Source organism: Argopecten irradians, chromosome 11, assembly GCF_041381155.1.
Source record: "Argopecten irradians isolate NY chromosome 11, Ai_NY, whole genome shotgun sequence".
Lineage (NCBI taxonomy): Eukaryota > Metazoa > Mollusca > Bivalvia > Pectinida > Pectinidae > Argopecten > Argopecten irradians.
Genome location: NC_091144.1, coordinates 14,517,820 through 14,661,998, shown reverse-complemented (window position 1 = coordinate 14,661,998; position 144,179 = coordinate 14,517,820). Strand labels below are relative to the sequence as shown.

The following is a 144,179-nucleotide window of genomic DNA, read 5'->3' as shown; positions in this document are numbered from 1 at the left end:
TCAAATGTTACATAGATTTATTCACATTTTCAAGGTCGTGAATCCAAGTGAATGACCGTAATTTAATACGGAACATCACAGGCTTGTGGTTGATGCATGAATGTAACCTTATTTCTATGGACACGTGAATTAACAGGCACATGCGGAATACCTCAGGAAAAAGAAATGCTGAGATCACTTTTTAAGACAAAGGAAATGTGAATAAACATGGGAATATGTACGGACTACTTCGTTTTGATAATTGTATGGACTGCCTTCAATTTATTGATGTTGTATGTGTCATTTCAGTTTAAACCATATGTATCTTATACAGCCTTCTTGACAGCTAAAAAGGAATGGCTTCAAAATTGATTACTGAAATTATCTTGTCCATTACGTTTTTCCCATTGCAATAGTCAGTGTGACTCTGATCTCCGTAGTAATCCTGACGAATATCAATTATTAGGACGACATTGCTGATTTTCATAACATAGACTAAGGTGAAACATACACATCAGACCAACTCATTAAACATTGAAATAACATCTACATATTATAACATTTGTTATGTATGAAATATAAGGTTTTATGGTTAAAATACATGGTTTTGTTTTTACCCAGAATTGAACAATCAAAACACACTATTTAGTGAAAATATCGTTTTGCGGGGAAAACATGTTTTAAATATAAACTAAAGATAAGATATAACGTGAATCGTATTTACGTTTGTATTCATTTTATGTTCATATTCTTTGATACTTGCATCCCATGTCTTGAACTAAATCAGGAAGTGGAAAATAAATAAAACTTGGTAAATAGATATAGGATTGAAATGCATTGTACTAGTATCAGCATTGGTTTTCTCAGTTTTGACATACATTGGTGTGCGACATACATTGGGTGTTCTAGCATATACATGATAGATATACATTAATGTTATTGTAATGTTATAGTAGTGTTTATAATTCGTTATGGAATTTTTTTTATGATAAACTTGGGTGAAACCTAAACAAATGTATGTTTTTTTTTCATACAAGACAAAATAAAAGAAATACATAAATATATTTATGCATCCTCCATCTTGTCACATAAACAACAAAAATTAGTTTTGTGTGAAATGGCCACCGGATGGTGACATTTAATATTACACAAAATATATAGACAAACAAATAAAAAGTCATACTGACTAAGGCATAGCATTATACATATCAAACAAAGGAGACACTTTGTAAAATAAAGAAAAGCATGAGTGGGGTTTACCAAAACTCTGCCAAACATAAGACTTAAAACAAAAAAGCATAACTAAATAACTAACTGGAGTAAAATAAAAGATCATGGCTGGAAATATAAATTTATATAAGTTTTCAAAACAGAAATTGTGTTCCACAAACGATAAATTTAGGGTGGAAGAGGGTGGGTAATTGCTTAAAATTCAAAATTGGAGCTCGCACTTTCTCATGATAATGGCGCCTAGAATTTTTTTTTTCATACTACCCATGATCCTTTACTCCTATCAGTAAAGGGAAGTAATCCTAACAATAAATTTGGGAGATTAAAGGGAGAAAACTGCTATAAAATATATGTGCAAGTATCGGTATGCATAAATTAAGCTAAGTACTTAGCTGCCTTTTATGCATCCTCCATCTTGTCACATAAACAACAAAAATTAGTTTTGTGTGAAATGGCCACCGGATGGTGACATTTAATATTACACAAAATATATAGACAAACAAATAAAAAGTCATACTGACTAAGGCATAGCATTATACATATCAAACAAAGGAGACACTTTGTAAAATAAAGAAAAGCATGAGTGGGGTTTACCAAAACTCTGCCACAAAACCAAGATGTTGAAAACATCTAGGTTTCCCCAATACATTTAATCGGTGTTTTTTTCCGGTAAATATCAAAGTATCCATCAATACGTAGTATGCACGCTTCGCTGATTACCGGTCAAAGACTGGGATGATGAACAACCACGTTTACCTTTTCCGACACTTGGCAGCGATATTCAATGCTAATTAGTTAAAGAGTTTTCAAGTCCGTTAACCCCTCATTAATCCAGTGCAAGGTATTGTTAATTGGCACAAACGTAGATGATATTTCTATTGAGTCTACTACATATGTAAGGACTGTGATTACACCGTGATCTCATTACGATACAATTGTTCTGATGATCGATATTCAGATTGATGTTCTGGATGATGTCCCGCTAGGGGAGACGATTACCTAGTATGTCTTTTAAATAACATGCTAACAACATTTGAGTTCGTAACGACACATATATTCGTTTTGACGTAATCATTGTTTGTTTGTTTTATTAATTAACGTCCTATTAACAGCTATGGTCATGTAAGGACGGCCTCCCATGTATGCGGTTTATTGCGTGTATGTTGTGCGAGGTGTGGGTTTTTGGGAGGCTGCGGTATATTCATGTTGTGTCTTCTTGTATAGTGGAACTGTTGCCCTTTTTATAGTGCAATATCACTGAAGCATGCCGCCGAAGACACCAAGCAACACACTCCATCCGGTTACATTAAAAAAGTTGCAGTATTCCAAGCAGTTGAATTGAGACTCTGTCTGAAATTATTTCAAACTAGGAATTTGCATATCTAAGTGGAAATATGATTAATGACTTTTAGGCAAGAAAGTAGTCCTAACATTGTTGATATAATGTATTCTCGAATTTTCAAGTCAGTCCGCCTTTTTATCAAGATTTACTTAAAGTAAATACGGTCACATGATATAGAATAATCATTAAAGACACAAGACAAATAAAACAAATAAACCTTTCAGCGACTAGAGGTCGAAGGCGAAATGGAACGGGGATTAGTCATTATGTTTAAAAGCACGCTACAATAGAAACTGTTAAAATGACAAAGATGTTTGAAAAGAAAAATCCGCGAAGTAACAAAATGTTGACACTAGATGACAATGATAGCAAGCACAATGGCTTGAGAAAATTCATGTTACTAAGTCATAAAGTCGCAAACAAAAAGTTATGCCGTTAAATAAGATTGCATACTAAGTTTACTAAAATGATTTCAATTTTATAGTACAATGTAATGACAAGTATTGAAACAATGAATGTTCTCTGGAAGTGAGATGACGGTTGAGACGAGATGGTGGTAGAAGTGAGATGGCGGTTGAGACGAAATGGTGGTAGAAGTGAGATGGCGGTTGAGACGAGATGGTGGTAGAAGTGAGATGACGGTTGAGACGAGATGGTGGTAGAAGTGAGATGGCGGTTGAGACGAGATGGTAGTAAAGTGAGATGGTTGTAAACAAGTATGATGGTGGTTGATACATATACGAGACGTTACTTGGAACGGGAGGAGAGAGAGATAGGTAGAGAGCATGCTGGTGTACATATTATAAGAATTATATTAGAAAATAAATTCGCGAAATCCAAAAGTCAAACTGTAAATATCATACTTGCTTTAAACGTAGTTTATGTATATTCGCCTGAGAATGAATGAATAAGTTTAGATACAGTTGTAATGAGCCAATATCTGAACAAAAAATTGTTCTCTAATCCTCATACAGATATCCAAGGAATAGTTCTAATGGTGCTTCATCGGATTCATCAGTCATAATGCCTTCACTGCTACCCCTTAAATAACTATATCTAAATGTTAACAAAAGATCCATTTCTTTTGTTTGTTTGTTTGATAAATTAACGGTCCTATTAACAGCTATGGTCATGTAAGGACGGCCTCTCGTGTATGCAGTGTGTTGAGTGTATGTTGTGCGAGGTGCGTGTTTTGGGAGACTGCGGTATATCCATATTGTGTATAATGGAACTGTTGCCCTTTTTATAGTGCAATATCACTGAAGCATGCCGCCGAAGACACCAAGCAACACCTCCCACCCGGTCACATTATACTGACAACGGGCGAACCAGTTGTCCCACTCTTATTATGCTGAGCGCTAAGCAGGAGCAGAAACTACCACTTTTGTAGACTTTGGTACGTCTCGGCCAGGGGACAGAACCCAGAGCCTTCCTCACAGGGGCGAACGCTCAACACAAGGTCAAAAGTGAGGCGGTGCCCAGGGAGGCATTAGGAAGGATAAAGTCAGTTAGGAAGAAGAGAAAAGATAAGATCCTAAATATAGTAGATCCATTTCAATTATACGTATATCGACTCGTTTATTATATCTAATGCAAGCAGTTTTCTAAATGAAACGTTCGGTGGCTTGCTATAAAATTATATTAAAAACTATTCCTTCATTTATTAAAGATTTATCTAATATTATACATTTGAAGAAAGGATTTACCACGAATCACCAACAAGTTGATGCAAAGAGCATAGTGTTTTGTCACAACCAAGAGTACTACTACCTTTACTGTTGTCAAAACATGATCGCTCTGTCTAACGCAAAACAGGCTGTTTGTGATTGGAATCGCCCAAGGGAGCAATTGTGGGTCAGAACCTGCTTTCCATCGACACTTTAACACATACAGTATTGTAGATTGTATTTCTGGAACCAGACAAGTGTAAACACGGGCCAGGTTGAATCAGTTCGCTTTTCCTAGTGGAAACGTTTGCTGTAAAATGTTGATGATTTTGCTGGGATTTTTATCGGTGTATGGCAGATGTTAAATCTCGCGGGCACTTTATATATGTGTGTTCGTAAAAATGTCATTACCGTTTATTTCTACTGACATATTGATTCTTAAGGGAGGAAATCCACCGTCAAAATTTCAGTTCCATAAGTATGTAAAACAAATCACCCGCTTTTTGGAATACTGTTTTAGTTTTACTGTTGCTCCCAAAAGGAAAACAGCAGTAGCACTTCTTGAATCACATTCCAAGAACATAATCTACAATGTAATGATCAGTAAAGCCATCAGTAAAAGGCAATACTATTTTAAATAATAACCGAAATATATGAGAGATGGAACCTCGGATATAGAATGTAGCCAGGTATAAGGTCGCCTGAATATTTGTTTTCTTCATGATTAAAATGTAAATGTATATTGAAAAAAATGGCAAAATCGTTTTTGATACGTCTTTTAGCAAACACACTGTGAAAATATGGTAGAGTACGCGGAGAAAACCACCGTCAAATGGCAGTACCTAGTAACTGTCCAATGTGGGATTTAAACTTGCAACTCAGAGATGCAAGATGGTAAAATATCGGGACACTTACGCCGCTCGACCGACGCGGCGCCAATTATAAATTCCAGTCAAACATAAAGTAAAAAAATTTAATCGCAAAATAGTTTCATTGGTAGCAAAGAGAGTCAACTGAAAATTCTCCCTCTTTTTCGTAAGGAATTCTCCATTTTATATTCTCCATTGTATATTCACTCCCTTTCTATGCGAGTTTCTGCAGCGAATATTAACTACTTCATTGAATCAAGAATATTGATTCGATTATCAATAGAACACTGACATTTATTGCAATATATGGCTTAACGAAACTGTAAGTTGTAGAGAAAATGAAAGAATAGAATTCGGGAGTGTCATAATGTCGAAAACAGATCAATTTTGGTTCCTTAACATAGAACTGTGGTGTTAACTTAGGACGGAAGTCCCGAATAAGGATGACGGCCTTGTATCTAATGTATATTGAAGTATTCGTCTTCTTTCGACAATGTCACAAGTTCCGCATTTAGTTTCCTGAAAAAAGATAGACGTTTTAAACTGAATAAATTTTAAAGCGTTATCAATCTTAGTCAAACAACATATTTCTTGACAAGAGTATGTGTTTTACCAGCACATTGTCACTTTAAGCCTTTTTAGCCAGTAGTTGACGCTATGTTCTAACTTAAGCGTTTTACGGCTTACCATAGTTCCATCGACTAAACAACTTGTAAAAAGGTAACCATAAACATAAGGTGATACAGTTAATCACCTCACACCACAGTAGTAATCGATCGCTCTAATTGATACTGTCATTCGAATGTGTCAACACCATTCATTTTGGATTTTAACATGTTATTACTAAACAGGTACATACATCACAGCAACACAATTCCAACCTTAGAAGAAATACTAACGCAAATAATACAGAAATATAAGGTTTATAATACTCAATGCGAAATAAAACGGGCACCAAGACCAGACCAGACCAAAAACAGGTTACATCTACAAGTGGAACACATAATGCATTTTATTGTTACATTAATGCTTTTTTGACCAACACGGTGGTCGCTTTATGATTTTTTGATAAGGAAAATATAAACTTTTTCGGTTATCGCACGATAATTCTATTTGCTTTATTTTGCAACAATTACCGACTTTATTGACATTAGAAAGCATTGTGTAACATACATTGGGTGTTCTTGCATATCCAGTCGTGCTCGTTAGCGCACCATGATAGATATGTTCGGACACCCAATGTATGTTACACACAAACTGTCATCGTATGACGCCAGAGCCTAACTAACAATGTTAATATTAGAAACTAACATACATTGGGTTTAGTAGAAACATAAAATGGCCATGTAAATCTTCACATTTAATGCCGTCTCCCATATGTGTAATCTGCTGTACTGTGACAATGTCTGTGTGACTTGGGAGGACGAAGCCAATGATGAGGCTATATGTATAGTACATGGTGTCCGTTATAGAACTGTGTTAAGTCCAGATGAACCTGAACACGATTAATTACTTAGAACAATAGAAATAGGAGAGCTAAACTAAACAGAAATTAATCAGGAATTAATAGTATTTTAGACATTTTTACAAGCTTGATATTGTAAGTATTCAGAAAGTTCTCGTGTCGTCATTTTCGAATTATAATGGTTGTGCTAAGATAATTGCAAATTCATCTCGTACGGATTTCAGTGCTTCGCGATAGAGCTTTGATGCCTTCAGGGTGTTTTTATTTCAAGCTTTTACGTCCAAAATAATTACTTGGAAGCTATTAAGACCTAAGTTTCCGAGATGAAAACATTGAACACTTTACGATAAAAAGTAAAATATAGAGAGGTTAGAATTGAAGTGCATGCCTGACTATTACATGTATAATGCTGAACAGTGATGTTTCGTCGAATCAATGTAAAGTTAGTTTTCCAAATTTTTCAGATTGGAATTAAATATGAAGTACAACAGCCAATTCCACTTTTATCTGATAGCTGAGCGTGTCTTTCGTTTGATTGCTGTCGTCATTGTGTTTTCCTTGTGTTTGCATGCTTTTTTTCTGTGATTCAAAACGATTAAGAGTAACACAATTTTAGTGCAAATTTAATTAAATAACTTAATTTATTCTGTAGAAAGATTTGGGCAATTTATTGATTTAGTTTCCTCTATAGAAAGATCAAGAGAAGCTCCTTCTGATATATGAACACAACAAAGTAAATATCTGTTAACGGACTGATGTCACGAACTAAATGGAAGGTCCATCTTCATATAAGGCAGTATCAGAAAAAGTCCATCCGAAAAGAAAGACGATTCTCCCCAATATCACTAGAGAAGTTGATTTATGCTAGACATTGATTGAAGGAGTGCCATGAATGTTAACGTAGCAGTAGAGATAGAACCGCGACATAAGCATGCTATGTTTATACAGAGGTGCAATCGCTAAGACAGGTTTGAAATATTTCAATTTCCATTTCAATTTCCACTCAAGTTGGACAATACATTATGTTTGATATGCTCATCTAAAGGGAGTATAACTCTTACACTATTTAATGCAACTCAGCACAAATGTCATAATCACATTTGTTTGAGATTTTCACGATATTGTGTAAAAATATAATACATTTAAACAAAAATAGATGAATATATTGTATTTCTATTTAATTGTCGGTTGCATTAGACAGCGCCTCGCCACAGACATGCATTGCGCAGCTGGAGCGAAGCGAGACGATCGCATTGCGCACTTAATACGTGTTATTCCACGTTTCCGCTGAAGCGATTTTCATTGATTTCGATATGAACATTTAATATTCAACACCTCATGATTTGCAAATCATTTTGTATTATTCTAGATGTACAATGTCATACATATATATTCCTATTACATTGATGCAATTCGAGTATCCTTCAGATTGCAGACTATTGCAATCTTACATCGCACTTTTACATTAAAGACATGCATATACGTAAAGATTAAAAAGCAAGGATTTAAATTTCGAGTTGATATATTTCATGGAATGATGAGGTTAACATGAATTGATTCGTAATTCTTTGAAACAAATTCACGAACATATCAATCCATCGCCTTACGTATGAAATCCGACACTTTTGTGTATATAATATCATAAGTGATATAAGAGAGCAAGTATTATTTCATTCGTGTTCTATTTCATTCAAAGCAGATACTTTTAAATGCCCTGCAGGTAGGGCGTTATAATTGTACCTGCTGCCCCTATTGCATGATCGTAAAAGGCGACTAAATTTAGGATCTAATCTTTTCTCTTCTTCCTAACTGGCTTTATCTTTCCTAATGCCTCCCTTGGCACTGCCTCATTTTTGGCCTTCAACATATTGCATATCGTTACAATAACGATGAGTTAAATTGATCAAATGTTTTTCCTTTCGTTTCATCTGAATGAGAATGGAGTACAAGCTGATATGTATTTCCACAATAATCAATGTCTTAAATTGATCAAATGTTTTTCCTTTCGTTTCATCTGAATGAGAATGGAGTACAAGCTGATATGTATTTCCACAATAATCAATGTCTTAGCTGTTTATTCTGGCGGAATAATTCTAGTGTTACACAAATTATGGTAATTGTAGTGAAAACACACTTCGTATACCCATTCTTGACACGATGTAATGTAAGGGAAATGCGTTCAATAACATAATGAATGTTCCCGAGATGTACGTTTTTTATATGAAATCTGCTTCCAGATTTTGGAAAACCTTTCGTGGCATTACTCCAAATCCTATCAATTAACAAACAAGGCCACACACATTAGTTATGCGTGATCTTGTCAAAGAATGCATGCCACCCACTCTCTTCAATGATTAACTTACTATATTGCCTACATAGGACGCAGGTTTGTTTTTAATCGACAGCAATGGTATAAACTATTGATAAATACATGGAATCGTAATAAAAAAAGAGGGATCCAGAATAATCGTTCGGCTAAATAGTAAGCGTTCTTTGTCTTTAAAAACGCATATATAGAGATAATGATAAAAGTATTCATTTTATTTTTATCTTGGTATCTTGTAGAACATTCATTTGTGCATTCATAACATATTGTACATACCACATTAGGCAGTTTAATGTTTGAACATGCCTAACGTAGGATACGATGCGACAGGTCCGCATAATGCTAAAAAAATTATATATAGGGTGAATTTTCTGTCTAAATCTATGTCTACTTGGACGCAAAGCATGATTTTTTACTTGATTATTATGCATTCTTGTCCTGTAAAAGTAGTTTGCCGTAAAATAACTATTTAAATATTAAAAATATATTTCATAAATTCTGTGGCCAATTGTCAGATCATTGGAATAATCAGTTGTAGAAAGGATGAAAAGCAATATAAAATAAAGTCAAAGTGAAGGCTTGGATATAGGATCAGTTGTACGTCACCTAAACTCACACAACACATGCGTCATATGGATCGGCGTGTCCTTGAGAGCATCCTGTTATCGACATCTCTAACGTAACTGTTCATTCGCAAAGATTTGCGACGGTCGCTTATTCAATTTCTACATGCCATTTGGTAGCAGACAATTTAAACTTTCAAAGAACGAATTTTTTCATAAAGGCCTTTTGACAAATACCCGATAAAATATGATGGGTGATTTGAATATAAAAATTGTTCTCTTGGAATATAAACTCTTTGTGATAATAAAGTAGCAAGTCGTTATCTTGGTTATCTTGAGTTTCTCTTGAAAAATAATCACCTATTACATTTGCAAACAGCAAAGGCATATATATATATATATATATATATATCTGAGGATGCAAAAATTGCTAAGCATCAAATATAGGAGAGAATGGGAAGACGCTTCTGTGTCCACATTGAGGATCGGCCAAAAGATGCTAAGTGAAGAATGTTAAGCCGATATGAAAGAAAGGAGATTCAGATCAACATATCTGCTGTTACAGCATACACATCATACTAGTTATCTAAAAGTGATGCAGAAAAACCCACATTATATGAAATGTTCACTAGCTGTGTAATAATATCATTACATAAAACCTGAAACATATTTTTGGACAAACTGCCAGTCGGACACAATGATGTATTTGAAAGACTAATGCAATTTTTTTAAATTAATTAACGTCCTATTAACAGCTATGGTCATGTTAGGACGGCTTCCCATGTATGCGGTGTGTTGCGTGTATGTAGTGCGAGGTGTGTGTTTTGGGAGACTGCGGTATATTCATGTTGTGTCTTCTTGTATAGTGGAACTGCTGCCCTTTTTAAAGTGCTATATCACTGAAGCATTCCGCAAAAGACACCAAGCAACACACTCCACCCGGTCACATTATACTGACAACGGGCGGCGAACCAGTCCCTGTATTCTGAGCGCTAAACAGGAGCAGAAACTACCCCTTTTATAGACTTTGGTGTGTCTCAGCCAGGGGACAGAACCGAGAGCCTTCCTCACAGGCGCGACCGCTCAACTCAAGGCCAAAAGTAATGCAAAAACATCTCTAAGATGAGATTTAAATCATTCGATTTAATAATAGACAAGAGACCATCAGCAACACCCAGTAATCCAAATTGCACAATATTAAGACAATCAATTGAAATGGTGTATACTGTCAAGCGGAACATTTCGTCTCTAAGATGATTGTTCCCTGGCATCTAGACATTGATTACACAATTCACTCTAATACATTGTTGGAATGTTGCCTCCGCCAAATGCTAATTAAAGACATTCATTTGCTTGAGCGGTAATGTTTTATTATATATCTGTAATAAAACTTTAACGTAAAATACAATGTGATGAGCAAAACCATTTTAGTTCGGAGGAATCGAACATTAGCACTACGTAAACCTTCAGGCTTTCATCCGATATCTTTTTTTTTCTTTTACTTTTGTGAGTGTCGATTTTAATTGATTTCATTTGGACTAAGTTGCCGATAAGCTGTAAATTAATTTCACAATAAACCAATTTTTTTTTGTTTGTTTGAGGAGACTGATGATACGGTTTGGTTTGGTTTGTATGATTTATAACGCTTAACGCTCTTGTAGCAGGCTACAATCATTTTTGTTTGTTTGTTTGTTTGATTAATTAACGTCCTATTAACAGCCAGGGTCATGTAAGGACGGCCTCCCATGTACGCTGTGTGTTGCGTGTATGTTGTGCGAGGTGCGTGTTTTGGGAGACTGCGGTATATTCATGTAATGTCTTCTTGTATATTGGAACTTTTGCCCTTTTTATAGTGCTATATCACTGAAGCATGCCGCCGAAGACACCAAGCAACACACCCCACCCGGTCACATTATACTGACAACGGGCGAACCAGTCGTCCCACTCCCTTTTTGCTGAACGCTAAACGGGAGCAGAAACTACCACTTTTATAGACTTTGGTCTGTCTCGGCCAGGGGACAGAACCCAGAGCCTTCCTCAAAGGGGCGAACGCTCATTTAAGGATGGTGTAAATATGGATGTAAATAAACTAAAACAACATTTTGAAACGTTAAAGAATAAACATTGTATAGAGTTTGATCCAAAACCTGAACAATTCGAAGCTGCAAAATGCATCATTGACCAAAACAAATGTAATAGGGTTGCTACCGTTGTTACGGAAAGATGTTGTGTGCTGTACTTTCGGCAATGCTCTCAGATAAGGAAAATCTTATCATGTTGATAATTTCGCCTCTACGAGCGCTAATAGACGATCAGTTTCAAAGTATTAAAATGGAACTCTCATTGGACCCTGAAGTTCAGAAAGAAATAAAGGAAAGGAAAATTAATTTGTGTTTCATCAACAGAAACGGCGCTAAAGCCATTTTGGAAAGATCTGTATATGTCAAATGTGTGAAAGGAAAATACAATCGCTCTCGTTGTAGACGAAGGTCATTGCGTGTCAGAATGTGAAGACTTAGGAAAAAGTTTAGACACATACACAAGCAGCAATCTGATTTAAATACAGATCCTTATAACCACTCCGTTATGTAAAGGATCTGACAATATCCCATAGGGTGTCACGTTCAGATGACCTTTATACCACGTGGTCTTCATATAAGATACATTTTCAACACCTTGTCACATCCATTGAAAACGATGTACATATAAAACTACCATTATTGTGCTCTTTGGGCGAGATGACTACGTAAACCAAAATAATTCTGACAGTTTTTTCAAACTTTTTCGGCCCTGAAATTCTCTGTCAAAATTTTGCAAGTAGCAATTTGATTGGCCTTTTCCAAAGGTCACCTGGACATGACCTCCAATGGGATTTTCTCAGATCCTCTTATCAAACGTAGTGATAGTAAGGATCTGTATTTTTTATCAGATTGACACAAGCAGGCATCAGTTTTAGCTCTAACAGCCTTGTCAACTGAGGCAGTTAAAGAAGATTAAAGAAATATCTCCAAATAGACGAAGCAGTAATTATTGAAAGATCGCCAGACCCCCCTTACATATTTGTGGATTTCAAAAAGGCCGAAACCACAGATAAAGAAGAAAAGTTGGATTGGCTATTGACACATCTACGGGGAAAAAAAGTGGTAAAAAAAACCATTATTTATTGTCGTAGTATAAATAAAGTTGATGACGTGTTCATTTTACTTCGACGCAATTTGTGAGTTGCAGCGTATGTAGATGGTACAAAAGATTCAAAACATGCACTTATTGAAATGTTCCACAAGAGTATTCATGATGAATCAAAATAAAGAATAATCAAGAACTTTATAGACCCAAACTCAAATCTGCGATGATTAGTAGCAATTGTTGCCCGGGGTATGGACATCTAGATTGACGATCTCAATATTGTAATACACATTGGATTTGTTTGTTTGTTTAAATTATTGCATCTTATTAACAGCCAGAGTCATGTAAGGACGTCTTCCCATGTATGCGGTGTGTTGCGTGTATGAAGCATGCCGCCGAAGACACTAAGCAACACACCCCATCCGGTCACATGATACTGACAACGGGCAAACCAGGGTCGAGCGCTCAAGATAAGGCCAAAAGTGAGGCGGTGTCCAGGGAGACATTAGGATGAACAAAGTCAGTTTGGAAGAAAAGAAAAGATAAGATCCTAAATTTAGTCGCCTTCTACGACCGTACAATAGGGGCAGCAGGTACAGTACTAACGCCCTACCTGCAAGGCGTAAGCACATTGGAAGTCCAAAGGCTATAACCAGTTACTGGCAGGAGGCCGGTAGATGTGCGAGAGGCAGCAGACCCAAATGTATTATATGATAACTTCACCTTATCATCAAAAGGAACATATTAAGACATCAAGTCGGTTGTGTTGACGGTGATACGTGTTACCGCAAGTTGATATTGAAATATTTAGATAGGAAATTTGACACTAATGAATCGGATGGTACATATAATCGGATGATACATGTGAAGGAAATTGAAACACACAGAGAGATGTCTTTGTCGAAAGTGTATGTGTTGCTCACAGGGTCAACAACAGTGTCCATATAAGGATAAACGTTTTGATGTAAATAAGTTTTCCGATTTAACGGACGGCCCTACGGACCCATTGTGCTAGAAATCATTACTCTTCTTTCGATGGGTGACATTTGGTTTATTTGGATTTCATCGTGCTACTTGGATTTTTGTGCTTTAGATAGTGTATAGTGTTTGGTGGTGTTCTACCGCTAAACCATATTCACAGTGACTGTTTGTTTTTTTTTTCATCGCATCGTGATACTTGGATTTTTGTCAGGGGCTTAGGAAGCGGGGGGGGAGCAGGGGGCAAACATGTCTTTTTGCCCACCCCATTTTCGCCGACTGAAATGTTCTAAAACTGCTTCTTTGAAAGGAAAAAAGGGTCCTCCTGCACATTTTCGTACTTCATTCTAGAAAATTTTCCGCTGCGCGGCGCATTTCCTAAAACGTTCAAGTACATAATGTCAAACCTTGAATAGTAAAAATTCAATACACACGAACTAGACTAAAAATGTCCATCAAGGGATTCCATGTACTATTTAAAAAATGTTTATTAAAAGATCAATTTGTTTATATGTCTTAGCGAGAAAATTGATTCATTTTTTTATGTTACACAACAATGTGCCGATGGTGTGAAGCCGGTATATTCAGATCGAGTAGGGTTGGATAATGTTATGACAACACAATTATCATTTCTAAATCCAGGTAACTTTAAATCGAAAAATTACCATGTTAAGAACGCTTCATAATCATTGAAATATATCGTAAAACTCATCTCGGCCATTCTAAATCGTATTTTTTTAAAATCTCGCGCTTTCGGGCGCTCGCAAAATAATTTTAAATTACAAGATTTTTTCCCGGGGGTCACCCACAGACCCCTAAAACACCTCACACACTAAATTGGCCAATTAGCGTATTCGTTAATTCCCTTTTAGCGACCCCACTGTCTATAAATGTGTACAGGGATTAAAGAGATTATAAAGTCTAAATGGTTATTTGTTTAATTGATCTCCTCCTGTAGGTGCGGGGGGTATTACAAAATATTGAGGATCTTTGCCCCCCTCTCCCCTCCCATTACGTTTCATCTTCCTACGCCACTGTTTGTGCTATAGATATAGGTAGCGTGAAAAAATGGACCCCTGATGAAAAATGGGCATACACGACTGCAATATCATGAAAATGACCTCGTAGAAACAACAGTTCCCATTGTTCCGTTGGAAAGGTACGGTTTACAGTTGATTAGTCGCACCTTTTGTTGACGTCACACGGAAGATGGGACTTGCCGACCATAATCGCACTTAACCATATACGTCGTTTTCGTATTCTCGTAGAAATCTCAAAAGCAAAGACTCAGTTTTTGATATATTTTACAACAAGGCAGTACAAAATTTAAGTAATACTGACAATCGGCATTACTATTCCTGTCGGCCCTGCTGACAATCGGCATTACTATTCCTGTCGGCCCTGCAGGTATGGCGTTAGAATTGTACCTGCTGCCCCTATTGCATGATCGTAAAAGGCGACTAAATTTAGGATCTTATCTTTTCTCTTCTTCCTAACTGACTTTATCTTTCCTAATGCCTCCTTTGGCACCGCCTCACTTTTGGCCTTGAGTTGAGCGTTCGCCCCTGTGAGGAAGGCTCTGGGTTCTGTCCCCTGGCCGAGACAGACCAAAGTCTATAAAAGTGGTAGTTTCTACTCCTGGTTAGGGCTCAGCAAACAGGGAGTGGGACGACTGGTTCGCCCGTTGTCAGTATAATGTGACCGGGTGGGGTGTGTTGCTTTGTGTCTTCGGCGGCATGCTTCAGTGATATAGCACTATAAAAAGGGCAACAGTTCCACTATACAAGAAGACACAACACGAACATACCGCAGTCTCCCAGTACACTCACCTCACACAACATACACGCAGCACACCGCATACATGGAGGCCGTCCTTCATGTACCATAGCTGTTGATAGGACGTTAATAAATCAAACAAAAATACTATTCCTGTATATATAGATACTTTTAATAGGCGTGTTCAGAATGAGTAAATTCGTAATCTGTACAAGTAAAAGAAATGCTTTACTATAAATTTAAAACAAATGACACCGGTATGTCACATACTTTTCCTGTGAGGAAGGCTTTGGGTTCTTTCCCCTGGCCGAGACAGACCAAAGTCTATAAAAGTGGTAGTTTCTACTCCTGCTTAGCGCTCAGCAAACAGGGAGTGGGACGACTGGTTCGCCCGTTGTCAGTATAATGTGACCGGGTGGGGTGTGTTGCTTTGTGTCTTCGGCGGCATGCTTCAGTGATATAGCACTATAAAAAGGGCAACAGTTCCACTATACAAGAAGACACAACACGAACATACTGCAGTCTCCCAAAACACGCACCACGCACTTCACACACGCTACACACTGCGTACATGGGAGGCCGTCCTTACATGACCCTAGCTGTTAATAGGACGTTAAACTAATCAAACAAACACAAACTTTCACCGAATGAATGAATGACTGATGTCTACGAATGACCATAAAATAATTGTTCCAAACGGTACACTTTGTGAAATACAAAACGTCTCTATTCCGTAATTTCGGCTATATCGCCTCTGTCGAGGAAACTTTATTGGCACCTTACTTTACAAGTCACCATCTCACGTTTGAAGCCAGTCAGTATGACACCATCCAGAGTTATGCGTTGAAATGCCGTAATCAAGATTCCTTACAAAATCGTAGGCATTATCTATGTCGTATGTCGCTATTTAAACCCTTTCCTCTTCAGTCACTTATCACTGACTCTCGATTCTACTCATCATCACTCCGTAGCTAAATCCCGCATCGTGTTTGCCATCACTAATCTTCTCTAGCTTACACTCGTGCCAAAACCAAAGAGGAGTCCAAAGGGTACAACCGCTTGTTGGCGTATCATAGAGAAGTCGATAGAGAATATTAGTTGGTTTATTTGTTTGTTTGTTTGATTAATTAACCTCCTATTAATAGCCAGGGTCATGTAAGGACAGCCTTCTATGTACGCGGGGTGTAATGTGTATGTAGTGCGAGGTGTGTGTTTTGGGAGACTTCAGTATGTTCTTGTTATATCTTGTTGTATAGTAGAACTGTTGTCTATTTATATAGTGCTATATCATTGAAGCATGCTGCCGAGCCGAAGACAACAAACACACCCCACCTGGTCACATTATACTGATAACGGGCAAACCCCCAATGCTGAGCGCCAAGCAGGAGCAGAAACTACCATTTTAATATACTACGGTATGTCTCGGCCAGGGAACAGAACCCATGACCAAAGCCTACCGCACAGGGGCGAGCGCTAAACCGAAGGCCTAACGTGAGGTGGGGTGACGGGAAACATAAGGAAGAAAGATAATATCCTACATTTAGTCGCCTTTTACGATCATGCAATATGGGCAGCAGGTACAATTCTAACGCCCTACCTGCAGGGCAGACAACAGAAAATATAGAAGGGATCTCCAATATAGTTACTAACGAAGGGTATTCGGAAGGAAATATATAAACGTAGAGGTAAGTGTAGTATAAGTACACAGTAATTATCTGAATTGCATCAGGTCACAATGTCCGTATTTAACACTTGAAATACCAGGTTTGTCAGTCCAGTTGACTTTCCGATAATACAATCGGGATGAAAAAAAAATAGTTCGATGCATTCCACAATTGTATAAATGTTAATGTAATTTCATCAAGCACAATTAAAGAAGCATTAAGTGACATTATATCGGGTAAAAAACAAACACTGAAAAAACAGAATACATCAAGATTATCTCTGCTGATTAGTTGTATAACGAGGTTCCCCTTGTGTATAGTGACCTCGCGATTATGTTAACCTTCAGACGCCAAGCTTAATTGGTAACCATTTCCATTTCTGGTTGAGGGCCCATCAGTTGGTCTCAAGAGATTTGTAACTATCATTTGGTAACGCCACTGTTACATTGTTACATTCTAGTCTTATGAGGTGGTGATTTCAATTATAAACACTACACAGTGCACCGGTATGCGCGTGTGGGCTGTCTGGTTTATTATAAGTATTTTTACTTTTCGATTCCCTACAACTCATTAAGTCTAGGGATTTTCCAAGAATTGAATTTGGGAGAAGATATGGCCTATTTTGCATCCCACACAGGCAATTTCCTTCATGTGATTTTCACGTGATATTTAAAATGCATGCAAACTTAACGTGGAATTCATGTTGCTTTCACGTGGATTTTAAATAATAAAAATATACATATGGATTTATATGAATGGAAGACATAACGTGCCATACTACTGGCTGCATATATTGTTATTCTTTCTCGTGGCTATCATTTGACCTTTATTGACCTCTACACTATGAAGACTATCAATTGACATCAAAAGGTCATTTCCGGTGAACCTGCTTCTAGCTTCCTGGAAATATTTTAGAAGTTTTCGTAAGCATATTTGTGTTCCTTTGAAATTTGATTTGCAAATCTATCATTAAATTTAAATGCTAAATTTTAAGGTAAAATAAAGGACAGTTATAGGTTATGGTCCGATAATCTTGGAGTTAAATTACAGAAACAACAATAGATGACATCACAACTATATTTTAATATGTATATATGCGATAAGTTGAATATGTATGTGATCATTTTATAATATGTTTGTGATAAAATGCACATATATGTTCAGTGAATGTGGTAAAAATATATACATTCGATAATTGTTTTCTTGTTAATGTTTGTAACAACGGATTTCATTGGCTGTTACATATGCAATGTAACATGGCTATACCCTCAGTTTAAACGTGCACGTGGCACTGAATAAAAGTCGCTTCGGTACTAAGTAGTCGCGGTGCATACAATTTGTTTCGGTACTTGCAGAGGTCGTTTCTGTGCTTAAAAATAAAAAAAAACTTGTAAGCCAAAAAAGAGTGTTTTATGGTGTCTGAAACAAGTATTTTTAGTTTTATTTACCTCCCGTAGCATTACTGTAACGTTACCTTTATCAAATTATTTCTCAGATGACATTTTGATTTCAGCATCCGACTCTTTTTGGCGCGGCGGGGGGTGACGTAATCAAAATAGTACAATGTCACGAATTAGAATTTCATCCGAGAGTGAAAAAACCATATCTTCAACTGGATCTAAATTCTTTTCAAAATTCAGTTAGTGGGGGAGGAGAAATATGTTCCCATATTCCCCTCTGGCAGTTTCGAAACATGTTTTTTTTGGACCGGTATGATGTCTAGTTTCATTTTATGCTTGTTGCCATTGGCAGCTAATGTCCCATGGGGGTCATATTGCGGCCATCTTGGAATTTAGTTATTAAAAATGGCCAAAACCACACATTCGCATATACGCGCATAGATAGAGAACCAGACAACACACAGAGGCAAATAAACACTTTCTTTTATATGATTAATATATGCTGGATACGATCAAATCATAATAATGACGTTACGTCATCTCAGTTCTGTGAAACGGCGGGAAAATAAGAAAATTTTCAGGGTTTTTTTCACTTAAAAATCGATAAAAGACAATTTTTATCACAAGGAAAACAAATGATTGACAAAACACTGTCATTTCGAAATTTCTCCTCCTCCATTAGGTGCCACATGCACGGTTAAATAAATGGTGCAAAGTATCGAATGTATATATTTTACCACGTTAATTGAACATATATATGCATTTTATCACATATATATCGTTAAAAAATCGCATACATATTGAAAATATCGCATATATATATATTATTTACACATATATATATATGAAAAATGAATGAGAAATATTGAATATATATATATTTTGAATTCTGCAACGTTTGCACTTGCCATGGACGACATTGAATATAACAGTGAAATCAATGTCACCGACAAGAAAAAACGGCGATATTGATCTAGAAATAATAACATGGTTATTTTTTATTCTCTTTAAATATATTTACAGAGCATTTATGATGGTTTTTTCACATTTTGAATCAGGTTTTGAACGGCCATTTGATGTACATGTAGCATTGTTTTATAAGACGAAGATTCATCAAGAACATTATGATACTTAAGGAGCAGATCGCCTCGAAAATTTGACAATTGTTTTGTCCACACGGTTGGAATTACTTCTTTGTCACATTAAAAGAGATCATAAGTAGAATACGTCTATTCTATACGATTGTAACGGAAGGAATATGGACTAAGTTTGTTTAAAAGCATTACGTCATCACCACTGAGTTGTTGTTTTGCGCATGTTACATTGTGATTTTCATGAAGGAAGACTTTAATCTAATGTAGATACCTTTAGATTATAAATCTAGTTGTTGCTGTGAGACAATGGTATCCGCTGAGAGGTGTTTCGCCACAACAAAACCTGATTGGATATTTAACACTATCGGTTCTCAGTGGAGCTCATGGAACGGGAGACGAGCCAAACATGTCACTGCCTACATAATCTTATCAAGGAGATAGAGTGTTGTCGCCAAATACCCATAGTCACAATCGACAGACAAAATGGTTTACGTTCTCAGACGAATGCCACTGTCCATCAACCTCTCCACAAAGCTCGGTTAAATCGTCTCCGAGATAGTATCTAAGGAATTGAACGTCGGCGAAAAACATCAGTTTTGGTGTCAAATTAAATCAGCCCGATTGTTTTAAACTGCGTGGGGAAACAACATTAGTAATGAATTACTCCAAGTTTAAGTTGATTTTTTCCTTGTGAGTTGTTTTGTTGCCTCTGATGCGAAACTCTCGCACATATTTTGATTATTTGCAATTTCGTAACCGCACTGAGTCGACTGTACTTTACTTTTAATATTACATTCATGATGATGGTCTCATACGATCGCCTTCTTTTATTACGCTTGATTTAAAACGTAAATGCAGCACGTTGTTAACTGTGGTAACATTTGTCATATTGTATAGAGTGTTAATCACGATATCAATAGTAATTTTTATATTAATATTATTATGTTTGTATTATAACAAGAAATGTTGAGAAAATCTCACGCTGTGAGGAAATATCACCATATTAAATCATTATTCTCTGTAATTATGTCTGGATCAAAGGCAAATGGTGATTAGCTCTCCATTTAGGAACCACGTCACTTGTCACATTAACAATTTCCTGTCTAGTTTACGGTATGTCCATGGTGGCGTTAGAATTATACCTGCTGCCCCTATTGTATGATCGTAGAAGGCGACTTAATTTGGGAGCTTATCTTTTTTCTTCTTCCTAACTGACTTTATTCTTCCTAACGTCTCCCTTGGGCTCACTTTTGTCGTTTTGTTAAGTGCTCGCCACTGTCAGGTAGGCTTTTGGTTCTGTCCCTGGCCGAGACACACCAAAGTCTATAAAAGTGGTAGTTTCTTCTCCTGCTTAACACTCAGCATACAGGGAGAAGGACGACTGGTTCGCCCGTTGTCGGTATAATGTGACCGGGTTGTGTGTGTTACTTGGTGTCTTCGGCACCATGCTTCAGTGATATAGTACTATGAGTAGGGCAAGAGGTCCACTATACAAGAAGACACATCACGAACATACCACAGTCTCTCAAAACACGCACCTTGCACTACACACATGCTACACACTGGATACATTGGCCTTACATGACCCTGGCTAAACAAACAAACAAACAAAAAACTGTTAATAGGACGTTAATTAATCAAACAAACCACGGTGAATCGTGGTTTCGGTATATTGTTGTTTGTTTCAACTGTATAGAGACAAATTGAATCTGACATGGGACGGTCAAGTGGACAGGGATACTTCAACCCAAGTGAAAGATTTTGTCATATCAACCAGAGGCTTGCCGAGGCTTGACGGCAAAAATCTTTCACGAGGGTTGAGATGTCCCTGTCCACCTTCCAGACCTATGCTTGATTCTTTTTCTCCCATACTTATTTAAATAACAAAATATATTTTTTTTTCATCGCGTTATGATCATAGGAAAGTTGTTATACGTCAAAATTGATGACGTCATCGACAATACAAGCCGCGGCTACGCCGCATGTATTGATGATGTCACGTTATTGTCTAGCGCGTGTGAGCTCTCACACCCCCATGTGAGAGTTATCTTTCCCCTAGCAACCACGGGATATCCCTTTGAAGTATGGGAGAAAATATGTTCTTTCATTTTGCATGTTTGATATAACAACCTATAAAATACAAAACTAGCCAATAATACTGTAGTAACAAGATATTTTCAGTCAATCTGTATGTGCTTCCCCAAGGTATATATCACACACATGCTTAAATCTCGAGGCATCACACAGCATTGGTTTGTATTGATGAAAAGTGATGCCTGTATATATTGACAGTGAACATAAGGTCATGTAAGGGTTAGTCATTTCGTTGACGTCGTACTCATTGGGTCAATTCCAAAGATGTCAACTGTTAGCAAATTAAGAAAATGAATGACCCGTCCAGGCGTATTTCGTGTAGTTAGTGGTATAGTATACGGGGATATCAACATATTGACGATGTTATAGAAACCTTGCTGTCAAATCACAAGTTTGATTACAAGGGAGTACATCAACAAAACAGTTTAGACTTTCTCAGAATGGATAACTAAGTGTCTATAATTAAACTGCAACCGTAAAATTTGTTTAGAAAATTTTGCAATCTTAGCTTTGATGAAAAACAACAGTTATTAATAGCCTCTTATATTGGCCACCAGTAAATAAAAAAAAATAAAAAAGAGACCAATTAATTAAATTATTGAAATGTTGGCCTCAAAGAAAAGTGAAAAATAGAAACCATACGGTCTTGTCATATTTTTTTCAGTCAACATTTGTTTAAGATAAATGGGGAAATTGGAAAATGCGGTCGTGAACTTTTTGGTGACAAGATAATATCAAAATACAAATATGTTTTAACGTTCTTAAGATTTTACAGATTTTTGGTTATACTTTTTAATCTATATTTTATATTTATGCAATTTCTGTATAGAAAGCATTGGTTTCTGAATCGCGCAAAATTAAAGGAATCGGGGCACAGTAGTCTAAAATTATTTCTTAATTAATTTCTGAACTATTTCTGCCGGAATTTCTCTAAACACCAATTTTCAGTAATTATTTCACCTATCCGCACTAGAATTACTTTCTCTGGCTTGGCCTGGTTAAGTAGCTTCCTTTTAAAATCCATGGTCATTTAAGGACTGCTTCCTGTGTGAGTAATGCATTGTGTAATGCATGTGGTGTAAGAATATGTGTATGTTTTGATAGGCTGCGTTACATCCGTATTGTGTCTCCTTGCGATAGTAAAAACATCTGGCCCCTTTTTATAGTGCTATCACACTGAATCATACCTCCAAAGATAGCGGACAGCACACCACAAACCTGGCACGTCCTTACATGACCCTGGCTGTTAATAGGACGTAAAAATAAACAAACCAAACATCCGTATTGTGTCTCCTTGCGATAGTAAAAACATCTGGCCCCTTTTTATATTGCTATCACACTGAATCATACCTCCAAAGATAGCGGACAACACACCACAAAGTCCATTGTACTGACAACGAGCAAATGACTCGTCTCACTCATTGATGCTAAGAGTTAAGCAGGAGCATAAACTACCAAAATTATAGAATATGGTGTGCCACGGCCAGTGGACAGCACCCACAGCCTTTTCACATATGGACCGGCACTAAACTGTAGTGGTGTCTCTCTGTCTGTCCAGAGAAATAGTTTGTCGAGACAGCTCCTTCTGAACCACTGGATCACTTGCAATGAATCTTGGCCTCAGTTTTGAGAACCATGTGTTAATATGCATGCAGCTTCATTGCTGAAAATTGTGTCTGCATGGTTAACTGGTCATTACACAAAAATAGTCAATAACTTAAAGCTTTTCAAACAATTCTGTTTAAACTTGCATGGCCAATTGTTGTAAATATGGCTATCTATAGTATGGCACATCACATGTTTCAAATTCAATAACTGCAGCATGTACCATGGAAACGTCATGGAGTAAAGTATGATTGCCTTGGCCTAAACTAAGGGGTAGCAATGGATGGGAAATTATATAGTCTTTGACGATCACTTCTTGTTTGATTGGTAATTTAAGTTTTCGGTAGAACAGTAGACATATCCAATAATAAATATGCATATGTACTCGTCACCCGTAAAACATTACACACACTCACTGAAAGACGTTGATAAGACTTACCAACGCACATATGTCGAATATATAACTAAAGTATATAACACGTATGATTTACAAAATAACTGAACATCCGTCAAAGTAAATGTCTTCGTTAACATTTAGATATGACGTTCATTCAGAACGTTACCGTCAAACATACATATGATAAATTTTCAGCGGCTGTGAACTTCCACACATCGCTCGAAATACGGAAACAGATATCTCCTCCAGAGATTTGATTGGCTGGTATACGTCACGTGGTACGAATAATAGACTGGTTCGACTTCATGTCGTTGACATTAATGGTTGCAATAGTGAGGTATAATTGAACTTGATGTGGGAACCAGAGGGAGTAGTAAGTCGGGGTATTCTCAGATGTGTTCTTGTGACAAAAACATGTTCCTGACGATAATAGCTATAGGTTACTATACATCACAATTCGAACCTGTGGATGGAGAATTCCGACTATAAGGACACTTATGGTCTCACAACTGCATTCGTTCTTACATATTTATTTTTTCAGCGACAAAGACTAATAAATTCGTACATGGGTCTGTAAAGTGGACAGCGATACTCCAACTCGAGTGCAAAATTTTGCTGGTCAATACGAGTGTTGTTGCCAGCCAAAAATCTTGCATCGAAATGTACGCTACATCTTTTGATGACGTCAGATGATTCTGAGTTATCGAACAGTGCCTCCTTGTGACGACGAGATAAAATGATCATGATGCCATGTAGAGGGGCTAAAAGCTCTGAATACTGCGGCAAATGTATTTTATTGTTCTATTTAAACCATCTAGCACACACTTTTTATTCCATATGGACTACATTTCTAAATTCACAAATGAACAAATGAAACATGAATTTATCATCAAGTTATTTATTTGATTGAGATTTTGAAACAGGATTCAAACCTATTCAATGGCACTATATCGTTTGTGCTATTACGGATTGAAAATATTATGCTGTATTAAAACATATTAAATAGAACCATACTACATACTGTTCTTTAAGTTCTACCACAACCATAATCAATCGTTTTATTTCAATTTCCATAAAATATCACATTTTGTTTCCATTTATGACTGTTTCTACGTATGGAGTGATGATTTCTGAGTTGTTGTTTTCAATCTAAAAAAATCAGCCAAAATTCCAAATGCTGGGTGCTACACCGTGTAAAACAGTTAAACCATTGCTTTAGACAATCTGGTTTGTTTCGCAAGCTGACTGTATGCAACCTTCTCTTCCCAGGGGCTCTAGTGTTATATGCGGTCTTCCTCTGTGTCTATTTATATACCCGTTCACAGTAATAATAGCACCTAATATTTTATGCCATTGTACCTTAAGATAAGTGGTCGATACACCATGCACATAAATAGAATTAATAACGTCATAGAGTGAAGTCGATATGTTAGATTTTTATCTATCCATAACTTTGTTTTGTTCTTTATCCTCATCTTGTGCATACGACTTATAAATAAATCACCACTCTATGACGCATTACATGCTTGTAAGAATATATTTAAAACACTGTTTATGAGATAATGGCGTTGTTTCAAGTGATCGAAATTGCTCTGCCGAAACAATCGTTTTGCTGTCCCATCTTGTCATATCTATGAAATGCGATGAATCTCCATCTGGTCTGTGGAACCCATCAATGGCCTATACAGTCACGCTCCGTTTTATATACAGTCGGTATTTCAGTGGCGCTGTCCGTAATTGTACTGTCAATGTTTTCAGCAATTTAACATTCACGCATGAAGATATTACAGTAAAACAGCCAACATAACATAGTGGATATATGTATGAAAGGCTGTCAACCGGAGTATTACGAAATTTACTGTCTGATGCGCATAAATCAGCACTACAAAAACGATTTTTATTCGATTTTATATTGCTCTACATCGTATCCAACATGTGCAATTCATGTAACGTTCGTTTTTCAACAAGAATGTAATACGTTTTTATTCATTCAAATTTAATGTTATCTGAGTTATTTAGAATTCCTCCTGGTGTGAGCAATGCATCATTACCGTAGACATGTCTTACTCCTGAAGTAACTAATTGAATTTTCAGTTTTCTCCTTTTTTCTCCAAAGGACTTCTTATATACCTGTTATTCTTTGTGCTGTCATATATCTAGGTTTGTGGCAATTATTGGAACTTTCAAGATGGAGTTTTCTTCAAAATGCTTGAGGATTAACTTAAACATATTTTTATGTTATATTTACATTGCTGCTGCACAGTACCTATATGTTGCTACTAAGCCCAATGTATGTTATTTTCCGATATTAACATTGGCGGTTAAGCTCCGGCGTACTAATATCGTTATCAGAGTTCAACAGGTCCCGAAAACACTGGGTTTAAAGTCAGTGTCAAAATCCACTGTAAAAAATAATATTGAAATAAGATTAAAATTGATCAATATGGAAATATATTATAATTGAATTATTTGAAATGGATTGAAGTGGTGTATTTATATTTGTATATCTGGTTTTATGACTATTTCATCTACAGCTATTGTTAAGTCGGTTGTCCATGGCAACATACCGGAATCCAGTGCACCACAGTATTTCCCGCCAAATCATAGGCTGTTATATTTCTCTATGCAGACTTTAAAAGCTTTATTTCCATGCTTGATTTATTATATGTTTTCTTTTTTAAAACGATATTGACTTCTTTAAATGTAAATATAACGCGCACCATGATTGATATGCTAAGACACCCAATGTATGTTACACACCAATGCGAAGTAATTTTTTAAGACAATGACATTGTTCGTTACAGACAAATTGAATTATTGTGTGGTCATAATGGTTTATTCTTACATCCACATGATAATTACTAGGAATGCGATTGGATAAAAGCCATGGTCTATTTTGACTACGGCAGACTATACCTGACTCCGAGAACTATACCGGGAATACGCACGCGACTTAATATATGACGTCATAATGAATGTCATGTGACATACTAATTCTATTATGGCCCTTCGGGACGATGTACCTCGTCAGACAACACTATTGGAGATCAGTTCCCGAGGGAAAGGGCCATGATATAATGATATCAATATACCATAACATGTTTAGTATAACACATGATAATTACTGGATAACAGCCATGGTCTATTTTGCGAACGAACCATATCCTTCTTTAGTACGGGAGACTTTACCTGACTACGGGAACTATATCAAAGTATATTTTCCCAGACATTAGCACGCGACCAAATACATAACGTCATAATGACGTCGTATGCACTTGGGTTGCGTCTTCGTCGTTCAGCGATCAAAATGGCTCGTGGTTTTGGAAAGGACGATTCAGATGCATCTTCGGAGGCTCAACAAAGCCTTAAAACGAATTAAGCCAAAAAAATTCCAATAACAGTGCTTAGGGAAATTATAAAGGGGAGAAATCTGGGCATTAACAATAATCTCAATGTAAACAGGATTTTGATATCGTCAATAACGCAAAATTTGCTAAGGCAAACAACGTATTCAAAAGTATGTTGAAACATGCGAGATCTGAAGGCAATGGAGTTATTAAACATAAGGAGCCCATTCATCCAGGTATGTGTCGTTTGTTAATGTTTAGGAAACTTATTACAAGTACATGGTACAAAATAGTAATTAGTTTGAACAATTCAGATAATCGTTTTCAAAGTTTACCTGCTTAATTTGTTCAATTTTTATATTATAGGAGATATGGCAAAGTTATGCGACCATCCAGTTGCATTAAATCCAAACGCGCCATAAGGTCTTCTGAACAAGACAATGTTTGAAATACTGTAATACGTCTGCAAAGTGGCTGTGAAAAGTCGAGATATCTCAATGTGTCTAACTTTGATGTGAGTAATGATTCAGATGGACTTAAGTATGTTTTAAAAGTCAAGTCGGAGAAAACGAAAAATCACAAAGGTACTACTAACGAGACCGAGGATGATTGGAAACATATGCATGCTCAATGTGTCCATTCCAAAAATATATCAGTAAGCGTTATAAAAGATGCCCGGCATTATTCGAGCATCCTAGGTCGTCCTTTTCTGATGACGACGAAGACGAAAACAAGGCTGTTGGAAAAAACACTTTGGGAACATTCAAGGTAACCAAATGTACAGAGCTGTCCGCAGAATATACTAACCACTCCATTCATGCTCCAAAGTTAACTTTTCTGAATAGTGAAGGCTTCAAAGATCAGGACATTATCAGTGTTTTGGGTCATAGAAGTACAAGTTCTCTTTATCTTCTCTTCTTCAAGTCATATCGCGGACACCGATGCATAAAACATAAGTCAGAGCCACTAAGTAACAAATGTCAGCGCTGTAGGGAAACAATCGAAATCTAGTGAAACTTATCCGACAGCAATTATATGATAGTAAACAAATTTTGCGACTTCTTGGAATGTAATGATGATTATGAAATCTATCGCGTGCTAAGAGAAATTGATAATGAACCAATCGTTAAGAAAACTGTTGAGCAGGTATAGTGGTCCTGCAGATAAGGCTGAAGGACTGTACCTGCTGCCCAACACTGCTAAGGGGCAGGCCTGAGAGCAATATTGAGGGGGACGGGCGCTCAACACAGAAAACGTTTCTATAAAAGAGTACATAATAAAGAGAAGAAGAGAGAATATCTCAAATGTTAGTTTCTAAGTTTACACAGTTACAGCAACAAGTGTAAGTGTATCCAGACTACCAAGCACAGGAGAAATCGGTTACGATAATGAACGTTATATATATATATATGTCATAGTTTTGTGTGTTGATCATAGGAAACAATAAATGCATCACATGACTTCAATATGTAGGCATGTCATTTTATCAGGAATTGGACTTGTATTAGCTATAAGATTGTAAAAGCTGATGATGTATTACTTATACAGTATGTGACTTTACGAAAACAATTTGGGTACGCCAAAACTCGCAAAAAAACCGTCTGATAAAGGGGAAAGTGCATGGATCCATTAAGAACTTATACAAATACATGATTGTATTTATGAAAAGGTTTTGTTATGATATGCATTTAAAATGTTTATGAGATCGTATAGTCTGTATCTAATACATCATTAATCTGCTAACAGTAGATTACACATGTAGTTAAAATCTTTTGCGCTTGATTACATTGGCGTCAGTCACATTACAAGTCTGAAGATCCGTCATACACAATAACAACGTAAGTACATTACAGTAACGTATTCAAGCGCTCTGATTTAACTTTCTGTAAACATGGTGAACTGTCATTTTATTTCTAAATTGAACGAAGCTGTAATAATGGTTTTATTTTCGTAAGCGTTTTGTTGATAAAGAAAACAATCTTACGTCTTGAATTTGAATTTGAGACACGGCTTTGATGTACAATAGAAGTTCCAATTGACTTAGCTACTTAACCACTTTAGATATGCTATCACAATATATTGTACATGGAGTTGATAGTAGACATGGGGGATCAAATGAGAGACGTTACTATTTATATTTAGGTCATGGGGGTGTTAGAAGTACTGTTACCTATATCTGGACCGGATTCGGATATTTTTAAATCTTTAATAACACTACATGGTGTCGATTTATGAATGTCCTAGGTAATGCGATCAATACAGAGAATCGACAACTAATTGTACCTTATACGTCATTGATATATATACATTGTAGGTAAGAAAGGACATTAAAGATGCTCCACCGCTGACAAATGGTATTTTTTCACTATTAAAAACAGGAGCAGACGATTTAGTTTTTTTCTTCAGTTACAAAAGTTACTTACTTTACAACATTACCACCATTGAAAAGTTTCAGCTTCTAATTTTACTTCAAGTCAAAAATATATAAAAATAAAATTAATTGCATCGCGAAAACAAATTCCGTGCCACTATATCCTATATGGAATGAAGTACTGATTGTGCATGCACCAAAGGCAAAATATATTATTTTATATCATTTTTGTGTTAATTAGACATATATATAAACGATTAAACACCAATTATTGTTCAAATGATGAACATCATTTATGCTCTGTCGGCGGTGGAGCATCTTTAAAGTTAGGTTTCGCCCAACCAAATAAATGTGTTTTTGTAAAATCCTATAAACGGAAGAAAATATGAAAAAACATATTAAATTACCTCAATTTAATTTCTTAATGCGTATGAGATGGAACAAATGTGCCTTGAATACAAAATTTATTACGATCGTCAGGCTGACAGGATTGTATGCAAATGAAGCTGTAATGGATTGTGTTGTCGACGTTTCGCGCATGCCTATTGTTACGCACTAAAAGTGAACAAAATGACTGAACGAAAGCGTATGAGAAAAAATGTCTCGGAATCGGCATCAAAGAGTAGGAAATTAGAATGGAATCGGTAGCATCCTAGGATATATATCTAGGGAATGAAACTCAGAGATGGCATGTAGCAATAGAAGAAACAGAAGACACACCGCAAACGGAACTCGCCCGGATTCTGTTTGGACTATGTTGCACGTGGCGAGTTAAATTTCAGCACATGTGCCAGCGCGGCCTCATTTTGGGAAAAATACGTCATGTTCTATGTAAAGATAACTTCGCTCTATTTTTAGAGGAGTATTTTCCTAGTCAAGCTAGGCAACTGACCACCCATATTGTTCGCTGTATGCATTGAAAATGATTTGAAGATTATATCTATGAACAGGATAAATTTCAATTTCGTAAACTTTATATTTCATTGTGCGAAACCTTCCTTTAAAGATCATTTAATATACTGACAACATTATCTACATGTATAATCATATTATGTACTTTCAATGTATGTGTATAAACTACCAATTTATATCTATAACATTGCAGCTGTTTCTGCCCTTATGATATAAAACAGACAGGTTTATGGTATTAAATATTCTTGTATTTTTTCAGAGTATGTAGAATACGTGTTCTTTGTTTCAATTAAAGTGTTACATCTTTGTGTTCAATACGCTGTATATTAATAGTGGAATCGACTTGATTTTTATTAGCTTCGGAGTAAGATCTACGAAATATGATTTAAGCTAGATTCTTGTTATAAATGTTCTCATGAACATCCATATAGTTTGCAGTCGTATATAAATAGACTACTCTGATATGTACTGATCTATGTGTTTCTTGTGAAGTAACTACGTTCAAAGTGATAATTTCTGCACCCGAAATAATATATAGTTAGAGACGTTTCTTAATATCTCACAAATATGAAACAAGAATCCGGCAAGGGAGTGCGAAAACTACATTGAAATATATAGCAAAAGCATAATACCGAAAGTTCCGACTCCCAACTGCCCGCGGTAGAAGCTGACGAAGGCTGTAATAAAAGATCAAAGAAGCTTCGTTATCTACCATTGCGGGTAGGTATTGATTGTGATGCAATGTGTTTGCGAGCGTAACGTCACATTTATTTCGAGAAAACGACGTGAATTGCGTCCATGAAATATAATGACGTCACAATGGATACCTACCCACAAGGGAGCAAATTCCGTAACATGCAAAGACGGAATATTAGCATTACTTAACGAATTTGGGTTAAGAGTTGTCTGTGCTTATACGTTATGTATAGTATCTCCACCATATCCTATCCCATCCAATACAGAACACAATCCTTCTGAAAGTAATCGACTATTACGCAATTTTTGTGAAATGGCGACCAGAGGATACCTTGGTTGGACAGACTCCATCCGCGGATTTACCATGTCTGTGGATAGACAATGAAATTCTTAATAAATTGTCCTCGTGGGAAAGAGATGTTGTCTGGGCCTGGATGTTATAAATTCATCTGCTTTATTTTCTGTGGATAGTTATAAGCAATGATTTAATTTCGGATAGACAGGTCGTGACAGGGAGATCTTGCTTACACGACACTTTCACATTCATCCGGGAACTCTTTCATCATATCAAACAGAAGAGACTCCATTTGTATTATAAATGCATGTAATAACGGTTGGTTGTGTGGTGTTACTAAACAAGACTTTCCGAGGAGCAGATGTACTATTACTAATCAATGTTTCACTTCGACAAATTTAGCAACAATCAAACATCTAATAGCGACAGCATTTGTCCTTTGTGATCCATTTTAAAAGCAAAGATGAAAATAAAATGACATAATATTTTTGTCTTTAAGATCATGAAATGGTTTCCTTATTGAATATAAAAAGTATTGAAGAAGGTCTCTAAAACTGCTCATATTCGTCTGACTTAATACAAATATATAATAGATATTTGTAGACATGACATTCAATCCCTACTCAGTTAACAAGGAAACAATGAAATGTCATTAATTATAGTGCAATCTACTGTCATGTGTCTTGAAATTTAGATGTGATGTATCATGCAGAATTAACTTTGGTCTCATCAAAAGAAAATCTTTGAGTCATTGTGAGGGTACAATAGAATACTCACGAAGTGGAGTATAGTGCTTTTAGTATTTTCGGATATGTTCTGCAATGTTTAAAAAGGAGAATGTAATTTGTTAGCAACTTATGCCGTGCTGGTATATAATTTAACACTTCTTTTTGTTACTGGCACTTCACACTTCCGTTATAGTTTTCCTTATATGGCAATTAGCTCGTGTTTTGCTGCCAAGCGTATCATTCCATAACGCTTCCACTCAGGATTAACTTTGATAACGATTATTTGTCAGAGATATTCATCTCCTGTGATTAATTATTCGGAGATATCATTTCTATCGTTTGTGGTTTGCCTCCCGCCGTTATCACTTTATGCATTCAATACATGGAGGCTAAAGTTCCCTAAAGGCCCTTTCCGAACAGGAATGATGTTCGGCCTCCATGATGCTGAGGTACCATGTTTTTGTACTAGCCATGTTGACGCCATGACAAGCTGATTTAGATGATTACGGTCTGATCCAATTACACAGGTGTCACATTCATACCACGGAAAATGTTATCTTTTAACCACAGCGAATGTTAAATTCCAACAAATTCAGAATGAAACTTACATAAATAAACGCCAAGGTAATACAAATAAATATTAACACTTTTACGGTCAACTGTTTCGACATTTGATCCCTTTCGTATAATTATATTAATTACCTTTTACCATATTAGAAATGTTAACACGCTGGGTTGTAGTGCTGCATTATCTCAGTTTACACCTAGAGTGTAAAATCCAATTTGGTGGAGGAATAACGCATATCAGCTGATCTCCTCCTACAAGAATGGGTCTCAATGAATAAATCATAAATATCCAACTTCGGTAACAAAAGTACATCAATCCTCAAGCTGGAACCAAATATAACTGTACAAACTGACGCTTGCTTGGTTTTTATTGGGGTTTTTTTTGTATAGAACTAAGTGAATCGTAATTCTGTAACTCCAAAAAGATGAAATATTATAGCTTTGGAAAATAAAATAAATTATTATATTAATGGAAAATAAAATTGAAATATCATATTTATGGAAAATAAAATATTATATTTATGGAAAATAAAATAAAATGTTTTCATTATGGATGTCCTGGATATGTATAGTAAACGAGACTTTATGTTTAGTTTATGTTTTCGTGTAAAAAGTGATACCACTACACTACAATCATCAGCATGTACAGTTTTGCTGTAAAGTTGACGTTGTGTTTTGGGTAATTGCAGGATCGTTCTACTACCTTAGGAAATAAACAATTTGCTGCGTGTTTCATTTGTCTTATGTCACTCGTAAGTAACATTAATGTCTGTAATAGCTACAGAGTATACTCTAAACATTAACGCATTCCCACTCTTCTTAATTTACTACAACCAAGGTATGTTTAGTTCAAGGTTGGCCACTGAACAGTGAGTTAATCTTTAATATACATCAGAAGTAAATAAACCTTTTGTTTTGTTGTGTTGACACATGATTAACACGTCATCGAGGTGAAATCTCAGGGGACCATTAGTGTAGAATTTTCGAAAACAAGGGGGATAGAGAAATGCGTTCTCTACAATTATAGCAGGATCGTTATGCCAAGAAAATACAGATGTCTTAATTGAAACAGATCAATACTGAAAGCTTCTTCAATCGCGTTTGTGCGTTATAGGTTGTCTACCAAAGTAAACATTATTCTCATTTTTATGTTAAACATAAAAAGACAGCTCTTTTACAGCACAAAGTCAACTTGTGGTACATTGTTTTATCAGATAACTCGTCTGAAATCGATGATTTTGCCCTTGTAATATTTTTGATTATGTGGCTATTATAATGGAACCCTTTTCATTGGATAAACATTCATTGTGACGTCAACTTATGTAAACAATCATGTGATGTCGGATTCGAGGATGTTAAAATGACGGACTCCGCTGAATTTTTCGGAACGCATTGAAATTCTCCTTAATGTAAGTTATTGCAATTATGTAATATAGATTTATGTTTTCTGTAATGCTCGCAAAAAAATTACAAAAAAATCTTTTCTTAAAAATCTCGTTTTATGAAATGAACACTCATTTAAGATCATACATATCTTCCAAGTTTGAAACTAGGAATAAAATACACTACAGAGATAAAAATCATTAAGCAAAATTTTAGTGATCGTTTTAAAATTCAAGAGACTGATGTCGAGTCTACCAATGGAGATACCATGTATAGATTGCAAATATCTTTAAACTGGAATGCATGTGTACAAGCAATTGTTTTGAGCTCAAAAAATTGTTTTAGAGATCCCAACTGATAGGTACATTGTTGTAAAGCTTAAATATACATGTAATGATAAATTTTAAATAACATGCACGGAAAAAAAGTGGCCATTTGTTTTCTTTGCTAAAAACAGTTTTTGGTTAAAAGAAACGTAATCTAATCTCAATACTTAAATTAAAACCCAACATAAATCTAAACTTTTTTTTGATCTATAGTAAAATGTGAAATCTGGATAATTGAAACGAGAAGTGTTGATATGTAAGCAGGTTCAATGCGCCAATCTGAATGTTTCCGTGTAAACTAACTTTATCCAGGGCAGGAAATGACACCCTGGTGCGCATCGATTCCAGCAACTAAGTTGTCGTAAGTGCTGTAATGGTTGCATTTTTGTGCAATTAAAAATCCCTATAGATGTTTACGGAAGTGTTTCTATCAACACAATAAAACAGGGCAAGGCGATGGTGCCTCCTAGGCGTTCTTTAAGTAAAACAAACACAGAATGTAGGCGTTACTCTATTTAGCATGCCAGTACGTTACTGTTCATGAATGTGGTGTTAGATCTCTATATACTTTGTTCTTAATCACGTTGCTATATTGTTTGAGATTTTTTTTTTTTTACTCGCATTTTAAATTTAACATTCATTTTATAGGGGATTCTGATAGCCAAACAAGATGACATCTTAAATTGAAATATAACGGAATTATTTAAATGCATAATGTGACTTTTGGGAATGAAGATGTGATATCGCCCATGTCACAATTTATAATATATCAAGTTTTTAGGTCACCTGAACCGAGATTGATGAAACTTTGTATGTAGGTTAATATTAACAAGATCTCGGACGAGTTCGAGTTTCAGGGTTGCTGGGTCAAGTTCAAGGTCACTGTTACTATTTGTTTTTAGAAAATCCCTATCAGCACTCTAGCGGCTTCATTCCTAGAGTGATTTTGATCAAACTTCACACATGGAAAAAGGATCATAATATCTCGGACGACTTCGAGTTTCAGGGTTGCTGGGTCAAGTTCAAGGTCACTGTTACTATTTTTTAGAAAATCCCTATCAGCACTCTAGCGGCTTCATTCCTTGAGTGATTTTGATCAAACTGCACACAAATACAAAGGACTGAAAAAGTTTGAGTTTCAAGGTTGCAGGGTCAAGGTCAAGGTCACCGTTACTATTTTTAGAAAATCCTTTTCAGTGCTCTAGCGGCTTCATTCCTTGAGTGATTTTGATCAAACATCAGACAAATTTAAAGAACCATAATATTTTCGACAAGATACAGTTTCAGGATTGCCAGGTCAAGGTCACTGTTACTATTTTTAGGTCACCTGACCATACGTCATAGTGACCTACTGCAATAGCCTATTGTCCATCATGCGTTAACTTTACTTTGTGAACATGATGACTTGAGTAAATGTTAACCGAGGTTGATGAAACTTTGTATGTAGCCTTATATCAATGGGAATTATTCGACAGTAACGTACAATTTATTGCCCTTTGTTATAATTTTATCATTTGCTTGTAAATAGATAACTTTGGTAAATGTGAACTGATTTTGATGAAACTCTGTATGTAGCCTTATATCAACAAGATCTAGGATGAGTTTGAAAAAGGGAAATTTTCGACGGTAACTATATTATAGAGTTAATGTCTTTTGTAATAATGCTATTATTGGACCTTGTGTTCTAAAGATATTGTGGTGCTTTATCAGAATTGTGAATTTTATAACCCTTTGCCTCTTTGTTTGCCCCTGGGGAGGAGGCTAAGTTTGCTATAGTTTATATTGAATACTTTTGTTTGTTTGTTTGATTAATTAACGTCCTATTAACAGCTATGGTCATGTAAGGACGGCCTCCCATGTATGCGGTGTGTTGCGTGTATGTTGTGCGAGGTGCGCGTTTCAGGAGACTGCGGTATATTCATGTTGTGTCTTCTTGTATAGTGGAACTTTTGCCCTTTTTATAGTGCTATATCACTGAAGCATGTCGCCGAAGACACCAAGCAACACACCCCACCCGGTCACATTATACTGACAACGGGCGAACCAGACGTCCCACTCCCTTTTTGCTGAGCGCTAAGCAGGAGCAGAAACTACCACTTTTACAGACTTTGGTGTGTCTCGGCCAGGGGACAGAACCCAGAGCCTTCCTCACAGGGGCGAACGCTCAACTCAAGGCCAAAAGTGAGGCGGTGCCAAGGGAGGCATTAGGAAGGATAAAGTCAGTTAGGAAGAATAGAAAAGATAAGATCCTAAATTTAGTCGCCTTGTACGATCATGCAATAGGGACAGCAGGTGCAATTCTAACGCCCTACCTGCAGGGCCAATATTGAATACTTCTTGGGTATATATTGACCTTGTGTCAAAGGGAAACTGTGCAAAAGCAACTCTCCCCCCCCCTCAAATTTACACAAAGTTGTGATGGGTAACACCACAGACATTTTACCTGGACAGATGATAAATTGGTGGCCATATATACCAATTAGGTACAATTGCATGTGATATGATGTAAATTACATTGATATTGATATCAGGTAATTGTTATTCATATCAGTTGATACATTAAAAGTGTTAATATTATATATAAAGTGTTTTTGTGATTTTTCAATATCAGACGGGTAGCATGCAAATAATGACCCACGTATATTAATTATCTTGACTGATTCATTTACAGATTTTGGTGAAAATTATACAAAATTTGAATACAAGAATATTCTGAATATGATGATTTTTTTTCAGGATCCCAAACACTCATTTATTTCGTATACTGTTCAAGGGTCCATGGATGATAAGATTAGAAAGAAAAATAACAAAAAAATGTCAGTTATGATAAATTGTTCCAGTATGCAAATTCATCCAAGACCTCATTGCATACAGAGTTTCATCAACATCAGTTCATATTTACTTCAGCTTCTGTGTTGAGTACAGGAGGGAAAAATTAACACACCATGTGTTAAAGTCCCTCATAGCTATTATGTTGGCCCTTAAATGACAAATTACTATTGGATGTCAGGTGACCGTTAAGGCCCATGGGCCTCTTGTTTCATTTTATTACTCCAAATGTGATCATAAGATATTCTTCATATACTTGATCTACTAGAACAGGTTCTCGTTTATAACACATAAATTATAATAAAAATTGATTTTTAAGATATATTTTTTTAAACAAACGTATCCATATTGTTGTAAATTAATAACATTCGATACATTAACATGTAATACATAACCGCGAGAAAGAAAGATAGGAAGTTTTTTCATTTTATGATCACTTGTTTGAATGTTTCACAACGCCAAACATATGCAAGGTGAGAATCTAAGTATGTGATCAACACTCAAAAGCTTTAATAAGATGGTAGCTACAGTAAAACATAGCAGCTTTAGTTCATCACATATTTTGTGTTTTGTGCTGGGCAAAATAAGTCTATTTGAAAAGAAGTTATTGATGACCATGGATGGCATAATACTCAAGAGTGGAACGTACCATCATAGTGAAGAGACGGCTTGACCTTGAAAGAATGTCTACTTGACCTTGAGAGATTTATATAGATTCGATTAAAGGGTGAATATACGTTAGAAGAACAAGAGCATAACAAATGACTTTGTTGCTAACACTTAAGTATTAAAACAGTTAAGAGCATATTTAACATACAATTATGGTTAGCAGCGTCAAAGAGGCAACACTCTTAACTTTTCTCTTGAACTGTGATTGGACTTAGCTCGGAAATCAAAATACATGTAGCCTAAAACGAGGTAATTTCCTTCTCTTAATAGACCCATTACACCAGTTAATGCGCTACTTTCATTTCGATTTACGAAGAGTAAAAATACTTCTATGTGATCCATGGTTTACTTAAAGAAGGAAGACTAAGAGTTCCGAGCCTTAGAAACATAAAGGTAGTCATTGTATTTATATCATGATGTTGTCTGAAGGTATAACTAGTGGTATGATAGAGAGCATTATCGTAGCGTTATGGTAAAGAAACCATGCAAATTTTGCTTTACAGATACTGTTTTTCAAAATAGGTTCCAGTTACATTTGGTAGCACTTCGTCATGGAAATTGGGACAAAGTGGTATATTGACATTATTTTTACCTTCGGTTTCCATGACAAATATTGTTTACATTGTATCACTCTTAAGACTAAGATTATAAATGGACTTTTCACACAGCTGCAAACTTTGTTTTATTTTCCAACAATAGCAGTCAAGTTACATCAAATTATCTTAATCGAACATTTTGGTCCGTATAGAAGATCTGTCTAAATGTTAGCCAAAACTGATAGAAGCGCGGAAAACGTGTCTCTATTGGCAGATTATCCAATACATTGTCACATCTGATGAGAATCAAGTGAACGACATTAACACTGTGTCATCCGAAAGCCAAAATGTTTATCGTATTATGTATAATAATTGGTAGCAATTATTCAATTTCAATTTTAAACAATTTTAGACAAATGTTAGAGGGATTTCACAGCAGACATTGTTTATAAAGGCTTTCTCCCTAAAATTGACACATTTGTTTCACACTGGCATATACCCTTTTTGCATATGTATAACAGCCATAGTAGATATATATTAATACAAACAGGTATATATTTAGTATTTTACAAAAATAAAAATACATATTTTATATGTCCTTTTGACATACAATGTCAGAACACTATTATTTTAATCGTTACATTGCACATTGTGCTGGAGGAGTGTCCAAATCGACACTATTTCAATATGGAGCGATCTCGTTATGAGTTTAAAAGGTGTTTAAGTAACCGTGTCAAGCGCAATACATTTGTATAACCTTGTTTACGTTCATAAACGAACTGTTTTCCCTCTTCCTTATAGGAACCGCACTTTATCAGTGATTACAAATAACGTAATGGTAAAATCAATTTGATAAATTCGCATTTGAAAACGTTGCTTTTATTATTGAACAATAAAAACATAAATCATATTAATTTGAAGTTTCATCTATCATGTCGTTCCATTCCATTACCCATACAAACCTTTAGAGTATGTGTTTGATGAATGACAGTGTGTAGGGGTACAAGTATTTATCGATTTATCCTTTTCGTACTAGCTTGTTAGGCGAACGTATGCAGATCCACATTTATAACTAGATACAACACGAGTGCATGAAATGAAATGGAACAATGTTCATTGTTTGGTGTATAGACTCTCTAAATGGTTAACGCATGTGTGTCTGAACCAAATTATTGCAACTGTATTCACAAACTAATCCCCATAAAGAGTTGAAAACTACCACGGCAGTATCGTATAGATCAAAAGCTGCTTTTCAGCTAGGTTTTAGTAAAACGTGACAATATGTCATGATCTTCTCAGAGTCTTCGATACACCTCGACAGTAAACTTATATGATGTTTAAACAGTAGATGGAAGGAAATATACCATTTGAGACATAATTAAGATTGTATACGTTGTATACCATACTCTGTTGTATTTCTTAGTTTGCTCATACATTGAACTCGTAGTTAAAGACTGCTAGAAGAGCAGACAGTAATGATATATTTTTCATCGGCTGAATATTGACTTCACTTTCAAGAGTACTTTTAATGGTTGTTATTTTCACTTGTATATCTGAAGAAAAAGATGAAATGGTTATCGAGAGAAACTACATACAACGTAAATAAGATCACGAGAGTTTGTTTTTGCTCACGGTTTAAAGTAAAATCGTGCTAGAATCACTTTTTGACAACTTTCATATTTCGTATGCAAATATATGAGTACCATGAATTGAATATATCAATATTGAATCAATGTGCTCAATTACAAAACTCCTACCATTCACAGGTAACTGAATAGCTTTTACCGGTGGCAACACCGTGTGAAGACCGTGGGAGGGGTCACCCCGACCAATTAAATCGCTCATTAGGATTCATAACGAGACCTTCATCGTAAACGTGGTAGGTAACTAAATACGAAAAATACTTATACCTATTGAGACAGGGGGCTTATTGACGGTCAGACATTCGTGTCAATTATTACTGTCAAAGGAAGACATTAATATGTGAAAAATATGTCCAATATCTACGGTATATTTACGTCTATGCTTCATTAATTCAGACTACGCCTCCTTTTGGTCTTCTCGTTAAGCGTGTTTGAACACAGTATAAAAACCTGATGTCAGTACCGTATAAATACGAACACTTGTTTTATAGGAAAAATTGTTTATGAATAAATCGGTCAGATAAGATCTTGAATATATGCGTAACGGATGTATGGATTTCGGAAGGCTAAATAAAGAATGCATCGAACAAAAAAAAATAAAAACGTTCGGAATTAATCGAAAAGCTATGTCACTGCCATTATGTCACCAAGATAACTGAAACTAATTCGGGTAGGTTCCTGGTCTGACTTGTCAGATATGCTCGTCATATCACATCCAAAATTATTATTTTCAAGAAAAATGAGTTTTGTCATCTTCAAACGTTCAAAGTATGTATATCGGTCTAGTAAACTCGCGTGAAACTTTGTCACTGCTACCACTGATTAATGTCTCCATGAAATAAAGCTTTCTTCAGCTTTCCTTCCGATTGCGTTAGTAAAGGCCAGTAATGGAGAGCTATAGGAAAGTATATAAGTAGTTTAGAAGAGGAACAAAAATATCAGATAAAATTAAATTCATAATCCTCTTACAAAAATAATTACAAACAGTATTCATTGTGGCATTTTTATCTGGAAATGGCAATGTACAAAATCTAAAGCATTCTTTCTGTGGAGGACTGTTGCATAATCTTTTGGTTGCGTTACATTTATCACTCATGTCGCCGACGACAATTGCATTTCAGCTAGTCTCTCATTCACCAGACTCTCGCCGCCCTGAACGAGAGTTTGATCCGTTTCGTCTTTAAATTTTGCGACCGGTTGAGGGCGCGCTGAAACGGTAAACAAACATGGACGATAGAACAAAACATCTTCTTTGTGCATAACGTTAACGGTATCCCGAAGAAAATTTATTTGTATTTTTTTGAACTGAAAATCTATTTATCGTTTTTAAGTGTGGCTAACAACGTTTCTTCAAATTTGTATCCGTCATATTTGTGGGTGTGCATCTATCAGCCAATGAAAAACTTTACCGATTTTTCGGTAAGCCTCGATTTCAAATCACAAAACGGATATACGAACTGGACCAGACTCTCGTTCAGGGCGGCGAGAGTCTGGGTAATGCGAGACTACATTTCAGCCGGTCATATAATGCAAGTGTTGATTACAGCCAACTATAGCCGAAATGGAACTTATACCGTTTCCTCACAGCGCATGATATAAAGGGACATACGACGGATATACCGCAACCTCCCAACGCCATCAATAATTACATCCAATTATAACCACAGTTTGCCTAAGCGCATAATCTAAAGGGACATACCGCAGCCTACCAACGCCATCGAGAGAAGCATGACCATAGCAGTTAGGCCTCATCAAGTATTAACCAAACCCGTCCAAAATAAAAGGAGTGTGTGCGACTCTTTTGTCCGTTATCATTACAATGCAATGTCTATAATTACAGGGAGACACAAATCAATCAAACTGTAGTCTCACAAACAAAGGCATAATTTTCTCTTATGTAACACAGCGTATGCAGGGGAGGTAATCCATAAATTAACTTACCTCCTATTACGACGTTAAACGTGATCAACCAACCAATATTTGAAATTAATTCATGAGGTTTTGATGGATTTTCTCAAATATATTTAAAACTTCATTATAAATTCAATTTTTTAAGTTTCAATTATCATAAAATCAGGGCTTGGGCACAAAACGTCAGAAATGACAAAGAAATGAGATTATCTTATAGAATAGTCCGTCATCTGTCAGTGTATAAGTTAATTGCTTTTTAAACTTTAGCATATGTTTATACATTCAATATGATGTGTACATTTGCATTTAATTCTTAATATAAAATAAATTTGTTTAAATATAGAAATACATTAAAATTGCATAAAAGATATTAAATATCTAATAGACTTTTAGAGATAGGTTAAGGTGTATGACGTCTATAAATACACTGAAATTTGAACTTTATTGCATTCAAATGATCACATTTCGCTGGTAAGTATATTATAGAGGAGGTGGGTGGTCACATGTATTGAATGGCAATGATTTGGGTGGATTATGGAAGACTCCCTAAACCATCTCCCGCACAGCACCATTAATATTCAAAATATTCAAAATAAGGATGTGTTTTACGACACAAGAAGAACGACTTCAATTAATTAGGTAATTTTTCAGCGTGATTTTTTTTTTTTAATTATTACATAATGTTATTTTGTTAATACATTTCTATAATAGTAAAAGGAATAAAAGGAAAATAGTATTGTTTTAGTTCAAATTTTGAAATGCAGATATTTTCGTTTTGTATGGTTTTTGTGAGAATATGTCATTAGGTAATACTTGCATGTGAATAAGCTGTTACGATGAACATATCAATTCACAAGGTCGTAAAACCTTTGAATAAATTGCTTAAGTCTTAAACATTTGTGAATTATGGCTTATGCTTGACCATATATGAGACAAATGTCTGATTCAGTTTGTAACCTAAATAAAGACAATTATTATCTATGTTGTTTAGATAACAATTATCGAAGTCCTCAATAGAGAGCGTTTTAAATAGAATTTCTATATTTTAACAATTTCATCTTGTCATATTACATAATTATTTCCCTTGCAGGTAGGTATTTATTGTGACGTCTTTACTTTGTGAGCAAATATAAGTTTGGAAAATATGATGTCGCACTCATTAAAAACATGAGGCACCATATAACCATGTGATATGCAAATAAATATTAGCAAACCAAGTTTTCATTGGACAGCGCCTTAAACCGAATTTGACATAGAACTACATGGTGACCTAGTTCAATAATATCATGACATAATACAGCCTTCCAAATAAAACACACGTTCACACACCGCAACACACTGTACACATGGGAGGTCGTCCTTAAATGACCCTGGCTGTTAATAGGACGTTACACACAACACACCATATACACGGGAGGTCGTCCTTAAATGACCCTGGCTGTTAATAGGACGTTCACACACAGCAACACACTGTACACATGGGAGGTCGTCCTTAAATGACCCTGGCTGTTAATAGGACGTTACACACAACACACCATATACACGGGAGGTCGTCCTTAAATGACCCTGGCTGTTAATAGGACGTTAAACATAACAAAGTAATCCCATATATCCGATCAACGACTACTCGCCTCAATTGTCGTAAAAACTCGGGCATGATATGCACTTGATGAACTCCACCTATTTCTTTATACGAAATCCAGTTGTATTGTCAACTTGATAAAGCCAATAAAAATTGAACATATGTCGACTTAAATCAATAAAGATAAACTGGTCGTACTTTTGATGATATGGTCAAGTTTAGGATAATCTTCAAGGAAATCACTGATCACATGAAGTCTTTGTCAGATAAACGTTTTATCTGCGTACGTTGATTAATGTTCCCAATAATAAATTCTGACTGTACGATACCACAAGGACAGTCTTAGTGCAATGAGGTTTTATATCGTGTCCCAAGCTTTATTGTAATATAGAAATACATTCTTCAAATTCATTTATCTTAAAATTTATTCAAGTAGATTGCGGCAGAGATTTGCTATGTCCACGTGTCCGTAGATATGTCCGTATATCCATTATGGTGTAAAAGGATTTGTCCTTTTTTTAGATCACCTGGAATACAATCTTGATGTTTCATCAATCATATTTGACCAGACATCAGTCTTGTGTACACGTAAACATTCCTTTTCGACTTCCCTAACCACTAAGTCAACTCAAAATATGATTATAGTATCTAATAGAGAGGGACAGATTTATGACAGTGTTACAGGATAATCTCAATCTAGACCATCAGTTGTTATTTAAACAAGTTCCTTGTCAAAATAACAACAGGGGAGCAAACTATAAAGTATGGACCGAGAGACCTGGCCGGAGAGGGACAAAAATCGTGTGATAGAATATATTTTCGAAGATGTGATAGAACTCTGAGAAGATAATACGACCTTAAGGTACTATAACAAAGTTTAGAATTCCGTTACACCAGGGTCATCCTGTCGCATACCAAATTGGTATTTTGCACACATCGGTCCTGGCCTAAATCACAAGGTCAATAAAAGCATACGCCGAAATATTGTCGGCATATTAACTGACAATGTAAACGTTTCTGTCAGATCTCAGTTGACTTTTGGTCTTTTTCGTATCGTTTTAAATTCATCACGCAAAGAAATGTGAGACTTATAAAACTCAACAAAAAGTATGGTTTTACTCTCATACAGTATACGATCGGAATTAAACAATAAAAACTTGTTTCTGCGTCATTTTAAGTAAGATAATGCTATCATATAATGAATGCATGGTTTGAGGAGTTATGGTAGTAAATAGCAAAGTAGATTGCCCAAAACAAATGCTATTAGATCTAAAAAGGATTCCAAATATCGAGTATGAAATGTGTGTGATTATGGCATTCCGATGTTAAGTTTGGAGGAAAGGTATAATAAACTATATGTTAATACTCGAGCAATGTATTAGCGATTATCAGACCTTTGTACAACTACGTATCTTCCTATGATTTGATACGTTTACAAATGTCGGTAGATGCATGATGAATGTGGGGGCGTGCGTGGACGGACATTTGCCAGAACATGTATACAAATAATTAGGCAGGAAATAAACAACATAATGCTCGTCTTACTGACAGGCAGCCAACAACTGTCAAAATGATGCAACTGTAATGAAAACCTTTTAAACAAAAACATCATTAATAAAGAAACAATTACATTTTAACGTTAGCTTATCTAACTAAAACAATTCCGTCCCTCCAACATCAAACCACTGTAAGTAATGTATCTCGACCTTAAGATTCTATCGCATACAAAGCATTCTGATATGTACTATTACTAACGATGTTTATAAGAAGGGAATTGACAGTCTAACTTTTAACAATACATTATAGCTTGTGATAAACATATGTGAATACGTTGATATCCAAATCTAAATAGAGCAAAAATATCACGTCTTCACATTTTTCTCCATTGTTATTGACTAGAAGTTAAGGACCTCAATCACAGGCGGTGGCTCAAATGTCCTCGAAGCATTCGATCTCTAATTAAAAACTACCATGTATACCTCCCTAACATAAAGCTAAGCTTATTTTCCAATTAGCATGTAAGGCATATACGTATAATACTTTAATAATTGAATTTAAATATTTACAAAGTGTAAATTTGATATATCCCTACCACTCACTCTACCACAGGAACCATAGTTTAATCCACGTTAAGCATTTATATTGTATGCCAACCTTGGTTTAAGTGTGTGTCACTGCCTAGACAGATCAAATGCACTGAATTTGCTATATATAAAATTATACCCTGCTAAATCCACATGGCGGACAGCTATCACTCAATAATGGCCCTTCAGTAGCAGCTCAAACTAGCCGGGATACTTGAGCTAAAACCATCTTTCGGTTTCTGAGTTATTAAATATTTACAGTTATGAGTGTGTTATTGTCGTAATCAAACATTCCTATTTACGATAACCTCCCCTGTTGTTTCGTGAAATCAGATCCGTACAGTACTATTTTGTTCAATGTTCTCTGTGATGGAACACAGTTAGTGGATTGGCATTTGAGAGCCATGAATGGTAAATACACACTTACACATGCAAAATGCCATTAAAAAATAATTATCAAATATAATTATAATTATGTTGTGTAGTGTTACAAAATGTCGCTGGCGCGTCAACTTCAGTGCTGGTACACATTTTCCTTATGTTCAGAGTGCAGGGTCATCGTCCTTTCAGTCACATTTAGGGAGGCTCTGATATCTAAAGGCGAATGATGTCATAGAATGTCTCGCAAATAGAGCATCTTATAGGAATAATTATCCGACTTGACCGTTCTTAAAGGAGTTCATTAATTCTACGTCACACGAGCGGGATATTGTATTTTTTAAACTACTTTGATATATTTCATATGCATTGATATGAGATCATATTTATCATGTAACTAGTATACTGATATGCACAAATAGGCAATCGTTTCTATTTAATTTTGGATGCGGGCGAAATCCGCCTCGGATGCAACGTCACGCCTGTGCGACGTTATCTAACGATGATGACGTCATACATGATGTTGTCTGTGGCGTCATTATAATACACACTTTATGATATGACCGTAAGGCATCGCTAGACAAATCAGTTATATCATAGGGCTTCCAGATAACACCGTTATCCTATAGGCGCTGCTGGTTCACCTTTGTAACAATGTCTTCGTGCAGTTAAAATTCGTCTCCTATTAAACAAGAAAGGATGTGAAATACAAAAATTCGTGATTTTGCTACCAATTAAAGTTCCATCCTTTATGCACGTCCAAGCTAAATTAGACAGCATTTTTGTCTGAGCCTTTTCCGTCGATTAAACGATCAATTTGAGCAGACTTTGATAATCATGTACGCACTGAGGAGATCACCCGGGGATTGGTAGCCATGTGAAACCGGCTCATCTTTCTAGTGATGACATTGTCGGCGTTTTGTCCACTTCGTTTGGAGATAAACGAGGCATACACATGTTTAATCATGCATGTGATAGCACTCGCGAACACAGACTAAACACAGTCAACAGTGCTCAATGAAGCATAACGTTGCGGAACATTGATAATGCAGTATCCAGTTAGGACCTTTGTTGCAAATTAGTGTCATCAATTTTGATCATCGTCTTATATTAATATATCAAGTGAAAATTATATATTTGTGATGGAGGTTATATTTATGGTTTATTTGTTGGTTAATTAAAATCTTCATTAGAAGTGATAAAAGTATTCAGTGATTAGACACTTATTTCATCAAATAATTAATGATAGTATGCTATGATAAAACTTTTATTGTATCTTAACCTTACCATCACGGAATTTCAACTAACAATTTCTGGGTCCGATTGTGTGGTGATAAGCTTGTCAAGTTATCTTCAACGGAAGTTGATTTTATTTTAAATTGAATATTGTTTGTTAAAGTGTGATTATTCTAATAGTCTTCTGAATAACAGTGTAAAACTGAATGTTTCCTTGAGAAATAGTCATACATGCCAAAAATATGAAGAATTGGCACTGGATACGCTTGACCTGTGGCATATTATATCGATTATGACATAGTAATACGTGTAGTCTTTATTTCAAGTCGGTAACACTTTGAGTCATAGACTCTTCTTCCATGTGGTGAACATAAAGATATACAACAATTATATAGAATACATTACACCCATGTTATATTTTAAGTATCACAATCAGCTTATCACAGACAATCATTGATAATAAAAATTAATATACATGTGTGGAAGCAAAATTGATTATTGTCTTAAATTCAAATTATTATGTTAATATGACAAAAATAAAAATTGACATAATGTATAGCATGCATCAATGATGAATAACACCTACCAGTAAAATTAGGAAAGAGCTGCTGGACACTATCGATGACAAAGTTACACTTTGGACATCTATTGCTCTGTTCTAGGCTCTGTTTGATACACTTATAGCTAAAATAAAACAACAGTTATGCAAAATATTGGATACAAGGAAGAACATCTTATTGACCTCAATTAGTTGTCAGTAGAATGTTGAACATATTTAGTCCATCAACACGTCGATGATGAACAAGAGCTTAATACTTCACCAGGAGTTATTTATTTGTTTATCAAAACGTCTCTACAAATACGTAAATTATTTGTCTTTGAATTTGACTTGTGAATATACTACATATCACTACTTGTAATATTACACTGCTTTTTTCCGCCTTGATATGTTACCTCCTGGTCAATCATTATAGGGTTTACACTGCCCATCACCAGCGTACGGTCGTTCAGACCTATCGTAAATCTATTGGTGTTGTTGTATACCTTTGAACAGCAGTCTACAGAGCTGTCGTTAACTAACCTAGGTTTTTTGGTTTATAATTTGTCTGGCTTAATGACATCGTTAGCTGAACGATGCTCTTTAACAATCAAGTCTGGAAGTGAATAGGCTCGTTTAATCGGGCTAAAAATCTTTTATTTTTCCAAAACCAGACACTCACTATAACACTTTCGCACTGTGTAACAAACTGTATAACATATTTTTGGATGTGTTCCTTAATAAGGTTGCTTATAAATCCGTCATTGCTGGTCAGCTGGATACTATTTTTTTACTTTAAACATATTTATTGTCTCTACAAGAACAATGGAATTTAGCACAAGTCATTACAACCAAAATATGAAGCCGGTTCATCTAGTTCCTAATATTCTAGGTTGTTGGTTTTTAGTGTTCGCAGGCACATGTTGTTAACGCACTGGTACTATCCAACAATGAACAAATATCAAACTTAAATGATGATGATATTGACAACACTAATTATGAATCGAATGGTGAATATACCAACTTTATCGAAGGATGAATATACCAACTTTATCGAAGGATGAATATACCAACTTTATCGAAGGATGAATATACCAACTTTATCGAAGGATGAATATATCAACTTTATCGAAGGATGAATATACTAACTTTTTCTAACTAGTTCAACACTATTGGATTTTAAATATACAATTGTACTAATACTACACACACTTACACAGACACGTACCATTTCTCTATTCTTTTGATGTACACCAAAGGACTTAAATACCTGTGTCTTATGTTGCCTTAAGTTGTTCTATGACCTATTCCAGAGGGCATATAACGACAGTGATCTAATAAACCTTAATAAGTATCAAGGATGAATATTGACGTAAACTTTTTATACTATAAAGATGAATATACTTGTATCGTCTAAATGTCTAAATAATACATTTAACTGTATATATAATGACTATTTTGTTATAATCATCTAACAAGAACACCGTGCAATACGTACGGCCAAGACGGTATAATATAAAGTATATCGACACAATCAGATAGCGCCAATGTTGATCAAAATGTTAAAGATGACAAATTCCACTTATACTGGAAAAACAGCATTGCTTGCTGCATAAGACAAAATTCTCCACCTCTGAGTGAACAAATGAGTACATGCTTAAGATATCCGCAATCGTTTATGTACAATTATTCAGCAAGAGGTTCCAAATGTGTTGTGACTTTATCATAACTACTGGGATCAACTTCAATTTGAATTTTACTCTGCATTGGTCATTTTTTATGAAAGGAAAAAGAGATTAACTGTTCAAAATGCATCCCAAAAGACGATTGAATGATCTCAGTTTTATCGACAACAATACCTTTGATTCTAAACGCATAATGTAAGAAATATAACGACTGCGCATACCGCTATTTGAATACTCGCCAATGATATGAGCGCTATGATCAAACTGTGCCCTATTTAGTCGTTTTACAGTGCATATCGGCACATTTTCTAAATGGAAATTCTGCTAATTTTGCAAAACCACATTTCATCGACCAATTCCACGACCCTTACCAACTTGGGCCCAAATGAGATGACGTCAGAGATCATGTGATTACCTGATTTAGTGTGGACGTGCTTTCATAAGATCAGGATTTATCTGGATTTTTTCTTCGATTGGCTCATCTTTTCGTCTATTTTGTACACGTTGCAGCTCGATTCACTTAGCAGTTTTGTACTGTTGTGTTTAACCTCTCACATTTCTAGCCATCTCGTTGAGTGTACTTCTAGCTCATCGTGTCCAGGGCTGCTGATAAAGGAGTGGTAATGCTAGATGCCAATTTTAACAGACAGAGAATTGGCGAGATGATACCGCTATATGGCGTTAATTAGCTTCAATACATTATCAATTTCCCGGATAAAAACCTCAATCCATCAGACGTAATTAGCCAGTGTGGTGTCAATTGTGCAGACTACCCTGGCTGGAAGTGGGTGGATTAACGGGCTCGGCCACGCCCCTTAGTCCGACCGGCATCAGTTCTGTGTGTAATCAACAACAGTCTGACCTCATACAAACCCGACCATTAATAACGTGCATACATCAATACACTCACACTATCTCTCCTGTGTACTGATTGATATAATACCGTGAATATAAGTATACACTTTCCCTTGAATTGAAAAAAAAATTGATTATGTCTGAGCGTCCAAACAAACTACGTTTGAATAACAATTAACAATTTAGATTTAACTCTGATTTTGTTCATTTGGAGAGGAACGAGTGATACCAAATAATCAACGTGTTGAAATAGAACTTCTTTAACTTCCCTTCTTGATTGTTCTTTGGTCATCTCCTGTATCCCTCTTGATGGCTATTAGCATTGGTCTCTTTGGTATCACTGACGAATCTTTTAAACTCAATTATATCCGGCCATGAACTAATTTGATTTTGGACAAGGCTGTTGAGTCTTTTTCACCATCATCATTTGGTATCATATATACCATCAACATGTCAGTCTCTTTGGCATCCATTACTTACTAGTCTTTTTTATAAATAATATTTAGTCTCTTTTTTTAGTTATTCGTTTGTGTATTTTCCAGACATTGCAATTGTTTCAATTCAATAGTGAGACAGTGGTACAAAATATCAACATTTAGATTTTCATGGTTTTGATATGCAAAAATGAAATGACAAAATCAATTTTAATGTGCATAACGTCTATAACTTTCCTTTGTGATTGTTCTTTTGTCATATTCTGTTATAAAATGATTTGATCTAAAGTATTGTGTTCTTCTTATCTTGGTATTGACGAGTACTTCAAACATTCACCATTTAACCTCTTCAACTGTTAACACAATCATCATTGGGCCTCTTCAATGTCACTGTTGATTCCTTCTTGCCATCCATACTCTGTTTCTTCTGTGCGACTGATGATACCTTCCGTCACCGACGAATACTTCACACAATTAACGTTTGACCTCCCCATGACGTCATTGTTGAATCCTTTTTGTCATTAATGGATGGATAGTTGATCAGTTTAAAGTTCTACCGCTAACCGCTAAGATCATTTAAGTACAATTCAACCTTTACTGTATGTAGTGTTCACTGATCTAAAAACACATGATACAATAATAGCATAAGACCGTGTCATGCAGATGTTCATGTATTGGTGATATCATCTGCATTATTGTGGTTGTTGGTTGTTTAGGTTTAGCGTCCTAGTGGCAGCAGGAGCCAGTAGGGATGGAATATGTTGAGTGTGTGTGAATGTATGCTGCGGAAGGCTTTGGTATATCCATTAAATGGGACTCTTTGATATTTCATTTGGTCTCTTCGGCGTTACTGCGGTGTCCTTCTTAGTATCGATACAATGGCATTATGCCAGTTGCATGAGATGCCTCGGATTTCTGCGATGAGTTTGATCATGCTGAAACATCCTTCTCGAGTCTGTTTTAACTCCTTTCGAAATTCTATGTCACCCATTACAAAACGAGATCAGATTTGTTTTCTCTTATTCTTAACACGTCTTGCAGTTACGTTGTTATCATTGGCGTACATGATTTCGTCTATTATTAAAAGGGAACTAACTCTTTCAGAACATATGATACTTCCTAAACCTTGTAGTTAGTCTTCGTGAAAATCAATGTTTCGTTGAATCCTGCTTTTGTTAAGACGATTTTAAGACGGAATTGCGATTTTACTAGCTGGTAATATGTCAAAGCGTCAATGCATATAACCAAATTGAAGTAAAATTCTTATCCTCGAATGGAAAAAAGTTTTATTTTTAAGTCAACAAGCACAAGTATAAACGATTTCAACACCACATTAGCTACCCGCTATTTCAGAGTCACGATCACCGTTGGAGATACAAATATTGGACTTAAAAACTCGACCTCGTTCAATTTAATTACGATTTACAGCTGTACATATATGAACAATGACTTTATCTCAACAGATAAAATTAACTTTACGGTTAAAGGTAATTCAATCACTCACGCAGGTATTAACCTTATTTGCTTTCAACCTTACTATTGCTTGTTATCGCCTATTAATACATTTGTTTTTGACATCTGCGGGTTGTACAGCTCACTAATTGTTTTAATGAAATATTCTGAAACTGGATGTATAATAGTTCCATCCGTGTGTCAGAAAAGACAACCTACTGCTAACAATTAACAGCAAAACTCCTGATTAAATGCATTATACTGTGTCTAAACGGGATATCATTGGGGCCAGCATATTTGGGTTATCGATAGGTTTCTGCATTATAGATATTTTAAATACTATAACTAAGAAGGAAAATCTTCAGTTGCTCTGGGAATGGAGGCATTTATAATGCTGAATAGAAATGTAAAGCAATTACAATACTTGTATGTCAACCAATGTTTATATGAAAATTACATTATTTCTTTTATTATTATTAATTTTTCTTTGTCTCTACCTTTCTGATTGGCCTATTCATTTTACAATAGAAACATTGACGTTGCGTTTTGATTTGCAAAAAATAATTCCTTGAAAAAAATATTTCATTTTATAAAGTAGCCTGGAAAATTAATTATAAGCATTGAAGTCACTATTTTTTAATTTCATCGGTTTATGAAATAAATTTTGTCTGCAAACTTTTGTGAGAATCCGCTACGCGGATTCACAGTTTGCAAACAAAATTTCTTTCATGCCCCGATGTTGTCTTTGATTGCAGTAAGTGTAAAGCAGCAAACGAATCTGGTTATGATCAGGCTAACATAAATAATATCATTAAATTTTATATTTTATGTTTTGAGCATTTAAATAGAATTCCAAACTATAAAGATTTGTATATGCAGTTACTAACAGGAAAAATATGCTTTCATTTTCATATTATTAAACGTTATCAATAATAATTTCGCAAATACTTGTGCATTCGCCAAATATGATAGCATTGTGTAGTGGACAATGAAACGTCTCAGCTAACGTCTATAAAACATGTCCTGAATGAAGCACATTACAGTATCCTCTCAGGTCTGGAATAGTCAAAAAAAGGGAAGAACAGGGAAGTTTTCACAACGTGCCCTTGAATTAAAATACAGACTTATGTTAATGATGTAATATCAAATTGAATGTTCCACAAAGCATTATATCATCCTATTCAACATTTAAAATCTATCCGACTGTTTAAAATCAGAATTACCATAGCCAGGTGGAATGTGACAGTTATTGTAATATAGAGTTATTTATTACCTGTGTGGTGATTAATTAGCTCACCTGTAATTTACATATTCACTTCTTCACTAGACAACAATTTTATCAGCAATGGCGATTGCCTATACAGTATAGGCGTGATAAGGGTGGTAAGGGTACATATTTATACTCTGGTCTGTTTATTGGTAAACGCTTACATTAATATACTGTCAATCATAACAAAACGTTATTGTGTATTATAACAAACATTATATATATAGTTATTTATATTGAACGTTCCCTCGTTATAAAATGCGGAACCCTTAATTATTACTAGAGTCAGAGCTAGTTGTTTTAAGTAACTTACCAAGCTTGTCATATTGAATAAAAACCACTGGGACAGCTTACAACTAAGCCTTCATTTCGATAAAGAATTCGTAATAATCTCCCGGATGTCTTTTAGATTAAGATACTATAATGTACTAGCTTTAAACATTTACATACCCGTATGATTAAGGTTCATTGTTCTGTTCCTTGAAAGTCTATAATATTATCAATGTTTGTACTCCTGCATATCACTCATAGATCAGCAGGTGTGGCCAGGCAGACTGCATGCTTTGCCCGGTTTGTGTAGTTTGTTGACTAGGTAGGGAGTGCTGTCTGGTGTCTCTAATAGAACGTTTCAGGGAGATAGCACTACAAGGAGGGCAAACGTTTACATCACTACAAGGAAACATTACATGAGCATACCGGTTTCAAAAAACATTTAATTCTTACCAGGAAGATGCTGGAAACACGAGAGGCTGTTCTTCCTGTCCATAGGACGTTAAGCACAAGAAAAACAACCAGCCAAACATCTGATTGACAACACATTATATGCGGCTTAATGATGACTATATAAATACGAGAAATACTGTTGTTTAATCTTATTTCAATTTATAACTGAAATAAAATTTTATTGGAATGAAAAAATAATTATCTTAAAAACAGACACGAATCCCAATAGTGCTAAACATTTACCGAGTAATTATGTCACCCTCAAAGCTGATATACATTTGTAATTAATGTTTCATAATACTAAATTTGAGCTAAACGTAAAAGACGCTTCTTTTCCGGAACATCTGACACCATTTCCTTATAAACAGTCTGTTTTACCCACATCGTATCGTTCTAATGTCGAATGACCGTTTAATTTTATTACGACGTACTTTATATCCATGTCTTTATATGTTGGTACCACATTTATAAAAGGAACAGATCATTCTTCGACTTATATTGTGTTTTTATCAACCGGTAGGCTGTGACGCTCTTGAGGTCTTTGTCGTGCTAAAGAACCCGATTTGAATCCCGTAAAATATGAGTTTTATATCAGTTTATACAAACGCCTGTAATAACTTGTTTAAATCCATGCGGCTGGGAAGAAAAGAAAAATTCTCTTGCTATTTATACTGGCAGAGATAGTATATTTTTATCAGAAATGACCTGCCCTAAATTCCATCCCAGCTTATTGATCTAATTATCGATAGACTGGCATAATAAATCATACACGATATTTCACCAGCGAACAGCCATAAGCTCACGATGTGTAAACGCCGGAGAAAATTACTAAAAGGATCGAACCCCTGGGCTTTTCTTCCTTCTTATTCTCTGGCCGTGTGACTATACTCTGGCCATCTGACTATACTCTGGCCGTGTGACTATACTCTCTGCGATTCACACGAACACTGATAATATGATAAAAACAATAAAGCGGTTACTTTTATAGAGACATTGATCCCAGAGCAGACACGACACTCTCAAAATTGTCAAATAAGTGGGATAATCGGCGGACACAATTACGTTACGTTCCCATGCCGGTAATTATTTAAAGGAAACAACGTATACATTGCTACACCTTACCGTACCAGTGTACTGGTCAACCAGGAAGATTTGTCAACATCTGGTAAAAACGTCATTTATCAACGACGCTCATGCAGGCATAGCTAAAGTTTATTGTACATATTCAGTCAATGTATTGTTCAGACCTCAATTCGAACAAAGCAAGGAACTCCAGAAATAACAAACAGATTTAGTGAAATTCTATTTTTTCGAATTATATAATAATGACAGCCAAAGCAAGTTTAGAAGTTTTCAAAAGCTGAAAAAGTTGGTACATATTGTATGATCTTTACTGTCGATGTCCATTCGTATGAGTCTTGTATGTCGATGCCTTATCGTGTGGCCTTGACAGTCAAGTCAATGCCCTGTCGTGTGACCTTTACTGTCAAGTTAACGCTCTGTCGCGTGACCTTGACTATTAAGTTAACGCCCTGTCGTGTGACCTTGGCTGTCATGTTGATGCCCTGTCGTGTGACCTTGACTATTGATGCAATGATTTTGACCTTAATCCTTTCATATGACCTTGAGTGTTATACCTGTCCTATGAGCTTGATTGTTGATGTTCTGTCGTGTGACCTTGACTGTTGGTGCAATGCCGTTTGACTTGGACTTGATTTCCCATTACATGACCCTACTCAATGTCCCAAAGTCCCTTTTGACACTCGTCAATGATTTTGTCTATCAATCTTCTTGTCTTATTGTCCTCACATGATTGTCCTGGAACAACGGTGCTGGTACAGCACGCGTACGGCTATCGATATTCCCTGACACCTGTCACCTTATTTCTGTATTCCTAACTGTTTGTAACACTGGTCACTAGTTTAAACACGACTGTTACACACATGTACCTTGTTGTTGGTGTCTTAACGGTATATTCAGTTTTCATTTTGCCGATCTACATTGTATGTATTCCCCACTTTCCTTAGGTTAAAATCTGACTTACTGTGAACCGATGTGAGATCCTCAGTGCGGATGATACGTGTTACACCTGTACTTTTTGCGTTAAAAACTTGAAATAGACCATTACACCAACTAAAATGTCAACTTTGGATGCATTTCGATCTAACTATATTGGACGGAAAATGCATTGCCTTAAAGATGCTCCACCGCTGACAACTGGTATTTTTCACTATCAAAAACAAGAGCAGACGATTTAGTATTTTTCTTCGGGTACAAAAGTTACTTACTTTACATCATTACCACCATTAAAAAGTTTGAGCTTCTAATTTTACTTCAAGTTAAAACTATGAAAAATAATTAATTGCATCCCGAAAAAATTCCGTGGCACTATATCTTACATGGAATGAAGTAATGATTGCGCATGCACCAAAGGCGAAATAAATTATTTCATATTATTTTTTGTGTTAATTAGGCATATATATACACGATTAAACATCAATTATTGTTCAAATGATGAATATCATTTATGCTCTGTCGGCGGTGGAGCATCTTTAAATATGATAACTATATATATCATGCTATTTTTAACTGATTGGATCGTTTTAACTGGCCACTGCAGCATTAGTGGACTGACATGAAGACTTACATAAATTTCGAAATAATAAGAGAAGAATGTGATTCAAAGAGTACATGTACGTCTGGTAGGCCCACAAAATTCAACGAAAGATATTTTCGGTTACACTTTTACGTTCCCATATGAGTCTTTACAACATTAGCAAATGTTTCGGGAAAAAAATCTAAAACTTCACGATAGAAGCACAGGGACCTGGCACAATTTTTTTAACCAACAGTATACATATATATGTGTTATAGTATACTATAATATGTATATGTATACTGTTAGTTTTAAAAAAAATCGTACCAGGTCCCCGTGGATAGAAGCATAGTTCGTTTTGACCAAAGAGAGATAACCGCAGTTCTATTTACATTTAGCGGACAAAACTGGTCAAAGCTGTAACTTTTGTTACATTTAGAAAGTGCAAATATGTCTACCAATTTAAACTAATTCAATACAGTTAAATGAATAAGTATAAACGCAATTATCTCATGATTTAAATACGATTGCTTACAATGTCATGAATAAAATTCAAAGTAGGCCTACGTGACGATGTCATGATCAGTGTGAACTGGCTGAAATTTTAAATGAGCGGTAATCAAATGTACATTGTAAATTCGCTTAAACGTATCAACGAATGAAAAAAATAGATCTGAATTACATTGGAGAATCATCTAAATTATATCTTATGTCAGTGAGTGATGTACCATAAAAAACCACGTGATTTTCTTATTTCTAATTATTTTCCGGATATTTTGACATCGGCTTCATGGTATCTATTGTAATGTGGATTTAACTTCCGGTGTAAACATGGCTGAAAGAGTCGATTTTGCAGAGGTAAACGTTCTAATTTCTATTGAATTAGCCCTGTTTTAGATTTTCAGTTGTTTTATTATCAAATCAATTCAATCATGTAACATGTTTAGTGTCTATCATTTCTTAAAAAGCATGCGGTTCGCGTGCAAAATATTTCCTTTCACATTTTTTCTAATACGTCTCCAGTTTTGACGAATCGGTTCCATTGACTACTGTTAACGTTGTGATTAGGCCTTACTTTTAACTGTTATATTTGATATTTTAACTTTATCTTTATAGATTCAAGTTGCAGGAGACTATGGGTCTGAGTTTGAATATGATAGTGAAGCTGACAGACGAAGGTTTGTGACAAATTTAAACTTTGTGAAACAGCTATAGATACCTGGATACTGGTTCTTAATGTTACTTTTAGTCTTGATTTGTCTGTCGCAGAACATCCATATTTGATCATTGCAGTTCATGAGTTTTGACCACCCTACTCCCATACTTAACAAGATAGTCCACTAGTCGCACTATATATAGCTACAATGTATAGCTGTATTGTTGGAGTAGAGCTGGACCTAAATATAATTTATGTATACATTCTATTCTTTGATTATCATTTGGTACATGAATGCATGGTTCAAACATAGTTACTGTTGTAGTGGAAAAGATAGCACTGTCTGACTGACTTTTCAGTCAGAAGGCGATATCTTTTCGGCTACAACAGTAGCTGGTTTAAACAATATCAGGTCATCTCGTACTCCCGTACCATGACTCAACTGGTCAGCTGTTTTTTATTGGACGTTATTTTGCTGACTTTTTTAATGTTCCAAAAGTGTCTTGTCGTGCTACACATCTAACATTGTTGGAGTATAGTCATCTCGGTACTTAGCGACCTTGATCGGCATTTGTGAAATTAAAGGAGAAATATCAGCATTTTCCCCTCTAGCGCGAATCTATAAGTCAACTATATCACTGAATATATACAGTATTTATACTTGGTACATTTTTAATTTCTAAAAACTGGCACTAGATCTAGAATATATGACTTCTGAAATTACTAAAAAAATGTAGATATGCCCATTTTTTCATTGGGAATAGTGTACTACATGTATATTGAAGCCCAAAATTGAATTGCGCTGGTCAAGGTCTAATAGCTATAGGTTCCCTGAACTCTGGTTTCCTTGAAAGTGCTTTGTGTTCAACAATTTGATAATATAAACAGTGTGTGCGTATTTGCCAGCATTACATGTACATTTAAATCCATTTATTTTCTGGTCTAACCATTCTATTTTATTGTATTGGGGTTTTATGTTTTATCAGACATAGGGATGACAATTTATTGAAGAAAAGGAAAAGAACTACAGATGGAAAACCTAAAAGAAGAGAAGCTGAAACAGAGTACAGCAAGTATGAATCAGCTTCATGTTTATCTATCTTTTACCAAATCTCATCTTTTCACAATATACATAATCGTTGTAGAAAAAAAAAGTTTGCAATTCTTCTTCTTAGAATGGAAATGTCAAAGTGTAATCATGGTGCATATTTCATTTTATATTGGATATAAATTGGTTCTGCAAACACTATGCAATTATGTTTAAGAAAAACATATCAACTTTAATTTATTATATACAAAAATAATGTCCAAATTGATGTGAAACAATTTACAAGCTACATGTAATTGTAAATTAGAAATTATAGGCACATAAATGATTTGATTATAAACAAAATCATGATATTTTTATGTTTGTGTTTTCAGAGAGGAAGCTAAAGTGCAGAGATTCCATATTGTCAGCTTGGATGCTGTATCCTTCTGATGATAACTCTCAATTGTCATTTACATTGTCATTAGTTTGTCAAAATTTTAAACTATAAAACATATAAATACATGTGTATAGAGCAGTATATTTTGAATATCAAGTATATTCACGATGTTGCATGTACAGGTACATGTATGATTTGACAATTAGTCTACAAGAATGAAAGTTGATGGAAAATACAATATCAGACAAACAAAACAGAATTTCTTAGATCTATATATGTATATTTCATATTCAAAAGTTTGACAGCTTCACTACTGTACTGGTATTTCTTTTTCTTTTTTTTAATGGTCACGTTTGAGTATAGAGACTAGAAGCCAGGCATGTATACAATCATCCTCGATACTCCAGGGGTTCCGATCACTTACAATCTCTACACCCCTGGACTATCTCATAGTGAAATTGAAGGCAGCTCAGCAGAAAACATTTGACCAATCACAGGCCAGCAAATATTTCCTTTGAAGACTACAAAGAGAGCGACGCCTAACATCAAAGCCACACAGTCAACCATAGTGTACCGTTATAAGGCTCTTTTGATGTACATCAAATGACTAAATTACCTGTTCTGTTCTGTTGCCTCCAGTTTTACTATGAGATAGTCCAGGGGTGAAGAGATCGTAAGTGATTGGAACCCCTGAAATATGGAGGATGGTATACAATGTATATCGAAGTATCTTGTCTTCCTTAGCTATTGATTAGTTTTCAAGACATAAGAAGTTTGTAAATGACTACATGCTGTATTATGGAGGAAAGAAATCAGACTTTAAAAGGGACACGTAAGACCACATTTAAAATATTGCAGTAAAATAAATATATGAAATACTGATAACAATTTTTGATGCAACTAAAGTGAATTATCCATATAATTAATCATTACAATTAATTGTAACCCCAGTTTATGCGTGATCTATTATCAGTAGCCATATGTTAACCACTGTATTAGATCCATGCTCAGATTCAACAACATAATTATTTAAACTTGACTACACTTTATACAGTAAGACTTTCCATTGTTAGAATATACCTATTAATCTATTGGTTACTTTAAGGTCCCGGGATAAGACAGACATTGACGTGATACGAGAAAATCATCAGTTTTTATGGGATGAGGATGAAGGAGAACAAGATGACACATGGTGAGTCACTGGAGATCAGTTAATGGCATGAATTTAATAAATCGTATCACCCTCTCTACTGTTAATACACATAATCATTTACTGCTTCTAAAGTCATGACTCATGTTGGACATTTGGGTAATTGACAATTGTAAATGCATTTCATTTTAATTAGTATTGTTTTTCAAAACCTTGTTGTTTTAACAACATTTATTATAAGAACAATTATATTGGTTATTGAATTCCCATACATTACCTTCCTTGTACCATATGTTTACTTACAGGGAGAGGCGATTGGCAAAGAAATATTTTGACAAACTTTTTAAAGAGTATTGTATAACAGACCTTAGTAGATACAAAGAGAATAAGGTAAGTACTTCCTTTTTAATTAACCAAAAAATATACAGTCTTGTTATTCAAAAGTAGCTTCAAAATGTTGAATATCTAAGAAAATTTAGTCAGAAAAATCCACCATGAAATGAAACCAGATTTTAGTTACATGTAAATGGTGACTCTCAATTTATTATATCTGAATGGAGTCTAAAATCAATTATATTTACTTAAAGTCCCAGTTAAACAATACAGGCCTCGTGGCAATCTTGTATCAGTCATACCAATTTGGGTATACACAGTTGTGAAACCTGTTACAATTTTTATCATGAGTTTTCATTGTATTTTCCACAGGTTGCTATGAGATGGCGAACAGAACAAGAAGTTGTTGATGGCAAAGGTTTGTAGATTCTGAATGCATAGTCACAGCTGAAACCAGATAATGTTTGGAAAGAAAAAAATGAATGAAAACATGATTATAAAGAGAAAGTGTTTAATTGGTTGGGGTTGGTTTCCTAGTTCTAAATGTAAAAGGTCAAGGTCATTTATTCTAAAACTAGGAATTTGTTGGATTTCCATGCAATTAATCAAGTTTCCTTGTTTCAAATTTCAAACTTCGAGGACATCAAGGTCATTGTTACAGTAAAAATAAATGTTGTTTCCATGCAATAAATCAGGTTACTTTGGGCTGATTATTCTCAAAGTTCATGGAGAATGTCTTTATAAGGAATACGGTAAACCTCCGGTTAATTCGAACCGCCGGATAGTTCGAACACGCAATTTTTTCAAGAAAAAAGGTAATTCTTTAGCTAGTGATAGTTTGAACACTGACTTTTTATAATCAATCGTATTTCGGATAGTTCGAACACATCAAATTATGAACGTAAAAGTAAGATTTTTGTCGGTAAATCGGCGCAATGGGTCCCCAAAAATGGCGATATATTTTGCATATTGCAACAGTTTTGATGTTTGGAATAAAGATTGTATAAATGATCATTATAATGACCATACCAGATAAGTAATGAACATTTTAAGCCATAAATACAAATAATTTATGCCGATATATCGTACACAAATTAAAGCAGCAAGGCCAATGTTTAATCTTATGCCCCGACAATGTATATTTAAATTCGCTGTACCTGATGGAAACGCGTGGAAGAAATGGCCAATGTTTATAAGTCCAATCTAGATACGGATATCAGTATAAGTCAACATTAAAATATGCAATCAATCTATGTTCGAACTAACCGAAGGTTTACCGTAAGTTCTGATTTTTCAGTTCGAAATGTCAAAGGTTAAGGTCGATGCCACTTAAAAATGTACACGGAACGGAAAATAATATTTAGATATGTTATTCTGTTTGATCTCTTGAGAAGAATGTTGAAAACCGTATCAAAATCGGCCGCTTCAGTACCGAGATACAGCCCTCCGAAGTGCTCGATTTTTACCCGTATATTGACTTCTAATCAGGGAATCGGTCGCTCACGCTGATTTGGGGAATAACCGGATGTGACGTCACGAGGACAACGGCAGTGAGGTGTTTGGTAGTGGGGTTATAGAACAAAGGGGGACATTTATGTTTTCCTGAAATGGGGTTACGAGAATTTTACAAATATATTTACAGTATACAGTTACGTTGACGATTTAATTATATATATAATAGGATATATTACAACTGAAATTAGGCTAAATACATATATAAATTAGCGGAAACGTGTATACGTTATTTATGTTTCTGGTACATTTAACTAGAGATCTTATCTCTGTTTTAACAACTTTCTAAATTATCAAACCTCGGGAATATTCCATTTTCATAATGTGATCTAAAAAGAGACGAATTAGAAAATGATGGTTAAATAATTATTCATTTGAATATGTTTCTGTATAAAAAATTCTCTCTAGGCCTTCAACAGATTTCAACAGAAATATATATGTATATATGTTTCTGATTTCAAGAACCAACATAATGAAAAGAAAATGTTTTAAATGTATTTCATAGTTCAATACACGTAGATATCATAAACATAAATTAGGAGGGGAGTAAAAAATGGATATCCGAAATCTAGCAACTATCAGAAATATAAAAATTCTGACATTGAGTATTATATTTGCATTGTTCTTTCTCGAAATGCCATTTGTAAATAATTTTGAAGTTTTTGTTATAAAAATACATTTACGTGTAACCAGAACATATATACAAGATAAATGTATAATGAGTCTTCTGAAATATATACTGTACATCTAGTAATTGGTACACTTGTTATATGTTATGTTGGAACGGTATATTTTTCTGTAAACCAGGGATTTTTAAGTGTAAACAAATATTACATTATACAACAATTACATGATGGTCCATCGCTAACTTACCCGTGATCTTACTTTTGACACCTGACGCGAGCTAATCAACAAAGCGTGACAGGTCACTAAACACCTTTCTTATGTAATCTGGTTAGCCCCCTCATTAGTCTCGGTTGACCACGCGGTTTAGTTACTGCAGTATACAGGTATAGAGATTAACGCAGCACGACATTGGCTATTCGGAATGACAGTTCTGTTTTTTGTTTCTGTACTTGATATCTGCTACTTGGATTAGACTTGTCACATAGACATCTTCAGTCTCATTGTTTTCGTCTGACCCGTGCATGAGTTATTTTTCAATTAAAGACACTAATGAATGAACTTGAGCAAAATATCAACAAGTCGTCGAGTGTACTCTATTATATGTAAACCGAACGTATTTCGTCAAAAAACAAATAGATCAATTTCAGATATAACGCAATTAGTAGATGCGTCTACATATATGCAAAATATTTTGTTTGGAATCATAACTTAATCGTATGGGCAGGTTTTATATAAAAAAAAAAAAAGGTCAGAAATTTGTAAGCGGGTTTGACCAGTAGACATTCAAAGACCCGAGTCGGGCTTTGAATAACATAATCAAGAATCCTTGATATAATATTCACATATATGTGGTTCCAACCACCGCAGATATACAACGTACGTGGATTATTATGAACATTTTATTGTGTTTAATTATGCAGTAATTGCGTAGAGATGTTCATTTATCTAAGACGGGTACATCAATATACAATGTATGCATGGTATTAATCCCTATTTTCAAGCGTTTTTCAAACTCATATTTGTGATTAAGGATAATATCAAATAGGTATCGGACATGAACACAGGTATTTGTGTCTTCAAAATCGATATTTACAAACAGATAGTTTATATTAGATGGCAGACACCAAAAATCGCCTCCCTATCTTATGCGAGTAGAGTAGGGCACGTTGTCCTCGTGACGTCACAGATCAGGGGTCCCGAATCGGGGTCAATGGCTTCGGGCTTCATGTGTGTTCTAGAGAAAAGTCGCATTATCTCTAATACCATAATCGCTATGAAACTCGTACTTTCTCCATGCTAAATTTTATCCAAAGACGCATTTATCAAGCCTTATATACCAAACCATTCCGTGTACACTTTAAAGCAGCAATTGCATTTCCTTGCAAGTAAATTTCCTTTGTGCCAACTTTTAACAATTTTGTTGAATGAAAATAAATAATCTTTTTCATATATTCAGGTCAGTTCATATGTGGAAGCAGAAAATGTCCCGAGAAAGAAGGACTAAGGAGCTGGGAGTTGAACTTTGGCTATCTAGAACAAGGTGTAAAGAAAAATGCACTTGTCAAACTAAGTAAGTTTGATAAAAGCTACCGTTGATATGAGTAATACTTGCATGTGTATACAGATGTACCGCATCAATATAATTAGTAGACAATGATTGTCATTGATAATTATAACAAAGAAAATAAAATGTCTTCTGTTTGACTTGTAAATACATGCAGTGAGAAATTACTGTACGAATAGGTACTTTTTAATGTGATTTTGACATAAACTAAGAAAGAAAACTCTTTGAATTCTAATATCAATATATATTTATAGGTCTGGAGTACATATAATTTGGTCTGGAGTACATATAATTTATCTATAACTTGAATTATATTATTTCGCAGATGAAATTTTCCCATACCAGGGTTTTGATAACTCGCATAAAATATCATATTTAGGTCATCTGACCTGAAGGGTCAGGATGATCTATAGTAGTCATGTTTCATATGTCGTCGTGCACTGTGTGCTGTGCATAAACTTTTCACACTTTGAACTTCTTCTCAAGTTCTATCAGTGCGACTTGGCTGAAACTTGAAATGATCCTTACATGGTCTCAACAATGTGATGCAATTTTTCGGGTTGATTCGAAATCCGAGATGGCTTCCACAGCCACCATCTTGAAAACACATTTTGAACTTCTTCTCAAGTTCTACCATTGCGTTTGGCTGAAACTTGCATGAAATGATCTAGCTGCAATATTGTAGCTCAAAAGACTTTAAGACTGTAAATGATGTCGTCTTTAGAGCTACAATTGGTGCCTATTACTGCTAATGGAGCAAAGTAATGATTATGCAAACCATTATATTATATTATAAAACGTTTCTATTTGCATTTCATCTTACTTGTTCGATATCGCTTACTTACTAGGCAATAAAACTGAACCACATAGATTTTCAAATTGCCACCAAGGCATTATTTTTACGTAATACATATGAAGATCTTTCTGAAGGGGATTTTTACGGCAAGTCCAGAAATTGTGAATATGACGTCGTGTGAGCTGTACGGTAGATATTAAGAATGGTAGTTATGTTTGTTTTGGACAAAAATAATATGTAAATGCATATATACGCATAAAATAATTGGAAACCTACAAAAAAGTATAGAAAACTGTGCCCGAGTGATTTTTCGGAGGCAGCGCTCCACTACGACACATAGGGACCAATTCGTACCCGGCCGAAAAGTATAGTAGGCCGGGTACGTATATTCGTTCTAGAAATGATCCTGACATGGTCCCGGTCAAGTGTTGTTATATTTTTGGGTCAATTTGAAATCCAAGATGGCGGCCACAGCCGCCATCTTGAAAGCACATTTTGTAATTCTTCTAAAGGTCTACTGTAGAACAAATATACGTTTCTGGCATACTATAACTTTCGGCCGGGTACAAATGGTCCCTTTGCTTTATTAACAGTAATAGGTGCAAATTGTGGCTCTAAGGACGACACCATTATTTGTCACAAAGACTTTTGAGCTACAATATTGCAGCTAGTTCTACCGGTGCGATTTGGCTGAAAATTGCCAGAAATGATCCTGACTTGGTCCAGACAGTGTTGTTATTTTTCGGGTCAATCGGAAATCCAAAATGGTCGCAACAGCCGCCATCTTAAAAAACACGTTTTGAACTTCTTCTTAAGTTCTACTGGTGCGATTTGACTCAAACATGCCTGAAATGGTCCCGACTGACTTTTGTTATTTTTCGGGATAATACGAAATCCAAAATGGCTTTCTGAAATGATCCTGATTTGATTTTTACAAAATGTTGTTACATCTCTGGTTGATCCCAAATTGAAGATGGCTACCATGACCCTGTATCTAATTGATTAATGACTATTGCCAAGGTTAAGTCAGATGATGGTTAAGGCCCTTGGGCCTCTTGTTTTCAAATGTTACAGGCTAGCTACAATGTCTCTCTTCCAGCTTAGTGATCATGGAACAGTGTAATGCTATTTAATAAGCCTATAGTAACAATCTAGATCAACAATTAATCTCGTCCTTTGTTTAGTACAATGTTTCAATAAAACATGTTATTGTTATTTTCAGGGTTATGTCCAGACTGTTCCTACAAATTAAATTATCACCACAAGTAAGTGTACATTATATTTGTGATATAAGTTTCGTATAACCCAGCAGATGCCCGAACAGGTACTATTATTACTATATATATATATGTATATATGTACCCAAATGCAAAAGTTTTAAATGTTTTTAGTCGACATATTGATGTACATGTAGGGTAATTCTTCAATAAATAAAACACAAATTTGCATATTTGTTTTTCTAGATTTTTAAGACAGAAAGTGGGACATTTCTGTAGACTGTATCGTATACATATGCAATAATTACTAAATTTTCAAACATCAAAAGTTTGCATGTTTGTCTCATGTGAAACTTTGACCTACCCAGTCTACACTTTACTCTGTATAACATCAATGGTTTTCAGTCAAAATGTGAATCACATATTTTTGTATAAAAAGGGTATTGTTATAAATGTTTCCATTGTTTTATTGTTTAATTAATAGGAAAAAAGAAATTTTACCCAAAAAGAAAAAGAAGAAAGACAAATATTCAGAAGAAGGTGACAAAGTGAAGAAACAGAAGACGGAACATAATCCAGGAGACGGTGAGAACAGTAAATTACAAAAATTACCTGATGTATCATTAATAAAGGACCATAACCTCTCCAAAAAAAAAGTTTCTTAAAAACAATTATAACATAAGATAATATATGTATTGATGGCCTAAGATGATGTTACAAAACCAAACAAATGCAATATTTTCTGCATAATCTATGTGACGATTCATTTCACTCTTTGGCTGTTTGGTGCAATTGGAATTGATAGTCAACTAACGTGCAGTAATTACATGTAGGACGACTACAGGAAACACAAGACAACCTTGTGCATATTCCATCTTGGATTTTGATAGTTGAAGTTTGAAAAGCAGAGAAAAGGTCCCTCTTTCAATTGTCATACATAGATCATTCTTTGGTGAGCACCAAGATTTATAAATGTTTCATATTTGTCCATCACATGTCCAGTCTTGTTATATGTAAAGTATCTGATGACATTTTGTTGATTTCTATATTAGGATCTAAAGATGATGTAACAGAACCCTCAGGAGGGTCGGGCCAGTCTATCTGGGCAGGACCAGCAAAAATTACAGAGGAGAAATCAAGGTAGGGTAAATCTATATATATGTCTATTTATCTACTGAGCAAGATACTTCGAATGTGAAATTTTATGACTTTTGTTAAAAAGAATTCTGTCTTATTATATCTACGATAAATTGGGTTAGGGGAAATTCCCAAATAATTGATTAAAAACCCTTTGCTATTCTCTCAAAATCCTATATATTCATGTGTATTGACCTACTTTGTGTATCTAATTATTTATTTAAGGTAAAGAATTTTTTATTTATTGTTATTTCAATGTATTACTTTTTTTTCATTTCAGAGAGGAAGAATTTGATGACTATTTCAACGATATGTTTCTATAAATACATTGGAAATAGTTTGAGCTATTTTTTTATTCATGTTAAAATAAAATTTCTGATTGTATCAAGTTGTTTGTAAAATACTTATCTATCGCAGGTTGAAAAGTTTATGCAAAGTCTAGACTCTAGGAAGTACATGTATTCCGTATTTGCATATTAGATTTATCTGCCCTTGTGGGTAGGTATTGATTGTGACATCATGTGTTTCTGAGGGTAACATCATACTTTTCAGAGAAAATGATGCGAGTTGCGCTCACAACCCAAAGGGAGGTAACTCTGCAATTGCAAAGACGGAATACATTCATGTTATCTTCATCCAAATGGTCAGAATATTAACTTCTAGACACTTACAAAAGAACAATAAAAATATTGCATCATTACCTTTAGATCTTTATTCCTAAAATAAATAATAGGTAATTTACATATTATGTACTATAACTGTTGTGCACTATTGGATAAAACAATCGTAAGGTATCATTATTTGACCTTTCATCAGCACTACCACGTAATTTGTCGCTTAAAACCAAACACTAGCAAATTGTGGACCAAAAATAAAATGTACATCATCATATAGAAGCTATATATAACTAAATCTACAAACTATGGTGTATGATCATACTGATCCAAATTGTTTGTAGTAAAACTCTTCATTGCTTGTGTACCATGCATGTGGATATCTTTTGTAGTATTTTAGAGTTTCTAGTATACACCTTATGAAAGATCATGAACATCTACAAATTAAAATTCCATGATTTTGGTAATTATCCAAGTCTTATTTCCTAAAATAAGAGATAAGATAACAACATACATTTCCCAACATATCTTGATGAGATTGACACGAAGAACATTTGGACAATTCATGAAGCAGTGCATAAAGTCTGCATTCTTTCTCTATGTATTTGAAGTTAAATGCTAATTGCCCCCAATAATGTTCATGATTATTATATTAGTCCTGTTTCATTTAATCAAGTTTTTAACTTGATGGGTAGTCACAACTCTTCATTGATCTTGTTATTGGAGAGGCACTGGGTTAAATCCAAATTTAAGTGTTAAAAGTTACACTCCAAATATCATTCTGAGATCTGCTAGAGTGAGTTTTGTCTTGGACACACCAGATCTACAACAGATAGAAAATATAACATGTAAGATGATAAGTACAAATGTATGTTAAAGAAGAATGTTATGTTATATACTGTGTCAATGATTATAATTATTAGGGGATGTGGATGTGGCGCAGTTTAATTATTAGAGCATGTATAGTGATACACATCATATACATGTAGAGCTGAGATATCAATATTTACTGCTAAACATGTTGGTTATCTGTTCCATGCTTTATTACCAGTAGGAAATAAGAATCCTATAAGAGTTTTATGCCTAACAAACTCATACTAGATTAGGATTTGACATAAAGGTGAACTTCCAAAATTGGTAATACATGTACTGTAAATGTACTTGTTTTTGGTGCAATGAAATTTGACCGCAAAAAGTGAAATAGTCCATTGATGAATTTGTATACTCATTTCATTACTATAGTAAAGAGATATATATATAGAAAATACAATTTAGCTCAATTAAACTTTAGTGCAAAATATCTGAAGAGCAATGCACTTTAAATATGATTGTGGCTAAAATACCTACATTTACAGTATCATAATTCTATTTTTTATCTCTAGGGAGTGATACTTATTGGTAAGCATCAAGAAGTATACTTACCCAGACAAGACATTATCAGCTATTTCTGGGGAGTGATACTTATTGCTGAGCATCAAGAAGTGTACTTACCCAGACAAGACATTATCAGCTATTTCTGGGGAGTGATACTTATTGCTGAGCATCAAGAAGTGTACTTACCCAGACAAGACATTATCAGCTATTTCTGGGGAGCGATACTTATTGCTGAGCATCAAGAAGTATACTTACCCAGACAAGACATTATCAGCTATTTCTGGGGAGTGATACTTATTGCTGAGCATCAAGAAGTATACTTACCCAGACAAGACATTATCAGCTATTTCTGGGGAGTGATACTTATTGCTGAGCATCAAGAAGTATACTTACCCAGACAAGACATTATCAGCTATTTCTGGGGAGTGATACTTATTGCTGAGCATCAAGAAGTATACTTACCCAGACAAGACATTATCAGCTATTTCTGGGGAGTGATACTTATTGCTGAGCATCAAGAAGTATACTTACCCAGACAAGACATTATCAGCTATTTCTGGGGAGTGATACTTATTGCTGAGCATCAAGAAGTATACTTACCCAGACAAGACATTATCAGCTATTTCTGGGGAGTGATACTTATTGCTGAGCATCAAGAAGTATACTTACCCAGACAAGACATTATCAGCTATTTCTGGGGAGTGATACTTATTGCTGAGCATCAAGAAGTATACTTACCCAGACAAGACATTATCAGCTATTTCTGGGGAGTGATACTTATTGCTGAGCATCAAGAATAGTATACTTACCCAGACAAGACATTATCAGCTATTTCTGGGGAGTGATACTTATTGCTGAGCATCAAGAAGTATACTTACCCAGACAAGACATTATCAGCTATTTCTGGGGAGTGATACTTATTGCTGAGCATCAAGAAGTATACTTACCCAGACAAGACATTATCAGCTATTTCTGGGGAGTGATACTTATTGCTGAGCATCAAGAAGTATACTTACCCAGACAAGACATTATCAGCTATTTCTGGGGAGTGATACTTATTGCTGAGCATCAAGAAGTATACTTACCCAGACAAGACATTATCAGCTATTTCTGGGGAGTGATACTTATTGCTGAGCATCAAGAAGTATACTTACCCAGACAAGACATTATCAGCTATTTCTGGGGAGTGATACTTATTGCTGAGCATCAAGAAGTATACTTACCCAGACAAGACATTATCAGCTATTTCTGGGGAGTGATACTTATTGCTGAGCATCAAGAAGTATACTTACCCAGACAAGACATTATCAGCTATTTCTGGGGAGTGATACTTATTGCTGAGCATCAAGAAGTATACTTACCCAGACAAGACATTATCAGCTATTTCTGGGGAGTGATACTTATTGCTGAGCATCAAGAAGTATACTTACCCAGACAAGACATTATCAGCTATTTCTGGGGAGTGATACTTATTGCTGAGCATCAAGAAGTATACTTACCCAGACAAGACATTATCAGCTATTTCTGGGGAGTGATACTTATTGCTGAGCATCAAGAAGTATACTTACCCAGACAAGACATTATCAGATATTTCTGGGGAGTGATACTTATTGCTGAGCATCAAGAAGTATACTTACCCAGACAAGACATTATCAGCTATTTCTGGGGAGTGATACTTATTGCTGAGCATCAAGAAGTGTACTTACCCAGACAAGACATTATCAGCTATTTCTGGGGAGTGATACTTATTGCTGAGCATCAAGAAGTGTACTTACCCAGACAAGACATTATCAGCTATTTCTGGGGAGTGATACTTATTGCTGAGCATCAAGAAGTATACTTACCCAGACAAGACATTATCAGCTATTTCTGGGGAGTGATACTTATTGCTGGAGCATCAAGAAGTATACTTACCCAGACAAGACATTATCAGCTATTTCTGGGGAGTGATACTTATTGCTGAGCATCAAGAAGTATACTTACCCAGACAAGACATTATCAGCTATTTCTGGGGAGTGATACTTATTGCTGAGCATCAAGAAGTGTACTTACCCAGACAAGACATTATCAGCTATTTCTGGGGAGTGATACTTATTGCTGAGCATCAAGAAGTATACTTACCCAGACAAGACATTATCAGCTATTTCTAGGGAGTGATACTTATTGCTGAGCATCAAGAAGTATACTTACCCAGACAAGACATTATCAGCTATTTCTGGGGAGTGATACTTATTGCTGAGCATCAAGAAGTGTACTTACCCAGACAAGACATTATCAGCTATTTCTGGGGAGTGATACTTATTGCTGAGCATCAAGAAGTGTACTTACCCAGACAAGACATTATCAGCTATTTCTGGGGAGTGATACTTATTGGTGAGCATCAAGAAGTATACTTACCCAGACAAGACATTATCAGCTATTTCTGGGGAGTGATACTTATTGGTGAGCATCAAGAAGTATACTTACCCAGACAAGACATTATCAGCTATTTCTGGGGAGTGATACTTATTGGTGAGCATCAAGAAGTATACTTACCCAGACAAGACATTATCAGCTATTTCTGGGGAGTGATACTTATTGGTGAGCATCAAGAAGTATACTTACCCAGACAAGACATTATCAGCTATTTCTGGGGAGTGATACTTATTGCTGAGCATCAAGAAGTATACTTACCCAGACAAGACATTATCAGCTATTTCTGGGGAGTGATACTTATTGGTGAGCATCAAGAAGTATACTTACCCAGACAAGACATTATCAGCTATTTCTGGGGAGTGATACTTATTGCTGAGCATCAAGAAGTATACTTACCCAGACAAGACATTATCAGCTATTTCTGGGGAGTGATACTTATTGCTGAGCATCAAGAAGTATACTTACCCAGACAAGACATTATCAGCTATTTCTGGGGAGTGATACTTATTGCTGAGCATCAAGAAGTGTACTTACCCAGACAAGACATTATCAGCTATTTCTGGGGAGTGATACTTATTGCTGAGCATCAAGAAGTATACTTACCCAGACAAGACATTATCAGCTATTTCTGGGGAGTGATACTTATTGCTGAGCATCAAGAAGTATACTTACCCAGACAAGACATTATCAGCTATTTCTGGGGAGTGATACTTATTGCTGAGCATCAAGAAGTATACTTACCCAGACAAGACATTATCAGCTATTTCTGGGGAGTGATACTTATTGGTGAGCATCAAGAAGTGTACTTACCCAGACAAGACATTATCAGCTATTTCTGGGGAGTGATACTTATTGGTGAGCATCAAGAAGTATACTTACCCAGACAAGACATTATCAGCTATTTCTGGGGAGTGATACTTATTGCTGAGCATCAAGAAGTGTACTTACCCAGACAAGACATTATCAGCTATTTCTGGGGAGTGATACTTATTGGTGAGCATCAAGAAGTATACTTACCCAGACAAGACATTATCAGCTATTTCTGGGGAGTGATACTTATTGGTGAGCATCAAGAAGTATACTTACCCAGACAAGACATTATCAGCTATTTCTGGGGAGTGATACTTATTGCTGAGCATCAAGAAGTGTACTTACCCAGACAAGACATTATCAGCTATTTCTGGGGAGTGATACTTATTGCTGAGCATCAAGAAGTATACTTACCCAGACAAGACATTATCAGCTATTTCTGGGGAGTGATACTTATTGGTGAGCATCAAGAAGTGTACTTACCCAGACAAGACATTATCAGCTATAGCCTGCTTTCGTTTCTGTAACTGCACAATCTTCTCCTCGACTGTGCCACGGCACAGAAACCTGTAAAACAGGACATCACTAATTATACGTAGCTCTCAAACTCTGTAATACACATTATATTCTGCCTGTCAATGTTAGAACAAGAAAGCAAAGGAGTGTCCTTTTTTAACAATATTTGAATATGTCTGAGTAATCAAAAACTGTCACCAATGTGGCAGACTACTACCCCCCACTGGACAAATTTAGTAATAACCCCATTAATAGGGGACATTAATGCAGAACCCTATTTAGTTTATCCAACAACTCCCCTTTATTTCAGGGTTCTGTGTACCAAATTTTATCATATATGTCCTGTAGTTTAGGTGTTTGGAGGACAATGTTGTACCTACAGACAGACAGACAGACAACTTTAAATTTGTTGTAGAGAGTACATTTTGTATATTGATCAGTTTACTGAAAGGAACTAGTGTTGGACTCACTCATTTTTACGTATAATTTGAATATTTGTTAGACCACAGACCTGTGAATGAAGACATCTTTCTTCTGTCCGACTCGATGTATTCTGTCACAGGCTTGTTCCTCTAGTGAAGGGTTCCTGTAAAGCAAGATTGTCTCTGGAAATTACTGACAATAACATGTAGTCTACCTAAATATGCCACAATTCACACATCTAAAAATGATTTACCATTAATATTTATACCAAATTTAATTTATAGCCTAATTGGCTTGGATCAATAATCATAATCATTACTACAAAACTTTGCATTGAATTGCACTGCCTTATTTGTGAAGACAGTAGATGTAAAATTAACCCCCCAAACATACCAATGTTGGTCTAACAGGAACAGATGATTCCCTCCAATAAGGTTGAGACCCACTCCTCCCGCCCGGAGAGATACCAGCATCACCTCTGGGCCACTGCTGCTACAGTTGAACGCATCAACAGCTTCAGTACGTTTCTTAGGAGGAATGTTACCCTTGATGATGCTGTACTCGATGTTGAGTTTGTCCAGCTGAAGACCCACTATTTCTAACATCTTTGTCCACTGGGAAACGATCACACTGTCAACAGCATACCATTTCACCATATACATTATATACTGTACAAGACATGATTATATATAATATTTGTACGGGGCAAATAAACATCTGAAGGGTTCACCAGGTTTATAACAGCTTATCAGCTGAAATGGCCTATACATAACATCAAATACGAAATGGCACTGTTTATAGACTGGTAAAGAATAAACACAAATAAATAGTAATTACCTTTTCTGCCTTGGTTTATTTCCTCTAATCTCTTTTAGTTTCTCTAATAAGAATTTCATCTACAAAATGAACAGTATATCATATACTTGTATTGACTGTACAATAAATAAAACAATACATAAACTGAACAATTTTTTTGTATCCAATATGTGTGTATGTATAAATTTGATTCATTAAATCATACATATGTGTCATTATGGTATTGATAAGAAAAATCCAACAAACTCTTATAGATTGGTAAATTGCAATGACTTTGTTATGTGTGCATGAGTGCAACAGTAACATTTTTTGGAGAAAAAAAAAAATCATTTTTGTACACAAACAAATGATATACAACATACTATGCTCAAGACCAGATAACTCAGTATAAAATATAGAAAGACAAAATATGCTGATGATGGAATGATGATAGTGGCATACCTTAGTGCTCAAGTAGGACTGTTCAAACACAGGTGAAGCTTTTGTTATTAGTTGAGGCTCCTCTGGTTTGCCTGGCTCTTCCAGCATTAAATCCCTCATCTGCTCAGCAATGTCTAATTCCAGTCCCTCAGACTCTGCAGTCTCCTCATCAAATGCCTGAAGCCACATATCAAGTACTTTTATTAGCCACCAAAATTAGGGACAGACTTCTAAGATACATTATTGTTTCTACAGCTTAATATATGTACACTGTACATTAACTATGTTTATAAGTATCTAGAAGTTGATCAAAAATAATTACCAGCATTCTAAAGCTAATCAGATAGCACTCTTTTGAATTGGATGTAGAAATCTTTATTCATCTCTATTACTGTGTATTTTACATGCAATATATTTGTCTACCAATCAATTTGTCATTTATTTCTCAAAGATAATGCCAACTGTTGAAATGTTGCACTTTTTCTTCTTAACTTAATATATTAAATTACATATTAATTTAGAAGGACATGACGTGACAATGTGTAAAACACAAATTCATCAACCTACAGTTTTATTTTCAACATGAAATAGTAAACGTGATTGTAAAATTAAAAGCTTTATTAAATTGAACTCCACTTACATCCCTCATCAGACTGAGGTGACTACAGCATTGTCTTAGTCGCAGTAACAACACAAGAATCTGCTGAGCTCCAACCTTCCTGTTCTGGTGTGAGGTAGCCCCATTGCCTCGACCTTCGTCCTCACGATCTTTAAACGGATTGACATTCTCCTTAGTGATGCCTTCCTTCTCGTCCTGTCTTCTCAGGTATTCCTTCAGCACAGACCTGTATAAATCAACTGAACATTAACATAGTAAGCATGTTAACCTATAAAACCACATTTGTAATATTTGTGGATTCTAACACCTATGCATGAGATAAAATTGCATCAGTTCTGTTAATGTTTATTTTGTTAAACATTTGTAAAATTGTGCATCATCTACGACAAAGTACCGTGCCTAACAGGTCATGTTGAACATAACAGGTAATTCTCACGGTCATTGTTCATGTAATTTTGTTTATATATTGTAACGTGCCGAGGGATAAACCCTAAAAAAAAACAAACCAACAAAGCTAGCATTTCTCGATACTGGGAGTATGTCTACGCGACGAATATCGAGTGGCAGCGAGATGCGGATGCAAACAATTACACCTAGTGTGTTATTGCATGGTAACGGCGTCAACGTACGTTCGGATGATACATGTACATCTGCGCACAGTCACAATGTAGAAGATAAAGATACATCTAGTTCTCAGCCTTAGCTGTACTGGACTGTGCATGTCGTATTTAAACCTAAGAAACATTGTGATTGTACCATGCTCTCTGTGCGTTATGAATCCAAGTTGTACAAGAGTAACAGTTAGACTGCAGATGACGTCGCATGTTTCTAAGAATCGTATGTTGTTCGAGCGTGCTCTAACATTCTAGTGATATCTGTGTTGTTCTCTACCACTCTATGTAGACTAGGGATCTGTCATTCTATTGGTGTTTTTTTATGTGTTATTGGGGAGTGAGTTACGCAGTCTTTGAGGATCTAGTAATCGCTTAGACAGATCAACTATCAGTATTTGAGTGTGGATAAGTTTAACCAAAAACGACCTAGCACAACAAAGCAATTTTTGTTCACCTCGGACGGACAGACAAGTCCTGTACGTTTATCTAGAATCTACTGTGATTCGGCGAGAGTTTACGTTTTTGGGTGTTTCGAATAATCAATGAAACGGAATCTTACAATTGTCGCTTTACATTACTTGTAATAGATACCTCTAACTATTTATTGAGTGTTGAAAGAACAATATGAATATAGTTAACATTTTTGAGAGCGGTACAGTAAACGTTTCCCAGTAGTGGCCTACCTGTGTTTTGTACATGATTACTCGAAACGACGTTCGATACATTTGAAAATCTCCAAAATCCGGAAAATAATGACATTAAACGATGTAAACATCACCGTGTATTCAAAGAATTTTCAAAACGTGAACTGATTAAGTAGAACTCAAGTGATCACAAAATTGAAGAAAAAACTCTCTGTTTGTAACACATATCCTTGACTCTGGCGGTTTGAATTCGGACACCACGTCACAAACTACGTTAAATATCCTTGCCTCGTTATAAATTGTGTAATGCGTGTGAAATATACGAAGCAAAGGATTAAAACCAAACTGCTTTACACAATGGTGTTTTTATCAACAGATAATATAAAATGATTTAGAGTTCATACCAGGACATATGCTTCATCAGACGGAACACATTTTATTGGTATGTTCATTGATAAATTGGTGGGAATTTCGCCACCTATATAAACACTAATAAGGGTAAATTTTTGAGCTAATGAATAAATAGTTCAGACTGTAAATATAAGGATTAAAAGTCTCTTTCTGGTGGTTTAATCAATGTCAAGATATAGAACCACCGAAAGCGACTTTACACTGACTACCTGATGCACCTTATTTTCCATTTATTGTAATATTACAAATGGTAATGATGTCTAACATTATATCAGCATTAAACATAAGCAAAGAACTCCAAATTGATAGAAATTAACTAAAAAAAAAGAATATCATTCAGTTTCAAAGAAGTTCAACAGACGGTCCATTAATATTGAATTGTAAATCCACCATGCTTTCAAGCCAACACTCACCTAGACTGAGAGAAGACTTTGTCGTAAACAGTTCTTTCACTCTCTGATAATTCTAATTCCCACACCTGGCTGGATTTGGTAGTCATGGCAACCTGGGAAAGGAAGGGCAATAAACATATACATCTAGTTAACAATTCATACTTAGTAAATAGTACCCTTTTTAATGGTACCTGGTAAATTCTGACCTGCTACTGTATCTTTAATATATACATTATACAAGATATTGCAAGATCTTAAATATACCTTTATATTTCAATGGTAACATTTTTCCTTCACTTGTTATTGTTTTGTCAGAAATGTTAGTGTTTACTAGTATACCCTTACCAAAGGTTTGCCAGCCTTGTCTGTCTGTGTTTTTGTTCTTCGTAACAGTAAAGATTTCACTAAAATGTTCAGTCGATTTTGTCCAGATGCTGAAAGTAAAATTCTCAATTACTGAACATTAATGAAATTCATTTCACAAATTTCCAATACAGCAGCTTTATGTGATTATTCACAAAACATATTATACAAAATATTATACAAAATATTTGCCAAAATTATTTAACATAAATATTGTTCAACAAGAATTACATGACCTTGACCAGCGGGAAATCTACCCATTACCAATAATTCTAAGATTTCATAGCAAGCAAGACATGCTTGATGCCAATACACTGTACCATCAATGTTTGCCTCAATGTTACTTTGATCAAATACAAAGTAAAGACAAATTCCTATCTATGTATCTTACATTTGCCAGTATCAACTTGACGCTTCCAGACTTTATACTCATCAAACGGAGAGCATCTCAAAAACCTACAACATAAAGATTATGGACCATGAAAAATATTGTTGCAATAAAAAAAAATGAAAGTTTTCTTTTTCAAATTAAATCTCATATCATTAAATTGATAATGTTGTGGACTACCATACCTTAGTAGGGAGTACATGTCGAGTAGCTGGTTCTGTATAGGGGTACCCGTGATAGCCCATCTGTGAGTAGATCTCAGTCGACAAACTGCCATAGCGGTTAGACTCTTATGATTTTTGATATTATGGGCCTCATCCAAAATAATTCTGTCCCATACAATTCTCAACATGTTACACTGTAGCACAGAATCTGATCCCTGTAGAAAAAAAGCTTTCAATTACTAAAAGAGAGACCAACATTATATTTCTTTTTTTCTCAAAGTTGATTATCAAAGTATTTGCAAAAGATAATCATTTCAAACAAATATTAATCATGCTTATATGATTAATATGAATTCAGTTTTGATTCTGTGAAAGATCCTCAATATTTTTTTTTCAAAATGAAATTCAAGAAAGTTAATAGCTAACAAAAAAAAATAACATTGTGCTATGTAATGCATGGTGGCATTTTGCTTTGTTTCTTTAAGCATCTTTAATTATTGATGCAAAAATATGTAAAGGGGAGAAAATCAACATGAGGAGCTTGAGGCGCCATTTTAGACTTCTAAAAATCTCATCTTTTCATACAACTTTTTTGGCTCTCACCATTTCACCTTGTCAAATTACACAACCAGCAACTTCACAAGGCAAAAAGATGTCGCTTGGTGGTTTTTCACATAATTGTACAAGGTGAAACAAGTTGAACAAAAAGGCAAGATTTTAAAAAGTCTAACACAAAACCTTTTTATGTAAATTTTCTTGCTTTGTCTGTGTTTTCACATAGGTAATTAAAGGTGTGTAAGAAACAACGTGAAACCTGAAATCTGCCACGTAATGTTACATCCATAGTTATCAAATTGGAATTTTTTTTGGACATATTTGGTTAAGGCTATTATAACAGGAGAAGAATTGAAGACACATATTCTGGTATGATCTAACCTCAGATTCTGGACTTTCAGCTTCCTCATCATCCTTCACCGGTTCTTCAGCATTTGTTTTTGATGATCCAACTTCCTTTGCCACAATGTTATAGGTAGTGATAACCACGTCATGTTCAGCAAGTCTGTTCAAGTCAAAATAACCATTCAACTCATAGTATTATCTATATCATAGTTTTGACTTATATAATTGTTGTCTATTTGACATATTATCTAAGCAGCTGCAATTTTAAATGTTCTGCCATATATGTAAGCATCATACATTAAAATATCTTTAGTTTGTAAACCGTTTTCCTTTTCGATACAAGAAGATTTCTGTTTTGTCATATTCAAAGACAGACTGTAAGAATTGGCTCTAGGATCTGATCATGGCTGATCGCCAATATTTCCTTATAAAGTACACATGAAGTCAAACCTTGTTATTTTGAAGTCAAGGAGGCCATAGCAAATGGTTCTTGCAGTTTAACAAGTTCAATTCAAGTTAATGAGGTTAACTACATATGTTTACGGCTGTCCTAGCTAGTAGTCTGTAGCTGGAACTAGTACTGTATAGCATTTTATTGTGATTCATCTCTGTTAGCAATAGAATTCACATTTCAGAACATGTAGTAAATATTGTAGCTATGGCCAGAATAAGTAAATCAGTTCTATTCTATGAGAGACTAACTTTTTGATATTCTGTTCCCTATTGGGACCGTGGTACAGAAGAACAGACAGGAGACTGGCTCGACACCGCCGCTCTATTTCTTTGTGCCATTGATGTATCAGAGAGGCTGGACATACCACCAAGCTGGCTTTGGACTTCACCAGGTTCTTACCGACTGTAATAGCAAATATATGCATCATATAGAAATACTGTAAAACATGAAACATTTGTTGTGTAGAAATAATTGTCATTTTGTGCATCAAACTTTGTTTTACATGTTATTCAAACTCCTGTCTCATATAAAAAGCATGAAAATCTCTTCCTACAAATTACTTTGAAAACTCTATACCGTTTCATGGTATACGGTAGATAAACCTTTACAACAAAGACATTTTATTCAAGATAAAATATATGTACATTACAAAAATCATTTTTATAACTTAAATATTCAGGCATGCATGTTTTTTATTCAGTCAAAATGATGGTGAACCTTACACAATTACTTACACTTTTTCATTTCCTTGTCTTTGCTTTTCCATCCATCCTCATCGCTTTCTTCAGCTTGTTCTGTTTCTCTGCGTAGTTCCCTCTGTTTGGCTATCAGTGAGATCATAGTCAGCGTCTTGCCAAGTCCCATATCATCAGCTGTACAACAAATACAGATCAACATAGTATATATACGTAGGATCCAGATACACAGTTTAATTTGTCTATTCCTGAGACATAACTTTCAATACACGTACAGTAATTAACACTGCCATACATTATATGAACATTCACTGTAATAGATTAGAAGGAGAGACCTGTCTTGACAAGTTACAATATAATTTTCTTTGTGTATGCATAAAGATTGCATACATCTAAAATTGCCTAATGTAAATATAGGGTACATACTAGATTTAATCAATATTATTTAAGTTATCAAAGGGTTAAGTTGTATATAAAATAACTGCAATTCATTTATATTGTAGTTGCTTCTTCACTTAAAGGTAGGTTTCGCCCAACCAAATAAATATTTTTTTTGTGAAATGCAATAAGCGGAAGAAAAGATGAAAAGACATATTACAATATCTCAATTTTAATTTCTTTATGTGTTTGAGATTGAATAAATGTGTCTTGAATACAAAATTGAAGGAAATCCTTGATTTATTACGGTGTCCGTCAGACAAAATAATATGCAAATGAAGCTGCGATGAATTGTGTCGTCGAAGTTTGGCGCATGTGCATTGTCATGCACTAAAAGTAAACAAAATGGCTGAACGAAAGTGTGTGAGATGAAAAAAATATATCTGAATCGGCAACAAAGTGGAGAAAATTATAATGGATTCGGTAGCACCCTAGGGTATCTATAGGGAATAAATTCAGAGATGGCATGTAGCAATAGAAGAAACAGAAGCCACATCTCAAGCGGAACTTGCCGGGATCTGTTGGGACTCGTGTAACGGCATTGCACGTGGCGAGTTAAATTTCAACACATATGCCAGCGCACAAACAGCCGCAGACTAACTACATGTATATTTGGTGTACAAAGTTAGCGAGCGTATGTAAGTAACATGAAGTGTTTTAGATTATATGATATGTATAAACAGTCTCTTGCACTTCGATTTGTTGTTGTTGTTCTTTAACTAAACATGCCGTGGCAAGACTGTCACTTCTATCTGACATTTTGTTGCACGCTTCCGTTTGTTGCTGCGGCCTCGTTTTGGAAAAAATTTGTCATGTTCTATGTAAAGCTTGACTTTGCTCTATTTTTAGAGGAGTATTTTCCTGGTCAAGCTAGGCAACTGACCACCCATATTGTTCGCTGTATGCATTGAAAATGATCTGAAGATTATATCTATGTATAGGATAAATTTCAATTTCGTAGTCTTTATATTTCATTGGGCGAAAACCTACCTTTAACATCACTTCCTCTATGATTTATGTAGATTTTACTCAGGTTGCCTCTCTTTGACTGATATGTGAGATAAAATACTATTAAACCTCCTTAATCCAGAACTTAGTACTTAAGTTTTGTTTAGTAGGCACTTCATTTATATAGGCTATTAATGGCCAGACACTGATACCAGTGGTTACTAAATTTAATATTAATGAGGTCCAGGGTTTGAGTGGATGTATTAGAATAAGTTCATGCAGGTACATATTAATGTGATTCAGGTTTTTTATACCAAGTATTCCGCCCTGTGGTTGTTGTTTCTCCCTCCACGTCAGCCAGGCCAGCGCCCGGCGTTGGTGAGTCATCAGTGGAACATTAAGTCCCTTGGGATCAGGCAACTCGATCTCCTCCCCTGGACAAGTTTCCAGCTGTCTGAAAACAAAAGCCTTGGGTTAAGTCTACCACCAAAGTCTCAAGATGTCTTGATGAAATTTCGTTTTCATCTGTCTTTCCTTGCCTTCAGCAATGTATCAACACATAACCTATCCAAATCATCAGCTGTGTATAAACACTACGTAACTTTATTTGTTGTATTCAGATATATTGGTAGATGCCTACAATACATATTTAACAATATATCTTTGCTCCATTAACAAGGTGTGACTTTGCAGATTGAGAAGTATGCAAACAATGAAAGATGATGACTCTGTTTATGATATAAACATGTATTACATTCTTTTCTCTAAACACCATGCAATTTGGTGGTGACTTACTTGTGTAGTTTCTCTATGGCCTCCTTTGTAATACTCCCGACCTCCCGCAAACGTGCTGCCGTCATCCTCCCCCCATAAAGCTGCATGGCCTGAGGGTTGGCTAGGAGGTAAAGTATGTCATTTACTACATTTTACATGAAACACCAATACACAATTTAAAAGCAATGCAAGACATTTTGATCCAATGATTCCCATCAACACAGAGCAGACTGAATTGATTACAACACTTATTTTGTAGAAACTACATGTATATTTTATACTTACTATAGAACAGATACAATAAAAACATAAACTCATTTATTACAAACTATATTGTGAAATAGTGCGATTGATTGCTATATGGCGGATTTTGATAGAAGTCTACATGAGGCCCTATTGTGAAATGAATCCAAAGTACTCAGTGAAAACTAATGCAGTTTGTCAGGTAAGCTATGAGTCAAACCCAAACAACAAATTACTGTAAGATGAGTAACTGTATTTCACATGGTATTATGCCCATGTTTGTAAGGGAAGTAACACTGTAGTGACATAGTTACCAGCATACAGCTGTTGAAGGATGTGAGGAGGTAGTTGGGCAGTGTGTGGTAGGATACTCGTCTGACGGAGTCCATCTGGGTTGTGTGAGGTGTGGCCAGCCGCCTGGGAAGGCAGTTTGATCACCTTAACACCTACATGAAATATAACAATGATTGAAATAAGATTTAGCCATAATCTTATAGATTTACTGCTCCAACTTTATAGTGTCATGTGTGTATGGCTAGTCTGTCAATAGAAACCAGAAGGTTACAGTAATATTGTAAACTATTCACAGTTGTAAAGACAAGTTTGTTCGATTTGGCCATGAAAACGGAAACTTTATATTTGGCAACTGAAAATTTGCTATCAAAAACCTAAGTTTATATTTGGCAACTGAAAATTTGCTATCAAAAACCTAAGTTAAGATTGTGGTTGGATTTTGGCATCAATTATATCATCTACTATAATTATATCTAGAAAAAGTAATAAGGCATAACTTCATCATTATCAAATGGTATGGTCCTAAGTTAAAGCTATGAAATCCTTATGTAGTATCTACAATTTTAAGGCTTATCAGAACTATCTTTACCTGGAGGAAGTTGCAGGGGCTGCCCTGTTGTATTCTGTGAACTGCCTTGTTGTGAGGGTATTTTTATCACTTTGATTTGTGGTTGATTTCCTGTAGCTGAAACAAAAACTATATATTTATAGAATACACTTACACAGTTCTAAGACTAGGGTGAATTGGAATGGACATTGAGAGCAATAACTTTCTTATCAATCACCCATATGACAATATTAAACATTTTTAACTCATGAAGTAATTTTCATTCACATGCATGTATCAATATTCCTTCGATCCATAATAGATAATACTGTACTGTTCTTAATTATTATTATTCCTATGCAATAAAGTTATGTTCCTGTACCCTCCCAAATGCTGTGAATTTTTTTTCCAATCCCCATTGGCATTTTCCAAGAGAATATTTACAAGAGAGGTACCGGTAATCTAAAATTGAGAGCTGTCATTGATATGAATTTTAAGTATGGATATATCAAAAGGAAACTACCCTGATGTATCGATATATATCGAAACAATGGTGTTGTTGAGAAAAAGACGAAATGCAGAAAGGTGGTTTTGTGTATTAGATAATAGACTTATGAATGATAACAATGTATGTCACTTGGAAACTCTTGCTGAGTATTTCATATATAATTCGTGGTAATTGTGGAAAAATCTTAGGAGTTTACATGATCAGGAACCTTACAAAATATATACAATTGGTATACTGTAAGAAATAATACATAATTGGTTGGCATTTGGAATTAAAATGTCACTTGGTCATAGGCAGGTCTTGAGTACAATTTCAGTCATTGTAACAATTTCAGAAAATAGAAATCAATATCATATTGGAAGATGAGAATCGTCACTACATGATATCATTTGTAACAATGACAGCTTAACTAAAAACTGATATATCTAGACAATATTATCGGTATCATTTACCTGTGATTTTCTTACTGGCATGGTCAGAGATTTTTTTGTTGTAAAATGAAATAGAACTCTGTAGTTTTTGTACTTCCTCCATCAGCTTTTTACCGCGGTCTGGGAGGTTGGACATTTTTACTGTCGCTATAATTTGCTATAAAAAACAACAAAGTATGGTAGCTTATAAGAAAAGAGTACTAATGCCATGTGTTCAAGAACATATTGAAAAATAAATACCAAACCATTTTACAGCAAATGAATATTTAGCTTAGTCACAAGGAAGAAGAAAATCTATGCATGTACTTCATAATTAACAAATATCAAACATATGTACAAGTCATCTGTTATGTGATGTATGCATATGTATTTATCAGTTGCATACACATATATATCAATAGCAAATTGACAAGTCTTCAGTTTGCTAAAAACAAGTACAAGGGTAGTTAATTTTTAATAATAAACCCACTCAAACAGTATGACTATCTGAATTTCAGATTGGCATTTGCATGTTACATGTATGTGTTATCCATTTTATTTGGATGCAATAGATTCACATTTGCATCCATGCTTTACATTGTTACAAGTAAAGTAAAATTCTTTTGACATCCCATTTTGTAAAGAAATATTCTAAACATTTTTACTGAATGTGTATCAATATTACCTTCTGTTTTTGTAGCTGTTTCAACAGGGCATCTCTTGTCTCAATATCTTGCTTCAGACTTAACTGATTGGCTGTCTGAAAATCTGATGAATGTTGAGATGTCTGTATGACAATAGGTTCAGGAACTTTGACCTTTGGCTGCACAGATGGCATCACTGGGTTTGTTTGTAATGGAACTGTCACATTCCCAGGTAGCTTAGGAGGTTGAGTAACATTGTCTTGGGACTGTACATGGTTGGCAGGTTTATTCTGTAACTGTAATGGACGCTCACCAACAGACTGAGACGTGGTATTTGTTTGCGCTATTATTTCTGCTGTTTTGTGGTTAGATGGAATACCTTTAGAATTCTGTTTAGTTTCTGATACATTAGCACTGTGTGAATCCTGAGGACTTCGGACATGTGGTTTATCAATGCTTGTGTTTGGTTGAGAACTTGGAGTATTATTAGAGTTTGGTGATGACATTGCTCTATAATGTACATTTGGAATACTATCACCTGCATTATGGTCAGTAAATAGATCTGAATCAGCGCCTCCTTCATCTTCGTGTCCGCTGTCACTGTCGTCACCAGACACACTGTCACTATCACTAGTGAGATCTATACAGGCTGCAGCAGACTCCCGGCGTCCTCCCATCTTCAGGTGGTTCAAAGTAGATTTCTTCTCACCACTATAACCACTGTCGTCCCTCATAGACGAATGTTTTTTGGGGTTCTCTTGTCTGTTTTGTTCAGATAATGCTGCAAAGCTTACTTCTCCAGATGGTCCTGAAGAAGATTTGATGTCTTTCTTTAGTTTCAGTTTGTTGGTTGCTTTGTTTCTGTCTTCCTGTTCTTTCTGACCAATATGGAGATCAAGGTTTTCCATTTTGCTTGTGATTTCGTCTGAGGTAGCTATGCAACCATTGTCACTTGATTTTCTTTCATTCTTCTCTTGGTTTTGATTTTGTTTTCCTTGTGGACTTTTCTCTGGAAATTTTGAAGGATTGTTCTGATTGAAGAAAAAAAAATGACAATATGAAATGCAATAATGTTATTATTATTTTAAAAATCAAAATAAATAAAACTGAATTATTACCTATGATTGTAAGTGTAGCATGTACATTAAATTGTTCATAAAACATTAAACTAGAAATAAAATTGATTACAGGGTAATAATAATTCTCCTAACTGGAAGTGCACATTTCATGACTTCATTGATTTCATGTTAAAATCACAAATACATGATCATATATGTATTGTAACTTTTTTGTATGTATCAATTAAGATCCATTATTCATTTTTTACTTTATATAATGATATAAGACAATTAAAAAGAATATGATATTTCGATTCACAGACACTAAATTTACCTTTGAAGAAAAATAGCCACACCAAGTCTGAGTCTCTGGTCGTCCACGACAACGGAAATATCTCCTGAAAATATGCTACATATTAAACTAAAATGTGTGACTTGCATGCAACCATTTTTTTATTACATGTTCACTCTACAAGTACTGATAATCAATATCTAATCTCTCTATAAAACATTAAATGATTGGTGTCACAGACTGTATTTGGAATTGTTAAAATCACATATTTCTTTTCCCTATAGAAACCACAGGATAGTTAATATCCATGTCAATATGGGAGAAAAGGGAAACAATTGACTTAGTAAACTTACCTGTGCTCACTAGACATCAAGCTATAGGATATAACGACTGGAGCTCCAGTGTAAATAATGTATGACTAAGTAAACTTACCTGTGCTCACTAGACATCAAGCTATAGGATATAACGACTGGAGCTCCAGTATAAATAATGTATGACTAAGTAAACTTACCTGTCCTCACTAGACATCAAGCTATAGGATAAAGACTGGAGCTCCAGTGTAAATAATGTATGACTTAGTAAACTTACCTGTCCTCACTAGACATCAAGCTATAGGATAACGACCGGAGCTCCAGTGTAAATAAATTAATGTATGATTAAGTAAACTTACCTGTCCTCACTAGACATCAAGCTATAGGATAACGACCGGAGCTCCAGTGTAAATAAATTAATGTATGATTAAGTAAACTTACCTGTCCTCACTAGACATCAAGCTATAGGATAACGACCGGAGCTCCAGTGTAAATAAATTAATGTATGATTAAGTAAACTTACCTGTCCTCACTAGACATCAAGCTATAGGATAACGACTGGAGCTCCAGTGTAAATAAATTAATGTATGATTAAGTAAACTTACCTGTCCTCACTAGACATCAAGCTATAGGATAACGACTGGAGCTCCAGTGTAAATAAATTAATGTATGATTAAGTAAACTTACCTGTCCTCACTAGACATCAAGCTATAGGATAACGACTGGAGCTCCAGTGTAAATAAATTAATGTATGATTAAGTAAACTTACCTGTCCTCACTAGACATCAAGCTATAGGATAACGACCCGGAGCTCCAGTGTAAATAAATTAATGTATGATTAAGTAAACTTACCTGTCCTCACTAGACATCAAGCTATAGGATAACGACTGGAGCTCCAGTGTAAATAAATTAATGTATGATTAAGTAAACTTACCTGTCCTCACTAGACATCAAGCTATAGGATAACGACTGGAGCTCCAGTGTAAATAAATTAATGTATGATTAAGTAAACTTACCTGTCCTCACTAGACATCAAGCTATAGGATATAACGACTGGAGCTCCAGTGTAAATAATGTATGACTAAGTAAACTTACCTATGCTCACTAGACATCTTGCTATAGGATAACGACTGGAGTTTCAGTGTATGACTTAGTAACCTTACCTGTGCTCACTAGACATCTTGCTATAGGATAATGACTGGAGTTCAAGTGTATTCCCTGGATGGTTTGGGACAATCTTGGGAAGGTACGGACTGAAATGTTACCAGGTATATCTTTGTGTTACCAGGTATATCTTTGTGTTACCGGGTATATCTTTGTGTTACCGGGTATATCTTTGTGTTACCAGGTATATCTTTGTGTTACCGGGTATATCTTTGTGTTACCGGGTATATCTTTGTGTTACCGGGTATATCTTTGTGTTACCGGGTATATCTTTGTGTTACCGGTATATCTTTGTGTTTACTTTGTTTACAGGGTATATCTTTGTGTACGTATATCTTTACCAGGTATATCTTTGTGTTTACGGGTATATCTTTGTGTTACGGTATATCTTTGTGTTACCGGTATATCTTTGTGTTACCGGTATATCTTTGTTACGGTATATCTTTGTGTTACTGGGTATATCTTTGTGTTACCAGGGTATATTCTTTGTGTTACCAGGTATATCTTTGTGTTACCAGGTATATCTTTGTTTTACAGGGTATATCTTTGTGTTACCAGGTATATCTTTGTTTTACAGGGTATATCTTTGTGTTACTGGGTATATCTTTGTGTTACCAGGTATATCTTTGTTTTACAGGGTATATCTTTGTGTTACTGGGTATATCTTTGTGTTACCAGGTATATCTTTGTGTTACCAGGTATATCTTTGTGTTACTGGGTATATCTTTGTGTTACTGGGTATATCTTTGTTTTACAGGGTATATCTTTGTTTTACAGGGTATATCTTTGTGTTACTGGGTATATCTTTGTGTTACCAGGTATATCTTTGTGTTACTGGGTATATCTTTGTGTTACTGGGTATATCTTTGTTTTACAGGGTATATCTTTGTGTTACTGGGTATATCTTTGTGTTACCAGGTATATCTTTGTGTTACCAGGTATATCTTTGTGTTACAGGGTATATCTTTGTGTTACTGGGTATATCTTTGTGTTACCAGGTATATCTTTGTTTTACAGGGTATATCTTTGTGTTACTGGGTATATCTTTGTGTTACCAGGTATATCTTTGTGTTACCGGGTATATCTTTGTGTTACCGGGTATATCTTTGTGTTACCGGGTATATCTTTGTGTTACCAGGTATATCTTTGTGTTACCGGGTATATCTTTGTGTTACCGGGTATATCTTTGTGTTACCGGGTATATCTTTGTGTTACGGGTATATCTTTGTGTTACCGGGTATATCTTTGTGTTACCGGGTATATCTTTGTGTTACCGGGTATATCTTTGTGTTACCAGGTATATCTTTGTGTTACCGGGTATATCTTTGTGTTACCAGGTATATCTTTGTGTTACCGGGTATATCTTTGTGTTACCGGGTATATCTTTGTGTTACCAGGTATATCTTTGTGTTACCGGGTATATCTTTGTGTTACCGGGTATATCTTTGTGTTACCAGGTATATCTTTGTGTTACCAGGTATATCTTTGTGTTACCGGGTATATCTTTGTGTTACCAGGTATATCTTTGTGTTACCGGGTATATCTTTGTTTTACGGGTATATCTTTGTGTTACGGGTATATCTTTGTGTTACGGTATATCTTTGTGTTACCGGGTATATCTTTGTGTTACCGGGTATATCTTTGTGTTACCGGGTATATCTTTGTGTTACCAGGTATATCTTTGTGTTACCGGGTATATCTTTGTGTTACCAGGTATATCTTTGTGTTACCGGGTATAATCTATATCTTTGTGTTACCAGGTATATCTTTGTGTTACCGGGTATATCTTTGTGTTACCAGGTATATCTTTGTGTTACCAGGTATATCTTTGTGTTACCAGGTATATCTTTGTGTTACCGGGTATATCTTTGTGTTACCAGGTATATCTTTGTGTTACCAGGTATATCTTTGTGTTACCGGGTATATCTTTGTGTTACCAGGTATATCTTTGTGTTACCAGGTATATCTTTGTGTTACCGGGTATATCTTTGTGTTACCAGGTATATCTTTGTGTTACCGGGTATATCTTTGTGTTACCAGGTATATCTTTGTGTTACCAGGTATATCTTTGTGTTACCAGGTATATCTTTGTGTTACCGGGTATATCTTTGTGTTACCAGGTATATCTTTGTGTTACCAGGTATATCTTTGTGTTACCAGGTATATCTTTGTGTTACCAGGTATATCTTTGTGTTACCAGGTATATCTTTGTGTTACCAGGTATATCTTTGTGTTACCGGGTATATCTTTGTGTTACCGGGTATATCTTTGTGTTACCAGGTATATCTTTGTGTTACCAGGTATATCTTTGTGTTACTGTGTATATCTTTGTGTTACCGGGTATATCTTTGTGTTACCAGGTATATCTTTGTGTTACCAGGTATATCTTTGTGTTACCAGGTATATCTTTAACTTAATATACAGAAATAATTGTAAACCAAACTTTGCAGAACATGAACAATACAAACTAGACCTGCCAACTGATACACTGTATAACTTGATGTCTTCACTAGTACTGGTATTGTTGATCAGTTGATCATTAACATTGTATCTAATAATCAAATATCTATGAGACTGTCTACATTTAGAAATGAAAGCAACCATTCTTTTATCTTTAAGTAATAAAAACATATATCATATTGAATATACAAATCTTAAAACATAACTCAAACTATGAAGTATCAATTAAATTAGAAAGAAGAGCCTACATGTACATCATAGATGCTATCTGGCACTTACTTTGTCTTCTCGGCAAAACCACATGAGTCTGTTCGACTACATACGTAAAAGCTCATTCCTTGTGTAGCTCCAGCTTTTGTTCCAGTCTTTAGCATGCATGGTTGACCTGTATTGGTTTTCAAAATATAAAAAAAATCATGATAGAAACACAATAATAACAGAAAAATTATATGTACAATATCTGAATAATTGGACATGAATACAAAACATTAAATACATCATAATGATTATATAAATCTCCAATATCAAGCATTTATATGTGAGACAAGTCCTTGCCAATTCCTTTTAATTTACTATCATGCCACAAATTTAAAGGAATTGCACAAACTTACATATAAACGTAATTTATGAATATACAGTAATGAGACAAAAAAATCATCACTGATGCTTTTTATCAGGATGAAAGAAATTAAAAAAAAAGGTTTTCTTTGCAAATTAATTTTATTGAGAATCTGTATACCGAATTTTCAAAAATTTTGCAAATTTATTTTCGAAAGTTAAAAAAAAGACTTTCTCAAATGTAGAATCATATGTGAATCGAACATGCATATGTCTGACATTGTTTTAAACATTTTTACAAAAAAAAAAAAAAAGGTGTCATGATTTTCAGATACTTTGTCATCATCAGATTGTACAAGAACATTAAGGCATTAATCTGAAAATTGTGACCCCCTTTTTTTAATCAGTACAAGCACAGGAATATGATGTTCTGTCAATAATATGTAGTATAAATATATAAAAAAAGACCCGTATATACTATATATTAGAGGTGACTATTGTGGCCAAAAAGGCTATCACGATAGTATTGCAATAGTAAAATTACTATTGCAATAGTAATTATCACGATAGTCTAGAGACTATTGCGATACTATCACGATAGTTAAATTTGCAGATTTCATAATAATTCAAAGTATAATTTTCCGTGGCCTTTTTCAAGAGATATTTATGTTACCTGCATTTTTATCGTCAGCAGAACTTGATATTGACGCCAAAGTTTTATTACACTGTATATTAATCGTCCATTCACATATGAAAGGGCACTTATCACAGAATTTATGGAAAATTCATTGAAAAACGAACCATGAAATTTGATCGAAAAATAGTCAAAATGCATTAAATATTATGAATAAGTTAAATATCAATAATATATCAAAACGCTTATATTCAAATGCTAATAAATAATCTGTACGCTTGTGAAAATGCAACAATATTTTTTCATTGTGTTTGAATTGTGTTGTTCTTGTATTTAGTGCTTCCCACGATCAAAATCTCAAAAAGACGCTTTTATGTGTAAACACTACGCAGACATTTCGGCAGATTCGGTGGAAATTCTTGTTTTAAGTGTAATTTTTGCTGTGAGGAAAAACTATTGTAAACAATCGATAGTTAAATTTAATATCGCGATAGTTATCGACTTTAAATTATACTATCGACCTATTGCTATCGCGGGCAAAACTATTGCAATACATCGATAAGTCGACCTAACGTTACACCACTACTATATATTGAATTTTACAAACATTTTGATAATGAAATTTGTTATATAGTATATACAGGTATTTTTATATATATATAAAACTCCTGTTGTACAAGTTAAAGTTTCAAGATGCATGTTTCTACATCACATATTTGGGTAATCCAATAATTAATATTGTCTACTCGACTGCTTAATTAATATTGAGAAACAATATCAACATTTTTAGACATTACATACGGTAATCAGGTTGGGGACAGTCACGTATATGCAGGATATATATAGTCCTGCATTTGAGTTTGTAACAGCTGTCCTACATGTATTTGCGGGATAATTTTGTTAAGCAAATATATACAGGATTCTAGCTGTGAAATGAAAATGGATAAAGTTGTTTTAAGCATTTTTATCAAAAAAGGGCATCATAATTTTTACATGGCAAAATCAGTAACACAACTTTCCACATTATCACTCAAATGAAAACAAATTTCGTTATATAGATGTATGTAAAATTCAAAAACAAAATCATGCACCTCTATTGCTTATAATTACTATGGTAGGGGTAGAAATAAGAATTTATTTTAGCTGGACCAAAGGGCTTGTCCATGAGAACATCTACTAGCCCTTCTAAATTTTAATTGGCTCTGTTTAGTCCTATGTGGAGAGCGAACAAATGAATGAAGCGTCTCTTAATGATAGGTTAAGTTAGTTAAGGTTTATTTTTGAATTTGTTAGGGCAGTGTTTAGGTTAAAATATCAACAAGCCCGACGGACCAGCTCACAAAATAACCAATCTGCCCTTCAATAAATTAATTTAATAGCCCTGGGCCGACGGGCTTGCGGTTATTTCGACCCCTGCTATGGAGAGCACCTACATATATGTAAATTGTCACTTTATGACAAAATGAGATGACAGAATTTGACAGTTCATACTATTACACAAAATGATATAGTCTTCAATCAGTTATTTTACAACTAGACCTAACGTCATATCCATTTTCATTTCACCGAATCCTGCATTTGCGTAACAAAACTATCCCTCAAATACAGGACTGTTACTCAAATACGTATGTCCCTTACCCAGTTATCTGGGTAATGCTACCTTGCAACTGTGTGTGAATGATCAAAAGTCTCTCGTCGTACATTGCCTCCTTGTTTTTTTATTTCTCATGTCGGTTACAGTCATCCATATGCGGGGCTGTGCATTAGTTAGTCATTCACAATAAAATACATGCATCATCATCTACAACAGTTGCTAATCATCTGATCATCATGATCAGATATCAAAATCAAAGTGAAATAACATTAGGTAGATAATTACAGGTATTCAGTGTAGCGTTAGCTGTTAGTTTTTGGATTATTTAATGTCAATCTGTACTAAAATTATTTGCACATGAAAGGAAACTTACCATGAACATGACACGGAACTTCTTCCATAATTCAATTTATATTTCGACTAAAATAAAACATTACACATTTCACACACTTCCGGCAAATACAAAACATAGCGCGTAAATTGAAATGAAAGAATCTGACCAATGAGAATTATCGTCACAAACGAATCAACCAATCAAATCTCTCATTTTATCAAATTAACCCAACTGATTAGCGCACCTCGTTTTCCGTTTTCAGGTTCTCTGACATTTTGAAGTTGAAATCAACAAAAATAAATCAATATGATTCGATTAAGCACTAAAAACTTTATGAAAATAGGTATTAATTTATTACAAAGCAAAATACTTCTGAGATGTCACCAATATCCATTTTTTATTTCACTTCAGAATGCGTCGTAATCATTATCCGGATATTTCGTCACGCCAATGTTTCTATATTTGGAAAGAATAGAGCATATGGGTCAGCTGTGATGGTATGCTATTTTTGATTTATTTTGTATTGTTATTAATAAGAAAATAAGATTTACATTGTGGGTTACAACGAAAGTGAATCCGGTAATCGTTCACGATGGGGGGGGGGGGGGGGGGGGGAATTCGGCATTTGTGACAATTTAATTCTACAAGTGACTCATGAGAGCTAGCAAAATCCAAACGTCTCTACTTTCTGTTTGTCTCTCTTTCTTCTAGTGTAGCACTTATATTTACCTGATTTACATGATCTGCGGTCTGTTAAGTCATGAAAACCTTTTCTGCACCCGAACTGAGACTTGAGTCACTTGATATTTGATTTACGAATGTGTCTGTGTTGTTGTATGTTCATCCGTACTCCCATGACATGAGAGTCGACTGGTCAGCCGTTTTTTTATCGGACGTTATTTTGCTGACTGTCGAAACGTTATGTTCCAAAAGTGTCTCGTCGTGCTATACCTTTAGCATTGTTGGAGTAGGTCATCCTTTGGTAGCTACTGTTGTAGCGGAAAAGATATCACCTTCTGACTGACTCAGAAGGTGATATCTTTTCCGCTACAACAGTAGCTAATCCTATGGCTGATATGACCTGACAGTTATATCATGATCAGTAAAATAGCAAGCTTAAGGATTGATACTCCAACAATGTTAGAGGTATATGTATAGCACGACGATACACATTTGATTATTACGTCGTGTATTGCCCATCAGAAGTTTCTCAATACCGACGTCTAATATTATTGGTTTAAAGGATGGAGTGCATTTGCAGTCTGTGACGTACACTAATTGTTTTCGCTGCTAGTCAGTCCGACTATTTAATCACTAGTCCAAATTAAACATATAGTCATTTTGCTTCAGCACTTAAAATTTACTCATGATCAGTTTACAATTTTTTTACCATAATTGCAGTCTGGATGCTTTTGTACAAAAAAAAAAATCTCACAAAATGATGCATCCGGACTAAAATAATCGCATATGAATGAACTCAAAATGTGTTGAAAAATGCAATTGACCACCGCTCTTGTAAATGTAGCATTTAAGGTCTAGGATATTTATCAAATGGGGAGCCACTAGTCCAATCAGCTAATTCATTATAATTGGCACTAGTCCGGCTGTAAAATTACTAGTCATGGGCATCAGACTAGTGCTTAAAGTCACAGACTATGTATTTGACCGATACATACATATACATGTATATGTTCTATTATCATACACATTATATGCTTGTGACTAAATATGCATGTACTAATAAACAGATTGGGCAATCACTGGACAAGCAGGAAATTAAATACAATACTATAAAGAGAATATCAGCTAGGAAGTGACTATAATCATAATATGTAACTAAATAACATTGCGAGTCCAGCAAAGTGGATCCATAAGCCTGCATGTGCTGCGAGTCCAGCAAAGTGGATCCATAAGCCTGCATGTGCTGGAAAACATCATTAAGAATCATTAATAATTAAGAATAATTAATTATATTTATATACGTTCAGTAATTTTGCTCTGAAACTTTCATTGTAGCCACTTGATGTATGAGAGAAAACAATAATAAAGAGAGTTAGGGAATCATATTTAACAAGGAGTATGAGTGCAGATGCTGTTAATGGGTCCTCTCAGCCAGAAGTGGGCTATCAATTAAACAGAGAAGGTTCAAACAAGGAAAGTGAAGGAACTGTGGATGGCACAAAGAAGAAAACGGGACATTCAAAGGCTCAAAAGGATGGAGTTAGTGAAAATATCTACAGGAAACTTTCAGTGATCAATGGAGAGATCAATAAAATGGACAGAGACCAGCTGAAACGTCGTCTAGCAGACTTAAAAATGGACACAAGGTAACATATGCCACATGTCAAATTTATGATGGAATTTATTTCATACTAAAACTGTACAATTATTAGTAAATTATTTTGATTTGGTAAAGATATATGAAATAAACTACATATGATGATGGCATAGGTAGAAATTTTTGAGCTTTTAACATTTGTTTTCTGAAATAAGGAGCTTGTGTTTAATTAAAAGTTGACTGCATATACATGAGAAGCTACAGTGTATATATGTAAACATTTTGAAAATTTCTTAAAGGAGTACAAATTATCTTTCTAGCAGCTATAGACTAAATCCAAAAAATGGCAGATTATATATTTATATGTATATGTATCACATTTTTTCTGTTTGAGTCCTTCATTCACAGCATCTATGAGTGGCCTTGGCACTTTGATTTCTGTGTAATTTCAAATAAATATAATGTCCCTGTCCAATATTTCGATTACTTGATTAGTAACGATGAAACGCAAATTTTTTCTTTTCGTTAAGAGATTTAATATATATCAGTTATGACTGTGCTGTTTACTTATGAAATCTTTCAACTTTTTTGTCAGGGGTGTAAATGACGTTCTGAAGAAGAGACTGAAACTTTACTACCGACAACGGAAACTAATGAAAGCAAATATCCGTGTTCCGAGCACTAAACCGTTGTATGACTACCTACTTGTGATAGATTTTGAGGCTACTTGTGAAGCTGACACACCAGACTATCCACATGAAATTATAGAATTTCCCATCATCCTTATAGATGTCCACCAGAATACAGTGGTAATTATATAAGTCATACCAACAGTCAATGATTTACTTTAATGGGTGATATGTTTACTCAATAATTGAATTCTTTATTTCACACCTTTTTAAAATGTATAATAGGCTTTCAGCAGTGATGAAATTGTACATAAATCTTAGAGCAAGTACATGGAATTTTGCCTGCTTCAAGTATTTACATTGGCACAGTATGACAATTTCTCCATTATTGGTCATTTTTTATACATTTGTAAAGATGTGAGTGTTTGCTGTGTGACAATTCATTCAATTACTACCGATTTTCATAAAATCAAGTGTTTGTCAGCTGTTCACAATTAAAAGTATATATGTGAGTATCAACTAATATACACTCACTGCACTCCAACATTTGTACAAAGGGAGATAAATCTTGTTATAGGTAGATGAGTTCCATTCCTTCTGTAAACCTGTGGTGAATCCACAATTGTCAGAATTTTGTACAGAACTGACAGGAATTACACAGGTAAGTTACAGCTTAATTTAATGTGTATCTTTGTTTTGCACAGAAAAATTATCCCTTACAAAATCCTTACACTGAAAAAAATAACAGAAAATATATAGGCTAAAAGGTAACATTATAACCTCTATGGGAATCTATTCAAGTTATCAATACAGGAAAAAGTACGCTAAAGAATATTAAAAAAAGTATGTAAGCAAGATGTTCTTTCTTCTGTTGTTAATACCTTCATGTAAATGCAAATCTGTTAATATCAAGGATATTTATTCAGATATATGTACAGTGTAAATTGCACAAAATTGTATACATATGGTTTCTTTTATAGGAAGACGTAGATGCTGCTGACACATTCACCACAGTTTTTCAGAAAGCCAAAGATTGGATGAAGGAAAAACATCTTGGCGAGGGGAATAAATTTGCTATTGTCACAGATGGGTAAGTATCTGTAATTTAACATGTAGACAAAACCTTTAAACTATTTAGACACAATATTTCATTGTTAACATAACGAAAAATACATATTTTCAAGCAATTTAGTGACATCACTAGCGAAAGATTATAAATTCATATTCAGATCAAAGTGACACAATATAAAAGCACTGAGGTCTTCACATATATTGAGAAATTTTAATACCCCCTTTCTCAGTCATCAAAGAATTTAGATGTTTTTATTCCAAATCATTGATGTTTGTTGCTGGGTGTTTTGTGTATAAGTATATCTATCCTTTTTGTGTGCTATTACAGTGAGTATTACTGATGTTAGTTTTGTGTAGTTTAATCCATTATTTATCCACTTTATCATTTCTGATATGAACTAAAATATTTGGTGTACCTGTATTGAATTACACTCCATTGCATGTTTAAGGCCATGGGACATGAGTCGCTTTCTATGCCTCCAATGCCAACATTCAGACCTGGTGTTTCCTAGATGGGCAAAAAAATGGATCAACATCAGGAAAACGTACGGATCATTTTACAAGTGCCGTCGTAAAAAATTGGAAGACATGCTTATATATTTGGGGATGAAATTTGAAGGCAAACAACACAGAGGACGTGATGACTCTAGAAACATAGCAAGAATTGCTATCAGACTAATTGAAGATGGTTGTAGGGTGAAAGTCAATGAAATCATCCACAATTATCCTGGTGCAAAATATCTGAAATTTGCACCTGTAGACGCAGAATCAACAGACAGTGACGATGGTGACGTAGACGACACTGATGACAAGACAAAGGTCAAAAAGGAAAAGGTCAAAGTTCAAGGTAGCATAAGTACAGACATTGATAAGGGAATGTCAACACTCTGTATAGAGGATCTAGGAGATAACAGTGAAGAAGATGTGTCCGATCTTATGACCTATTATAAACTTCAAAAATCATGATTAATGCTTATATTATTTATCATATGATTTTCACAAGCAGACTCTTTGAATCAGAAATATCATGTTCCAAACATTAATTGCCCCCATCCTATAATTCTCATCATGATGATAAAAATCATGCAGTCATAATCAATTCAAGCAAATACTTATCAAACTCCATTGATGAATTTTGGAAAAAGATATTTTTTATATAGGTTCCTTACTGCTTGGCCAGTCTGATCTGCAATGATATACAAATGTATATCAGTTACTAGTTTTTTGATAATATTATTGTACTGACAATGTACCTATAAAGACAATACTATTTCTTATCTAAAATATTTATAAAATTGTGCTGGTCTAATGCATGTTCTGTGCACATGCCTAGTTTATGTTTGACAGTTAAAGACATTCCTTGAAGCGAATAACTAAATGTTTTCTGATTCTTACTATCCAAATAAATTATATCTACTCAAATATTGGCTTATAAGCCTTTAATGCCTTTGTATAAAAATCAATGTACATTATATTGAAAGATCTGTCTAAATTATTATTTTATTAACTTTCCGCTGCATTATAATTATTTTTAAATTCTGATAGAAATGTGTCACTGGAGTGTATTATATTTGATTCAATGGAAGATGCAATATTCCTTAATTTACAGTAATATTCCTGATGAATTGAAGTATATTTTTTTACAATTTTTAAATTGATTGAAAATGTTTGTTTGCTTCAAAAATGTCAGACTGAACACAAGTGTTATCTTACATTTTAACTGATGAAATTGTTCCAAATTTGAGAATACATGTACTGAAATACAAATAAATAAATTGTTTTCTTTTTATTTCTGTCAAGTACATAATGTTCATACCGGTATGTATATAAGGGAATTGACACACATGTTCAGAAAGCTATGTTAGTAGGAATGGCACCACCGCCATAATACCATATGCAAAGTAACTTAAAATTACAACAGATATAGGTTTTTTATAACTTATTTTTTATTCAGTTTTTCAAATGCATTACACATTACATATTTTTTGCTTGTTATCATTCTCACTGTTACCATTTTCACCTCTAAATTATCAACCTTTCATACATTATGTACAAAATACTATCTCCATTATCATCATTTCATACATACATGTACTCAAGTCATGATAACATATTCAAACCACATACATTCACTCAGTACTCAATTTATAGCTTCATCCATTTATAAACACTGCCCTATTATCAATATGATCTTCACATTCAATCATCATTTTCATCTACCTTACACATCTTTCATTTCCAAATAATTGCTTTTATGATTATTATTTTTTGTAAAGATTAAGTTTTGATTCATATCGCTTATAACTTATTGTTGAAAAAAATTGATAGATATTAAAATATATACATGTGTATTGCACTTTTTAATAGAAAGGAAAAGAAACCAAAGAGGAAAAGAAAAGAGATAACAAGAGAGAAATGAACAAAAGAGCTAGTAGGCTATCCAAGTATTAAAAAAAAAAATATCATCAATAAATGTATCTTCACAGATAAGTATTAGTTCGAGTTAGCTCCCTTTCAATGACATGTGTTCACAATAATTCGGTTGAAAAGTTGAAAGATGTCACTTTTACCACGTGTACACGTCTCGTTTTCAAACAATGACATATGTTGTACATATATATAGTACATATATTATGTACTACAACATGTCATTTTAAAGGAGCCATGTAACTATCATTTATGACTATGTAGAATAACTATTGCATCATCAAATATAACATTATGAAACATTGTACAATCGAAATAGCGAAATCAGGAAAAAAAGCAATGTTACAAATCGATGGCATTCGAAACATTGCCGTCCCAGATACATGAAATCAAAAAGATTAACCAAAACTAATATACATTGTATTACCAGCAATTAATTAAATCGGAAATGTTTTGGAATCAATGGGACATATATACATGTATGAAATATTGCTGTACCAAGTTGTTAGAATCGACCATTTTGCCTTTCAAAAGTGTGTTAGGATATGTATTTGCTAGTGAATAAACCGACTTAGGAAAGCGGAAAAAGGCTAACATTGTATAAAATCAATTGATGTTTTTATGGCACCTTCAGGTAAAATCGATATGAAATACAGTTTGCGGAAGATTATTGTACAAGTTAGTACATATCGGCGCATCGAATTATTAGTGATTTGGCATCTAAAAGATGACGAATAGATCCACATGTTCAGAGTCAGATTTCTTTATTACGGCTCGGACACACTTACCTGTATATAACAAGAGGTAAAATCAGTATCTCACATTTTGACATGTTAAGAGAGTGATAATATTACCATTGACAAGATAAAATCTCTCTTTCATAGTGTGGATATCTTTTATTAGAAATTTTCCCGCAATAGAGAAAGTATTAAAATACTTTCAAAAGCTACCATAGAAATCACCGTATTATCATGACAAAGAGGAACTGTGGGATAATCAAGTAACACATGTACAGTACAAACAATGATAGCCATGTTTGACGAAATCTCATTAAAAAAAAATTGACAATCTTATTATTGCTACATGCAAGCAAACTTTAGGAATTATATAAAGTTACCGTAAGACTCGTTGTAACCCGACACCTATAATACAAGATGTACATACAGATCACAACAGTAAATAATCATAAAACCCTGTACACATATATAGATATATACAGATGGTTAATACTTCCTGTGGAGTCAATATACATGAAATGTATTCTTTCCCACATATAACATTAAAGTTAAAAGCAGAATATTTTTACTTAGACATGTTTGTTTTTACATTTAGAAAAGCATCATGATGAAAAAAACATGTACAGGTATGTCCAAAATGCAATCAGAAATACTACCCTACTATAGTAATAAAATATCCACTACTACCGCACATTAAAGAAATGATAGGAAATATTGCTATTCTAAATGATTGATATGGTCAAAATATGTCTAACAATTTTTTTTTTATATAAGGAAGGAAATTTTCGTTTAATCTTACTAATTAATATATTGTATATCATCCTCGATACTCCAGGGGTTACGATCACATACGATCTCTACACCCCTGGACAATCACATAGTAAAACTGGAGGCAACAGAATAGAACAGATAATTCAGTCCTTTGATATACATCAAAAGAGCTGTATAACGGTACACTGTGGTTGACTATGTGGCTTTGAAGTTGGGCGTCGCTCTCTCTGTAGTCTTCAAAGGAAATCCTTGCAGGCCTGTGATTGGTCAGATATTTTCTTCTGAACTGCCTTCAGATTTACTATGAAATAGTCCAGGGGTGGATATAACGACAGTTATTGTAACCCCTGGAGTTTTGAGGATGAATGTATATATACTCGTAGACATTTACGCGAGAGGGGAATTAACCCTACATTATACACGAAGGTTGCTTTCTTGCGAACATTCCACCTATGCGTGATATTTTGTACTTTATTGTTAAACAGTTTGAAAGGGTATCTATCGCGAAAAGAACAAAACCGTTAACGTTTTATGCAAGAAAATCACAACATTAAGCACTCACGAAAATATCCACTTTACAATGTTGTCTTCCATGTCAATAACATCGAAAATATCGGCACACCAAAAACAATAAAATCTTATTTATATGGTCCCCTGACAATAAAGTGTAAAAAAATACATGTTGTTGTGTCATTCCACCTATGAAATCAGAAGCATTGTAATAGTCATAAAATGATTGTAAGAAATACTGAAAGGATGAAATCAGAAAATTTACGTTCCAAATCAATAACAATGGAAACATTGCCGTCTTAAATACATGGAATTGAGAATACCAACCAAAATTAAAATTATATCAGGGCCACTTCAGATTTTTTCATGAACTTCAGTAGCGCTTTCCTGTGAGAAAATTTATGTTAAGGAATTCCTTAAAGTTAAGGCATGTTCATGAAACTGGGCCCGGTAACCAATTAAATCGGAAATGTTCCATACTAAATCAATGATAAAGAATCGATCATATATTGCCTTACTCAAGTCAATTGGAAATGAAAATTTTTGCTAGCGATGGAAACTGACTTATTAGTTGATAAAATATTTTATGACACGAACACCTGTACATGTAATCGCCTTATGTTACTGAAATACTGGTGATTTTATCTAAATGATAACACATTACTACATGTAACACCGATGAGGGGGGATTTCTCCTCCACTGGGAACAAACGTCTTTAGTGGAAATTGTCTCACATAAGAGAAAGTTTTAAATCTCTTTCAAAAGTTGCCTTAGAAGAAATGAGTATTTTCCTCATATATAATACTGGTGGACTGTGGGATAATTCAGCAAAGTGATGCTCGTCATGTTGTCAGATTTCATTAATTTTTTGTATTGCCAAAGTACATCCAAACCTCAACGCGATAACACAGTTGCCGTATATTGTCGTACCAAATTAACAGACTCGGACATGTTACCTTGCTAACATAAAGTGGATTTTGAAATTAAGTATTTCTTAGTGAATGAAATAGATATAAGAAAGCGGGAAAACGCAAAAGTAAATTAATAAATGATAAATAAATACATACATAAAAACCTTGGTAAATTTTAATTGATATGCTCTTTAATGACACAATCAGGAAAACAACTCGATATAAGATACATTTTGCGAAAACGTAATATACCGGGTTATAGTGATTTGACATTGATAGGGTGACACAGAAATAATAAAGTGTGTAAATAGTGATGATACTACAATTTAAAAGGGGAAATGGCTTCGACTGGGAACAGGTCGAGAAAGTTTTAAATCTCTTCGAAAACCGAAGTTGCAGTAGAAAAAATGACTATGTTCCTCACATCAGAGAACAACTGGTGAACTATGGGATAATCAAGCAAAAAGGTGAAAACTTGCCGAAATATCTTTTTTTTTCAAAACATTTGACAAGCTTATGTTGCTCTATGCAACCAAACTTCACATGGTGTGTATATATGTAATATGGTAATGTCATACAGTAACCAAAAACTTAAAAGAGAAATGGTTGATAAAACTTAACAGTAATTTAACAAGGAAATTAAAGAAACTCTGTAACACATCGTGTAACTGATAACGTATTAGTTGGAGTTAGCTCCCCTCACATGACTCGTGTTAACGAAATTACAAAAGAATTTTCTTTTGTAAAAAAAAATGTAAAATTTTGGTCAGTAACAACTATGCATAAGACAAGTAAAATATAGTGTAGATATTCTAAGAAATAGTAGCAAAATTGATTTTTTTTATAATTTTTACCCAAAATAAATATGATCCAATAATTGTTATTACATGCACTAGCTAACATGAAATCGGGACTTGCACCCCAATTATCATTTCAAGACATTGCTATTAATGTTTTAACTATACGCTTTGTTCTCTTTAACCGCACATGATGTTAAGTTCATTCGGTCGTCTCTATGATGCTTCAACTGTTCTCTCTATTGTACAATATTTACCGTTAACCAACTCTAGGCGACTTTATTTCGGTTTTCATCAATAACGTTTTTTTAATTTAGCGCGTTAAGGCTACATTATGTAATATGGTTCAAATACACGTGTTTGGATCATGTGTACAACCTTTTTTTGTTTGTTCGTTTTTGTTTTTTCCCTTTGATTTGCTAGTTTATAGTACCAGGAAAAACAATACTTTACTATTGCACTTTTAAAATGGCTTATTTTGAAATTAATTCACTTTGCTATTCTTTGTATTAGGAGTTTTATGAATGACAAAATTGTAATTATGAAATGATATACTGCATTAGCGGTTGCCTTAAGACAATTAATTTACATTATCTTTCTCCAGCCGACAATTATTTCCATCGCTTGAACTTCTACTGTACTGAGACACTAAGGTATAGAAAATAGATGACACCTCTTCCATTTTCCATCTATATCCCTAATATCTATACGAAAAATGAAGAAAGATGTCATAATGTTTCCTAAAACCTCTCTAAAAAGGTTAATGCCAAAAAACTCCTATCAGTCGGGAACGCCGTGAACATATTTCATATGCTTATTTAGCGAGGTTCAAATAAGAAAACATGAAAATCTCGTATGATTTATTTATAATGGTAATTGAAAATTTCTCAATATACGATCCATCTTTAAGGTTATGACTGCTCATATCGCTAGCATCATATATCAACATTAACGCCTGTAATAAAACTATGATATTGTAGTGCCCGGATAGCCATACCGACGATTTGATCGGTATGTTAGAAATACTATGGCGGTTGGCAGTTGGCTAATATCCGTTCTTTTATTGTAGAGAAATTGCGTCGTTAAGGGATCACTAGCAGTATGCGGAAAATAAATCAAGGATCATATTTGTAAACATGTCTAGCACAGACCTTAATATTGATGGAAACTATCAATATTAATGGCCTCGGTGTGAGCCGCTTCCGTCCCTATCATCTGCCTGCTCTCCAAGTGGTATGACAACCTATTTATGCCTGCTAAATATTTTATAAACATCTTTTATTAATATTTATACGACATTACCTTCTAGGAATAAATTGATAAAGATCCACAACAGGGGTCGATCAATAAAATTGTACGGGTAATATTTTTGTAATACAGAAGGGGTGATTTTTGTGGCCATTTTGATCCCCCGGGGTTGGGAACGTGCAAGACGAATAGAAATGTATTGTTTTCGGTAATGAGAGATCTTAGGAGGGGGTATAAAATATTGTCTGGAACGGCTCCTACAAGATTAACATTTATATCTATAAAGAAAAATATGAGATTCCCAGCCGAATTTTCTTTGTTCTGTCTGTCTTGAGATGTCATTAATAAAAGGAGATAGTGCCATGGTGAGAGCAATCGTACTTGGTTTAAGCGACCAGCATAGCCCAATGTGGGGTCCGCTTGGAGTTTCTCGTCGTTGTTTTAATGTTTTATAATTAGGAAGTTAGAGTCATCTAAGGAATATGAAAGCAAAACAGAAGTTAATTGAATAATAAATATTAGATTAATTAATGAATAAAAAAAAAAATTATTTCTTCAATATAGTACTGAATCATATTATGTATTTTCTTAATTGAAATAAAATAATAAAAAAAACTAAAGCAATGTTCTTTAAATTTGTTTTAAAATAAGGTACAAATAATTCATGGAAAATGCGTAAAAAGGAAACACGTCACTATTTTCGCTAGTTACGCATGTGCTTTTTGCTGCTCAATATTATACGAAAGTGTGCGGATATCAAAAGGGGGATAATTTATGTGAAAGTTTTGTAATAATGATTTCATTTTATATACAACAGTTTGCTGTGAGTATTTAAGATGTTAAGAAATGTGAACAATATTTCACAATATTGCCGGTCTCCCTTGACCTACATTGTTAGACTGATTTGTTAACTGGGGCGTTGTCATCCTGCATTGATATATAATTGTACTACGGCTCTAATGTGTTGACATCTCTTGCGATTTGAACGACTGAATTGTCCAATGTGTGACTTAATGTGTGTAACGCTGGTAAGTATGCAGTTTTTTTTTATATTTTATTTTTAAAAAAAAAATGCATCGTAAGCAGACGATAGGTCCCTATGGAGCAGAGAGCATGCAAGTGGCCTGCCGAGCAACCCAACTTGTTTTGTGCATGTGACTTACATAAAGAATATTTGTTAATACAATAAAAAGAAGAAGAAAAAAACTTCCAATGGGGAATCAGTCGTCCTTTTCCTGGAACACTTTACACTATCTACTGTTTTATGTCCGGAAAAAAAGAACGAAAACTTTTGAAAGAGATTTAAAACTTCAGATTTAAAACTTCATTTAGAGAGATCAGGGAAAAATTGGATTCGAACAGTGAAAGATTTGTTAACGAGTATTTTCCGAACACTTTTCCATGGGTTTTTATGAAAACCTTATATATACATTTGTGTTGAGCATACATGTATTTACTATCACTTAATACGGTAGATTTATTATCTTTCAACATCTAGATATTACGGCAGTGTCACAAGTAAAATAGCATGTTCAACCAATGCAATATGAATTATTAAAAGAGAAATGAAAAAGGAGAAATAGGATAAAATACAGCGGAGATGAAAATTTGATTTTCATAAACAGAAAATAGCACAATTACTTTAGATACATTTATTTCTTATTGTTCATATTCACAAAGATACAAGTCACTAGGTATGAATTGACAGATTGAAAACAAATACACGGACTCGTTATATTTGCATGATAAGCACTTGCATCTTCATAAACAACCTATTTTCACATAATTTAGGAGCACGTAAGATTTTAAATGATCTGGCATATCTTTTCATATTATTGCTGTATCTTAATACTTTTGTCTGCACAAATTCAGAATTAGCGAACTGGCCTAACATAACATCCCAATTTAATAGTAATAACTAGTCATATTTCATAGTGAAATAATGAAGTTAAAAATCAATTATAATGATCTCCCCTTAGTTATGTTATACGAGAGACTATCAATTTTAAGAATTTGAAATGTGATACCGTTCTTGCTGATGGTATAGATTAAGTATACATTGATAAACAATCTGTGGTGTAATGTCCTAGCAAATTGTTACACTAATAGCTAATATCACCTAAATCGCTATGTGAATTGATTAATTTATGTAACCGACAATTGGTATCCAATTAACAATCGATGTTTATCAAACCGGCTTCCCGAGCACGGGTCTCTTAAACAAGCTGCTGCTGCCTCAGCCGAACAGCTACGAGCTTTGTCAGCTTGACGCTAGTGTTATGACGAATGATTGACACATTGCTCATGTTTTCCCTGCAACCATCGTTTTGATTGGTTGGTATGTACTTTCTTGTTCAGGATCTTGAGGACAGTGACCTGAATTTAATTAGTTTTCGTTAAATCTAAAAAGAAGATATAAGCGGTATTGATATTTGTGAAAATAGAACAGAACCTAACAGACTAATCGGGATAAGAAGGGGTTTGCCAAAGCAGCACCAATGCACAGATTACTTCAAAGACTACCGCTTGCTTGACAGCTGCTCTCATGAAATTGACAACGGAAACTGCAATCGACAACGCCCGTCGTTTTATTTAATATTTTGGCAGGAAAATATTAAACATTCAATCCAAATTATATCCCATATTTCTCAGTCAGTCAAAGGTTATAACACTCAAATAAATATCTATCATGTGAGGTGTTGAAAAACAAGCACTACATCTACGGGATATATATACAAACACACGAGTTGTATATGGTACCTTATCTAGGTTATAAACACTCGTGTTTTCAGTCCCTCTCAAAGAAATCCTATATTGCGGTGAAAGTTACTCGTATGCAGAGTGTCTTTCACACTAAGTATGTGTTTATGTATAACGCTTATCACCATGGATACCAACATACATTATTAATCGATAAATAAAATCACATGGATTGATTGATGTACTTTAAAAACCAAAGATAACCTCAAATATATGTAATTCTATTTTTGAATAAAGCTTATAACATAGATATATGTATGACGCATTTATTTTGAATAAAGCTTATAACATAGATATATGTATGACGCATTTAATAATATTGATGATTTTTCTTATATTAAAAAAGAAAGTTTGAAAGATTGCAAAATGTATGTTATTGTGATGCAAAACCAGAATCAAATCTTTATCAAGTTAACGTTGTAGCCACATATGAATATACTATTCTACGGTAAAGGTTTTTTGCCCATGTGACATCTACAGACGCCATTAAGAGCTGACAATGCAAGTTAAAACATTTATATTGAGATAAATTTCTCCTAAATGATTTGCAGAAACCCCTGTATATTGGCCATCATTTATGCCTAGACTATTTAAGATGTGGATAAGTGCGTATTGAAAAAGACCTTAATTTGTTTACGTTAAGTGTAATTAAAAATGATAGAAAAGTTCCCATAAAACAAACTTCTTGCGGTTATATTTTATCAGAAATAAATTAAACCTGACTACCAACTTTTGTAAAATAAGAAATCAAAGGAATAATCAAATGGGTCACAGTAGCCCCATACTAGAACAAAGGTCAAACATAACTAATAAAGCTTGAGCTATCACTAAGCATGCCATGCCCATATGTAGGCGAGAATCGCTCTCATACGAACCAGAAGAGTTTGACATTCTACTAATTGTTGTCAAGGTTATTGTATTACCATGGAATTGCTGGCCATACCATCTCCAACCCCAGCTATTCATAAGATAATTCAATAGTGTAAGAAGCAATTAATTGGCCAATGATGAACACACACTAGAGACCTTTTGAGCTTTGAAGGGGATTGATTTCATCCTGTAACGGCTTAATTAGATATCTGGATTTCAGTGCGAGTCTGTTCATATTTGATATTCAAATATTGACAAAAGAATGTCTCTCAAACTGACTCTGGTAGAGAAGTTCCAGATACAGCTAGGTTTAGTCTGGTTTCGCGTTCTTATGATAGTTGTTTAATGACAGTCTTAGAAGCAAGCAAGTCTAATATATACATTTTGTAGTTCAACAACGAATAGTTAACGACACTTTATATTATATAATCACTTCCATTTTTTGTGAGAAATCAATACATATATACGGAGCTACCAGATGAAAACTTAATGAGAAAGTAAATAGGTTTGTAGACCTTTATCAATTAAGCGTTATCAAATGACCAACTTTGCGATCAATTTGACAATAAAAACCACTTTTTACTTAACATTTCACACCATGCAATCACACTGAAACCAAATTTTTAAATTAGAAAAAAAACAAAAACATATTACAAAAAAATTATTTTGCGAATAAACGAGATATTTTTTGTAAATAAACACAATAGTGAGAATAAATACAATATGTTTACTTAAAAACACAATAAGTTTAGCGAATTAACGCTATAGTTTTGCGGATAATTTGTGATTGATAGTAAATATAAATGTACAAAGAACCAGCTACATTATATATAATTTTATTTATCTTGATAAATCAATCGAAATCAAATATAGCTATAAAATGCGTGAGGGTTACTAAAGTTCATTTTGTTTTTTGTTAATCTGACAGAGAGCATGTATAGAAAAACATGAAATAAAAAAAATAGTTAAATCTGCAGTATTGTGCCTTTATTGACTTGTTTAGTCTGTACAATATGAACATTAGCGGTATTATATAAAATAAAAACAAGACAATTCAAAACAAGACTATTGATGTAATAACAAACAGGAGAGACATTGACATGGACTGAAAAAAGTGCCTATGTCATATAACGTTTCACATTGAGACGGATTAATTCTTGCACATGCTTCTGAATCCAATCCTATTTTTGTAATGTATCTTTATTCAATAAAATGTTGTTGAAACCAAATTAGAGGTATAGTTTTGCGTTATTTACTTGTCCATTAACGTTGTTGTGAATTTCACTAGAGCCAATGATGCTTAAACAGCTTCATGAAAAGTAGATTGAAAATAATAAGTGAAAATAATACTTAGTTCCAATGCCATATTTTGATCATGATAGAATTACAACAAGCGCTTTTTGAACAGACTCCAATTGAAAAATATTTATCTTTTGAAAATGAAAAAAATAACTATTGGGAAACGGGCATTCTTCATTTTACCAATAATTTGTTAAATGTCTTATTAGATCAAAAGACGCAAAAATTGAATTGAAATGAAACATCAAACATTATTTTATTATTGCGCAAAAAAGAATTTATGAAATCTTCAACAGAATATTTGCAAAATTTACATTTTGTATTAGCTCAATGAAGCTAATGACACTGTAAAGGGCAGGGGTTAAACTAAAGGGCTGGTTAAAGTAGATTATTCTTGATTGAGACCGATACTAAAAAGAAGTTTGTAGCGTGATAATGGGAACTATATGATGGCTAGCACGATCGATTATACTCATCTGTTTACTATCCAAACAGTCCCAGACTAGAAATGACAGCCATATTCTAGGATATCACTCTAACATATTCATTAGGTCATCAATCAGCAATGTAAAGTTGTAGTAAGGCTGTTGATGAATTGATAGCCTAAACAGTTCTTTCTAACCACAGCAAGTACGATATGTGGCTCCAGAGCCAGTCAGGGTTCCTAAACCTATTTTTCTGAAAAAAGTGCATTTTGTACACTGTATGTAAAAGAGAACCAGAGAGCTCAGTATTTATATTGTCATTTACTTAAGTTTACAATTAAAAAAAAAAAAACCCAAAAAAAAAAAAAAAAAAAAACGTTTTTACATTTGTCAGTAAAAATAAATTTTGGATTTGTAAGCAAAATATATGTTAGATATAAATGTAGATATGAGTTTCGTCAAGGACAAAATGCAAGGAATATTCTTTTTGATAATTATATATCTCAGTATGCTATGGTAATTATGTACATGATATGTATTCATTTGGCAGGAAAGAATTGCATAAACCGTATAACATAAATCATAGAGATTGTACTGTTACAGACTAGTATTTTATTTAAGTGGTAGTCAATCCACTGGTATTAGAATAACGTCTACCAACTTATTAAATATCTATTTAAGTAATATTACTTTTGTAGTATATATACTGCTTACCAGCTCTGTTATATATTTTAAATCATGCCCAATACATCATCTTTGATAACCTCTTGGAAAAGCTATATAATAAAAAGATGAAGAAGCTATACAAAGTTGATACATGATAAATACTGATGTTTATAATAACAAGATGGGTGTGATGACTTCTAAGTACACAAAAAGTATCTGACATTCTAGAAGTAAAATGTGTCTTGTTTAACCATGTGTCGTCTGTGATAGTAAGTTGAATTGTTGAATTAACTCGTGACTAAAAAGCAACTAAAATGAAGATACTTAAAATCGCCTTGCAACTGCACTTCACACGCATCAAATGTAATTGGAATCATATAGGTTTTATACAGTTGATTGACAAATAAAAGATTGGTGCTTGATGTTATAAAAAGTGTTGTTTCAATAACATGTATCAAAAACACATTAGTCATTTATGGTTAATTTTGTAATAATCTACATTTAAGCGTTTTTACATTACCCCATAAAGGTTAGTCTGAAATTGTTTTAGCCAGTTATTTGATTGGCTAATACTTTTTTCACAGGGAACAATTTTTATTTGTCTTTAATTGCAGAAAGACCACTGCTCTTATAAAATAAACATACCGTCCTCTAGCCTCCTACAAAACCATTTAACCTGATTGACTAAAATGTGGTTTAAATCTTTTATCGCTCGTAGTACAAATTTGTTTTCCGGAAGTGTGAGAGTAGACACTGATGGTTATGCCCACGTTGTGAGTGGTGATCTGTAGTGCTATTGGGGCGGCTAGGGGAATCCCAGTGAAAGAAACAACTAGCGCCCGTACAGCCAAGCCCCCACTTAGAAAAGGAGCATGACTATTAAACTAAAAGATCAGCCTTATAATGATCTCGTTGAGTCTATAGTCACTTTACATTGTCCTTGATCAAATTAATAGATGAGACTGGCCTATTATAATCCTAGGGCAGCTATCTGATTAATATGATCAAACTATCGTTAAACGTTTGGGACAAAGCACTGGAGCACGCTTAGACGAGAATCAATTACGTTGGAAGTGAAGCGATATGGCTCTGCTGTTCTCCGACAATATCCGGGGCTGCAATATTGCACTAATTTCTAGATGACAGATGGGAAAATATCCCGCTGTTAGAAGCGATGAAGAAAAGTTATCTCATCTTGAAGATACGCTGTCTCCTCGGGTACTGCTTTAAATATTGATGAAGTATCGGAATTTAATATGGTTGGACGTCATCTAGATATTGTGGTAGTGGTATGTTTATTTAATTTACTTGGACACCGGAGATTTGTTGTGTTAATGCACAACGAAAGGCATGATGAGTGGAATGGCGGAAAATTGGCTTTCGGTTTTCTTGTGAAGGGCTAGGCATATCGAAATGTTGGCATCTTATCGACAATATTTACTGTCTGAAGACCATAAACGGTTTGAGAGCACTATAAAATTATGATTTACAACGGACCATGAAAGCCATTCACTATTACATACTCGACGTATGCCGGAGTATCTTTTTTCGTCATGACATAACGTGTACATCAACAGTGTTTTTCAAAGCAATATCAATCTGACAGACTAGTTTAGTCGTTGTAGAATATGGTAATGGTATGAGTCTCATTAGTTCGTTACATTGGTCTGTGTCTTACACTAGCCAGGGTTTATATGATAAAAACCCCGACCTTATAAATATTTCATACCAACACATCATAATGCAATATACACTAGCGGGTCCTAATAGGAAATGGTCACGGCTTGCTACTATCTGGTAATATTAATCACGATAAAACTATTGACAAGGACAATTTATGTTTTAACATTTGATATAATATTATTATGTTAACTTATTTGAAGGTTTACAGCGTAATATAATATCGGAACATATATTATTCTAACGTCTGGTTTGTATTATTTCTTATATATTTAATTTCTCATTCTTTTGTTTTTGCATTTGCAAATTAAAATTAAAAAAAAATGATAATCACAGTTATAGTTTTTCTTCATTTAGAGATTTTGTTCCTGAAATAGACTGTAAGTTAAGCAATATTAATGCTAAATACTATTAGATTTGTTTTTCAAAGCGACAGGAATATAATTGCCAATTATCTTTTTTTTTTGTGGAAATCATTTTCTGGTGAGTATAAATAAAATTGCTATCAAATTAGTTTTTGATGTGAGTTGGTTTGACCTTAACCGTAATTTTCAAACTAGCATATAGCACATACATGTATTATGATTTACGGTAAGGTAATTGGTTATGTCTGCAGTGACAGAGCAATAGTAAAATCAACAGTACGCTGATTTAACAAAGATGACAATAGATCTATAAAGAAATAATAATGAGTTAAAATGAATGAGAACAAAAGAAAGAGGGCCGAAGGGAAAATATTTTTTTCTCTTGGCCCCCTGTGTAAAGTTAATGTACAGTGTATTTTAACATAAATAAACTGTAATTTACATCAGTATTTCTTTGCTTATTATTTTTTGTACTGGAACTGTTGGTTTAACCGTTGGTAATAGTAAAGTGAATCTATGGACATATCCATCCGGTATATTAAATAACGTTTTAGATAAAGTGTACGATCAGAAGATAAGTATCCTTTTAACGATCGATAGCAATATGATATTAAAGAGGGGTGATGTGGCTTTAGTTTTGTCCGACACAGAATTAAACTGACACTGGAGCAACTGTTTATAATTTATAGGCGGGATTGTCGTAAGATTGCCCCTGCGTGAGAGATGATGCGCGATGATGGCTTGCTGCTCCAGGGAGCTATGATTTAAAAAAAGAGAGGTAGTAATTGATTTAAAATATCAATTTGGCTAATATGAGATTAAAACAATTGCAGACCTTCAACATAATGACATTACTTAAACCTTCATTTCTACCGAAGCACAATGGATCAGCCAATCGACTTAAAATACGGAAACGAGTATATCGGCCTGTCAAAGAGACAGCGAAGCAAAACGCAAAATTGAAATTTATTGATCTTAAGATAATATTTTCTAAAAGAAATTAAGACTATATCATATGTTGAAATACCGTTAAGGGAAAGTAAAATAATCACATTCTGTAATTAGATTAAATTTAATACTTACACTTTCCACGGAGAGTTTAACATAACGACCCTTATGGGAACGCTTAATTGTGGAAGCACTTTTATCCTAACATTTCATACGGAATAACCTCAGATGTAAAAGTCAGTATGTAATCTGTTATCCTCCGCTATTTTACTTACAACTTGCCTATCTTCATAATTGCAACTATCAATGTCATTTCAAAATTTACACTTTGAAATCTATTTCAATAATCACAACGTAATTAGATTATTCAATTAACTATTCAGAGATGAGAATTCATTACCTTTTGAATACTCTCTGATCAGCTGAGGTGTCAGATTACATTTAAGATAAATCACTATCACATGCCGTGGATATAAGTTTCAATAACAATACATTTCATGTGTTGCAATGACAGTCAAAGAGGCGGCCATGGTGACCTATTCAAAATGTTAAAAAAAACATGGAACATTTAAAAAAAATAATTAACATTTAAAAAAAATAATTACATAGGACTATGAAACAATTATTTGAAAACACCGTCTCATAAACGCATGCAAACAAAATATTTTTCATAACCTGGTGGAATTAAAAGATAATGCCAAATAATTGATATAATTCTACAGTAAGGTAGAATGTTCCCTCCATTCTCAGATCTATTCAAATAGAGGTAAGGAAAAAAAATCGGCCAATTAGAAAGTCATATTTTGGATGTAAATAAAGAAAATATTTAATTAGTTATTTCTTGTCTAGATATTGATGAATGTGATAGTTGCATGTTTTATGAATATGAACAATTCGTATGAATGTTTTTGAACGAATATCCTTCCTTAGATATGAATGCAATGTTTTCAATTTTTTTTTCAACCAAATATTTATGATTATGTTATGGTAAATCATTTGAATTCATCAGGATTCGATGACGGCGGGGCAATATGGCGGCCTTCGTTGTATTTGTGCAACACATTTTGACTTTGAAATGTAGCGTGTTGTAATTATGTGATACAAATTGTCTTAAATGTGTGTTCATTACATATGAGAAATACCTAGTGTGTGAAACTCGTCTTGAAGTTTCGATTTGTGCTCAGAACGGCTCGTACAAAAACCTACGCGACTCGAATAATTAAATCTGATATGAAATTAACTTTCATTTAAGATCCTATATATACATGTCGGTAGTTCGAGAAATATGTAATATCTATAGAACAAACACTATGTTTACAAAATTTATCTCGTTTTATGTCACGTTAAATCAAATAACTTGTATAATACATCATTAACATACGTAATGATTCGTCCAATTTCCAATAAACGGTAATATTAAATATTCCTGATATTAGAATTCTCCGGAAATGAGCATAATATTTGACGCAAGGGATCCTTCCTGTTACTTATGAATCTCATCCCTTAACAAACCTGTCACCACGAAAAGCAATTCCATTATACGTAGCCTTGTGGTTTTTCAATATTTACAACAACAATAAGATTGAAATGATGATAAAATTGACCTTCTGGATTACAGTTATTACAAATTATCTCCGTTTGAATGTACCGATGTATTTCATTTACTGAATATTTGGTAATAAAGAAAAGTTTCTAGATCAAATATTTTATTCAGAATACAATTAATTTATCAATTGGTACATTTGTCTGAAAGTAAAATAATCTATATTTGTATTCAATTTTCCACAGATTTTTTTTTCACAAAAAAATGACAAACTTATTATGTTGTAGGACGTAGCATAATTGGCAAATATATAAAAAATAATGTCATAGGTACGATTTTAGTAAATTGAAAAAACAACTTAATCAAATTTTAAATAATACTGTTAGGTTCTTCACTTTAATTTTTTTTTAAACTCGTACACGAACTTCTATTATATGCTTTAATCTGTGGATAAAGGATACATAAATCAATAAAAAAATTCAGCCAATCAATGAATTAATCAATAAATCATTAAAACAATCAACCTATGCGGGGAAATTTAGTCCTGCATCATACAACACGATACTTCATGTTGATTTAGTGACATTAACTTAACATATTTACAACTGTAGAAGCTATGTATTATTCTATTCAAACTTGTCATGAGTATCCTGTCTACATTTCCGGATGCACCAAAGTGCCAGACGGGTCATGACCACTTCGATAATATATTTGATAACGAGTTGAACTGAAGTGAGCAGTCGTGTCACAATTCCATTATTGGAAGCACAGCAAGAAGTATAAAGCAAGTTTCTCACATAAAGATTTACAGAATTTACATGCTGTGTGAGAACTACATCACATAATTCATCGCAAGCCCTTCTTTTATTCCGAAGTTCAGTCTGGAAATTCTGAGGGCAAGAAACAGGAAGTACTTTACGAACGTCAGAAAGGCTGTATCATGGGTGAGGAAGAGACAAGTGCACCTAACATCACATAATGTGATAACCTAGTAGTTATCGCAGCTGTTTGGAAACATAGAATAACACACCATTGTGTACCATAAAACATACAAAAACAGACTACAAACACCTAAAAGCTAACAATTAACAAGACACTGAGTTCTAAAGCTTTCTAACTATTCTGGTAACAAGGAATACCTTAGACATACTTGGACCAAGAGTGCAATGTACGACTAAAACGCTGCTGTAATTTCAACTAAAACGATATGTTACACATCTGAGTGGACGGTATGCTGTTGCGGCCATTTTTCTACCAATATATCGAGAGAATATTTAATAAAATACTCTCGGGTTTCTAATATTTTATATATATTCAGCTATTATCATGCCTCGCTGATGATTCACAATACGTCACGTGCGAGGGTGACAAAACATCACGCCTCCTTCGCATCATCAAAAATCATGTCTCCCCCATGTCTCTTATATGCTAAGCCAGAGTTGTCGTTCGTGTAACGTACCTCTCCTGAGAAATAAACAAACAAAATTGATGGCAGACGACGCTTTTGTGAAATTCATAGTATTCTTATGATAAAAGACACAGATATTTGTTTGTTTGTTTGATTAATTAACGTCCTATAAACAGCTTTGTAAGGAGGGCCTCCCTTGTATGCAGGGTGTTGCGTGTATGTTGTGCGAGGTGCGTGTTTTGGGAGACTGCGGTATATTCATGTAGTGTCTTCTTGTATAGTGGAACTGTTGCCCTTTTTATAGTGCTATATCACTGAAGCATGCCGCCGAAGACACCAAGCAACACACCTCACCCGGTCACAATATACTAACAACGGGCGAACCAGTCGTCCTACTCCCGGTATGCTGAGTGCTAAGCAGGAGCAGAAACACAGATAACACTAATACAAACGACGTATTGAGCATATACTGTAAAATGACGATTGTTCTAATGATATAAGCTGTTAAGGTATTCCATCATATCACCAATAGCCTTTAATCGCCTAGTTCAGTGGAACATTTATCAGGTACTGAACTTTGGTCATTTTCTTCGGGTACTCCGTCTTTCCTTCATCGTTTAAAGCTGGCACTTTCATCGTTGACTCTGGTTCTATATAGGACGTAATGCAAAAACAAAAATAAGTGATTATACAATTTCAAAGATAAATAATTATATCGTTCTGAATTCTTGTTCGGGGGGAGGAGGGGGTGGGCTTTTAAATCTTCTTCAAAATTGTGATAAAACGTGAAATATACCGAACAATTCATAGACGATATGCACTCCGCGACATTTCAAGATCATCTATGTAGGAGTGTTTCAAGTGTTTATTTATCTTTAAGACTACATCAAAGGTTAAATATTTTCACAACCTTACTTTGTTTCTTTGAATAATGTACAAATCTTAATTGAAATTTCGATTCGTTTTATGATATATGGTGTTATCACAAAATAGGATATTTTCTAAATACAAGATAGGGACATAAAATTAATACATTATGAAAAAACTAGCATTATATGCTCATTGAATATTGCACAAGTACTCATTTTTGTTATCCGATGCTTGTCATATGAATTACTGGAAACATAGAGATTTATGCGAGGGGGATTTTCGCTAATTACGCGAAGGTCGCTTGATCTTGAAAAATAGCCCCTCGCGTAAAATTTTTTACATGCATAAACTTTGTTGTTACAATATGCAAGTGTATCTATCCTGAAAATATTTTCACATATATATTTAAATAAATATTTCAGTTATTAACATTGTCCCATATTACTGTCCGTATCATATTATGTAATGGTGTTTGTTTTGTGTGTCTTGATAAAGGGCAGATCGCCTCGAAAATTTGACATTTTTGTGTCTACACGGTTGGAATTACTTCTTTGTCCCATATCTTGAAAATAACAACACCATGAAAGTTTTATGCATGAATATCGCGAAACTAAGAATTCGCGAAAATATCCATGTTTACAGTAGATGCCAGTGTCAGCGTCCGTCTTATACACGGTGTTACTAACGTAGATATCTCATCGTTTCAATATTCAGGTAGGTTAGTTTTCGGAATGTTCGTAATGTTAAAAAAATCGCCATGTATACAATAGTCTAATCATTAGCAAATTTAGAATATGATATCTTCGCACTTGTATATATAATACGGGTCTGATCAAATACAAGCGAAAAAGCAACAAAATCCTCATCGCGACGTATATGGTCAAGGTTTTTGCAACTTTGTCAGTAGTTGATTTCCGCATTAATATCACATCTATCGTAATACGATATCTCCCTGATTTCACAGCGTTTTTAATACCGTTAGTTCACAAACCTTGATATATTTAAGCATTATTCTCAATGTCTCTCATATCACGTTATATAGAGTTTGCTCATGTAAAATAACCATGTAAGATAAATCTATATTCCACGGCATTTCACGCTCGCGGATTATTTTGTGTTAGCATGTAGTTTTGGGTTTATGGAGTCAGAGACAAACAATGGACATCCTTCTTCATAGATACAAGGAAAAAGATGCAAACTAAGAAGAAAAAGGAGCTGTTTTTTTGTCACAAACCAAACGATATTGAGAATAACGCTTATGATTTAATGGGAATAATGTAGTTTGGTAATAATTAGGCATTAATTGTCATGCTTATGCTTAGTTTTACAATAAAACAAATTCATTTGTAGCGCACTGATATCTTAGCCAATTGTTCAATTTTGCCAATAACTGTACCGCTTTCAAAATTTTCCGCGAAATGGTCTTCGCGTATGACGTGATAATACCCAACGTTCAATTATTTCAGATTATGCAAAACAACCGTAGACTTCTAACCAACAGAAACGAGTGAAACATTTTGAATTAAATAATATCATAATAATTAAATTTCAGTTGTGAAGCGATTTTTTGATTGGTTAAAATGTAATGAATATAAAGTCTTAGATGAAAACAAAACACGTTTTAATGACATCATACACAAACCAGCATTTATCAGTCAACATTATATGATCATCATCAACTTCCTCGCAATAACTGATATTTCTTGCTGATTTTCAATTACTTTTATTTTTGCTTTCATTTCAGAATATATTATTGTCTGATGTAAAGACAACGGAAATTTGGTAACAGGCAACATGTCTATACACGCCCTCTCTTTAATATCTGATTTTCATCTATGGACTGGTCGAAAACTAAAATATAATGAAGTTAATGTTTTACAAATATTACAAATAACAACATTATCAACAGTAAACGTTTTACATTTTGTTACTTACTCCCGTGTAAACAAAGTAAAATTATTGCAGGATAATAAATTAAAAAACAACTTATTTTTAGATAAAAGTATAAGGCTTCAACGCGATCATAATTTGACCTATCGATGTATATATATCGAATACTGAAGTGCACTCTTTTTTATCAATACTATCGAAACCGAAGTGCACTCTACATATGAAAAGAGTACACTTTGGTGTTCAATACTTAAAAAGGTATTGAGGAGGATACGTGTCCTTACTGTGCCGTACGAGAAACTGAACAGTTTTACATGCTGACAACCTGACTGATAGGACATAATTACAACACACTAATGTAGCCACTTCTCAGTCCATCGGCTATGTCTTGGAACTGAAAATAGGGTGATTACATTTATTCTTGAATTAATTGGCAAGAAAGCTTATGTAAAATACAATTGCCTGTTTTTATTCCATTTAAGAAAAATTCTGGTTACCTCAAAAGCAATGCAATTGTAGATTCCATTGTAAGTTTTAGAAACTGACCTAAACGTTACTCTAGCTGTATGAGGCATACATTAATACACACATTGGCCGACTAATTGTCTGCTAATGTATAAAATGTCCTTAACAAGGTTTTGTTTTAACCACTTAAAGTATTGTTAATAGAACTATGCTGCAGATTTTTAATATCCTAAACGAACCAATTGGACCACAAATTTGTGAAATAGGTTCCATAGGCGTATTATTTGTATTTCATAAAACTTTCCAAATGAAAAACCAATCTAAGAATAAGATTTCTATTCTATTATATTTGTATGTAGTTGATTTAAACTCGAGGTTATCGTCATTTACACAAAATAAACCTCAGTCTCCTAAGAAAAACCTTTATTCGATTTACTACGATAGTTTTACTATTAAAAACATTTATTTCTCGACGAATTACATGTAATATTTGGATCACTTAATATACTAGTACTGACAACAAAGTCGTTTTACAGCATGTAACTATTGTGCATTTGGTTTTGTTTGAATGGTGATGGAATAATACATTAAAAGTAGCCGCTCCAGGTTAATAACTGAACAGTCTCGCCATGGCCAAATAGAGGATAGAGCAAAGCGACCAAGTTTAACTATGTACTAGCAATGTGCCTTATTGATTGTACTTTTTTCAACTCTCCCTTCCCTTTCCCGTTCCAAAATTATTTTGGGGAATAAATCACAGAGTTGCGCCACATTTCTTTAAACTTGATTTAATCTTGATTAATTAGAAATAATTGTTTCATATGAAGCAAACAACTTTCTTCTTCTACGACCCGCAAAAAAGAAAGATAATAAACTATAACAATTTTGAAGCTTTGAAAGCAAATTTAACAAATTCAACGCCTCCCCTGCCGCTGTTTCTGATGTGTTAGATATGAATTTTCTCATAATTTTCCCATATATTTGCTATGACACATAATCAAGCCGCCGTAATATGCGTGTTCAGAATTCGTGTGCCGCTCTCCTAAAAAAATCTTTACATCTCAGGCGTCAGCGTGTGTCGGCTCCCATACATTGGAACGTACAGGGACCCAACACAGTCTACAGATAAGGATGCCCTCCGGCCCGCCACGAGTCAGCGGCCCGATCGATGACGTATAGGCCAAGGGCTGTGTGATATTTATTTCACTTTTAATAATTGTTTATTTAACTTGGAGATACTGCCTATTCAATTGTCTGCTCGAACAGATCAGATGGAGTTATAACCTAAAACTATATCTGCGTATTATAAGGCAATAAAGCTGATTTGTCATTTCGATCAATAGCCTCGCGACCGGTGGGTTTGATAGAGACTCGAGAATAACACTACTGCAAAAGACAGAGCCACTATATCTGTGAGATCTCATGGTAATTTAAAGGGTTTTAATAGTCAGTGGGAATGCCAAATTTACAAGTGCTTAGCCTAATGTGATTGACTGGACGGGACTATATCGATCATTAAACGGGCAAGGCAAACAGATGTCCTATTAGTCGACTTCTATTGAACCTAATCTTGTCAGGGCGTGGCCGCAGCCCAGAGTGGGCCAGAGATAACACTCTACTATAACACTACTGTTTGTCATTTTCTTTCATTATTTGGTAAATTAAAGCATTTAACTGTCTGACTCGGCTGTATCATCATCATCATCATCATTCCCCCATCTCCTCCCAATCCGCTGTATTAATTGACCCGGCGAGTGGGAACTCTTCATTCTCGGAAAAGGAGGCTATAAACAGTACAAGGAATATTTGGCGCATAAGAGCAGAAGTCAAAATGGAAGAAGAAAAATTCGATATAGACTCTACAAAACACAATGAAGTGTATACGCGGGTCGGTGTTGAGAAATTAAATATTGAAAGAAGAAACCGATTACCTTTTCAAGGTATGCCACAAGAAAATAGTCTATCAACGCCCTCTAGTGGAGATGAAGAGGAGACGGATAAATACGAAAATAACTCTCCAAAATGCAGGTATGATTCTTCACACCTTTCCTTTGGGATTGATAGTATCTTGAGACAATCGGGAAAAAGACGGCATGGTAAACTCAACGAGGAAAATGAACAAAGTCAAGACGAAAATGATAGAAATATTATTAGAAATGCCAATAATTTGGACGAAGCAGCATATTCACGAGTTGGAGGAATGGACTTAAGTTTGAAATCTGAGCGATCTGAAGACAGTAAAGTGCAGTCACAAGAAACATTTTATACAATAGCTAACCATTTGACAATGTGGTCACTGCGTGATATCAACAAAGACAGATTCGGTGGTATGTATCAAACCTTATGGGTTTTTTGTTCATTTTTTATTCATTGGAATCTTTGCCTCGATTACGTTATTTCACGTATGTCATTTAGCCCGTATCTTCTAAAAGAAATTGGAAGTTGTATGTGCTTTTTTGTACAATGTCTTTGCCAATAGTTTTTTCTATTTTGTTAATAAAGTAGTTTTATCAGAAAAAGGGCAACACTGATATTTGGTTAACATGTGTATAAAGATCCTACTTATATTTATTACAATTGTTTTTAATATAGGATTGTTCGTAAGAGTAGTCGAGAAAAAATCACAGACACGCATTTAATAGTATGATTTTGTTTCTGAATTAAGATATATGCACAAAACATGAGTAATTCATTTTATATTTTTATCGGAATTTTAATATTAACGTTGGTTTCTTTATGGATTAATGTTTTGCCTTGAAACGCTAAGTCCGTTTGTACAAAGAAAAGTTACAACGATCGTTTACTGTCTCTTGTAATGGATTCATCAGCATAAGATCAGAGTGCTTTGACCGATTGTTTTAGTCAAGAAATAAATATCTTGTATTTGTAAATTGTAATTCATATAAATGATAACATTATAGATACTGCACATATAACTGTTAATGATATAGAATACTTGTTTTACTTACGTTTTATTTATAAATAATCCGTTGTGCAGAGCTGTTTATCATTGTTTTCTCTAAAGAACAAATGCCTTAACCTAAAATATGTCGACAAAAGAGTTTTGTCTCAAGTATGAAATGTTTCAAGGTAATTGAATTAAGTGTTCAATGAACCATAGCTTTTATAAAATAAATTTTATTCAAAGTTTACAAAGTATTTAGTGAACATCGAGGTTTGTTTGGTAGGTAACATTGATATACAGAAAAACGAAAGAAGAAAATAAACAGCTGATGTGATCATTATTGAATATGTAATTTTATGTTGATATCGCCTTTTGTTTCTAGTAATTCCCGACACATACTATTTTATCAAGTAGGTTCAATGACTTGCTCAGTTACTTTCTGGCTATTGCCTTCTATTTGATTTATTCCGGAATTTCATTAACTATTTTAATCATCATACGCTTATCTCAGTTAAATAGCTCCTACATTAAAATGACGTGAGCCAAATAAAACCTTGGTAGTATAAATGTGTTACATTAAGATTAGAATCGTATAATTTGATGCGCTGAAGCAGTAAAATTTCGTGTTATTTACTGTTTATGTAGTGTTTGGTAGAATCGAATACACATGGCATGTATAACGTAATAAACACTACAGATAGTCACACGGAAGAGCTTACTGACACTAAGGGCATGTCTGTAACGTAGTCAAACACACGGAGGGCGAAATCACTGATTGGAACAGACAACAAAACGTACTATTAAAACGAATTTCAGATATTAAGAAACAGACTATCAGTACAACTTACAAGCCTTATTAACATTATTGTTTCATGTTGTTTTCTTATTTGTCTATAAAGGAAAAAGAAATGTTTTCCACTCATAAGATATTTCATTTTCCATACCGAAAAGTGTAAAGGAATCAAAATAATCTATAAATAATGACATCACAAATCAGACACGCAAATCAATCATATCATGAGATAATCCAATAAGTTTAATTTCGTAGTTTTTGTCTCTAGATAAATGACTGTACAAATCCTTTCATTTTTGTTGGCTTTTCTTTGACAGGTGAAAATATATTGAGCAGATATTTTCTCCATTCGTTGAAACTATTGCTAAATTGATTTGTGATACTTAATAAACATATTGCATTGTGCTACTAATATGTATAAATATAAATAAGTGATGTATTCATGTGCATTGCATTTACATTTATATATTTAAGTTCCATATATTTGCATCATTACATATTGCATTTTTATATAATCATAACTGAATGTAAATCAATTTCTTAATTGGTAACCAAACGGATATATCTATTTTTTCTTTATTTATTGATAATGATAACCTAAATTAATTTTCACTCATAGGGACACATTATCATCTTGAATTTTGATTTAATTTTTTGTGTTAAGTTTAAAAAAACAATATTAATTGAACAAATGGGTCTGTTGAGTTTTATATGTAATTCGTATTGATATATTGTACAGTTTGTGTGCAAATCATATATATAGGTATATTAATTATAACTATAACCCGTTGTATAAAAACACCGATTTAAATATAAACTTCTTATGCTTTTATAATAGTTTCCTTGGCATAACAGTCCTATCCACAAATTTATCAATGATACAAAACAAATTATATTTGTATTATGATGTAATATTATTGAATAATACTTAATTTAATTCATTTTTTGTAATGTTATAACCTCGACAGCAAAATCGCCATCGTTTACAACTTTAACATGAGCTTGCATTTTTATTTAAAGTATATATTTTTATATGATTTAAATCGATTTCTTAAAATTAAAGCGTTATGCACCCCTTTACTGCACACAACGATTAAAGTATATTTATAAATGTAATAAAACAAATTAAGTATGTACGATGCAGAAATGATGATTGACATAAATTTAACACACACACCTTACTAGGTACTGAATGCATTATATTATATTAATTGGGTCTGTTATCTGATCTTATTGAGATTTACATCCGTGAAGGAATTATCTTGTCAAAATACAATTCATTATTGGTAATTCATATATAACAGAGACACGAAATTATCATATAACAAACATTATTTCATTTGCCTACATCTAATAATTGAATACCTTTAACTATAATATGGATTACACAAACAAAACACTATTTTATAATTAGGTGTTTTTTGATATCTGAAAATATGTTTGATTTGACTATATGGTTATGATGTCCCATCAACTCACTACTATTTTATATTATAAAATAACCATTAATGTCTGCAAATAAAAACATTTATGTAAGCTAATCCTGATCAGAACATCACCATTTGCTGTTTTTAACGTACTGCCATCATCATGCATAATGCATTAAATAAATGCCTACTCTTTCCTGAATTATAGACGGTTATTTTAATCATGTATACATATATATGTATACAAAATAAATATTGAGCAAAGCACTGATATGAAGAAATGTTAAAACTTACAATAACTCCGTGAAGAATTTACATGTGTTCAAAACTTTTGAAATTGTGGAAAACACAAATTAGTAATAACACTTGGTTGAATATATTACATGAAATATGTCGTTAATTAAAATTTTACACAGTCTTCATTATATTTTTCCGTTTGTTTACTCCTAAGTTAGGAAATGCACAAACAATATCTCTATACAAAACATATATACATGAGTATGATTACAGACGCCAAATCTTGGTTCCCATACCAGACCTCCATTACTTGATAGTTTCTTGATTCCTGTGTGTGTATAAGATTTATTTTAAAATAACTATAGACTTCATCTTTAATGTCAAAGGGCTTTGTCGAGATACACACATGTTTAATCGAAATAATAGGTGAATAATTCAAATATCCCTCCCCCCATAATGTTGCAATACCTTTGTGTAAACAGGTTATTTGTTAAGAAAAAAACTTAACACTGGATAAGAATTTATTCGCAAACTGGTTTGGCATTACGTATGCAATATTGATTCGATGTTCATTTTTTCGATTTTTATTTGTTACACACTATGGGAATAAATTAAGGGAGACAACTCTTACAATGAGTAGCTGCGATCACTATGATATACAATCCATCGGGGAGCCAGCGTATTCCATGACTGTTCGAACATGTTAGTTTTATAACGATGAATCTACATGTCGTTGATTGATGGCCCGGCGGATAATCAGCACATCTGATAATTGTACTGTCTATGATAGAAGCATAGTAATGTCGATATATATATATTTTTATTTCTTTTTACAAATCTAATTAATACTGCTTTCAATAGGATTGCAAGAGTGCAATTACATTCCAAAAGACAAATAAAAACTAAAACATATGGGAGGATAGCATATCTAGTAAGGTACAGCCATTAAGTATAGTCAAATACATTGATATATCATGAACCATGTTCTAAAAAAGAACATCTGTGAATTGATACTTTATTAAGCATAATATATATTACTATACATTACATCGAAGATGGTTAAACACACTGCAATTAATTAATGTATCGCATATCACCATCTCATTAGTGTTCATGTGCAGTACTCAAGACCGTTACTTTTTAAATCAGTATATCGTAGTTCGTCAAGCCAGATCTGTATTTTAGTTATATATCCTTTAGAACAAACATGCGGGGTTTTCTTACAAAATTAATATAGTTTAATTTCAAAAGGATTGTGTTCATCGACCCCATCCATTTAAAGAAAAAATAATTAATTAACTAAAATACAAACATTGCTTATTCTTACCGATCAAGTTAATTATTATTGATAGATTTGAAATGTTGATTTTCATCAGTTTCGTTAGCCTCGCGTGTGAACGTAACACAAACATGCTTTGCAGATTATTGTATTACTTTCATGTTCAAAGTACTTTTTCGTTTCCAGTTAGGAGGATAGGCCATCCTTACCAAAATAGAACACCACCAAAAAGGAAGAAACCTAGAACATCCTTCACTAGGCTACAAATTATGGAGTTAGAGAGGCGATTCGAACAGCAGAAATATTTGGCGTCATCTGAACACTCTTCCATTGCAAAGTCCCTCAAAATGTCGGATTCACAAGTAAAGACGTGGTTCCAAAACAGACGTACAAAATGGAGGTAAGTTTTAATTCTGCTGTTTAAATATTACTTCTTCTATGATGAAAAGGGAAATATCGAAGAATGGTTTTATTTGGATGACAATTAATATACTTAAGATATATTTGTTAAACATTGCGGGATATGCTTTAAGCTTTTATCAAAATCATCACATACTAACATATTACACAATAATACAAGATTCTAAAATTACAATGTATATCAAATGGTTCTTCAGCTGTTACATACGTGTCAGTTTCAATCATGTTGTACAGTTCTTACTAGGTTTCTTGTATAAGGTCGAATCCGGTCAAACCAGTGCTCCTACTAGATGCTATAAACACTTTTAAACATAATGACGTGGTTATTTAGTGATAGAAATACGTACTGAACCCTGTGGTCATACAGCAAACAAGTGTACAATTGTTTGCATATTTTGTCACACTTTACACGTGACACAACAATCTACGAGTCAACAGTAATATCTAAGGTTAGGACGGATATCAACTAAGTTATGTTCAAGTACACCTTAGAAGTCATATATGGGCTTACAAATACCACTACTGTAAGCAGGGTATTAAACCTTAAACATGTTGGCGCTGTCTTAACTGAGATATAACTGTTTAATATAAAAGTATGTTTTTCTGATCAGTTGTTAAGGATAGGGGAGAAGAAATGATTATTTTGTAAACCTTATCGTGTATGAAAACTCCATAATTAACAAACCACGTTAAGACAAAAGATTGCCAATAAAGCTTGTATATATGTTAGATGTAGCGACATGTGAAGGTTATTTCATTTCTGTGTCCAATCGCACCATATAAGCATCATTGCTTTATTGTGATTGTTTTGTATCTTTTTAGACGACAAACGGCTGAAGAAAAGGAACTAGAAAGACAGGCAGCAAATCGTCTACTTCTTTCGTTAGGAAGATGTACGCCAAAAGGACTTGTATTAGAGAATGGTGTACAGCTATAGATATATAGATGGAGGATACATGACAAAACATTAACCGGTTACAAGTATGACAATAACCGATATGTAAGGATATGAAAGGACTAGAGCTTAAGAATTTGAACATTTATCAACATGATAAGAACGCTGAAATAATAACAGCGAACTCTTACTTCAATCACATTGACCAAAGTTGTAAGATAGTTTTATTGCAGTTTTATTTATTTTAATATTTAAGTCATAGTCTAAGTTATGGATAGAGAATATGACAATTTTGCATGAAAAACATTTTAAACCAATGATTGACGTATGACATGGTCGGACGTTAAAATGTTGTTAGTATTACGATATACAAACAATGTGAATGAATACAGAATAATCGTGTCAATCATAAGATTTTAACCCCATTTACATATAACCAGGACGGTCGCGTTGATGGTATTGTTACTTTACTATTATATTTGTTGCCAAGCATCAGAACCGTACAGTATTATATTTCATGATATCAGCTATGATATCTTGTTGTGATTTCTAATGTGGAAGAGTTGCTATCAGTCAGTGTGACATGCAATACTGGGATATCTCTTTAACGTTTATACACGTAGTATGAGTATCCAAATGGAAAGGACTTTTAAGTCTTATTCATGTCGATGAGGAATAACAATTATATGTGAGGCATTTAGTATAACAGTCGAAGAAATAATGATTTCATTACCAAAGATGTACCAAACGTGTTCTTTATGTTGAAGTAAGGATTGAAAATAATGATTCGAGATTCTCCATTGTTTTAAAAATCTAAATAAACAAAAACTAATTGAACTTCAGTGTTTTTAACTATATTTTTTAATGATGGAAATGTATGCTATATGATCATTCTTAGCATGTTTTTGCAATTTCATGGAATATGTTAGGTTCATTACTATAGTATTCTTCAGAAGAAAGAGTTAAAAATTAATTACTCAAAGAAAGCTAGCTGGCAGCGGCAAACTCGTCACAAGAAAAAAATATTGATGAACAGCTTTTGAAATATTAAAAACTAGACAAAAAGTGTTGTGGGACTCATTGCTTATTAGAAATCTCTTTTTGGCTTTTAGCGGTAAACATATTTCGGCATGTGGGCGTAGTGATAGTGATATGTAATTTCTATTTCGCCGTCTGTGGTACTCTTTCCATGTCTGTCTTACCACGATAAAGATATGAAGTACTCTGGTCTCGGTTACATATTAACAAGGTTCATGCCTATGCATGATGCACTTTAGGAAACATTTCCTTTTGACGTTAAAACACGTGATATTTTCGATAATCAATATCGTTCCTAATTTTAACTTAAACCCTAAGTGTATGCGAACTTATATTTAATTTTCGCACTTTTTGAGTTTACTTACACAACACAGAATTGACTTTTTAGGGTAGCGACCGATTTATAAATTTTATGTAAGTAATGGTTCATTATATCACATGCACTTTAATAAACAAAATTCAATTAACCTTTAAATTATTTTCCCGGAACCGTACGAAAGTACGGCTGTCCCTGATATCAAACATTCCTACGCCTAGCTTCTTGAGGTTTTTGACTTAAGATTTAAAAAATATATATTCAACAACATCTGATGTTACAAATATATAATCTGCCGCCTGATATCCAGTGACATCGATAGTGTACTATTTGTGCATGCCTCAATGTGTTATCTAACCAGGGGCGATTTGCATTGACTGTGCCGAGCATGACACCAACTGTGACGTCACGAAGGAAACAATAACGTGACGTCTGAACATATGACGTGCGGATTTTGCAGTGGCTGTCTTCACATTTCTCGTTGAAATTAATCGAAAAGTACGTTGTTGTAGTTTAATATGATAAAACATATCGTTTGGAGTTCATTCCATATTCGATGCTATGAAAATTTATGTCAAAGGTTTATCATTGCTTGCCAAGAGTCGTAAAAAATTTCATATTAATTGAACATTCATTTATTGTCCTATATATGAGATCTTGAAATATTTTATAATAAGTGCAAATGGTAACTTTTATGACATAACAATACGTCGACAGAATGAAGTTTTATAGAAATGTCACAATTTAGAACTTTGGTGGACAAGTGTGGCCGTCGTCTTTTAAACAGTCGCGTGGTGCTTAAGACATCGTTAGTGCCTTATTGCTCCAAATTAAAACCAACCACACTTGGAACCTGAAGGTCAGACATGACTGCGATTAACTGGAACAGACTTAGTTCGGAAAAGAATGGCGGCCTGACACCTCCAAATGTTATAATTGTATATGAACGAGCGAATTGATCGGACAAATTTCTCCAGCTACAATTGGACAGACCTCACTTTAATTAGAACCCTCGTGGTCGCCCTCCCGTATCGACAGACCAGCCATTAAAGCGCATGCGCAGTCTGATTGGTTTTTCTGAAAGATATAGGGGACCGACACCTTTTGCCAATTAGACAGAGCAGTTCATTGCTGTAAAGATTGTCTTTATGACCGCTATGATTAAAGAGAGGACCGATACCATTCCTGAAGTTGTATAGGCGAAAGGCGTACTTTTGGGTCAATATACTGTGAAAATCGATAATTTTGGCGGGATAGATGATTACCGCAATACATTGGAGTCCTAATTGATCTTGGTGGACAGGGTTAATATGTTGGGACAATCAGTGGTTGCTGGATACTGACAACGTCAAAGGTTTCATGGGCCTATCAAATGTGTTGCACCATCAAATGTCAGACCACAATTTAATCGTTACTTATCATAGATGCAGTTAATGAGCGAAGTTTATTTCATTCGACGCCTCTTAAGGCAATATCAATATTTATCATGTTTAAAGTGAATCCATTTTCTTGTAAAAGCTTATTTACGGACATATATTGACGGATTGTTTTTGTGCTTAACACATTAAAGTGTATATTTTATGTTGGTAGACATGCTGTTTTGCACTTTAACTTTATGCGTGTAAATTACATGCGTTTCATTTTTGAGGAGAGGCAGATAACACCAGATTTAACTGTGGCTAATAGAACAGTTTTACGTCGGCGTAAGCGTACTTTAAACGTGTGATTTATGATTAAATCTATATTTTTTCCGGGCTATCATTAATTTACAAGCTCTTAATGGTCTATTCATTATAAGTTAAAGAGCAAAACACAGCCTCCACAAGGAGAGCCCATTATCACTTGTACGGAGATCGATCGATAGACAAGCATTTAGTTTCTATCATTAATTAAAAGTCATGTATTGTACATTCAAGGGCATATCGTTTACTGGATAATAATTAATCGTTTTAAATCTGATTAACTCCTTATCTTCTCTTTTGTATTTTTTTTAAATTTTAACGAGAGAAGCCTCACTGTCATTTGATGGAGATATAGTGCGGTCAAAATATATTGGCATTAATTTATATAATAGCTGTCGACGTGTTCACACGAATATTTCTAGTTTTATTCTCTTTCTTATTTTCATAATATGATTATAGAATACAATATTGTTCCGTAACCACAGGTTCATATATCTTTGTCACATTGTTGTATAATTACCAATTCTCCGTATGGAAACACACTAACACTAATCACTAAATGGTACCAATGCTGTCTTCGATTCTCTGCTTACGTGGTATTATGGGTTCATTTGATGCATCTTCTTTTCGTGTTTATTTGACTTCATTAGTCTATTTTAAGGTACATTTCTATTAAAACTTGCTACATTATTGTTCAGTTGTTTTCACTTTTTGTCATCTTTCGTCATGGTCTGTTCACCTTCGTTACGTTTTCCGCTTGTTTTGTTTTTTCGTGTTTTTTGAGTTTTGATTTCGTCCTTAATTCATTTTTTTTTATATTTCTATTTGATAGTATTGCTTAAAATGACTATATGTGAAATGAAAAATATTCTGTAAAAATGTTACAGCAGATATTAGCTAATTATCCTCCTATCCCTGTTATTGCACACTTTTTTTCCGAAAATCAAATTTCAATAAGTAAAAAAAAAATCAAAGAAAAAAAACCTGAAAATTTTCGGCATCGTAGAATAAAGTTAATAAGATATCTTATTAAATAACACGTGCATTAAATAAATTTCAAATTATTAGAATCGAATTATGAAAATAAAACACGATTAAAATAGCATAATTTAAACAAACCCTGGTCATAGATATTGGATTGATCACAGAAGGCGCGACAGCGTGTGACTTGTTCGTCATAGGAAGCAAGGAAGCGCTGAGCTACTAGGTCTGACATGTCGTCCATTCAGCGCGGGAAACTATTGCTGGTCGGAGCAGGCCTCGTGTACATAGATTTATCAGCGGCGCCGTGGAGGGAGGGATCTGTGAATTAACGTGGCAATTTCAAAATATGGAGACAGAGACATATAGATCAAGTGTCACGCTACAGAAACCCGCCGAGAAACCACTACACATTTCGCTACAAGGCTTCAGGGACCTGCCAAACACGATCCTTATTACTACACGAAATATGACTGTCGGAATTCATCCGTTTTTCAATGTATTATTTGGCGTTTTTCATACCACAGTATAACTGCCAATTTGCTTGTAGATTTACTGATGAAACTGCAAGTAAAATGCCGCCTATCATGACATGCATAGATCGTTTTAAAACTTACACGTGAGTGTCACTGATAGCTATTATGGTGGAATGTCACGTGGGGATCGTAGCAATTGAATATTATTAGCGTCGAATTGATGAGGTCGATTCCATAGGTTAAACAAAAGGTCACATAGAAAAATGGCAAATTGTTTGACTCATAGAATCAGACAAGAACGCCCCTGGTGTGATGTTTGGGTAATTTGACCAGGCGGGAAAAGTATTTATACACGGCTAGGCAGCCCTTTGAAGTGTTAAGTAAGAATCACTAGCTTAAATCAGTTGCTCAAACGCGATCGTTTCACACATAATATGAACAAGCTAGGGAAAACGAAGAGCCTTTTTGTTGACAAGATATTTAATACTAATTCGACTGACACGAAAGCAGCAACAGACAAATTCTATAAATTGACAATATAGTTTTCATGATGTCTTACGCCTTACTGTAAACCAACTTTCTGTCGCGTTTATCTCAGCGAATTAATATCTCCCTACGTTATATAGACAGTCATCCAAATGTAATAATGCTATGCGCGACAATTAGTCACCGTCAACTTGATTTGGGATGGAAATCGCGAAATTTAGTACCCGCGAAAAAAAGTTGTTTCAGAGTAGTTTGTTCTTGGATACACAAGGAATATAAGGAATATACATATAATGTATCCAAGGAAATCATAGGTTCACACAAAGTTTCTGCTGTTATGTACACAATAAATAATGTTGCTATTACATACTGCCTTGCTATATAATGCAACTGTAGGATTAATATCGCAGACAATATCCTGGAACAGTAGGTTATGAAATAAAACAAAACAACAACAACAAAACAAACGTCGTAGATAAATAAACAAAAAATAAAATATGTATTTGATCACTGTATAATGAATACATCCGAAACATTTAATCATATTTGAATTTCCATTTCTATATCCTACTTCCAAACTGGCGCATTATGTTAATGTCTATTCTCTGTGAATCTTTTAGCATTAACACTTAAACATACATTATGAAAATGTTAAACCACCATTCCTATTGAAAAGTAGTCTCGCTATTTGATAGTTACATTCGCTAACAACCAATCTCTTACATTAATTAGATATTTGGGTGTACTTGTTAACTGAATATATAATTACTCTACGGAGACAGAAAACATGCGTGGTACATGTTGACAATACTTTATACCCGATAATAAATCATCAATTCACACCTAATATCATAACTTTCTGTGGCATTTCTTATATGTTTATATAACAAGATTAGAAAGAAATCCTGAAGAAAATTTAAGCTGATAATTTTGACATATTTACTTGAGTCATGTTGTACAGCGATAGTCAATGTAATTAGCGCCATCATTTTATCCACACCGGAGGGAGTTCACATATCCACATTAATTTGTCATTTCTCTCCTGTTTTATTAGTGCTGATTGGGTAGGTGTTTAGCGCTATGACAAATTCTATATATCTGGGCGATAAACCATCTGTGTCGTGATCAACAAACTCCAAAATGGCGGGATGCTTGTATATAATTCGCTTCAGCAAATGGCGACGACAGATTTATTGGACGAATTACGGTCCCCTCCTGGGGTCATTATAGACCTAGCAGTTGTAAGGGTACACCTGGGGTATAATACAGTACTTGTTCATATTTCAATCTTAGATATTGACTGATTCGAGACGGCGTGTTTATTGCGGAGCGCTCTGATGTAAAAACTATATTACATTATTTTAGAATAAAAGATACCTTTCAAGTGATATTTGATGTAATTGAGTTTTTCCTTTAAAAGTGCCAAGGGATTGGGAAAAAATCTGAAAGTATTTCAAGACTTCCGAGCAAAGAACGTGAATAACAATCTGTAAACTATTTTTGTTTGTTTCGAAGATGTAATATTCTAGATGCATATATATGTACGTATTAACATTAAAAGATATATCGTAATTCTAGTTTATTGACACTCTGTAGAGAGTAAAAGATAACATTTGTTTATTCAATGTTTCAAGTGAAATCAATTTCTTGTAGAGAAATGAGTTTGATATCAATAATGTGGACTATAAGAACAGTATATGCAGTATAGATGTGTTAAGACAATTATCAACTCATAGCTGAAAAAATAAGTAACTTGACCGGCATCATAAACATTGATCTCTGAATATGTCACATTTTGGAGGAGTTCTAATCAATTAAGCATACGTCCTTCATTTCTAAATATAATGTGTCACTTTACTGATAATATGGGGCCGCATCGGTCGTTAAAATGCCCCGGATTTAAGCCTCTGAGTCGCTAGTTCGAATCCCATTACCTCAGTTGCCAGATTTTCCCTCTGTTATTCAGGATTTTCCTTCATTGAAAAAACTGCCACGTCTTTAAATGATTCCGGAAAAGGGATTTAAATGATATCAAACCAAACATAACCAGAGAAAAGGGTTACACAACGAATGGTTGTTGGATATCGAATGTATTTGATACGTCAGAGTAAGGTTGAAAAGTTACAAAAAGCAAGCTAGTAAGAGCGAGTGTCTTTCGTAACTTTTAAAAAATAACTTACGAGTATAAAATAAATTCCATATCCAACAATTCCAAGTTGTGTGACATGTATCTACCACAATTAAATCTTCTCAAGAAGGCCAGATTAAGATAAACACTATTTGCTGCAAATAAGGTGTAGTGATATATTTCCATACGCAAATGGGTAATCAGTAATATTAAAAAAATCTTAGTTGCATAGGAAATGTATTATATTAATTTTGAAAACTTATTCTACGTATCCCTACTTACTGAACGTCTTTTTTTGAATATGCATTTCTTAATATATACGAATGTAAGTACTTAAACTAACCGTTGTCGATTTACAGCAAGGCGATATCTACTTCCCGCCAAATAATCATCGAACCATTGTAACCAAGTTCAAGCCCGGTCTAGGCGCGTTAATTCTACTAAAATCACCGGAAAGGTACTCGTAAACCAAGATATACCACTACTTAAAAGGGAATTATGAATTTATGTTACGAATGGGAAAACATGACGGATTCCGACGCCGTCACACATCCGGTTTCAACAGTTGTTTGATCTGCAAGCAGCGATCAGACTAGGCAGCATAGTATCATTCGATTTTTGATGACACTACTAATTTGTGAAAAAATAGCTCATTTGTTTGATTAATTAACGTCCTATTAACAGCCAGGGTCATGTATGGACGGCCTCCTATGTATGTGGTGTGTAGTGTACTTGTAGTGTTTGATTTATTAACGTCCTATTAACAGCCAGGGTTATGTATGGACGGCCTCCTATGTATGTGGTGTAGTGTAGTTGTAGTGTTTGATTAATTAACGTCCTATTAACAGCCAGGGTCATGTATGGACGGCCTCCTATGTATGTGGTGTGTAGTAGTGTGTAATACGTCCTATTAACAGCCAGGGTCATGTATGGACGGCCTCCTATGTATGTGGTGTGTAGTGTTGTAACGTCCTATTAACAGCCAGGGTCATGTATGGACGGCCTCCTATGTATGTGGTGTGTAGTGTACTTGTAGTTGTTTGATTAATTAACGTCCTATTAACAGCCAGGGTCATGTATGGACGGCCTCCTATGTATGTGGTGTGTAGTGTACTTGTAGTGTTTGATTAATTAACGTCCTATTAACAGCCAGGGTCATGTATGGACGGCCTCCTATGTATGTGGTGTGTAGTGTACTTGTAGTGTTTGATTAATTAAGGTCCTATTAACAGCCAGGGTCATGTATGGACGGCCTCCTATGTATGTGGTGTGTAGTGTACTTGTAGTGTTTGATTAATTAAGGTCCTATTAACAGCCAGGGTCATGTATGGACGGCCTCCTATGTATGTGGTGTGTAGTGTGTGTAACGTCCTATTAACAGCCAGGGTCATGTATGGACGGCCTCCTATGTATGTGGTGTGTAGTGTGTGTAACGTCCTATTAACAGCCAGGGTCATGTATGGACGGCCTCCTATGTATGTGGTGTGTAGTGTACTTGTAGTGTTTGATTAATTAACGTCCTATTAACAGCCAGGGTCATGTATGGACGGCCTCCTATGTATGTGGTGTGTAGTAGTGTGTGTAACGTCCTATTAACAGCCAGGGTCATGTATGGACGGCCTCCTATGTATGTGGTGTGTGTGTATGTAGTGTGTTGTTAACGTCCTATTAACAGCCAGGGTCATGTATGGACGGCCTCCTATGTATGTGGTGTGTAGTGTACTTGTAGTGTTTGATTAATTAAGGTCCTATTAACAGCCAGGGTCATGTATGGACGGCCTCCTATGTATGTGGTGTGTAGTGTACTTGTAGTGTGTGTAACGTCCTATTAACAGCCAGGGTCATGTATGGACGGCCTCCTATGTATGTGGTGTGTAGTGTACTTGTAGTGTTTGATTAATTAACGTCCTATTAACAGCCAGGGTCATGTATGGACGGCCTCCTATGTATGTGGTGTGTAGTGTACTTGTAGTGTTTGATTAATTAAGGTCCTATTAACAGCCAGGGTCATGTATGGACGGCCTCCTATGTATGTGGTGTGTAGTGTACTTGTAGTGTTTGATTAATTAAGGTCCTATTAACAGCCAGGGTCATGTATGGACGGCCTCCTATGTATGTGGTGTGTAGTGTACTTGTAGTGTTTGATTAATTAAGGTCCTATTAACAGCCAGGGTCATGTATGGACGGCCTCCTATGTATGTGGTGTGTAGTGTACTTGTAGTGTTTGATTAATTAAGGTCCTATTAACAGCCAGGGTCATGTATGGACGGCCTCCTATGTATGTGGTGTGTAGTGTGTGTAACGTCCTATTAACAGCCAGGGTCATGTATGGACGGCCTCCTATGTATGTGGTGTGTAGTGTACTTGTAGTGTTTGATTAATTAAGGTCCTATTAACAGCCAGGGTCATGTATGGACGGCCTCCTATGTATGTGGTGTGTAGTGTACTTGTAGTGTTTGATTAATTAACGTCCTACTAACAGCCAGGGTCATGTATGGACGGCCTCCTATGTATGTGGTGTGTGTGTGTAGTGTACTTGTAGTGTTTGATTAATTAACGTCCTATTAACAGCCAGGGTCATGTATGGACGGCCTCCTATGTATGTGGTGTGTAGTGTACTTGTAGTGTTTGATTAATTAACGTCCTATTAACAGCCAGGGTCATGTATGGACGGCCTCCTATGTATGTGGTGTGTAGTGTACTTGTAGTGTTTGATTAATTAACGTCCTATTAACAGCCAGGGTCATGTATGGACGGCCTCCTATGTATGTGGTGTGTAGTGTGTGACTTGTAGTGTTTTGATTATTAAGGTCCTATTAACAGCCAGGGTCATGTATGGACGGCCTCCTATGTATGTGGTGTGTAGTGTACTTGTAGTGTTTGATTAATTAACGTCCTATTAACAGCCAGGGTCATGTATGGACGGCCTCCTATGTATGTGGTGTGTAGTGTACTTGTAGTGTTTGATTAATTAACGTCCTATTAACAGCCAGGGTCATGTATGGACGGCCTCCTATGTATGTGGTGTGTAGTGACTGTAGTGTTGTAATTAACGCTATTAACAGCCAGGGTCATGTATGGACGGCCTCCTATGTATGTGGTTGTTAATGTAACGTCCTATTAACAGCCAGGGTCATGTATGGACGGCCTCCTATGTATGTGGTGTGTAGTGTACTTGTAGTGTTTGATTAATTAACGTCCTATTAACAGCCAGGGTCATGTATGGACGGCCTCCTATGTATGTGGTGTGTGTGTGTGTGTAACGTCCTATTAACAGCAGCAGGGTCATGTATGGACGGCCTCCTATGTATGTGGTGTGTAGTGTGTGTAACGTCCTATTAACAGCCAGGGTCATGTATGGACGGCCTCCTATGTATGTGGTGTGTAGTGTACTTGTAGTGTTTGATTAATTAACGTCCTATTAACAGCCAGGGTCATGTATGGACGGCCTCCTATGTATGTGGTGTGTAGTGTACTTGTAGTGTTTGATTAATTAACGTCCTATTAACAGCCAGGGTCATGTATGGACGGCCTCCTATGTATGTGGTGTGTAGTGTACTTGTAGTGTTTGATTAATTAACGTCCTATTAACAGCCAGGGTCATGTATGGACGGCCTCCTATGTATATGGTGTGTAGTGTACTTGTAGTGTTTGCGTGTTTTGGAAGACTGTGGTTTGTTCCTATATATAATGCTATATCACTGAAACATGTCACCGAGGACACACGCAAGGGAGAAGTTAGGAAGATGAGTCAGTTAGGAAGAAGAAGAGAAAAGATAAGGTCATAAATTTAGTCGCTTTTTACGATCATGCAATAGGGGCAGCAGGTATAATTCTAATTACCTACCTGCAGGGCGAAAACAGTAGCTCGGGTCAACGTTTAAAATCCTTATCAATAAAAAGACCAGAAGGTCAAATATCAATATTTTTTTTAAATACCTAGCACCTTCATGAAATGATCTGAGAGTGACATAACACAACGTATTATGGTACAAAGTATGTTACTTTTCCTTATATAATATGCGCTAAATATTTACGTTTACAACCTTACACATACATGTAGCAATAACATCGAGTACAGTGTTCTGTGATTCTCGAATATGAAGAACAAATATTCTCCTCCTGCAGTCAAAACCGTCTATATCATGCTGGATATTCGTTTTAAAAAGAATTCACATTTGCATATGTTTTTTCCAAATAAACTGCAGACAGACCCTTTTCAAGTAATATGTAGGAAATACAAATCCGAACTAAAATTCAAGTATCTAAGCGAACTATCTTAGCAATTTTATGTACTCTATTTAACCCAATATGCGTCCCGTACCTTATTTGATGCCTCGATTTTACTTACGTTGATTTAAATACAGACAGAAAATATGAAAACCATGTAAAGTAGGTTTACCTGTTTGATTTATCTTTGTAAATTGATGAATGGCTTACTCTCTGCAATAATTCTGTGACAGTTGAATCAAAATCTGGTCCTGATATTAAGCACTAATTTTCTTTCATTTGTAGCCGCTCGGGCATCGGGGCTTATTAGGAAGGATACATGAATACGGCATGCGATTCGGATAGTGTTAATATCCCTCTTACTGTTTCCATCCGATTGATATAGACAATTCTTGGCTAACAGATAACAAAAAAACCCTATCTGCCTTTTGAGAAATCGTGCTGATTATGATAACAATAAACGTAGAACGAGTCAGATAAAAATCAACGCGAAAATCAGCTCATTCTCCCCCAATAAAAATGGCAGAAAAGGTTGATGAAGCTAGCTATTGCTGTCTTGTGCCTCGCTGAATAAGCCGTTTGACACGAGAGTTCGCGCCAGTCGGGGCCGGCCCAGACTGTAACAAGATTGCTTTTACACCCCTATCGCACAAACTTGTCAAAGTCTAGGGACACTCACGTTTCCAATTAGTTGAGATTGTTTTAATTGTCTTCCGATTGAATTAAAAGCTTTCGTTGTGATTAAAACCTTTATTTTCATCTACCAGATAGAGCGAACATGTCCCAACGTTAGGTTTCCCGCTGTGCTTAATTAAAAAATGCTATTTATAGAGTGCCTATTCGATTGATTATGTTCCTTCCTGTGTTTTCTTCAACATTAAGTTTACTTCGCCAATTTCCATGAACTTTCTGGAAGTTAATGTAGACACTGGTAAGTGCAGAGCTAATAGGCAGCGATACATCGTCTTGTCAAGCTAGCGCCTGCATACCTTCTCCGGAGCCCTTTACTTCAAGATAGACTCTTTGCAAGAGAACTTTAAAATGAAATATGTAAAATGGCTCCGGGCGACAATTACAAAAAATGATCATACTTTTTTGTGGTAATTATTTTTTGCAATCTTTTCATTTCCCTTGATATTTTTGAGACACATAATCTGGTTAAATAAGTCTATTGGGAAGGTTCTGTCGTACACGAGTCAACGCAATCAACGGATAGCAATGATTGCCGTTAAATTGCTTCTTACAGGACCGACAACAATATCTACTATATAGATTATATCTATGTATATCGACATATAAACATACAAGTAGTGAGTACTTTTTAGATTTAATTTTTAAAATCATTTTCTTTACCATCAACAATTATTTATGCTATTGTTCACCGTCGCCCATATTTGAATCATCTGTATTTATGTTAAAACTCAATATTTACGTTAGCGCTTCACAATACCTTTTGTTGCTACTAAACCCAATGTATGAAATTTTCTAGTATATACAGTTAGGCTCTGGCGTACTAATATCACAATCGGGGTTTAAAAGGTCAAGAAATGACAGGGTTTTACGTCAGTTTGATAATTCACTGACGAATATAACAAATGTTCTGAAAATTGATTGATATGGAAATATATACTTATTAGAATATTTAAAATGGATTGAAATATCATACTTATCGTTGTATATCCCTTATTATCGATAGAACTATTCATCTACTGTTATTGTTTAGTCGGTTGACCGTGGCAACATAGCGGTTGCTAAAAAAAAACCAGTACCATGTACTATGATTTAATGGACGCATAAACATGAAGACCATTCCGTCAAGAGTATAAATTACATAAACATGTATTTTTTTACAATCTAATTGTTGTGAAGTAAGAGATCAAAGTGAATATCAGTGTTGTAAAAAATCATTATATTACTATCAACTGTAAAATGTAAATGATATGGTTAAATAAAAAACGACATCCATTTTACATTACAATGGTAAATTAATTATTAAGTGAATTTTTATATTTCATGTTTTGATAAAAACATACAAAAACGTCAGAAACAGCAATTTTTACACTACATACAATTTGTGTTGTTTAAACGTTTATCAAAGGTACTTTTAGCTGCAAACTTCACCTGATTTCAACCACCAAAACTATGTTTATTAAATTGGACACGTTTATAAATTTATTCTGCTTGAATAAAACAGGCATTAACCAACAGATCACAAGACTGATCCTTCGGGGGATCTCAGATCCATCAAGGTCCCTTAACTAGAGTGTTACCTGTACCTTACACGTTTGGTTTGTTTGTTTGATTAATTAACGTCCTATTAACAGCCATAGTTATGTAAGGACGGCCTCCCATGTATGCGGTATATAGCGTGGATGACGTGCGAGGTTCGTGTTTTGTGAGACTGCGGTATATCCATGTTGTGTCTTCTTCTATAGTGGAACTGTTGACTTTGTTTATAGTGCTATATCACTGAAGCATGCCCCCGAAGACACTAAGTAACACACCCAACCCGGTCATATTATAATGACAACGGGCGAACCAGTCGCCCAACTTTCTTCATATTGAGCGCTAAGCAGTAGCAGAAACTACCAGTTTAGGAACGTTAGGAAGAAGAGAGAAGATTCATAGAATCTTACATGGGTCTGTCAAGTGGACAGGGGTATCTCAACCCGAGTGAAATATTTTGGCTGGTCAACCCGAGGCTTCATGTTTGATTCTTTTTCTCCCATACTTAGTAGAAAAACACGAAATCCCAGTTTGTTTCCAGCTGTTTCGTTGCGCCATTATGCAGGAACGTCGTTAAGCGTCAAAATTGATGACGTCATCTACAATGCACGCCGCATGTATTGATGACTTAACGTAATTGTCTAGCGCTTGTGAGCTGTCTCACACCCCCTGTGTAAGACAGAGTTATCTTTTCCCTAACAACTACGAGGCACAATACATGGCAATAATATATCATTACAGAAGTTCCGAAAAATACCTTTCTCAAAGTAATGTTTTCTCTAGGACATATTGAGAGTTGTCGTGTTCACTGAAGGGAAATGGGTTCCTTTCACTTGATATTATGTCCATTTGATTTTTATGTCCTCCAATATACATGTTGTGAAGAAATCGAATAATTAATTTCAATCAACATATTTAAAGTTTGAGATAATTGATAATTGTCTATATTGGTTACACCCAGTGTTACTTTACTTAATACACAATGAACACATATTTAATTTATGTGTTAAGTGGTCAAATCTTTATTATCGTGGTATCTTTTATAGCAGTCAAACTCTTTATAAGCCTCGTATTTAAACACATTATGAACTTTACCTCTCAGACTTCCAAGTTGAATGAAAAAGAATGAATGTGTCAAAGATTTCTTTGACGTGAACGTTTACAAGGAATAGATAGAAAGAGAATTTACAAGATTATTAGCTTTTGATGAAAATATTAACCCTAATAATTATACGTGTGGTTCAAACGTTAAGGGCCTGTAGTGATTTTGGATTTTAGTAATACCAAGATGTATCCTCAATTATAAATCACAACCTACCACGTCCCAAATAAGGACTGAACTATGGATCTGGTACAGATTGGTATACCAAAATGAGATTTGGTGTTACTATAAAAGAAATGCAATAGATTACATATACGCAGGTTTAACGGGGCACTTTCATCTGCTTATCCATAAAATGATCGGTATCAACTAAGCGGTCATTGTTTCCATATTACTGATCAATTAATTAGGTATACTCTAATGTATGTCGGTGTCCCACTACTATAGGAAATAAAGGAATACTTCATAGTAAAAAACCTCATTTTCATTGTGAGAGTGTGTCTTATTCTTTTTCTGCCGTTTGATATCAAATAATACCTGCATGAATTTCAAGGCAAAATAAATACAACGTTTGGTTGTCAATTTTGAAAACGGAACGAAGAATCCCGCAGATCATTTGATTTTTGTCTGATAGCAATATACGACTATTTGACATTATAAGACATCTTTGTGTAGAGAGGCTAATGCGGGCGTAAAAGACGTTTACAATTACACGGTATTGTATAATGCTTCACTTCCAAACTGAAGTGACATATACCGTCTACAATTGACGATAAACAGTTTGAAGAGTTATATTTCAGGGTGGAAAATATATAATCACGGGATTTTGAATTCGCAATACTCCTTTCTTCAACATAATGTTGATCTTTTTCGAGCGCTACGCAATGAATATTGGGATATTTTTACTTACTGAAAACTAGCCATGACCATCTAATAATACTATAGATTGAATAACGCAGTTAATAGAAATTCTCTTCATCTAGCGCCAACTGAAATCATCAGTTTTCCTTTGTCAGAGAAAAAAACCTTACGCATTGTGCTGAAAGATTCAATTGCCAAAAAAGAGACATTTTATTGTGAACCCGTCTCGACATGCCTGTGTATTTTATTACTTAGATCCGAATATTTCAAAAGCATTCTCAGCAATATAGATCAACTTATGCTTGCACAAATATAGCTTACAATATAAGTAATCTCGTGGGAAATTCA

At 34.6% G+C, this 144,179-nt stretch overlaps 4 protein-coding genes across 5 annotated transcripts; 3 read left to right on the top strand and 1 right to left on the bottom strand.

Moving 5' to 3' along the window:
* The first annotated feature begins 57,381 nt into the window (after positions 1-57,381).
* Positions 57,382-67,921, top strand: LOC138334816 (protein FRA10AC1-like). Its single transcript, XM_069283576.1, has 13 exons — positions 57,382-57,476; positions 57,735-57,796; positions 58,761-58,847; positions 59,197-59,242; positions 59,957-60,033; positions 60,307-60,393; positions 60,657-60,741; positions 61,057-61,102; positions 64,280-64,393; positions 66,406-66,448; positions 66,885-66,985; positions 67,453-67,540; positions 67,818-67,921. Exons 1-13 carry the CDS (start codon positions 57,450-57,452, stop codon positions 67,858-67,860), a joined length of 906 nt encoding a protein of 301 aa, XP_069139677.1. The 5' UTR covers positions 57,382-57,449; the 3' UTR covers positions 67,861-67,921.
* A 309-nt stretch (positions 67,922-68,230) lies between these two features.
* On the bottom strand, positions 68,231-88,279 carry LOC138334814 (transcription termination factor 2-like). 2 transcript variants are annotated; one of them, XM_069283572.1, is made up of 22 exons: positions 88,200-88,279; positions 86,768-86,831; positions 85,417-86,406; positions 84,774-84,909; positions 83,856-83,951; positions 83,287-83,418; positions 82,751-82,850; positions 82,270-82,409; positions 80,609-80,746; positions 80,123-80,276; positions 79,457-79,580; positions 78,542-78,735; positions 78,360-78,424; positions 77,951-78,039; positions 77,627-77,718; positions 75,566-75,770; positions 74,947-75,102; positions 74,527-74,585; positions 74,083-74,319; positions 73,778-73,852; positions 73,234-73,317; positions 68,231-68,974 (listed from the first exon to the last, which is right to left on the bottom strand). In XM_069283572.1, the coding sequence occupies exons 1-22, from the start codon at positions 88,214-88,216 to the stop codon at positions 68,914-68,916; spliced, it is 3,408 nt and encodes a 1,135-aa protein (XP_069139673.1). In that variant the 5' UTR covers positions 88,217-88,279; the 3' UTR covers positions 68,231-68,913. The 2 variants fall into 2 exon arrangements, with proteins under 2 accessions (XP_069139673.1, XP_069139675.1); XM_069283574.1 differs by lacking the exon at positions 88,200-88,279 and adding an exon at positions 87,079-87,090.
* Positions 88,280-94,156: 5,877 nt separating this feature from the next.
* Positions 94,157-102,694, top strand: LOC138334815 (3'-5' exoribonuclease 1-like). Its single transcript, XM_069283575.1, has 6 exons — positions 94,157-94,277; positions 95,797-96,107; positions 96,654-96,867; positions 97,265-97,348; positions 97,668-97,777; positions 98,208-102,694. The coding sequence occupies exons 2-6, from the start codon at positions 95,860-95,862 to the stop codon at positions 98,722-98,724; spliced, it is 1,173 nt and encodes a 390-aa protein (XP_069139676.1). The 5' UTR covers positions 94,157-94,277; positions 95,797-95,859; the 3' UTR covers positions 98,725-102,694.
* Positions 102,695-121,977: 19,283 nt separating this feature from the next.
* LOC138334817 (transcription factor LBX1-like) lies at positions 121,978-129,142 on the top strand. Its single transcript, XM_069283577.1, has 3 exons — positions 121,978-122,676; positions 127,177-127,390; positions 128,233-129,142. The coding sequence occupies exons 1-3, from the start codon at positions 122,181-122,183 to the stop codon at positions 128,345-128,347; spliced, it is 825 nt and encodes a 274-aa protein (XP_069139678.1). The 5' UTR covers positions 121,978-122,180; the 3' UTR covers positions 128,348-129,142.
* The last annotated feature ends 15,037 nt before the right edge of the window (positions 129,143-144,179 follow it).

What these genes read in the sequence shown, in the direction of transcription:
- LOC138334816 (XM_069283576.1), top strand. Translation starts at nt 57,450, where the DNA reads ATGGCTGAAAGAGTCGATTTTGCAGAG. An exon ending in GCTGAAACAGAGTACAGCAA is followed by an intron (nt 58,848 to 59,196) that starts GTATGAATCAGC and finishes TTGTGTTTTCAG; the next exon opens with AGAGGAAGCTAAAGTGCAGA. An exon ending in AAATGCACTTGTCAAACTAA is followed by an intron (nt 64,394 to 66,405) that starts GTAAGTTTGATA and finishes TGTTATTTTCAG; the next exon opens with GGTTATGTCCAGACTGTTCC.
- LOC138334814 (XM_069283572.1), bottom strand. An exon ending in ACCACAGGGCGGAATACTTG is followed by an intron (nt 80,747 to 82,269) that starts GTATAAAAAACC and finishes TTTGTTGTACAG; the next exon opens with CTGATGATATGGGACTTGGC. An exon ending in TTCCTGTTAGACCAACATTG is followed by an intron (nt 73,853 to 74,082) that starts GTATGTTTGGGG and finishes CTTGCTTTACAG; the next exon opens with GAACCCTTCACTAGAGGAAC.
- LOC138334815 (XM_069283575.1), top strand. Translation starts at nt 95,860, where the DNA reads ATGAGTGCAGATGCTGTTAATGGGTCCTCTCAGCCAGAAGTGGGCTAT. An exon ending in GACTTAAAAATGGACACAAG is followed by an intron (nt 96,108 to 96,653) that starts GTAACATATGCC and finishes CTTTTTTGTCAG; the next exon opens with GGGTGTAAATGACGTTCTGA. An exon ending in ATGTCCACCAGAATACAGTG is followed by an intron (nt 96,868 to 97,264) that starts GTAATTATATAA and finishes ATCTTGTTATAG; the next exon opens with GTAGATGAGTTCCATTCCTT.
- LOC138334817 (XM_069283577.1), top strand. Translation starts at nt 122,181, where the DNA reads ATGGAAGAAGAAAAATTCGATATAGACTCTACAAAACACAATGAAGTG. An exon ending in CAACAAAGACAGATTCGGTG is followed by an intron (nt 122,677 to 127,176) that starts GTATGTATCAAA and finishes TTTCGTTTCCAG; the next exon opens with TTAGGAGGATAGGCCATCCT. An exon ending in AACAGACGTACAAAATGGAG is followed by an intron (nt 127,391 to 128,232) that starts GTAAGTTTTAAT and finishes GTATCTTTTTAG; the next exon opens with ACGACAAACGGCTGAAGAAA.